This window comes from Paralichthys olivaceus, chromosome 14 (assembly GCF_024713975.1).
Source record: "Paralichthys olivaceus isolate ysfri-2021 chromosome 14, ASM2471397v2, whole genome shotgun sequence".
NCBI lineage: Eukaryota > Metazoa > Chordata > Actinopteri > Pleuronectiformes > Paralichthyidae > Paralichthys > Paralichthys olivaceus.
This window is the reverse complement of record NC_091106.1, coordinates 12,708,219-12,830,042: the sequence shown is the minus strand read 5'-3', so window position 1 is coordinate 12,830,042 and position 121,824 is coordinate 12,708,219. Positions and strand designations below refer to the sequence as shown.

The following is a 121,824-nucleotide window of genomic DNA, read 5'->3' as shown; positions in this document are numbered from 1 at the left end:
AACACACGTGATGCTGTTTTCCATTTGATTAAGTGTCATCTTTGAAAAACACCGAGGAATCCAGTGAGAACTGAAAGTGGCATTTTGAGAATGACCATTCCTGTAAATCAAAACCTCCTGGCAACACAAACAGATATTGAAAGATATACAGTTGTTTCTTTCAGAGAACTAATAAATGAAAACCAAACAGTATTGCACAACAGTGGGTGTTGTTCTCTGTTATTAACAAGCCATTAAAACCCCCTTGTCATTATGACAACAAGGGAGTATCTTGTTGCCCACAAGGAGTCCTTTGCACTACACAGACCGAGTAGCTTGAATCATTTATTCAACAAGTTTTTTACTGGAATGCCTCAAAAAGTTTGAAGCCAACATATGTGTGAGCAGGGAGAGAGGGAGGGTGAGTCAAAGTGATATCTGAAACCATGAACATTCGGGTCCTAATAAATAGTCCTGTGGAGGAGACAGCCCAATACTTCAAGCGTGAGGATGACAACATGAAATGGCTTTGACCTCTAACCCTGAATATGTAGGGCAGTGTGAGATTAATGTTGGGCATTATCTACGATAATGCTCCCCTCTCCGTTATGACCGTGGAGGACAGCAGCATCATAATCGTGACTAGATCGAATAAGATGAAAAACAGCAGGGGAGAGAAAACCACTGGTAAATGTTTCTCAAGAGAGCTCAACAGGCGCATAATCTAAGGATACGGTTACACGTGTCATTTCTTTATGACTTTTATGTTTCAGCCTGAAGCACACGCATGTATTAAATGACAGGTCAAAGTGCGCAGAATTATAGATTTTTCTTGTGTCGCTACTTTTCAAAGCCACATGTGGAAGCAGTCATGGCTCACGCTGAGATCACAATCTCACACATTTTGATTTTCATGAATAAAAACCACATCAGATGCACGACAGCCACTTTCAGGCTAAATGTGGATATGCAGCAATGTGATCTCAGGGATCAGAAATCACAGTGATAGGACAACTGAGACCTTACAGCCACCATGGTACACAGCATGCATCAGTGCACCACAGAGCTGAGAGACAGACTCAAAGTGTAACATACCAGATGCTTGCAATGTGGATTGTTGCATAACTGATATGCTTGTGCATGAAGTGAGTTCATAAGATAGAATATGATAGAATTGTTGATGCAGGATTTGAAAGATTGTTACATAATCCGGGACGCCTGATATGTGAGTTATACTTCACGTTGATCCCTGCAGCAGCACTGTACTGTGAAACTTGTTGTGTTTGACCACTCGGGCTGCGTTACAGGGCTGCGGTGTTTTAAAGTTTGTTCAACATGGAGGTCCCCTCGCAGGGCCCTCCAAACCAAACAGGGGTTGTGTTCTGCGCCCGGTGGGGGTGTGGAGGAGCGTGAGGAATTAACATGCCCGCGTGTGTTTGTCTGTGTGTGGCACAAAGACTCATGGTTGGTTCTGGAAATGCTCCTAGTTTAACACCTTTGCGTGGTATTGGCTAAGACTTTCTGGGTTTGGAGCTTAGCAGTGGGGGTCTGATGGATGTTTATGGATAGGCACAGGGGATTTAATATATTTAATATGGATCAACTATTGGCCAGTTGTCCTCTAGTTGTCATGCTTTGTCTAAAAATGAACTGTGCTGTGCACGTATATGGGGGACACACTAACTGGCAATGGCTCCAGGTCATAAAACTAAAAAGGGGGAAGTTGGAGTCAAATGCTGGGCATGTTGCGTATCGTCCAGGATGTTTACAGCTATAAGCGAATTTCCTGTGAACCCCTGGATTATTTTATGACTGGACGAACAGGTCACACTCTAACATACAAGAGGTCACTCGGGATTTGCAGGAACTCAAGCGAAAAGCACCAACGTCAGTTTAAAGGCTGTTTTATGATTTTTAGGATGCTGTTAAACAGACAAAAACATGCAGGCGAGAGCTGCTGCTACGTCTAAATCACTGGATTGTTTTAGGAGTTTTCTGTTTGGCTCTGTTCCTTGGATAATGTTAACTACAGGCTCAGGACACCTATAATCTGGGTTAAAAAATGTTATGGGAAATATTTGCTGAGTTTATTGGTGAGAGTTAAATGAGAAGAACAATACTTGTTTGTGTGCTTAAGTCAGCCTGGCAGTTAGCTTAGCCGGAGGAACAACTGGCAAGGTATGGTTTCAAATCTAAATTTTACGAATACACACATTTGCTCAATCTTTACAAAAGAACTGCAGCAGGAGATTGTATGCGTCAGATGTGTTCAAAACAACAGGGAAATATGTGGAACCATCAGGCGTCCAAAAGTATAATACATTCAAAAGTATGGAAAGGTAATTTGCAGCACAGAATGCCCTGCAGTAAGACTGATACCAGTATCCAGAAAAACACTACAATATGGTTTTTGGCCGGAATCAGAAATCCTGATCTTACAAACAGACACAGGTTTGAGTTTCTGATCAGAAATCCCTCCATGTGAATTTACTTGAGTGGGTAGGTAGGTGTGAGTGTGAGAAAGAGCAGGGGCATGTTTTTGTGTGTGTGTGCGACTATGGAGTCTACAGCTATGCTAGGGGTTGTAACTCTGTGACCCATTCACATGGTTAATAAAACATTCATAGAAGCAGAGGAATGTTATGGTTTTTGTGTGCGTGTGCATGCATGTGCAGGCAAACGTGTGTGTGTGTGTGTGTGCATGCGTTTATGTGTGTGAAAAAGGGAGAATGTGTGTATATGTGTCCTTGTGTCTGTGATGTTGGGCCTCCTGCAGTGACCCCTCGGAGTGCACCATTCTGTCCGCAAACAAAGGGCCGGCTGTTCCCCCCCACTTCAACCGTGGACTGCTCCAGCGCTGCCGACCGCGCGCTGCCGAGCTAACCAAATATTTCCCTTCCTGCGCTGAATTTGTCTCAATAAATGGTTTTGAGTTTTGGGGTTTTCTTTCTCCTCCGGCTCTTTGTTTCTGACAGAGGACTCCTGAACACACAGGTGGTCATTTGATCTCAGCGCTCGGACGGCGGAGCTGGACATCTTGTTTTACCTGAGGCTGTAAAAATGCAGGGCAACAACCCGACTTCCCACAGTTTCACCTCGTGTGACATCTTGACTCTTGTGTGGAAAAACCATCCCCGCAGCACAACGGGCCTCTGTGGGAGTAGTGTTTCATGTGTAATAGACGTCTGACTGATTCAGATTCATTTCGCTCACTTCTGTCTTCACAGCCAGTGGCGAGGTATAGAGAGATGTATTGTGCAAGAGATTTTACTGACTGACGGAATATTTTCTCTGAGCACGGCTCTAACCACTTGACAGGAGAGCTGATTGGTGATTAAGGAAAATAAATGGAATATGTGTGTGTGTGTGTGTGTGTGTGTGTGTGTGTGTGTGTGTGTGTGTGTGTGTGTGTGTGTGTGTGTGTGTGTGTGTGTGTGTCTCCATCCTTAAGCGTTTCAAAAGCTTGCAGGATTGATGTCGTCTCCAGGTCTGACATACGGCTTTTGTTCTGTCTCTCCATCGCTCAATGCCAATGTTATTCACTGACAGAAATATCAAGCTGGTCCTTTATACCTTGAATAATTGCTAATAGCTTATAATTTTTTTTGTGGTTCACATTCATGTTATTGGAGTATGTTTCTGCGCAGACACCAATTACCTTGTCAACTCTAACTACCTCCAAGAAAGCCTTTTTCTGATCCACCTACTGATTCCACAAACCTCTATCTGTCTGTCTGTCTGTTTATGGAACATATATCTCCTGAACTGTTCAACTTATCAGCTTCAAACCTGGCATGTGTGTTGTTCAGAGGCAGATAACGTGCAGTGATAATATTACTAAAATAAAATAACTGAATAAACAAGTGACCAGCGCTCACTGCAGAGTGCCCTCAGTCTGCAGACCAAGTTGAACATGTCAACCTTTAAGTCCTCTGATAAAATACAGCTGTGGTCGATAGCTGGGCCAACCAGATCATTTTGATGATTTGATTATTTTTATTTCACCACATCGACACTAACATTCAGGGGTGTTACGGGAGTTGATCACAGCAACATTAATGTTGAAACTTGCAAATTGTTTCGTTGCAAAACGTTCATTTTGTTGCTGTAATGCTTTGTATCAAGTGCAATTACAGAGCTTTGATTCTGAAAAACAGCAATATCACAAGCTAAGTAAATATGTAAACAGTGTAAATTCAGTTTAATTTTATGTAAAACACTGATGATCAAAGAAGGATGAACACAAAGTTTTCTAACTTCACTCTGCACCATAGACTGTTTATAAAAAGCTCTGCACACATAGCACAAAAAGTGACTGTGTATTGTAGGACTGTTTGAGGAGGACTCACAAGAGACAAGGAATAATCCTGTAGCAGAATTTACACAGGTCAAGCAATCAGCCCATTCCCAACAGGCAGGTTTAGAAGGGCTACTGCACTAGTAGAATAAAAATGTTGTTCGTCAGCAATTGCTTATGCATTCATACAAGACATATTTTACTGACTGAGTGACTCTGCGCTCACACACTGCAGCAACTGAGTGAGCAGTGTGAGCTGGGAGCAGATTATTTTGCAGACAGGGTGTTTGAGCTTTGACTGGTGGTGTGTTTACTCTGACGCCCATGATATTCATTACAGGCCGCGCTGTGCTGCTGCTACTTCCTGAACAAGTCCCATTGGCCTGTGACCTTCACCTCCACAGGCTTTCCTTAAACCCCATTGGGCCGGAGCCAGGATGGAGGAAATTGCCCCATGCAGGAGATTGATTGGCTAAATCCTTTAATTATTTGTATTCTTGAGTGACTTTGCCTTTGGTCTTTGACCGTGTCGGACAAAGACGGGAATGTTTCGCCTCCTTGACAGACCACGCTTTAAAAAAATATTGTGAAATTCAAATGAAATTTGAGGGTTTATTTGAGATGTGGGAATTGCAGAAGGTTTCATAATATTGATAGAAAACAGAGACGAAACACTTGGGAATGAGTTTGAGTGTTTTAACTGTAAAACAAATCAAAGGGCACTTATTTGTCACTTCCTCCTCACTTCACATTTCTGATGTTTTCTTTAACTTGACTCCTGAGGTGGGAAGAATGGACAAAGTGTATTTCTTCAGTGGGACGTGATAATTTTCTTCGTGCATGCATGAGTGTTTGACCACAACGTGGTATGCCCACACACATTCATTACAATATCCTGCTGAGATTTACATGGGGTTTGTTTCTGTTGGGCTGACTTCTACCCAACAGCCTCCAGCCTGTTATCCCAGAGCTCCGGCCCTCTAAAGAAAGCAGATATGTAATTGGTGTTGGGAATATGATGGCAGCACCTTTTCATAGCTTGATGGATCTGTCAGACTGACTCTTGCTCTAATTAGCTTCTGTCTCCATCATTTTGCGAGGCGGTCTGTGATACTTCCCAATAAATGTGCCCTCCTAGCAGAGTAATAACTACAATATCTATTTCCCATTAGTAGGGGGTTGAGGCCTCCTGTTGCTCTCTGGCCTCTAATTGGACCTGACCGTTGCCCCGGTGATGTCACGTTGGCACTTTTCAGGAAGTCAAAAGCCCAATAGTGGTTAAGTGACTGATTAGCGAAAGTCGGGAAAGTGGAGATCGAAAAAGAAACGTGTTTTTATATTTCCAAGTCATGTTGAATCAGTTTGATGTTTCACAGTTTTGGCAGCCGTTGATACAAGTACAAACATTTCATCCACTGAGGTCCATTGTCTCTGTTGATGTGACAGGCGGGTCAGCCTGCAGAATAAATATACTGTACGAGAGAGTGAGACCCGTGCACATTGTCAGCCGCAGAGAGCTTTGCTGTAAGGTCAAGGCCAGAGCAGCGGTAGCTAATCTCACTGGAACGCAGGTTCAATTAATATCAGTGAAGGCCCAGTGTTGATAACTTCCTGGTTTTAAACAAAGTTAACCCTTGGCCTTATCTACATTATTGCTTTTATCAGATGAGAAGACAAGAGGAAATGTTTTTTTTAAATGAACATAAGGGATCAGCATTAAAACATAATGTGAACCAGGGGTGGATCCAGTGGTGGGGCCAGGGGGCACTGAAATTGGATTGGCTCCTGAAGTGACCCTGTCCTGTCAGTTTATTCTTAAAATGATCTAATCACCTACATATCACACCTAAATATGAAAATTTTTATTTTCTAAATTTTGTTTAAATATAATACTTAAGTATACAGTATACAAACAGTAAAAAAGAATGACTTAAATATGCACCTTACCTAATCAAAAACTGTGCAGGGATGCTGGACATTAGCCCCTTTTTGAAATGGTGGCCCCTTTATAGCCCCCCGATTTAGAAAAATCCTAGATCCACCACTGAGGAGAAAACCAAGAAGTTTTAGAAAGTGTAGGGAGAGTTATTTATGCTATTAAACAACACAAATTGTTATTAAATATATTGATAATGCACAAAAGAAGATACATGAATTCTTTAATTTTAGTTTTTAAGTTTTATCCTTTATTCCTCTATTTTGACTGTCAACTTTGTCTCTTTCCTCTTCCTTCACTCGTTCTTTCTCTTACTCTCTTACACCCCTCAGTGATTGATTGCCACTGCTTAAAGCTGACGGTTTGATTTGTGAACAGGAAATACTAAAAAGCTTGTGATAGCTGATATGTCTGCTTTGTGACTGAACTCAGCAGATCACACAAAATAAGACTCTGGACATAAATTGTCAAACATTTGACAACTGCACAGTTAAAAGGAACAATGTCCAATTTCTCATTACTTTACTTTTCTGGTTCAATGCACCCCCTGGAACTTTGGGATCAATGGCCCTGCATGGTCCCCCTTGTCAATGCTTTTGCGTATAAATTATAAATGATATTTATGAATGGTTTTGGATGTATCAACGTTCATGTGAGTTAACATTCAGCCTCTGTGTAAACTGAAACCTCAGTCCTATAGTTCAGAGTCTTTCTGATTCACAAGGCCTTTTTCTGAAATGAATGGACTTCCCCTGCTGACACTGAGAGCAGCAGGGGAGCGGTGTCAGATGTTACGTGTGTGTGTGTGTGTGTGCGCGCTTATGTGCCTGTTGTGTACTTGACTGCTTCCAAAGTCATGGAGCATGGACCGAGGTCTTCACATTGTTTAAACGGACTCTGCAACCCTCAGTTTCAACGTAAAAGTATTCAGGCTACAGGAGTCTCACGATCATCTGCTCTGAAAACTTTCCTAACTCGACAAAAGCACAATCCTCCTCCAGTGCTCCCTTTTACCTGCTGTACCTCAGACGTGAGGTAGAGACGGATGATAGATTTGAATATGAGACGCCTGATGTCATGCTTGGCAGCTAAATAAGCCCGGAGCAAGAAAAATATTCTCTTTGACAAGTCGTTAATATAGTGATTCTAATGGAATGGGAAAAAGGCTAATTTGTTGGAACTGAAACACTGTGAATGTGTATTTTTTTACCTTCTGGCTGGTTGACTATTACTCAATGCCTTCACCGTTTTTACCTGTTTTTTAGTGCCCTGGAAAAAAATCATTAAATATCAATTAAACCAAAGTTAAGAGCATATGAGTGTGTGTCAGCAGTGGCTGTGATCTCACACATCCTTTTTTAATAGAGCTGTGGGGTCGTATTAGGGAGATAAAGCTGTAACAGGAGTGCACATTGGGTCATGACAGTGTCAGGGGTGAGACATGTGGCACACACCAGAGTGCGTCTGCTAACACCCAGACGTCTGCTGTACCACACAGAGCTGATTGTTCCACAGCCATGGGCCCTTCCATTCAGGATCCAGGGCCTTCTCCGGTCCATCCTGGGCCCAGAGAGGACTCCCCTCTCTCCTGGGGGTGACTAATGCTGAATGACAGTCAGACACTGATCAAAGCTTCTCCTGGAAGCCCCCCCTCGTCACAGTTTGGGGGGGGGCGAGAGGAGACGATAAGTGGAGAGACAGGAGCAGTATGCCTGGTCTGGACCTGGGCCAGGGATCAAGGATCAGACAGCATGGCTGGACTTTATTAGCTTCATCCCAGACAATACACACTCTGCAGTGGACCTCCACCACTGCCAGATTATCTCATCTCTCTTCTTAGCCTGGTGGCCCTGAGCCATGCCACACAGGAGTTCTGCAGCAGGAAGGGAGGCCTGGTTAATAGATGCTGAGTCTGGCCTTTGCACTTTTGTGTATCCAAATACAAAAACAGACCCATACTCGTCTGAGTATTTGCTGTCAAAAAAGTCTAATCCAACCCAAGGATTCTGTTTTATGCTTTTTAAATTATCAGTTTTATAGAGCATCAAACCACATATTCAACTTGAAGCCCAGTTCTCAGATTCCCATGGAGGTGTTTATGTTAGTTTGATGTGCCTCGAGGCACTCGGCATGAAATGTAACGTGGCTGAGTGAAGATCTCTGGCAGCCAAAGGGAAAATACAGTATTTTCATATGTGAACATGTGTTCTTTCATGTCCATGTGTGCAAGTTCAAGCTAACCTATGAGCAGCAGACGAAGTAAACTTGTCTGTAAAACATGTTTATATTTGTAATATAAAGTTAAGCACAATATGTCATGGTATATCCTGGGAGCATACATTTCTCCCATGTTAACTGTTCTGACCAGAGCCAAAGAAAACACTTAGCCTGGGCTCGACTGCCTCCTGAACTCTCTGTGTTTCTCTATCAGGGCACATGGTGAAAAGTGGAACTGTACAGCAAGAAAATGTGTAGTCTTGTTTTTCAGACAGGAAACATAGAGTCAGCTTTGTCTTCATCTGCTGTTCAACGTGTTCTTGTTGATCATCCACTTCTGAGGATGCACAAAATTCTCAAGCTACATCCATGCTGGTATATCTTCATTTTAAAACTCATCAACCCCACTATGGATACACCTGATGTCCACACTACTCTGGTATTTTGAAATGGAGGAATTTAGAAACGCTGCTGGCCTTGTTTTAGTTTGAAAACCAAAATCTGTGTTTTTGTCTACAAGCGTTGATGATCATGTTGTCTTTGCTAACAGCGGCTACATTCTGCATTTTACAATGATACACCTGCTTACATGCAGGATATGAGCTGTTATTCCAGCAATTCCTTTGTGCTCATGCAAGCCTAGTGTATGTTAGTTGTCACTTGCAACACGTTTTCAGGCATTTTAGTATGGATGGCGATTAAAACTGATACGGAGCCAAAACACTTGTGTGGACAGAGATTATATAAGATTATCTAACCCTAACCCGAACCATTTTCAAACGAAATGAAGGAAATCAAACCTTTTGTTTGCAATCAGTGACCGAATGGAAACAAGCTTTGAGAAGAAAGTCGCTCCAGGGGAGTTTATGTAGGAAACAAGTGAGCTTTATCTTGCTTTGACATTGCTTTGATGCCTGTCTGTTGTTACCAATACAAGAGGGAGGTGAAAGTATAGGAAGTGCTTTGTGACCTCCTCAGTCTGCGCCTCGAGGCAGCCTCTACACAGCAGCTCCATGGCATTAATTGCACGTAGGAGCTCTGCGTTGAGAAAACCCTTGATGTGATGGATGAATGAAGGGCACGGAGCGGCAACTCTGGGCCTGATTGTGTTTCTCTTCAGTCACCACATTGCCAATACAAACCTGGACAGGCATAGACAAACAAGACAGAGGCCAATAAGTCACTCTCTCTCGCTCTCTCTCTGGAAAGAACAGTCTGTGGTCGCTGGCAGTTACATACACCTTGTTAGGCTGCAGGGCGACATGCTGCATTAAACAAACTAATACACATTTTTTGTCCTATCAGCCAAACACATCAGTAATGTTAATGTACAACTCAGTGACTAACACCATTAGTAGCTGTCAGTGGTGATCATATATTTGGCCATTCAGCAGCTTTCCAAACAATCCCATTGGCAGCAGTTGAGTTCAAGTGGATGTAAACAGGAAATAAAACCACCCGTCATGTTGTGGCTGAACGTGCCCTTGACCTTCCTCTTTGGCTTAATGCACCAAAGGTAAAAACAATCCCACATTCTGCTCTGCATCTCTCATCATTTCTCAATATATCATTAAAACTGTTTATGTTCATGCCATTATTTTGCTTATTGCTGTGGAGCTGAGTGTTCTGATATTGTATTTTGATCTGGAGAGCTTCAAACACGTCACCATAAATCCTGAAATGCAAATCACAGATCCAGAGGATTGCTACGGTGCCTCGAGGTCTGAGCGCAGTCTTGATGGGGTGAAATTCAAAAGAATAATCGTGGTTTTGTGGGAATGAAAACTGAAACCGTGGCCAAGCAAGATCCACTGTGAAGTGCTTCCGTATGCCTCCTGAGTCCAACAGCCTGTGATTACATTGTTCAACCAGCGCAGTTTGTGTTCTGAATTCGTACAGTTCCTATCCATCCAAATCCATCTCATTAAGTCAGATTTGCCTTGTTCGACTGAAATTGTCTAAGTGAAGCTCAAACGTGGCTTGTTTAATTTCAAGCTTCATCTGCAACAATAAAACACTGTTATTGTGGCCCCGGGGCCCGCTCCTGAAATAAGCCACTAAGTGTCTGCTTTAATGGCTGCGATCAGAGGGTCTTTGAAAAAAGATCCTGGTCGACCACAACAACTGGCTTTCACAGAATGTGGCTTCTGATCCATATGGAAACCAAAATGTTTTCAAGACATTTATGATGCTTGATTCCACATGTCAGTCTGGTTAGGACACACTGGATATTTACTAAGACCTATGGAAAATAAAATCAGACTCGACACCAATTGTTTATTTTGCTCCCCCAAACTACTTATACCAATCTTACACCTAAATTAGTGTTTATATGCGAGATAACTTAAAAGTGGATAAAGCTGCTGAAGAAAAAGGTGATTGACAGCAGCTTTGGTCAATCTACGGTCATGCTTTTGGTTAATTTTAGTTTTCATTTGCCCACTTTGAGGTTTCCATCAATGCAAAAAAAACAAACTAACCAATTAAAAGGGAAGTGGCTGGAATTATGTTGGTGCTCTCAACATTTTGAGTTTGCATTTAAAGCAATGTGTATTTTACAGAAACAGACCTTGATGTGAGGGTTCTGGATGGAAATGTTACTGATTCTCAGATTTAGTTAAAAAATATAGTTTTATAATGCTCTGAACATTAAAAATGATTTCCATTCGCAGATGTCTCATGGATACATTGAAGCGAAATAAAAAAAAACACCAAACAATCTGTTCTCTATCCAAAATAGTTATTGAGAGAAAATATGTTTTTTGTTTTTGTAATTGGGGCAAACCAACAGTTAATGATATAAAACAACCCCAAGCTCTAGGTTGCGTAAAGAATTAAAAAATACATTATTTATTTCTTTAAATTGCTAAATACTAAATGTAGATTCTTATCTTCTCAACAGAGTGAAAATGACAACAGATTATCACAAACCAAAGTATTAAATATCCAAATATGCATACACATGAGAAATGGCGGCCAGAAATGTTGTTCAAGTTTTGGTGACTGAGATGGAAACCACAAAGACATGGTGTGGAATGGAGCCACTGGACATTGTCCAAAGATATACAAGAGTCATCAGGAGATGACATTTCCCCCCGGAAAACCCAAAATATGATGGCACCACTTCACTTCCTGATGAACATACTGTAATTGTGAAGTTTCATGAAATTCAAAAAGTTTTTTGACTTCTGCTCTGGAAATGATATAATTACAGTTGGATGGTAGATTGATGGACGGACATACTGATCCATATATCCCCCCCGCATTATATGATGAGGAGATAAACAAGGAAATGCTCACACGTGTCTGAGAATTCAAAAATAAACAAAGAATTTACTGAAACAAGGACCCCAATTATTTAAAGAATGTCAGTGAGTTATAAATGTGTGGAAAACATTGAGAGGAAGAAATGAACAGAAGAGGGGAACACAGAGTTGCAGCAGAGTTTGGTAAAGAGCCAGACATCAGAGAAATCCGGGGCCCGCTGCCTCTTGTTTCCTTTATAAACCCACATGGCACACGACCAGCTGTTTGACGGCCCTGAAAGAAATCGTCCGATTGTTTTTGGACACTGTGGCATCGGAAAATGTGTCTCTCGCTGTTGGCCTGGCCGCAGTCACATCTCAAGCAGCTCTGCGTCTCTGCAGCATTCCACTACTATTGTGAATAATCATAGGGGTGTGTGACGAGCAGCAGAATGTCTTTCTTCTGAAACCTGGCTGCTGCGTGACGCCTGGGAGGAAGGAAGTGGACTTTAAGGAAGATGACAGCTGACAGATGCATCGCTCTTGGAGGCTGCTGGTGCTGTTTGAGGACTCAGACTGGATGTGAGGGTGATGCTCATCAACCACTTGTCATTGTCTCCTTCACTGGATACAGCTGAGCCAGATCTGGAGGCTGTGCATCATGTCCTTTGGCCCAAAGGAAACGGAAAACTGTGTCCTTCTTTTTCACACTCCCCACGTCTTTTATCTTACGCCTGCTCTTCTGCTTGAGAATTTGCGTCTTTCTTTTGAGGCTTTCATGGCGGGTGGGTCGCCCGGACCATGTGAATTCCCATGGCAGTTCAGCCGTTTTCTTGCTTTGCCACGGCGAGGCTCTCACATGACCCACAGTTAATTTGGATTCCTGAAACCCCAAAGCCAGCACTTTATTCTTTCTTTGTGTTTAATGTTCTTTTTTTTCTTCTTCTGTGGAAATGCTTCTGAGTGGAGGAGCTTTATCAGCCCGGCCTGCCTGCTGGGGAGATAAAAAAAAAAGAAAAGAAAACAACCTGCAGCGCTGGGCCTAATGAGAACAGCTTGTTGATTTATTCCACTTCAAGATCCAAGTCCTGCACGTCTTTCTCCGTGTCTGTTCCCTTCATTCTCCTCCTCTCTGGTTAGGTCAGTGGCCATGGAGGAGTAAGTGAAGTCGTTATTTGTTGTGTTTTGTTTTTTAAGCACAGACATTTTCTCTTTCAAACACACATACAGACTTACACTGGCCACTCTCACCAGCTGGCAGTCTTGGACTGTGGAAGAAGAGAGCTTTGTGATGGAGGGCGGCCTGCTGAGCATGCTCTAAACACACCCACAGTGCTTCAGGGGAGAGGAGCTGGGAAAGCAGAGGCCTGAGAGAACACAGAGGCCTCGAAACAGCAGCAGCCAGTGACCCGGCCCGTTGCTAACACTTTACATTATCGCCCCAACACCATTACAATACACAAGGGAGGGAGAGATCCCAGTCACAGGTTTGGACACTCCTCAAAGTGGAACCTACAGTAAGAAATAAGGTTTATAAATGCTACTGGGGGTGGGGGGACGTGTCTGCTGTGAAAATGGGGCCTGCGTTACAAAGTCAACCAAACAAAGTTCTGTAAATTGCGTGTGTCATTATTGGAAAAACAGAGAGTTGGGGTTTGAGGTTTGACAGACTTCTATAATGTGTGGGGCTCCTCCACATCTAAAAGAAAATCAAAATAAACCCGAGCGTTGGTGCCAAAATTACAACTATAGATTTCAAAAAGGCTTCATGCATTATTCAAAGATAAAAGAGCGCCCAACATGTCAGGGGAGAAAGAATAATAAACTCCCTGCAGGAGGAGGCCTGGGCACAGCAGAGAAAGGCCTGTCACTTGTCTTGAGTGTGTGTGTGTGTGTGTGTGTGTGTGTGTGTGTGTGTGTGTGTGTGTGTGTGTGTGTGTGTGTGTGTGTGTGTGTGTGTGTGTGTGTGTGTGTGTGTGTGTGTGTGTGTGTGTTTGATAAAGGATGGCAGAAGATTGATGAGGCTGTCATCTTTGGTGGTATCATGGTAACAGTCTGATATTGTAATGGAGGGGAGATTTGAACTGGGGGATAATGGCTGTCAGATGTGGATGTGGTGAAATCCGACAGGTGGGACACGCCTTTCACCACATTCTCTTTTCAAATCCATTTTATTTGTATGGCGCCAAATCACCACATACTTTAACCAGGCACTTTACATAGTTAAATACATAGTAAAGTATAATGGAGAAACCCAACAGCTCCCACAATATAAATACTTTGCGACTGTGGCAGGAACAAACCTCAGAACGGGACTCAGTGATGGTGTCCATCTGCCTTGACTGGTTAAAATGGGCTTCTCAAATTCATTAGTGCTTAAGTATCAACCCATCTTTTATAGAATGCTCTTGTATATTAAGAGCCAATATTGATGATTTAATGAAAGGTGTGCATTAAGAAATGTGAGTGGCACGGTGGTGCAGTGGTTAGCACTGCCACCTCGAAGCAAAGTGGTTTGATTTGCGGATTGGCCAGTGTCACTACTCGCAGTTCAAAGACATGTCGGGGTTAGGTTAATTAGAGACTGTAAATTGACTCAAGGTGTGAATGGTTGTTTGTCTCGACCCTGTCATACACTGGCGACCTGTCAGGAGTGTACTCTGCCTCTCGCCTAATGTCAACTGGGATTAGCTCACACTCCCCTGCGAGTGGTGCAGATAAATGATGGATAGATTAAGAAATTTATTTTTTAAACAGCTTCATGGAACGCATTCAGTGAAAACAGGGATGACGCTGGCCTCCAATGTTGAACCTAAGCATCATCTCAGCATATTAGTTTTAATACTCTCAGGGAAACTATGAATAGTGTTAATCAGTCCATTAACTTCATGGTTAATTAGAACAGCAACAAATCTGATGAAGTCAGATTGTAAAAATCAAGCCCTGTTTCATGTTTCTCTCCTAGAAACAACTGATAAAGACAACAGACAATGTTATTTCGGCAACTTGGGGACAACTTCATTTCAGTATAATGCATAAAGACATTAAATACCTCATAATAATCATCTAGTTCTAGTAGGTAAACAAGACAGAGCCTCTTTCTGACATCGTGAGAAACATATTTCCTTTGTCTAGTTACTTGACGTCAACTGGCAAACGATCCATGATATTCCATGACATAGTTCATGCTGCCATGTTGGTGTGATTTCTGGTTATGTTACACCGTGGAAAGTTTTCGAGCTGAGATGCTGCACGTCAGCTTTCACTCCAGAAATTGTCCATTATGAGCAGCGAAAGCCAAACCTACTGTTTATCTAAAATCCAAAAATGCTGCCCTCATCGTTGTCCGCTGCCCTGCAAGGTCAGAGGCAGTTGTGTTCCACTACCTCTGGCTGTTTCCACACACGCTTTGAGGCCAACTTTTCTTTTGCCATGATGTGAAATCAAATTGCAAAGCCCCCCACCCTCCTTTCTCGTTAAACAGAATTCCTTGTAGAAGTTTCCAGCCTGTGTTCTCACTGGGGTCTTTACCAGGTAAACAGCAGCAACATCTAAATCAGTGGAAAATGTGCCTCATGGAGCGGGGCAGCCCAGCTTCTCCTACGCCCAGCGTTTCTGCAAAGGTGTTAAACATTACAACCATATCAGCTGGAGACCACAGGCCGAACAATAATGAAACGGGGAGTCAAATTGTGAGACGGGAAAGGAATTTTTAACAGTATTTAAAAAGCTGACTTTGTACAGCTGCAGGTGTCGCAGAGGGTGACACATGGAGCAGAGTCCCAGTGAAGCTTCAGAGCTCCAGATATTTGACATCTTAATAACCCAGATGAATCTGAACAACCTGCCGACTTCCTGTAAGGTTTTATCTGTGTCCAAGAGAAGCAGAAATTAGCATGCCTCGCTCCCTCTGGGTGCACGCCTGTCGCCGGCTATTAGCACGTGGGAGTGTCGGTGCCTGTCGGGGTGTCGAGGAAAGCCCTGCATGGTGAGGTGTTTCCACGTGGAATCCCCCCTCCAATTTGCCTGCTCGCTCGTTAGAGTTTCCAGCCACTTAAGAGAAACGTTGTTATTTTAATACACCCTCTCACACACTCACACGTGTTCCTGCTCAGTCACATAACAGCCGGCATTAATACAAACGTGCCAAACCACACATAACCTTTTTTTGATGTAAACAAGGTATTAATGTCTTCTAATGTTCCCAATTCTGTCTTGGCATGAAGAAGAAGAGCGTCTACACAGACCACTCTGTTAATTGTCTCCGAAGTAAAACCACAGTGGGATTGGATGATTCTGAGTAACTAAAAACAGGCGAGGAAAAGCCTCCTGAAGTGTTTTACAGCCCCTGTTATAAGGTCACATGCACTGAGTGGTCACGGCTCAGTAATAGTTGCACGGCTACGCTTGATTTCAAGGGTCTGATTGATGCTCTCCCTTAATGATCTTCATGTCCCATGCTGTGAGGTTTACTAATTACCTCAACCAAGGAGGTTATGTTTTCATCTGCGCTAGTTTTTGGTTAGTAAGCACGAAAACTACTATACTATACTGTATGTGAGAAATAATAAGAGGGAGTAATTCATCAAGATAAAAAACTAACAAAAACCACACATATTTGAAGAGCTCATATTTATGAATGTGCACTAATCGGTTCCACTTGATTGAATTTAATTGGACTGTTGGACTGTGCTTTACTGAGTGCCATTCCAGTCTTAAATATGATTTTATAATTTTATTACATTTATTTTGAGGACAAAAGATACAATGAATTCACCCACAAGAAATTATTTTTATCTTAAACAACAGAATAGAAAGGTCTTTGCTGAAAAGATAATATTGATCGGCTTTTCTCTCTAATAATCATTTGTCAAATAATCCTTTGCATATAAATGAATGTACTTGGAGATGTGAATGACAGGCTAACCATGTAACATTAAAACGTCCTGCTTTATAACTGAATGTAAAATGTTGATTGTGTTGTTGGTGCAGCTCCACAAAGTGAGATATTCTACTGACATCTATGAGGGGTTAGGGTTAGCGCTCTAAACCCTGTTTTCTACAGATGCTACTACCGAGGTCTCAGCATATGTGTTTTCATTGTTGACGCTTTTGACCGAGGCCCATCTGGATAGTTTCAGCTAAAATGTGACTTGCCTGAGATTGTTGGTATCACAAAGTTTATATTTGTCTTTGTAAATATCACAGAATATACATGAACATATATACATTTAATATCTAATTGTAACTTTCCCAACGAAGGCCCATGTTACTTCTTTAGTGACCAGGAAGTGCTGTGTGCCTTGACATGGCTGTAAAAGAAATGTGATTGATCACGTGTGTGGGTGGAAAGAAGAAAATGATGAATTTATCAAAGTGTTTTTGTCTGTCAGCTTCTACCTTCCTTGATGTGTGTGGGAAAATGTCAAGAAGTGAGGGTGAGGTCACACTCGTGCACCCAACGAAACACACGCACTCACACACTCTTAATAAAAAGCATCAAGATACACAACATTTTTACTAAGTGAACATTGATTAATGCTGTTCATCTTCCTATAACTCTGATAAATGACGCTTTAAATGGGAATTAATGATCTCCGCCGTTCTTGCACACATGCACCTTAAATAGCAATTTCCATACATAATGCCTTGTGACGATGAAGATATCGAGCTGTCAACAAACCCCTGGGTGTTGCAGAAGGTTTTTGTCTTCCCCTGCCTGCTTCACAACATCACAAATAAAAAAGAAAAATGCAGCTCTCTGCCACACACATGCAGAGCCAGCTTCAAAGTAAACATGTTTTCTAATTCTATGCGGCAACCAAACCCGTCAGCGTCGTTCTATTCATACATCCCTCCGGACATTTACCCGACAGAGCGGCTCGCATGCAGCCTCGGTCGTGACACAAACTCATGAAAAACAAGCACACACATTACAATAGCAACCTGTACTTCAAGATACACACATCTCTATCTCCACTAGTCTCTGGCATGGTCGTGCTGCCCTCTCTTTGTGCTCCAAACAACATCTTCCCTTCTTTAAAGAATGCCTCTGATGGGCCTCTTTGACACGCATTGTTTGTGCAAGAGAATTTAGACTCTCAGCCCCTGGCCTTGGCCCTCATCTGCAATCCAACCATAGGCAGGGCTGCCACTGTGACTAATGCCTTATGGACCTGCCTCTCCGAGTGTGTGTGTGTGTGGATGCATTTCTGTGTATGTGTGTCAGAGAAAGAGAGAAAGTGTGACTAATGCCCAGAGAATGGTATTTATACATTAGGGGGCCATTAGTAGTTTAGGCTCCTAGATGGAACAGCAGGGAGGGAGACAAGCATTGTCGTGGCCCCCGTCACCCATATCACAGGCAGAGGCAGCCGCCGCCCCTGCTGCAGCAAACAGCCATTTTTAGGATGTTGGAGAAACAAACAACAGCTGCACTGGAAAATCACTAAGTGGAGGTTGTTTTAATGTTTTCTAAGTTTATGTCAGGACTTCTGTGGCAGCTTTTTGAATACACAAGTAATATTATTTCCATATTTAAATATAAAATACAACATTTACACTCATATCATCAAAGCAATACAAGTGAAAATAATCATATGACAAGGCAGGGAAAGACAGGTAAAATATTTCCATCAGCCACAACCACTTGACTCAATTAGTTAAAGTTGGTTTTTTCCCTCATCTGAAAATAAAAATGTTGTAATTTTGGTGAACTGATTTTTTTAATGTTTGGTAACATCACAACCGACCTTTGAGAAAGATTTTGGATGATATAGAGACGCATATTTATGACTGTTCTACTCACCACTATGCTGATGGAGGGGTGGGTGAAGTGTTCGAGTCCACAAAACACTTTTGGAGTTTCAGGGGTAAACAACGTTGCAGCCATATGCAATAAAGTTAAAGTAACTGGGGATCACTTCTTCAAACGTAAAAAATAATGAGTGAATTTTCATTTTGGGTGAACTATCCCTTTAATATACTTCACTGAAGGTAGAAAGATAATGAAGAATAAGTATTTTTGAAAGTTCCGATACGAACACCATGGCTCTGGTCAGGCAGGTATTATGAGTTATGGTCTTTCTTTCCATAATGTTTGCCAAGTCTAGACTATAGCGCAGACAAGGAAAACACCATATTTCAGTGAGGCCATCTATTCACAGAAAACACTCCAGCAGTGATCGCAGATAAGGTGTTGTAATAACACAGGGGCTGTCACTAATGGTACAAGAAAAGAAAACGCTGTGCAGACACAGATAACGAATGAGAAACACACATGTGGAGCGACAGTTAACACATTTTTAAAACTAATATATTCAAAATGATATGAAAACGAAAATTCAGACATGTGTGAATTGAAACTCTTCTCTCATCACCATATCTCTAATTTTAACATTTAGCTAAACTTTGCAAAGGCATGAAAGGAAGTCTCAGAGCATCAGGTTTTGTGTGTTCAGGTATTTTTGAGTTATGCCCAGTGAGGTGGCACACCAAGGTTAAGGTTTGCCCTTCATTGGGTGGCGTTGGAAGACCCAATGTGTGTATATGTTTGTGCATATGTGTGTGTATGTGAAAGAGGCAGTAACGAAAGGTTTAAAAATACCATACCGCTCCAAGATAAACCCTGACTCCCACGGTCTGACATTTACAGAGGCCTGGAGTGTGTGTGAAGGGGTTGCCTTGCATCGTGCACACTGTGTATGTGTGTGTGTGTGTGTGTGCAGTTTCCCTTCACCTTGGAGAAAAGCTCTATTGATGTAAGATGGTGATCCTGTCGCTGTGTCAAGAGCTGACCAGGGTCAAGAGGAAACTCTGGGGTTTTCCATATAGGCGTACAGTTGTGTATGTGTGCGTGTTTGCATGTTTCCCATGTTTGCACAGAGCAGTATGACGTTTAAAGTGTGTGATTCATGCATACATGAGGAGGGAAATCTGTTTTCATGCGGCAGGGCTTCGGGAAGGAGACAGGTGCCTCTCTGGAGGCCCAGGGCAGGAGAAGGCAGTCTCATGGTAACAATAGCTCATAGTGAGTTGTTGGACACACACGCTGATCTGACATGTGCTGATATTATAAGGCCCCTTAACTCAGAGCTTTCCAGGGGTTTATTGAAAAAATTTACATAATTACAACTGAAAGCTCCACCAAACCAATGTCAAAGATTTCATTGGATATCACTTTTGTCTGTTTTGTCTAACATTTGCTGCTGGTGTTCTCCTATGCCTCCTTCACAGGGAAGAAGAAACCTATAGCCAACGACTGTTTGTTCAAAAGTCTCAGGGGCATTGGAAAATGTATTGTGAAGTAATGACAGCCAGGCCTATTAGCTCCATCTACTGGTATCCAAACCAAATGTAAAAAAAAAAAAAAAAATTATAATTATTAAATGATGAATGTAAAATTGCACTTTGTTTGAAATCAGTCTATAAATTTGAATTTCTGGGGCAATATTAACGTTCGCACTCATGGGCAATGATGGGCAGAATCCAGACTGCATTGTTTATATTAGTGCCCAACAGATCAGCTGATATAAACCTTTCACAGAGATATCGGCATCTAGGTTTTTAAAAAACTTATTTTACAGAATAAATCCACTATTTGGATGCATTTATATATTTTAATTTGATTTATAAAATATTAAGCCCAATTTTCTTTATATATTGATCGATATATCAGTATTGGCCCCGTCAAATGCATATTGGTCAGGCTATAGTCATTTGTTTAGCAATGTGAAAAGCAAAGTATTAATAATTTTTATTTCCTCATTGAGTTATGTGCACCATCTGCAGATGTGGACTAAAGCTTTACCAACAATGGAAATGTACATGTGGTTGTGTTCACAAAGAAAGAAACTGCCATGTTTGACATTTTCACGTCCAACATAAACAGCCTTTAACCATCAGCCTTCACTCCGGCCTCGTCACCCTCACCAGCAGACCCCCACCATGCACAGATCTGTCAGGTCAATAAAATATGACCTTTGGCAGTGTACATCTGATAAAGTTCCTCAGTTTACGTGGTGACAGTCTGCACCGGAGTAATTTACCGGGCTTCAATAAAGGAGCACTCAGCGCCTCTGCCTCCTCTGGCTCAGTGGTTTGTGACAGGCGGGCAAGTGGAGGAGCAGCCCAGTCAGTGACCCGCCATGGTTGATGTTCATCACAATGACACTGACCTACTTAACTGCCACCTCCTCTTGGATGTCAAAGAAATCACTGCCTGACATTTTGAGAAAAGCTTGGTCAATATTAGTTGGGCAGGACAAATAATAACCTGTCCTCTGCTTGATGAACAACAACTACTGATGAAATAAAGGAGAAAGAAGAGGAATGACTCTTCAGTGGGCTGCACCCGTCTCCTATTCCTCATCTCATTGGTGTTGTCTTTCAAAAGCCAGGTTCATTTGCTTACCAAATGTCCTCGGAGCATACACACGCCTAAGTGGAAACCATCAAAGCTTACGTCTCAACTTGAATTAGACACAGATTGATGGTGGTGAGGCAGAGAAGGCTCCTTCGCCGCGTACTTAGTAAGAGGCGAATGTGGGAGGCAGTGACCCGGAGCAAAGGTCTCATCAGCGCCTGTCCCCATCTGAGGCCCCTCTGCCTGTCAAAGTCACATTTTAATCGCAAACATAATTTGAATTTACACTAATGAATACAAATGACTCCCAGGACTCCACAAGCTGAGAGTAATAAATTATTATCGCTGCTAACAATCGTATTTCTGAAGCCCTTTTTCAATTAGCTGCCTCTGCGGAGATGATCACGGAGGGCCCGCTCAAATTAAGATAAACGACGCCGCTCGCATCGCCGTGCGTCTGCTCCTCTGATTTAATAGCTTTCTAATTCAGGAACATCTTCGACGTGACGAGGCGTGAGCCTTTTTTTCCATCTCCGAGCAGAGGCTGATGGGAAAGTCACCTAATTGAAAGCAGGTGTTAATTAACTTTGTTCTGATGTGGCACGCGGTTTTGGAGTTTGACAAAGAGAAGATCGTCCTTGCCACTCAGTGACACAGACCATTCAGTTCACATAGAGAGGCCTTTTGCTGCACTTTGCAATTTTTGTAGTATCATCCATCCTTGAGCTAAAAATTTAAATAAAAAAAAACATCAATTATGATGACACATTCTCAGTGTCCCTCAGGAAAATTCATTTATGTGTGCTTTCATCATGTAACTACTGTATATTTAGCACAATTTGAATATTTGTTTAATAAATTAGCCTCTGAAATAACAGTGAATTGTTATTTTGTTTAAGTTTTCTCGTGGCACATTTTGCTGTTGTTCCCTCCTGTAAAGAGCATCAGCAAAACTAAAGTTGATGCCGACTGACAGGTGCTCATTTACTCTGGCTGCTTGGAGAGGTCGCATGATAATTACAGCGAATTATGGCTGTGGAAAAAAGAGTTCTGCTGATGGACTCGATATATTTGTTGCTCCAGAGCCCAAAAACCAAACACCTAAAATACTGTGGAATCAACCTCTCTGGCCTGAGAGGGATAAATAAATAACTGGTTCACCTCTGATGTAGCCTGTCATTAAAATAGATCAACGGCAGGCTGACATATGGTTTGATGTGTCACAGCCATTCCCTTCATCCTTGCATTATCAGTATCTGGTTCACAATAAATGCACCACAGTCAACTAGCACTTGATGATCTAATTTCTCCATTATATTATTCTCTTCTACATCCAGTTAACTAGGTCTTTGTGTCTATGGAGATTGAAAGCAAAAATAATAATGCATCCTGCAATGAGGCTTCATAACAAAATCCTATTTGACTGTGATATTTTTAGTATTCATTTTAAGAAGGTGTTTTAATTGTCTTTTGTGTATTGTGTGATAGGGATGAGCAGGATACTTTACATATTATTACCAGCAGATATAAACTGATGAGTGGATATGATCAATACCAAATATAATCCATCTTTCCATCCAAATATTGTTTATTTTTTTTGAGCACATGAATGTTGGTGCATGAATCCAGATTTCTTTTTTAATTTGAAGTATTTTTGCGTTTGTTTTATAATTTTTTAGATTCATTTATCAGAGAATATTATACATAGATGCTTAATATTTGGTTATCAAATGGCTTTAATTCATTTATACTCAAAAGTATCATGTATTGAATGAATTTTCATTATCTACTTTTTAAATAATAATTATTGCTATTAATATGAATCATTTAGACCCTGGCATTACTCTAGTGCCTGTTGTAATTATGTTTATGCAGAGAAAAGTAAAAAAACAAACATCTGTAGATGTCAAACTCTCATCCATCATCAAATATAATGAAATCTGGCGAGAACTGATGGAGAGGTCATAACAACACATAACAACTACAGACCATGCTGTGATGTGCAGTGATGTGGTGTAAACTTTGTCTTGTTTTGTTATGTTATAGATTTCAGATTTAGTCAAACACAATAAAACAGATCAGGAAATTGTACAAAATCCCTGGATAACTAACTCAATTCCTTTCAGAAACCCCCCACTGGATGTAATTCCAGACCCTCCTTACAGCTCGCCACAGAAAACCCAGCAAACCCTTTACATAACCAACTTGAAATAATTTCAAGTGAACATACCAGCGCAGGCTGTAATCATACTCGCCTTCCTTTGACAAGTCTGAGGTTTCTGAGAGTCTGGAAAGCCACAGAAGTGTCATTCTGCTCAGGGAGCTGGATGAAAGACTCTCTGTGTCGCTGTCAGTGGGCTGTCATCATCGAGGAGCCTGAGGGGGTCGACTTACAACCAGCACAACCAACAACAACTCAGAAAAACACACTCATGCTCTTATTTTGTTGCTTTGTTGAAACTCAGTTAAATACCACATTTTGGAACACATAGTTGATTCAGTTCCTAGAAGACAAGAGTCCATATAGTGAGATATGATTGGTATCTGTAGCATGGGGGAACTTTAAGAGGTGTGTTAAACTCTTTTACTACGGTGATGACTTTGTGGTATTTGCTGACGACCACTCTTTGTTGCACACAGTTGGTGTAACATACTTTTTTTTTTTTGCCATCACTCTCATAGTGTCATTTTGGGCAAAAAAGTTTCCAAAGCAAAGTGTACACTTCCTGCCCTGCATCAAACAGCACAAAGACAAAGTTAGAGGATGTAATCAGTAAACTTTGTTGAGCATTTAGCATCTTAAGAGCCAAACACGTCCCCTGTCCGCTCAAATGACCCCTTCAATTCAATCAAGCTACAAAATGTCCCTTTATATTCCTGACATCGTTTTCATCATGATCCATGAATTATAGCTTGAAAGTGTTGTGAAACAAATGATATTTTTACTTTTCCCCTGATTACATCCTTCTACCAAGTTTTGTGTCCGTCCTTGAAATAGTTTTTGCTCATGGGACATAAATGTGATAAAGAACAGTCCATATTCAGACAAGTTCTCTGCTCATTAGTTCTATGGTCTATGTTCACAGCATGTCATTTCCGTTTTGTATTGTTTGTGTTTGTGTTGATCAATGTGAAACACTAACGTAAGCAGCCAGTGAAACTAAAGAGGTTGTAGATTGAAGATCCTCGATTGTGTCAATTAATTGCTCCTCAATCTATTACTAATGCCTGAGAGAGCACAGGGGTCGCACCTCTTCCTCACTCCAGGCGGAAGCTGCGTGCGGTTGTCTTCCTTCTTCCGTTTCCCCTTTATTTAAGGTAATTTCCAGACACAGAGAACATTAACCTTAGGAACAAACATCAGTAACAGTATTTCGCTGTGTAACTGTGGTTGTATGTGGAAGAAAATAAAGTTTTGAAAGAGTTCATGGCTAGCTCCGATACAAGCTAGCATTAGCCGCAGACCTCGTGCCTCTGCTGTTGTTGACAGCCGAGTTTGCCGCTTTTATATTCATCCATGTATCTGTGCTGTAGGATGGAAGTTGCTGACTTAACACTGTAAAGGCCACAGTAGTTTAAACGGTGTGTTCAAAAGTTCTTCACAATTTCATGCCATGTGATATTTGAGTTAAGAAGATTTAAAAAAATGTTTTTGAAAGTGTTGAAAAGATTCAACTGTGGTCCTGAGACTGAATATGTTTCATGTACTGTATTACAGACATGCGCTGAACTCCTGAGGTTATCTGTGGACTTTGTCCTCCTGGTATAAAGTCTGCAGGGAGTTGGGAGAATCTGATGTGAGAGCAGGAGATCATCCGCTGGATTCACAGTGAGAGAGTATGTAAAAACATAAACTGAAAGAAATCTCCTGGTACCGCTGCGATGTGCATGTGTTCAAAAACAAACTGCAGAAAAAGCCTGGACCAAATTCTCCAGGTTTTTTCTGCAGGTCATGTCTGAAAATGGCTCATTTTTTGATATCAAACTTAATATTCCCCTTCATCTAAGGGCACAACACCTAATCTTGCTTTCTAACATGCAAACCAACCAGAAAACAAACAGGTGAAACCAACCTCCTTGGAGAAAGTGAGACTTGAATGAAGGATGGTTTTGCTCCATTACTGCAGAATGTATAAATGCACAATTGTATAGACGTGTATGTAGAATATTTCAATTCCTTGAATAAAACATTACAGGTTTAAAGCACCACTTTGTTGCATTTCCTGTATTCTGGTTATCCCCTCCTTGCTCATATAATTTCAAGTACTGTGTCTTTGTGTCCTGTGTGGGTTCAGAAAATTCCCTTCTGAACCTAAGGTTTGAACATTTGCAATTCTGGTGTAAAACATGAAATTTCTGTCCCTCACAATGAGCAAAAATAAATGACGCTTCAACTTTTTATGGGCATCTGAAAACATCTTTATATATTACACATTTCCCTTTTGTAAGAGCAGTTGGTGTTTTTGTAAATGATGAAGTCTTTCTTGCCTCAGTCTCCACTCAAGCCCACTTTATCTTTCAGCTTCTCTGGTCTCAGATCGCTCTCGTGTATCAGCACAAGTTTAATCTCGCTGGTTGATCAGCAAACACAAGCTGAAGGAATTCGCCCCTGTTTTTGTGAGAACCGAAATGAGCTATGACTGGGCCTATTTTGCAAGAACCGTGCTCGGTAATAATTCTTAGTCATCTTGAGCCTAGCTGCATTAGTGGGGTCGTACTTAACCTCTTCAACCCAAAAAGACCTTTCCAGGGAACTGTTACGACAAAAGCGTGGTGTGCACCCAAACCTTGTGTTAACCTGTAGAAATTTCATCTTGAATTCCAGTCATGATCCCAAAGACTGTGTAATGGCAGGCTGTAAAACAGGAAAGTGTACATTGATGCATGAGATCATCGAGAACTTTTATCTAATGTTTCAGCCATAAAATGTTTGGGTCAGAATATTTTACTGCATGCAAGTTTAGTGATGAATTTACTTCGTAAAGTCGTTTTCAGACATGAACTCCAGTTACGTTCTAGATAATTGAGTCACATTTGCAGTTTGCCTTTCACATATGAAGAACGCAGCAGGAGATTGTTCAGGTCAGACATGTTGACGACAGGAAAATCTCACATTCAGGTGAAGGGTGGCGCCTGGGTAGATCCAGCAGGAGGCAGGACAATGTCGTATAAATTCCACAGTGGAAATCTTTTTTTTTTTGTTTAACACATTGGGGAAAAGCTCTTAAATATCATTGTCTTGTCCAAATTGAAATTGTCTACATGTATGGCACCTCTTTTTTATATTTAATTAATAGATATTTGCGTTCTCACATACAGCCCCTTACAGGAATTTGTCTGGAGTTTGGGTCACGTCTGAAAGCAGCTTATCTTTACTGTGTGAGGAAAAACTATTTCATGCAACTTTAAATCTGTTCAAATTAGAAATGAAACACAGGTTGAAGAGGTTGATTTACAAGTAGATTTTTCTTGAAATTCAAGGTGAAATTTGACAAGCGAGGGCAGAGAAGGAGGATGGGACACATCACAAGGCTGGGGGCTGCGGGGAAGTGTGTGGAGGGAGTTTGTAGCAGCACATAATTTGTGTGCTATTTTTAATCAGTACACAGAAAAAGAAAACAGGCTTGTACGTGTGTGTGTGTTGCACTGTGAGGGCAGCAGCGAGAAGGAGGATTTACTGAGAGCACACGAGTGCATTTCTACACGTTCCTCAGGCCTTTAAATCACACTCACACTGACTGAACAGCCTCCTGGTAATGACTTTAACACAGAGCTCCCCACATCTTCCTGTTTGCTTCATTGTCAGTCATGGTGTTTAATCCACCCTGATCCTTGCTTGTGTTATCATCTAATGCAGCAGAGTTTGGGGCTCAACAGATTTTCAATAATCACCTTCGCTACATTTCAAGATCACTTTTGAGTCAGTCAGTAATTCTTCCTGTGTCCTGTGGTCTGAAAATGAAAGGACAACTGTTTAATACACTGATACTTGTGTAAATAGGAATGGGCCTTGAATCATCAAGTTGCTATCGCTGCTGTCATAACTTACAGCAATAACAAGGCCTGAAGTCGGGAGCAAGGGGAAAGAGGAGGGAGGAGATTTGTGCATGTGTGTGTTTGTGTGTGTGTGTGTAATTGGGGTGTTTTCAGAGATAGTGCACAAGGGCAGTGGGAGTACACAGAGAGAAAGGAGAGGTATAGAGAGTGGGGGAGTAAATCTGCTCTGTGGCTTCCCCCGACATCAAGTTTATATGTGTGCGGAGCGTGCAGTGTGTTTCCAGGGGTTTCCATACTGTCACAAAGACCCCTGTGAGACCAGCTTATTTACCCTGCAGTAAAACCCGAGAGGGAGTATACCCAGCAGTAAAAGTGGAGAGGGCGGCTCAGCAGAATTAGATTTAGAGCTGCCTCCGGCTCTCTGTTCTGTGTGTGCATCAGGGAAAACCCACTCCTCTGCTCTTGTTCCGTTGTTCAAACTGAGTTATGTTGTGCCTCAAGTCTTGGGGAGGGGGGGTTAAATGTGCAGCACAAACACACAAACAAGTTTCGGAATAGTTTTTAATTAAAGAGAGAGGTATTACATTGTTCTCAGTTATCGGTTACATAGTGGCTGGTACAGTGACAAGATATCAATTTAGCATAAATAAGCAGTTGTGCAATTAAGGGGTTATTACATTTCACAATGCTACCGCAGAAGCACTTGCTCGACTGTACAAGGTGCATTTTCACATATGTATGCAAAATGTGCTTTCGTTTGTTCTTTAAAGAATAATCATTTTTTCCAGGATCCGAGGAAGAAAACACAGCGACGGCGTCTCAAAGAGAGAACATGAACTTGCACAGAGCGGGAAACCGACCGACCAGCACTGAGGGAAAAGATATTGCATACAGAGGCTGATGGCTCTGCATGGCCATCCACATGGCAAAGGTACTGCATATGTCTCACCAACATGCTCCGAACAGTCTGGAAGATGTTACAGGGAAAGGGGTTGACATTTGCATCTCCTCTCCTCGTCTCGTGGAGAGTATTGCTTCGTTACATTCCAAATTTTGCTCACGTTCAAATCATTCAGCAGTCAAACTCCAGGCTCAGACGTCTCTATTTAAAGAGTCTACATGCAATGCAGGAGCTGGTGTGTGTGTCTGTGTGTGTTCGTGTGATAGCAGCTAAAAGAATAAAGCTTACAAGCATTTACATCCAAAGGTTGAGGTTCAAACCGCAGCTAAAAATCATCTTGACTCGGAGATGCAGCTCTGTTGCTTTGTACATCAGACGCCCTTAAAGTGGCAAAATGGAAAGTTTGTAAACCTTGTAATATTTTTTGCATTTTTGGCTGAGTTTGTATTAAAATAGCTATGGAATACAGATAAACAATGATGTCACATGACAAATCATCCCAGCAACGAATTATTTAATTTACATTTAAATCAGTCAAAAAAAACCTCCTCCACATTTTAGACAAAAAAAAGAATTTATCTAAAAACATTTGTCACGTCAAATCATTCTTTATCTGTATTAGGATGTGCAAGTTGTGATTATGTGTAGTAAGACTTTCATTGTGATTCTGTTTTTGTATAAAATGGGCCCACAAAGAAAAAAAAAGATTGCCAGGCGATGTGCAAACTTCACATTCATTCAAAGTAACTAAAAAGTGAGATGTTGCCCTCCTCTGGTTTGGATCGATCCACCGCAAACCACAAACTGAAAACAGCACTTTCAGTCTAACCACCGTCGGCCGCCTGCTCTCCGTCCCCCCGCTGTCTTGTGACAAGTGACTTCTGGTCAGCGTGGAGCGACCGAATGAGTCATTCCAAGGCACTTGATTCTTTTCATTACCGTACACGATGAACTGAAAAATCAATACCACTCTTTTTGCTAATGCCCTTTTTCTCCAGGGTTAGAAATGCACTTAATGAAATGATAACACATCGCTTACTCAAACGCAATTCGTTTCAGACGGATACCGAAGTTGGTACGATAATTTTAAAGTTGTGCACGCTGATGACATTAGTGACACTACTGCCAAGATAAAAGAAGTGGATATTATGTTTTTTTTAAAGTTCCATGCAATATGACTGTTAATAAAATAAATGCAAGAAAAAGAAATAATACATTCAAATAGTGACACAAAAATAAAAAAAAAACATGCTAGAGACAGAAGGCAAATCACTAAGCCTGAAAAGGCAAAACAACCCCAGTGATCTAAATGAAACTGACATAATCACAGCACCGAGAGCACGTATAAGAAAAAGTCATTGTAACTAACCAAGAGGCCTCAACACAAAGTATCAAAACAGAGAAGTACAGGTTTCATATTCTAGCTAACTAAACTAACTACAGCCAAAGAAAAGTCCACCACCAGTCTGTGGTGTGATTGACTGAACAAGGTTACACATATACAGCCTGAGCTTCTCAGGCAGGTGAGGTGAAAGTGGAAACATTCAGACCACTTTGTGGTCTCGGGGACTGTCCGGCTGCCATTGGCTGCTGTCAAGCTGTAAAATGCCCTGTAAAACCTCCAACCAGACTTTGTAGCAGAAGAGGTATTGTTCCTGGAACGAGAGAGAGACAAAGGCCACGTCTAGCTTTTGGGAACTGTCTTTTTTTTAAAATTTTTATAAAGCTTGAACTTTGAACTTTGGCACTGACCTTGGTTTGAATCATTCCATGCCGCTGTAGTCTCATCTCCTTTACGATGTCGCTCACGTTGATCTGAAGACAGAGAAAGAACATGGTTAGGCACAACTACAACATGTGTGTGGACTGCTCTAATGCTTTAGTTTATTTTGAATTATTCAAGATTAAGAATCATTTGAGCAACTCCATGAGGCTGTATCATAGACTGTATGGATGACATATATCCACCTACTCCCACTATACAGAATTGGATTTGAAATATCTTGGATATGCAGTTTGATACATGTTCCATCCACTAACATGGAGGAGGCAGGATTAATGTGCATAACCCGGAGCATCACGTTGTTCATCTTTACATACACTCTGATTGCATACATGCTAGTAAAATATTTGTGTTGCGTTAAACACAACACAAAGTGAGTGTTTAAGCTATTTTATTCGAAGCTAAACTAAAGTATTGGACAAATGGTGGAAGGTGCTAGAGTCTAAAGTAATGAGATCACCAAAGTTACTGGTAACTTAAGCTATCACACTGGCTTCTACTCACAGGTAAATCATTCTCAATGAGACTGAGGATAATGTCGGTACAGATGAGAACTCCCGTGCGTCCGATGCCAGCGCTGCAGTGAGCCGTCACTGGCCCCTGTTGATGCACTGCCCTCAGGTAGCGGATGAAGCGAACCAGCTGTTCAGAGGAGTGTGGCACACCGTGGTCAGGCCAGTGCGTTAACTTCAGGTGATGGACAAAATGTGTCTCATTGGTCTGAAATAACAAGTTTAAAAACATTGCATTTCAAGTTCAGAGTAAAGAACGATATTGCAGCAGGTCATTGACCAGACAGGCAGGTACTCCTCTCCTACCTCTGTCTCCACCATTCGGATGACCTTAATGTGGAAGTACTCCAGGTACTGTTGGTTCTCCAGGTGCAGCTGGTACCTGCCGGTGTCCAGGGGCACGCCCAGCTTCTCTGGCCAGTACTTGTGACACTTAATCCTTCCCCTTTCCACTTCCTGGGTCATCATGGCAATGACGTCTGATTTGTTTTCCCAGATCATCTGCCAAAAGGCTGACACTGTGGAGGGCAGCGGGCCCTGGCAGGAGATGTAGAAGAACTCCTTGTCACCGAATTGCATGCGGATGTAGCTGGCGTTGATGTAGTCCTGGTTCTCTCCAATGGCAACACGTGTTTTGTCGTCTATGGAGGGAAAAGAGAAACTGCATGGATTCATGATTGAAACCAACTTCACCCCTACTAACATTCTCCCTCAAACAGAAAGATTGGGAAGACATGTTTTATTTGTTTGATTAATCCATTGGATTCTTGACCATCAACAACAAACACTGCTGCCTTGTTTCTCCCCTGGAGCACATGATCTAGGAGTACTGTAAATAACACCAAGTAAACAGCTCTGAGGTCTGGAATTAGGTTCAACAAACCAGTGCTGTGAAGACGTTTGTTGGTGATGAGAGAGGTGATAGACTAAAGGGAGTTAGGAATGTTGTTTTGGGTTACTCCCCCCAACCTCCTACGTGTGAAGTCAAGAAAGCCAGAGACTGGAAACCTGGCTTTCAAAATAAAGTAGTTAAACGCAATGGATCCGACCATGTTCATTTCTTTGGACCACTTGCACAAATAGCATTTATAACAGGCAGCAGGCAATGAGTAATACATTGAGGTCCGCCTTGATTCCACTGGGGGTCACTATCTTTTTCATCGCACTCGTGTCTCAGATCTGACACTTTTCACCCCAACACACTGTCAGAACTGGACGTGAATGCAGATTTTAGTGTGTTTGTTTTAATGTGCGTGTTTCCCAAGTGTTTGTCAGAATAACTTTTAGGATTTCTTTTTACAATATTCAGTGTTAATTCTGTGAAGCCCTGTGCAATATTGTGCAATATAATGGTTCATGTGCCATTTATTCACTGTACATATTCTCACACTGCCCACATTTTTCTTGTTTTTAAACTGTATATATATTTTAGTTTTATTCCATTCCATTCAAGTATAATTAATACACTTAAGTATTGCATGTAACTTATTATTACTAACTGATGCCTATTTTTGACTCCTCTTACTCCTAATAAAGGATTGTCTTATCTTATCTCAATTCAAGCATTGCGCCCTATCACTTAACTCACATACGCACATCTTTTGTGGAGTTTTTCCTTTTTCCATCCAATCTCTCTCTGTATTTATTCCCCTGAAATTCATGGTAATTACAAAGCTTATAATATTATTTACTCCTGCTTTATTTATTAAAAGTATAAATCCCACATAATTACAAGGTTGGTAACAGATGACATCTATTTAATTAATATGTTCTTGGCTGAGTCAAAGCAAAATTTAAGTGCTGCACCAGTGAAACATTGATATTATGATTTGCTGTGCTGGACTCAAGTGTTGTAAACAAATATCTCCTCTGCCATCATTAGAGGCCTTTACAGTCATCTTGAAACGGGCAGCTAAGGAGAGTGCCAACAAACAGACTCTCCAATAAATGTCAAGTTTATGTGCGTGTGTCTAGTCTTTACAAACACAGGGGTTTGAACAAAGGGAAAAAGTAAAAGGTAAGATTCTGCCAGAGGTTGTATCTCAGACTTACAGGGCAGGATGTCTCTGTAGCGGTTCTTATCTCTGTTCTCAGGGGCTTTTCCCACCAAACAGTTGTCGGAAGGCTTCAGATGCTCCAGAGCCTGAAATACAACATCAATTTATTATACATTGTCTGTGTCTGTCCATAAGAAACCCTACAAGTGCAATGTCTTAGTAATGACTGAGTATGTGTGTGTCTGCCTGCTGTTTTTGCAGCTTTCAGCTTGGTGAAAGAATGAGATATGGGTCAGGGAAGAAGGCATAAAAGTTTGGTGTGGATCTGGATCAGGGGCCGGTTCCTGGAATTTCTTTTTTCAAATTTCTTTGACATTACGATATAGGGCATAATTTGACATTTTAACTGATTTCCAAGGGAGTAATTCATGAATCTTGATGAAACTGATATTGTCTGTGCAATTTGGTGTGCTTTGGCGGAGGCTCTACTGAGTACCACTCTCAGTCATAACTATGGTTTACACCACTTGATAAATGTGAACGGTAACTGTTTTGAACCATAACACATACACACCATAAACTCTTTGACCAGTTCCTGCTGGTCCACTTGATGCTGCAGAATCTGGATAAGAGCTTTGACTCTTGACCCTGAATACTGACTGCTCCTCGCTGGGCTGATGAGAGCTAAAGTGGCCAGTTCCTCCTCTGACACTATGGGTGGGCCTGAGGGTACAAGAAAAAAAATGAATGAGGTTTGTTTGTGCGGCTCAACATAGATTAAGATTTTTACACATAAGCACAACAGTATGGAGGAACGGTCACCTGTTTGGGGTGAGGTTGTTTCCTGTTGGCTGGCGTCAAAAACATCATCTTCTTCTTCGCTGCTCCAGCCGTCTGACTGGAGTTTCCGGATGTCTTTGCAGGACTGGTCCAAGAGTTTGGTCAAAATTTGTTTCCTGGGGGAGTCAGGGGGCAGGGGTGAGACCAGACCATTTTTACTCTTCGGTAGGAGGAGGGGATGAAATCATGCAAGGCTGAGCTTCCTGTCCCTGCGACTTTTCCACCTAAAATACAGTATAGACAAGAGGCTAAAATACCTGTTTGATTCTCAATACTTGTCTTGCTTTTGGGCTACAGAGAATGCTACTATTATATTTCCTAACTTTCAAGCTAGTTGTTGTCTCATTGGGGTTCTCCATTGGCAACAGTATGTTTTATTTATTGCTCTCTGCTGCCCTCTTGTTGTTAAGAGAGGAACTTCCAATAAACCAAAGGAAAAGCAAGAAGATGAGGGTAGAACAAGTAGAGGAGTAGTTTGGGAAGTTACTACCTGTCAGAAGCTCCATGCAACATGTCAGTGACATTGAGGGATGGGCAGCAAGCTTGGTGGGAGGGGGTGCTGTTACAGCTCTCCTGATCCACAGACAAGCAGCAACAGACAGGAGGAGGAGCGAGATGTTAGTAGGAGATGTTAGTACAGAGGTAAAGAGGGATGTGTTTGAATTTAAACAAAGCAGCACATCAAAATGACTATTTTCATTTGGGTGTGTGATGCTTGGTGTTGTGAATCTTACCAGTTTCATTTCAACCTCGTCTGTTACAACTGTCAGTTGGCGCGGTGGAGGCGGTGGTGACGTTAGGACAACAGTTGTTTCTTTGATAACAGGGTCTGACGTCGCCTCTGAAACGACAAAGATGCACATTTATCGGAATGTTGTCAGAAAAGACTCCGATCAATTTTGGTGCTAATCAGGAACATGGGGTGGATACAGGATGTTTTCACACAAACGTCCAGATCTAGTTAATTTAAATGTGGTTTCATGAGGGAACTGTTGGGTTTTTGGCAGAGGTATGTGCTACTGAGTGACATTCTAGTATAAAATGGGTTCACACTATTTTCAGTGCATTGTCTTACTGTTAAAGTATTAAAAGTTTAATTTTAGTTGAAGCTGACAGCTTTGTAGTCAAGATCCACTCTCTACTTATTGATGATAATAGGAAAGATAGGAGATCATACCAGGCGGGTGCTCCACCGGCCTATTCACCATGATGTCAGGTGAAGAGCGAGTGTCAGAGGCTGGTTGCTCAGCTAAAATAGCCTCAGTCTGAGCGGACATGTTGGGCGGTGGGGGTGACTCTGAGTAGGTCAGTGGTAGGATGTCTCTGCAGATGGTGAGCTGCACAGTGCCCTCAGCTTTACGGAGGATGTCCACCACCTTACTGTGGCTCAGGCCTGAAACAATCACACCGTTCACCTGGAACATAATCAGTGAAGATCAGGGTTTTCCGTGACAACAAAGTTATAAAAGTCAGAAGGTATAATGGGTGGTTACCTCTAATAAAATATCTCCCACTCTCAGCCGGCCGTCCTGCTCAGCTACTCCACCCGAGCAGATTTCCCTCACTCTGAGCATGCTGCCGTTAGTCCCTCCGACCAAAGCAAAGCCCAGACCTCCTCCTTCTGGTTTTGTGAACTCTACTTGCATGATGCAACTCTACAGGAACAAAGACGCACAGGGAAAAAAGGAAAAGAGAACAAGAATATTGAGGATTCAGCAACAGAGGAAAAGAGCCTCAGATCAGGACCATGATATGCAGAAAAATACCATACTACAAAAATCCTAAAACAATCAGGTGTAAATAAAGCCCGACACACACATGCAGACAGTGACCTCCACAACCCCAGCAATGAATGCATTCGCAGATTGACACACAGTAGACTCATGTTACAGTGTACGTTTCAGCAGACTTCAAAAGATGTGCAGTAACAGGAAAATAATAAATAGAAATGGAAAGAGATGATAAAAACGAGTGAGTTCACCAGAAAGAAGGACAAAGATCAATAATGTGCTCAGAAACTTACGTCTTGTTCTTGGCTGAGGGAGACACATCGGAATTTAGCAGCAGTCCTGCACACAGCTTCAGCTGTAAAAAGAAAGAAAATAGTCAGTGACCAGTGAAGACAAGAGCACACCTGCCACTGCATCCAATATAACAAATATTGACCAGGCTAATAAAAGTTATGTTATTGATAAATAAGGGGTTAAGCCGGCAGTTCGGTCCTTAGATAAAAATGGAAATTCTCTTCGGTACCAATCTCCATCGTGGCATTTTCAAATTTCTGAAACAGACACAACACACACCAACCTCCCACCTCTTCGGCCATTTTGAAAGAGATGTGTTGATAGGTGCGTCTCCTGTATGACATGTGAACAAGGTTGGTCCTTTTCAAAGTGACCCTCTCTACTGTCCCTTACCGCTGCATGCACTGTCACCAGGCAACTGAGCTACCTGCCCTATAGACCACTAACTGTATGGCACTGTCAGTGTGTGTGTGTGTGCGTGTGTGTACGACGCCTTCAGCTGTGCAGTCCAATACACCAGTGGAGGGCCAGAGGCTTGGTAATTATTAATCCTGCAGTGAGAGCCCAGGATCTGTCTGTCAGCATTCAGATCTCACACACATGCATACTGACACACACACACACACGCACGCACACAGTTGCAAAGAGAATTGTCTTTCAGCACCGAGCTCCGACTACACACAGACAATGGGACAACAAGCAAACTACAGGGAGGGAACCAGTTATGCTGCTGATAAAACACGCTGATGGAGAGAGTTCGGAGGAGAAAGAGAGAAGAAAAAGAGAGCAAGAAAATAAACTCACGCTCTTCAGTAGGGGAGTCTTTCTCTGGAGAGACGGGTTCTTCAAAACGAGCATAGGATTTCCTGTCCTTTTTCCAGTCAAACAGGCCTGCAAACGAAAAAGATGTTTAAGTTACTATATGTCTACAGTCAAGTAATTTCCTGTCTTGCAGAGCTCTAATACTTTCTGGTAATGATTGAACTTCTCTTATCATAGTTGAGCACAAACATATCTGGTTTCTAGGTGATCCATCAGTGCATACAACAACCAAACTGTCCTGTTTATCTTGGGGTTAACTCAACCGTCCATTAATCCTTCAGAGCTTACCGTTCCACTTAGCCTTTGGGGTCAACGGCTGGTCTTCTCTGTGACAGACACAAACAATCGTAGTCATTCACAGAATTAAACACTCAGCTTGTGTTTTTAGCGGGAGGGCACATACCTGATGATTTTAAGTTTAACCTTACGAGGCGCGATCTCGCATGCTTTGACTGCATCCTCTAGGGTCATACCCAGCGTGCACCTGCCACAGATGTAGAGGATTTTGTCATTGGGTTGGACGCTCCCCTCCTCACTGGCTGGGGAGCCTGGCACCACCTCCAGGCAGTAGATGCCCTGCCATTTGCTGCCAATGCCCCCTGTCAGTTTTATACCTGGGGAGTGCGCACACATAGACTCAATTCAGTGCAAATGATTGACAAGAGCTTCATGTACCGTGTCTTTAGAATGTCAGACAGTGTGTGTCGCACCTAGCTGTCCAGAAGGTGTCTTGTACAGGACAATGTCTGGCAGGTTGTCGCAGGGTGGCGGGGCCACCAGGTTGGTCACCGCCCTCCCCAGGGTCATACTCAGTCTTCGCGGAGATGACCTGAGGATCGTCATGGCATAATCATCTGCCACACTGGTAACATCATGCCCGTTCACCTGGAGACAGATGACAGGGGAGAAGTTGTGCACGGTCAACTAGTCAAGCATGGATATACAGCTCACAATAGGAGAATGTTTTTTTTTACATCCAAGAATGCACGATTGGGTGCATGTGTGTGTTTGCACGTACAGTGACAAGCCTGTCTCCTGCCCTGAGTCTTCCATCTGCCTTGGCTGGGTTGTCCAGTATCTCCTGTATGTAGTAGCAGTTGTCCAGTTTGCTGCGAGTGATGGTGAACCCAAAGCTTCCACTCCTGGACTTGGTCAAAACCACTGTCAGTTCAAACTCTTTGACCAATCCCTGACAGTCAAGACACAGACAATTCATGTATCAAATAGATATACAACAATAATAATTCCTTACATCTCCAGTGGATGCTTACGTCTACAGTCAAAAACTTGTGACTGCAGCTTTTGGCCAGGAGACAATCTTTCTCAAAATTTTAGAACACAGTCAGTAGAGGACCCGAGGAGCACAGAAAGTTCACTAAACACCCATTCCTGAGGAAAGCACCACTGGGATTGATCAAGTCCCAGGGTGTGTCCCTTAGCCAATCATATTGTGTATAACAGCAGGTTTTAAGATTTCCTTTTTAGAAATTATCATTGGTATCAAAATCTGGTTCTCATTTTTTCATTCTTTCATGTTGTTAAATGTTATTTAGGGTCTGCTTGTAGATTAATCTTTATGTTGCTGATACAATAAGTACAAATTTTGTGTTTATATAGAAAAAGCACCATCAATAACCATCCACTTATACTATATGAGCACATCCAAATTAACAATGAATGCCTAGTAGATGTTTGTATAATTACATGTAAATAAAAAAATACCTCTTTGGTTTGAACTCTGTCTCTACAATTTTTTTCAAAGTTTCAGAAGCTAAACTAAAGATCATCTTTATTTCAGTGTTTGAAAGAAGTTACATAAATGAGCTGTCAATAGCATTTCTTAGCAAAGTTGAGAATGTGAACCAGAAAGCTAAGAAATGTCACTTGCCTTTCTTCGACTCTCTTCCTCTTCATCATCCACCTCCTCATCATAATCATTTTTGTATTCCCTCTCTTTCTTCTCTGGCTCTTCCCTCAGCTGCATGTGGCTCTGGGCAGGAGCAGGCAGGACTGTTGGTGGCAGCGTCTGGGCAGGCGGACTGACGCAGTGAGGCACAGAGGGGATGATCTGGGCTGTAATTGGGGTCTGTGTTGGAGCAGGAGGCAGGGGTGGAGGCACCACAGGCCTGCTGTTCTCGGAAAAGGCTTTGTAGTGACTTGGAAGGAGCCCCTGCTGGATCGGGTGATGCTTGGCTTTCGGCGGCTGCGTTGTGAGTGGCTGGGATGGGTGGGAAAGTGTGAAGGTGGTCGGGGTGTCAGCTGAGAGTCCGAGGGGTGGGATGGTGGCGGCTGAGACGTGGGGGCTGAGGTTTGGATTCTGAGAGCTGAAACCTGACGAGCTGTTGGAAGTTTGAGAGCCTGTTAGGTTGGTTGTTGGGGTCTGAATGGCCAGGCCGGAGGGAAAGCTATGAGGAGGCTCCAGGGTGGAGCTAATGGTCAGGTACTCTTCATCTGCCATGATCGTCAGCCCATTTCCCACGAGGCAGTAGGTCACACTTCCATCCGCCTCCTCTCTGACTCCACTGGAGATAAACAAACCGTACACAGTGTAGTTTACTTAAAATAAGGATTTTAAAATTCCTGTCTTTATTGTAAATTATGTCCTATTGACAGAGGAGCAGCAGGAGCTCTGATTGAATCTACACATCATGGCCACCAACAACAAAGCAGACTTGATTCCATTTTTTGCTTTCACATTTGTCAAAAGTATTACAACTAAAGACAAAATGAAATAGATACTATAGATATTAAATCTGGAGAGAAATAACAGTGAGATAGAATAAAAATTACCAAAACATTCCTTTTAAAAGCATAATAACTTCAACTCATAACAAGGAAAAATAAATTTAACTTCAAATTAAACTAGAACGGCAGTTAGTAGAGTGCATACCTCCATCAGAGTATCACAGGGCAAACAAAAAGAGACCAACAATCATTCACATGTATTGTCAGTTCACAGTCTCCAGTTAACCTAACCCCAATCTGCATGTCCCTGTATGCAAACTTCATACAGACCATAAATCTGCAATGCAATAATATTTGTTAGTTTTCACATCTTTCTCTATATGATACAGTACCTGGCATACACAGAGTTTGAAGCAGTCTTGGGACAGACGTCCATGAGTATCACAGTTGAACTTGAAGTTGTTGCAACCTCCTCTCCGTCGTCCTTTCTCTTCTCCTTTCTGTCCGCTTCCTGTTGTTCCTCTGGATTCCTAGTGGTCAGTCGCGACTCTGTTGGAGCTGGTGGAGAGCCAGAGGTATGTGAGGCAGGCGAGGTAGGCGATGCCGGTGAGGCTGGTGAGACTGGTGACGGAGGCGACGTGGGTGATGGGGGTAAGCGAGGAGGTGATGGAGGGGTCTGGTTGACTTGCACTTCACAGTCCAGACTCTCCGGGAGTGCTGGAGCTGCTGGAGGCTCTGGGTTTTTCTCTGCAGTAATGGTTACATCTTCTTCCTGGGTGGGGACTTGTTTCTGGACAGCTATGTTGACGTCATACTGAAACTTCAGGAGCTGGCTGTAGTCCTCTCCTAGTCGGATATCCAGAGAGTGGGATCGAGCCTCTCGGGTGGACGCAGGACTCTACAGAGTCAGACAGGAGGTCCAACAATGTGTTAGGGTCACTCAGCTGAACTTAGGTGTTGTTTTTTTGTGTTTGTGCATATACAGTAAGTTTGTACACATGAGCTCACCAGTGTGTTGCCATCTACATCATATAGCAATCCAGGACCTGGTCGACAAATTAGCAGATGAACTTCAGACGGAGCTCCACGCAACAAGAACAAAACCCTCTGAAACAACACAAGAGAAAGTGGGTCCAGGTATAACTCATGTTATTTACACCGTCACATGTGTCTTCCTTATTGAGACAAAATCAAGTCCCTGTAATGTAAAACATTAGGGTAAGGCGTATGGTTAAGTTTAAAGTAGTCTCCAGGAAATCAATGTAATGTGTGTATGTGTGTATGTTGTGACACCATCTGACCTCAAGACAGACTCAAAATTTGCAAATCTATTAAACTGCTGTATGTTTAAATGCTCCGCTGTAACTCCTTGGCAGTACACAAAAGGTTAAATGACACATCAAATGCTATGACACAACCAGCATGCTATTTCCAGTACTATGGGATTAAAGGATTAGTGAACTAAATAACACAGACAAGACCTTGAGAAACAGCAGGGTTCAAACTGCTGCTCACACACCTCCCTGCCCATTCATGATTATCATTTATCCACAGATGAAATCCCCTACTGTGCTGCCATCAGGGCCCAAAGTGTGAATGGTTTTAAGGTTGTGGTTAACACCTTATAAACCAGGCTACAATTTTTTTAGAAAAACGATCTAACGAAACCAAAACCACAGCAGAAATGTTTATGAATGTGGTTGTTAATTCAAAGGTAGAAATACATAGGGATTAAGGATCATTCTAAAATATCCCACCTGGTAAGAGAGGTCCTTTACAGGCTCCCTGTTGACGGACAAAATGACGTCCCCCTCTCGCAGCAGGCCACTCTCCAGCGCCGGCTGACCCGGGAACAGGCGCTTGATGCGGACGACGCTGCCTCGGTCTTGCCCCGATTTAAGCTGTGAGATGTAAAAGCTGAAGCCGAGGCCGGAGAGGCTCTTCTTTAACACAACTTCATGTGTGTTTTCTGGGAAAGGAAAGAGATGGTGAGGAGACTTGTGGAATTAGTGTGTGTGTTACGTAATCATTAATCTGTAAATGTGAGTTCAGGTTTGCGAAATTGTGATTTATAAAAAAAGACTATTCCAGTGCTCTAGTACTACTTTGAACTTGCTAAAGAGGAAGTGATTCTATGAATGTTGCTGCCATGGTGGAGACCAGTACTCGCAACACAGGTGAATGACTGTCTGTATGGTGAAATACAAATAAAAAAAATATCAAAATTATCTGGCAGGACAGATACTGAAGACATGTTCAACTCAGGCGACAGACTGATGGCACACTAGCTCGCCCCCACTGAACGCTACAGAGCACCAGTTATTCAAATATTATTGATATTGAACATATTGCATGCCCAAACTGTATTAAACATGGCACTGCACTTCCCCTGGTCAATTAACAAAACACACGTCAAGTGTGAAGTCAATAATATGAGCGGTTCACGAGATGTGCGTTCCATTTATAGACAGACAAATGTTTGTGGAATTATTTTCTTATAAGAAGTAAATTTGTCTTTTCAAAATTTGCCTCACATTTCTTTGAGTTCCAGTATAGGAATAAGGAAACTATTCCTTTAACTAAGCTGAACAGGCAGCTTCAAGTTTTCAGCACACGCTGTCTCAAGGGACTGAGGCATCGTCAGACTCTGACAGCAACCACAATGTAGCTGTCAGATGACTCACAGTCACCTCTGGGCTATATGTGCGAGTGTGTGTGTGAGTGTGAGTGAGTGTGCGTGTGTGTGTGCCTGACGCTGTCGATCTTCTCTTTTCTTTTTTTTTTTTCTTTGTGAGTGTATCTGCCCCTTCATCTCCCCTCTCACCATCCGTCACAAAGCTGTAGTCCTTGGCTCGACCACTCAAGGTCGTTTCCACGGAGACCTCGGTCCTGGGGGGCTGCGTGTGTGACGGACTGTGGACTAATGGGGGGCAGGGTGAGTCAGGTCTGGGCTCCAAGATTACTGTGGGCTCCCTCTCCAACAGCAGGTTTACCACCTATGGGGGAATAAGATGCATACAAACACACACACACACAATAGTGTAGTACAAAGATGATACAGTTACAATACAGTCTTATATATGATATACAGTACCTAAGTAACCAAAACTACTGCACTAAGGTTATTCAAAAATTGATTCCTGGAAGAAAATCAATATTTAATGTGGATGGGAAATAGGACCAGAACAAGACTTGAGGCATAAATGTCAACGTATCTCTGTATGTTGTTCAAAGCAGTCTCTCCTGGAGATGACAGTCACACTGTACTGATAATAATCATAACAGCAAAGTATATTTTTTCTGTAATTGTGTTGTTCTGCATGTGCATGTTTGCATATGTTTGTGCGTGTGTGTGTGTATGTGTGTACCTCCCCAGTCCTCTTAAGGCACTCGACAGCTTGATGGTGACTCACGCCCCTCAGGTTGGCTCCGTCAACCTCCAGCAGTCTGTCACCTGTCATATGCACAAACGCAAATCTCATCATCATTAGCGACATCAAAACATAAACGTTTTTGTGTATGTCTGTCTGTGTCTGTATGTGTGTGTGTGTGTGTGTCTGTGTGTGTCTGTGTCTAACGGGCACGTCAACAAATTCAACAGTCGCTCTTGCTCATTGAAGCATGAACCTAGCAAACACAGACACATCAATGCTCCAGTGGAACAGACATATTACTGACAGAATACACAAAGTAAAAAAAGAGAAAGTGAACAGCTTTACTACTCCTTCATTTTACAGAGCATGGGCACAATCCACAATCAGTTATTCTATATTCTTTTCAAAGAATTCGAAAAATCTTTACGCCCTTTCGTACAAACTCCACCAAACAACAATGGTAAAGAATGTGTCATGATAAAGATAATCATACCAATCTGAATGCGTCCGTCCTGCTCTGCAGCGCCCCCTGGCACCAGACTCTTGATGTAGATGCCTCCATAACGCACGTTGGTGTTTATTCCTCCCTTTTGGCAAAAAAGATTATAAACAAACTTGTCAGCGTTGCAAATGGCCTCAAATAACCTCACTGCTGATTCCATGGGGAAGGATCCAAGTTACTTAGCATCCTAACTTGTATTGGCCTTTCCCAGTTAGTCCTGTAAATCGCTTTGGCTGAGCCGATGCAAGACAAGGAACAATGTCACTGTTCCGGCCGAAATTAACTTTTTAAAGGCCAACATTGCATGGGACAGAAGACCCTCTATCTAAAGACAGTAGCAGTGTTTCAGCTTCCCTTCTTCCACTTGTTTAGTTATAGTGAGGAGCAGAGAAAACCAGAATCAACCGAAACTCGTATAGAGAGGGACAAATGCTATAAACTCCATTGATTCACTCACTGCAACGCTGATGCCGAGACTGCCACTGCTTTTCATTAGCTCCACTATGAACCGCTCGCTGGTTTTCAGACTAATGATTGAGGGAGACCTGGAACACACATCCTGAAAAACAAGTTGTCTCACATTAATCAGAGCACTTAATGCATTTATCAATTAGCACTGGTTGAAGACTTATCAGCTCTGATCACATGTTGAATTGTTTTGTAGAAACAAAGTCACGTATCTCGAACTGTTGCTGTAGCTGAGAGCTGGCTCTGACCTGTGCGTCGTGTATTCTCACGACAGGAATGTGAAGTCTCCTGTTCTGCTTCGGGGTCGCCATGTTGGACAGACTGATGGCCTCCTCTAGTTCCTCCATGGCCGGACGGTACTCTGTGCCGCTCAGTGTGGTCTGTGACCCAAAGCTCTTCTCCAAAGACAAACCCATTGTACTTTGACTCAAGGAACTCCTTAGGTCTCTCAGAGTCTCTGATAAAAGAACAACTGGACGTCAGTATGAGTGTCACTACCATACAGCATGTGTTGGGTTGATAATGAATACCTCCACCAAGGAGGTTGGTTTCACCTCTGTTTAGTTGTTGGTTTATAAGCAAGATTATGCAAAAACTGGTGCGGGTCCAGGAATTTGCGAGATAGGACGGGTTTTATTTCTTAACATTTTCACTGATTCACCAGGGAATATTTCATGAATTTTGATTTTAAAAAATCAGGGTTATTAGTGGACTGGAGCTTGACTGAATATAAGGGGACTATTGGGCCTTGGCAGAGGTATGTGCTTGAATGTTAGCATAACTAGACTTTTCAGACAGTGCATGCAGCGCTGAGCAGAACTTACGTTTAGGCTGGGACACAATGAGCTCCACCTCTTCAGGGCTGTTTTGTAAGATGGCAGCAGCATCACTGAATGTCACTCCCTCCAAACTAGTCTTGTTAAGAGAGATGAGACGTCCACCTAAAAGAAAAACAAACTAATTATTATAAAATCCTTGTTGGTGGCTGACATGTTAAGCTACAAAAAGCCAGCATGTGTGTTTCCAGTCCTCATGTGATGGTGCGGCTCCTTACCGTGTTTGATTCGTCCATCTCTGTCCGCAGGCCCATCAGGTACAATGGAAGCTATGAAGATCCCAAGGTCAAGTTTACCCGTATTGTCCTCTCCCACGATCACAAAGCCTGAAACAGGACCAGAGAGGAAGACAAAAGTCTCCTGTTAAAGAATCATTAATTTGACATCACAGTTCACAGCTAAGTCCGGCTTGATGAACTCACCGAAGCCCAGTTTGGGATCTTTCTTCAGGGTCACACAGACTATCTCTCTCTCTGGTGGGGTCCTGGTTGGTGTATCAACTGTAAAGTACATGTTAGAATAATGATAAATAGGCCACTGTAAATGTATTTATAGATTTTCTTTTGTTTTATATTTTCTTCAGACTTTTTAGATCCTTTGAATTTTTTAATTCCAAATCACCTTCTCCTTATGTCTTGGACAGTGGCATAAGACTTAACAACATAGTTAAATACATGCAAACAACACAGAAAGGCCCCTGCTGGCTGGATCGGGTCAATCATATCAATTAATGTAACAAATGCAGATACATATGCTCATGAGGGGCCCTTGAATGGTTTGAAAATGAAAATCACTTCTATGTGATTAAAGTTGTTCAGGAGGCTTGTGATGAGACAACAGTGGTTGGTGCTTATGCTTTCATCCCTGAACGTTTGTTGGTTGGTTGGTTTGTAAGCAAGGTTATGCAAAAACAATTTTTCTTTAACATTGTGAGATTGGGCTTTTTAGACATTTTTTCATAATAATGTTTGGGATCTTGATGAAAAAAATGTGGAATATTTAGAGGACTACTAGTTATACGTGTGTGCAGTTTGTTAGAACTTAAGGGAATTATTGGGCCTTGGTGGAGGTATGCTCTCTACTGTGTGCCATTCTAGAATTCTGTGTGTGTTTTACAAAAGGAGATGAGTTTGGGTATCCACCTCGTACGGAGGAAGAGGCATCAGAGTCTTGCTTCTGTAGAGAAACACTGGACATCATTCTGGGAATCGGCTCTGGAGCGCTGCAACACATGCAAAGTTGCATTTAGTCAATCTCTGTTACTATTTTTCTGTAATAAGATAATATAAATGTTAACATTGATAAGTGCTACCTCCAACACTGTTGATCCTTCATCTCCCTGAGCTCTCCTGTTTCCAGGGGCTCTTTGTTCAGCTCTCTGCTCATCTCTCTCCTCATCTCTCTCTGCTGGCGGAGTCGAGCCTCCAGCTTGGCTGTCAGGTCGTCACAGGACTTGGAGAGGTCTGGTTGACCAGGTGTCAGGCCTACATGGTTCAACATGCCCTCCGAGCAGGACATCTGCTTCAGGTTCAAGTTACGACCCCGGTAGACAGACATGTACTTGTCTAAATGTTCATCTGGAAACAGAAACAGAAACAGAAGACAAATCTTGACTGTAACCTTTGTGTGCTCATTTCAATCCCAATCGACACAGTTACTAAAATGTTCCCACCTGGTATCATGGTATGGTTAAGTTGTCGTGACGTCATCTCGCTGTGAAACTTGTGCTGTGCCGAGCAAAGGTTCAGGAGGTACTGTGCTATTTTTGAGCTCTCTGTTATAAAACTGTGCTTTTTCCCACTGGGCCCACCGCACTCGATTATCAGTTTACGCCGCTGGAAGACAGACATCGTAAATTTACTTTGAGCTTCATGACAAAATGAATATCTCACACAGCAAACTCTGACAGAGAGGCCTCTAGCAGTTTTACCCCAGTGGATATGGAGTCAGTTTCCCTCCAGAGAAAACGCCTGATGACCGTGCGCATGTGGTTCTTCGTCTCGTACACAATGATTCCTTTGACACAGATGCCCAGCACCAGCTCTCCCACCAATGGCCTTTTCTCTCTCCCCACTCGGTGGAACATAACCCCATACTCAGGTAACTGCTGGGCAATCTGAGAGGCACACAGTTTTAAATGTAGCTTCTTCTAGCAGACGTCAGAATTACAGGAATGTAACAATTGGAGTGTCATCAAAATTAAGGCAAACAACAGTTACGGTTTCATAAACTTGGCCTTTTTTTAGAAACAAAAAATTGCAATGGAGAAAGTGGGACCCTCGATTGTGGAATCAGTTTTTTTGTGTGAGTAGATGCATTAGCAGTCTAGCTACCTTTAGATACTCTGTTTCTGCCTCTTCGGGCAGCATCTGGGCATGACTTGCATGTAGTCTTGGCAACTCCTCCTTGACACTGGGCAGGGCCAGCTTCTCCAGCATTCTCGTGGACACATAATGCTCTGGCTGGTAATAATTCTTGCCATACAACTGAAAAAGAACCAAGTACGCCGCTGTCACAACCTCTCATAGATGACGCTGGTGTTCAAATATAAAAGGTTGGTTTTTATCCTTGGTACCTCTGACATGTATTCCCCAAACTCCGCCTGCAGAGCGAGAGCAGCGAGGAACAAGCCTGTCTCCTCGTTGCAGTAAAGCCTGTCCTCCATGATATCCTTACGCAGCTGTAAGTAGTACTGGTGCCGAGTCAGTCTGTGCCTAAGATACAGGAATAAAGTTGAAGTGGAAAGCAGCAAATGTTTTTTGGAACAATGTATAGTAAACTCTGAATGGTTAGATTGTACTTACAAAACGAAGGAAATGTCATCAACAAAAAATTTCACGCGAAGAAACACCAAAAAGGAGGATATCTGCCCTTTTTTCCAACTGTCTGGTGCAACTTTGGAGATTTTTGTTTCATGGTCCAAAAAGAAATATTCATCATCTGCAGAATAAAAAGAAGAAACTTCTAAACAAAATGGTCTTAAAGCTTTCACCCTTCATGGCAGTTGTGAGGGCATAATTTTCGTTGGATTATGAATATTTTGAAATGATTTTTAATTTGCATGTTCTTGATGTGCAACGAATGCAATCAAGGTTATAGGTTCCATGTAGTATGTCCCTTACCATCTAGGAAGGCAAGACCAAAGTAGAAGTGCTCCACCAAGTTTGCATGAGCCACCACCATGTCAAACACATCTCTTGCTTTGGACTTAATGTCACAGCGGACCACCACGTACTGTCCATTAGGCAGCACCACAGTCACCTCTCTCTGAGACGAACATGAACGGCCCTTTCTGGACTGTGATGTACACGCACAAACACACTGACACACATGCACATAAAAAAGACCCACTACCAACATTCACATGCATGCACCTGGATATATAAAATACTGCACATGCAGTTATGCAAACAGACATAGTTCAGCATGCAAGAAGAGACAAGTTAAAAATAGTGTGAAAAACAGTACATTAAAACTGATCAGAAACAGATAGAAGCAGAGGAAATCATGAATTTACCACAATGGATCCTGGAAGCTCGAGAACAGTTTGTTGCTCATCTGCCATTCTTACGAATTCAGGACCCAAAGCCTGACAAAATAAACATTTATAATACAACTTTTATAAGCACCAACACAATCGACTCTTATGCTTCACTAAAAACTCCACCCTAGTTCACCTGAATACTGTATTGCAGTATCCCTACCACAGACGCTATGCTTGCAATCCAGGTCAACAACACGCACAGTTACATCATTAATTTATCTCTGCACCTACCTTGGCTTTCCTCTGGCTCAGGCTGAGTGAGGATTCACTGAAGGTGATGGAGGGACTGTGAGATCTGCCTGATATTTTGGGAGAGACGTCATGGTGGGGGCTCCTTCCAAGCCAACTGCTGTTACTGTCCCTGTGGCGAACCCCGCGAGGGAGTCTGAGAGGGGAAGAGAAAGGAGAGGAGAGGGAGATGGGGGAAGGACGCTGTGATAGTTGTGCAGGCCAGTTGGAAAAGTTAAACTCTGAGACAATGTCATGTCCGCCTCTAAGGTAGAACGGACAATGAGAGAGGGTAAAATGAAATATGGATTTGCTTCTGCTGATACGTACACGTATATATATACAATAACTCTGAAGCTGAAGAATCCTCTACAGTCCTGACAGTGATAGTAACCATGTTTACATGGAGAGTTATATTCCCATATCAACCTGTAAAGACATGAGTCTGTGCCTTGTAAACAGCATATTATAAAGTCCTAATGGAGTTTTTGCAGCATTTTGCAGCATGTTCATCAGTTACCAAATGCTTGACATCAACATGTAAACAACAAGTGCAATATGTGCTCTTGAAAATGTGAAAAAAGGAATCTTCTATCAGCAACTTATGTAAACATCATAAATATACTAAATACTGTCTTATTTAATATGAGGCCAACAGTCAGAATACTGTTGTCCATGTAACCATGGTCAATGTGTATGGGTGTGTAAATATATACAACATACCTGTCAAAAGAGGATTGGTACAATGGTGTGGGAGAGCTCCTTGGTCTTTGTCTCCAAGGTCTCTGAGATAAACTCCCTAAAATCACATAAAATGAGCACGTTGTCAGATTAAGCACCTTACTGTTGGGGTAAATACATTAAGTATAAAAATTTGCATTTAATAGCAAAGGATTAAATCCCACATCATAGTTTACATTTTTTTAAGTAGATACACAAGACAAATTATTTTGGCAGCCTTCTTTCCAGTTTCTGTTCCCTCTGCGTACCTGACTTTGAGTCAGAGTCTGTCGAGTATCTTCTCCCTTCCGGACTGCCCTCGCTGACGTCTGAATATGGCCCTCTCTTCCCTGTCAAGCAGGTAAGAGATAAGAGATGACAGCAATGTTTGATTCCTGTCCGTCTCTGAGCTCTACCAAGATGCTGAGGCATTTTTACAGAGCTGGGACTGAGGCAGAGGCTTTAGCTGGGAGCATCCACACTCAGTATCTGATTATTGGCTCTCACAGGACCCTAATCCTGGGCTTGCTTTGGGTTAAGATTTTAATCCTGTTGACCTGTACACTATCTTGAGTCAAAAGCACAATTACGACAGCTATTTTATAGAAGTGATAGTTTCATTTTCACAGATTTGTTTATAATGCCGAACTTGATAGAAGTAATTGAGAGAAACAGGATAATCCCATGCAATACATATACGTTTATTATTATGTTGCCAAATATCCCAGAATAAGAGACTAGAGTGGGGAAATTACACTAGTATCGTTTCTGTTTCTTTATGTGATATCACTTGTACTGGACTCACCATGAAGTCTCTCTCTGATCATCTGGCTCCTGCCACTCAAAGGGACATTGCTGTCTGGCAAAGAGCCTCCATGGTCCATCTGGAGGAAAAGAAACCACCACTGGTTAAAGTAATTTTTAAACATTGTTTGTCCTTCCAAAGATTCTGATTTGGTACACCTTCAAAGAAGCTGAAGCGCACTTAGATATCTAGACTCACTGATTCATGAAAAACCTCCTCCACCAGCAGTCGGATGACTTTGGTGGGCGACGGCAGGACGGAGGCTTTGTGCTGAGATTCGCAGGCTTCCAGGATAGAGTTGAGATTGACCCTGCGGTGGGCCAGGTCCTCACACATGCTGAGGAGGAGGCTGTTCAGATGGTCACTCAACTGGACTGGCTGAGGTGAATGAACATGGAGAAATAATTATAACTGAGTCTGAGTGAGACTCAGATGATAGTAAAATATCACAGCATTGTTTACCGGTGTCCCACCTGATTTTGAGGTAGATGAAAATCAACTGACCAGTAGAGAGTCATTCCCAGTGAATACACCAGCATCTGTGCAACAAAATGAACTGATTAAGGACAAGTTGGGTTCATAAAAATGTTTTGTCTGTTGGTCAAATAGTTTACACTGGGTGTCTTCAATGTTTAAACAATAACTTAAGCATTATACATTATGTCAATTGCTGTTTGAAAAGGTTAGAAATCCATCAAGTAAAAGGCAACAATATTCTTATTTCTAAATGTCACATGTTTAATGTACACAGGTTGATATATGCTACAGCTTTAAAAGTCTACTTTCTCTATCTCTGAATTATACAAATATTGCATGTTGTAATTACAAATCAATGGAAATACAAGGCATTTGATTACTTTCCTGTATGGACACATTTATGTTTATTTTATAAGTTATTTCAGAGTTTTTTCAACTTGATTTAATAACTTTGGGTGCTGAAGTGCAGAATCGGGGGACAGAGTTTCCTTTGCTCGGCCACTAGATGGCGAAATTATACCTTAGTCTGCAACTCCTGACATCCTGAGATATTACACACCAAGGAATAAATCACATCAGGAAATGAACTGTAATCAATTCAAGTTGCTGCATGGGTTTAGAGGTACTGCTCATAAAAAAACCTGTGTTATATGATGCTCTTTGGTGTTTGACAAGTCTGTGATCAGCTTTAACATGAGGCCTCTGCACAGAGAGGAAGATGTGAGCACTGACCCTCTCTATGGCAGGTTTGGTTGAGCTGGCACGGCCCTGCAGCATCTCCGGAGCAGTGAAGGTGGACACGTCGTCTGATAGGCCGCAGTTCTTAAATGCTAAGGTACCAGTGGCTGACAGCAGCAAGGAGGTGGGGCTTATGATGTTACACATATTGTTGTGGCCTAAAAGAAGAGTAATATAATATTTAATGATGCTGCTGATACAGTGCTGTGGAGAAGTCACATTGAGGGAATCTGAAGAACTGCAGGATGTTGATTGAATGTTTATAGTGTATTGACATTGGGGTAGGCTGATAACATTCAAACATGGCGTGCAATACAAAGGGATATGGAAAGTCCTTTACCCTTATAGGAGACATCCACTAAAGACTCTGCAGTGCCCAGCAGCAGGGACCAGACCTCCTCCTCCAGCAGAGGTCCCCCTCGTGCCTCCAGTACCTCAGCTAATGTGACAAATGTGCTGCTCATCCTGCACACATTCCTGCACACAGAGGACACACACATGTGCAAACCCAAAATAGCACTAATTATTCAATATCCTGAAAGACAGGTTTCATTTTTATGGCTTTTTCTATGTCCGTGAGCAAATGTCTTATGTGACTTTCACATGAAAACAATATATAGTGGACTACTCTATATTGAGTTTTTTTTTTTTTTTTTTTTGCTGGGTGAATCTGTAACACTTCTACTTCGTCACAACTCTGTGAAACTGTTGCTCTTATTGTCAGTTGGGATTTTGTCATCACAGCAATTTTTAGAGATGAAAGCTCAGAAAACTTCACAGAAAAAAAACACAGTCCTCTGCACTGGACTCTGATTAGATTATCTTAGTCTGTTAGTCTTACTGCCTCTTTCTCTGCCCCACCCATTCATAATAGGCTTTCATCTGACCTGAGGGTGGTTCTGAGGGAGCAACGCTTTCTGGCACCAAAGACAGTGTGTCATGATCCCATGTTAGCTCACTGTCACATACTGTGTGTTACCACCAACTATATCCAGTTGAGAATGTGGAGGGGGGGAACTCAGCTGAGCTTACAGAACGATTACGATCTATGAAAAGCCGAGCTTTTTCTCCAACGCATCAATCATATAGTTTTATACACATTATCTTATGCACAATATTATATATTTAGCTCTTAAAATCTTAAAATGAACTGATAATCAGCTAATCTTTAATAAGACAGTCTGTAAGATTTTTTTTTTACTATTAAAACATGTTAGATGAGATAAAAGTGTGGATTTCACAGGTTCAGATCATTGCGTTGAGAGAAAACACATTCAACTATTGTTCTAGAAGACTGTGCATTGTTGTAAATCTGGGCAGCACATTGTTTTATCAATCAACACCTGGACTTGAAAGCAATTTGTCGTCATTGTGGAAGATGTCTGGAATACTATTACTGTGGAACTTTGAGGCAACTACTAAGTGAAGTTAGTGCTCAGGCGGCAGAAAGAAGTGAGTCTGAGAAATCTTTTTCAGCATTTCCGACCTTGGGTAAAAGTTTTGATGTCATGGGGATGATACTTTTAGTAAAAATTGTCTTCTTTTTGGGCTGATGCGTTCACCTCAGTTTTCTCAAACAAACAAAAGGCAGAATCTGGCTGTTTCTTGTGGATGTTAAAGTCTGAGAAACCCAACCGTCCTGCTTTTCATTCCATCGGATCTGTTCTTCTTTTTTTCCCTTCTCCTCTGAATATTTCAGTAATACAATACAGTAGGTTTCTGCTCGCTGCTTATGAAGCAGTGAAGTGAAGCCCATACTGAACGAAGCAAGACGCTCCCACTGATGCAAACCAACCCAATTACTTTAGTTACTTGAGACCTGAATAAATCCTTCACTTGAACCTGATGTTATCCTCAGCTCATGACAACCAGATTTTCCAGCGAACACGAGCAAAGCCTCGGAAGATTAGACTTGTTGCAGAACAAAACAACAACCTCTTAAATGAGGAGGTTATGGGGTCTCCTAAACCGGGCAATTTAAATCACTGATTAAACTAATAGTGATGATAAGATTATCCTGCATCACTCAACACTGCATGGTTTGTTGGTGCGATAGAAGGGATTGAAGAAGAAAGAAAACACCCCTCCATCCCGCCCATCTAGTGGTTTGAAATGTAATGTAATGTTATGAGACTTACTATGCGGCAGGGAACCAACAACCTAGCAACTGGTTACCACTTACATCGACACCAGTCTGTCATGTGTTACTGGATTCCTGGCGGGAGGGGCTGCTGGGTGGGTGATATCCATATGCACATTTGGATGTGTCCATTGGCTAGACTGAGTCTGACCTCTCCTGCTTCCTATATTACATCATCTATTTTTAGTATGTAATAATCACATGTTCATCTGCACACCAGTTGCCTCTGCATAAACACAGTTTGCGTCTCCTTGTTCACTAAAACACAAAACACACGTCTATCTCCAGTCAACAACTTGTCCAGTTATAGACCACGTTTCTTATCACATGACGGAGACACAGACAGAGGAGAAGCTGTGCTGTATATTCTAGAAAATGTGGGACAACAGCTTCTTCAGGATCTAGGTCTCCTGTCTCACAACCTTCTGTCTCACTTCAAGGTGAAAAGAAATTCCCACCTTGACATAACAAAGCATGACAGTATATGGACACTACACTACTATCATCAGAGTCCAAATTCGTGCAGCTACAGCACCAGCAGCCTCCTACAAACATCACATTTTAGGAAGGTGGATGTATGTCCTCACAGGCCTGGATACTAAGGCTACTACTTATGCATTCTATGGCTCTTAAAGGTACATGTCATTACAACAGCCCTGTCAGGATTAAGCTTGAGTTAAAAGTGAAGTAGTTTGCAGGATTAATGCATCTGAACATGGAGACAACCCACCTCGATCCGCCAAACTGTCACAGAGGACTACAGGAGGAGAGTGGTAAAGAATGGAAACACTACCTGGTACCAAATGTAACCTGTGTCCGATCCTGTGTTTTATCTTCAGTGCTCCCTCCACGGATCCAAAATAATCCTCCTGATCATGGCATCGCTGTATTGACGTCCTCTCAGTGAAGGCAGCTCCTCTCAGGCAGGCAATTCATCAGTGACATGAACTATACATGGTGCCCCATTCATCTGCTCTATGACCACCACCAGCAGCAGCAGCAGCAGCACCACGCTGAGGATCTGAAACTTTTTACTGTAATTGGCGCTATTCTTAGCTTCTCGCCTTTAAACACTTAATTGGATTTAGCCAGGCGGTTTGACAGCGACAGGTCAGAGCCACCAATAGCGGGTTGCGTGAGATCAGCTACACCGATTTGCCTAATCCGTCTGACGCCCGAAGGTGCTGTGGAGCCTCGGCGGTGGGTGCGCTACGGAGAAGCCTGGGAAGGACGAACGACCTCGGCCGAGCCAAGCCGAACCCGGCGGAGTAGTAGCCTGCTGCAGTCGGGCTGCTCCCCCCCTCCACCTCCAACAATGATCATAACACTGCGGTCTCTCTTCGAACAAGGGGTAAGGATCCGTAGTAGCCGTGCGTCGCTGCGGGAGTCGGCACTGGGACGTTTTATCCATGCCACTATCCCGCGTCTATTGCGCGCAGCTTGTCCCCGCAGGCCCCGGGGTATCTGCGCAGGGACAAGGATAAATAACAGGCATCCCGGGCTGTCAGGTGGCTGCGGGGAGAATCTTAACCACTCAGCGCTAAGTTAATGTAATTTTACCTGTCCTCGTCCAGTCACATGCCCGCGCAGAGCATGTGCTCCGCAGACACACGGACCATTCCCTCGGTGCTGTGGCGCGCATATAGGAAGTGATGGATCAACTCTGGATGGTACTCTAACTACTACGCTATGGTTTTCTGCAGAGCCCGTGAGTGCCGTAGTCCAATAGTGATCCCACAGTGTGATAAGGGCCGGGGATGCACAGAGGCAGAGATGCCAAATATTGCTCTGGTGACAATGATCATGCAATTATAGACTAATAATAATCTATATTATCACTGCAGCATCGATGTTTATCCTGGAAACAGACGGAAATGAAAACTAGAGCATTGTAAATATGATTGATTAGTTATTCTAATTATTAACTATGACAGTAGTTAACCAGTTTTGTTTTATTAATCACATGTATACTGACATATACAAACAATGTCTCAATATAATATAACAATAAAAAAAATTACTAGTAGTATTAGTATTAGTATTAGTATTAGTATTATTATTATTAGTAGTAGTACCAGAAGTATAGGACTTGGAGACATATGAAGTTGCTGTCTCGACCAAATGATCATAAACCTGTTTCACCATCATCTCCACTGATGGATGAAACATATTCAGTAACCATTGATCATTCAAGTCCAGCTCCAGTTCCACCTTTGATTGCATGAAGCTATTGAATGTGCTTCACTGTATGTGTCCTTTATGTGGACATTCAGCTGTCCTTCCATTTCCCTCTGTGAAGGATTTTGCAGCAAGGACACTGTGATGCACAGGCATCATGTTCAGAGTATGTTGGTTTAAAGAGAAGATGTGAAAGACTCGTTTACTAGAGTGCTCAGTGATTCATAAACCATTCTGACAATACCTCTCTACACTTTAGAAATTATAATGACAACATTACTGTAAATGTTTCTTACATTTAATATGTGTATTGTCAAACAGAAATATGGCCAATAGGTTGAAACCTATCCAGGGCTGAGAGAAGATAACTAAATCATAATCATAAAGCTGGATGGGTGGGTAGATAGATAGATAGATAGATAGAAATATATCTATCTATATAGATAGATAGAAATATAGATAAATAGATATACAGACAGACAGATAGATAGAGAGATAGAGAGATAGAAAAATAGATAGATAGACAGACAGATAGATAGATAGATAGATAGATAGATAGATAGATAGATAGACAGATAGATAGATAGATAGTTAAATAGATATACAGATAGAGAGATAGAAATATAGATAGATAGACAGACAGATAGATAGAAATATAGATAGATAGACAGACAGACAGATAGACAGATAGATAGATAGATAGGCGGAAGGAAGTAGGGATGGATGGAAGAGGTGGTGGGTGTGTCTCAGCGGATGAGTGACGCGCTGCTGGGACGCATGCCCCGTGCGCACTGCGCGTCCTGGCCTGTCAGTAGCAGCCAGATGGAAACGTAGGCAAGTGAATGTGGTGAGGTCATGTATTTTTAAGCCGCACAACGGAATAAATCATCCTCCACCGGCGGAACAAACAAACAGGTCCGCCGCACAGAGACGTTGCTCCGCCGATCAGACCGCGGGGCGATAGCTACAGCCTCGGTTTGGATGACAGGAGGTAAGATGAGGATCCGCACCTCCGCTCCTCGGACGTGCTCATTGTTTGGTCGTGGGGGAGGGTCGCATGTCTCTGTGTGTGTGTGTGTGTTTGTGTGCACGCTCTTCATACCGTGTCGGCCGTTGTTTTAAGCGTCTTACATTGTAGTTTCTTACCCAGAACACTTCACCGAGGGTCGGTTCAGTTTGTAGCACAGCGATCGTTCGTATGGAGCCGAGACAGGAGCGAGTGGCACCACCGGACTGCGCACTGTGTTTGCTCGAACAGGCCCTGTCATATCTCCACACTGGCTGACATTATCTCTGCTTTAACGTCTTCTTGTGCTGTGTCCGGATTATTCTGCCTCTCGCATGCACGCAGGTCTTTTGTCTGTGCAGTCATTTACCCGCGTTTACCAGGGAGAGAGCAGGGGTCGTGTGGCCAAGGTTAACTCACCACCCACCACACTGACATGGAATGAAAATAAATAGCGCGTCGATACCGGTCCGGTCCTCCACTCAGTCTCTGTCATTTAACAAGACGATATATTGTGTTCCTCCGCCCTGCTGACAGCTTTGGATTGGCTACAGCAGGATGTATTAGGTTATTATGTCCCAACAAATGAGTTATCTTATCCATAATATGAAGCATATTAATTCATAATGTGTCTTTAGTGTAGGTTTTTATAAAGGTGTGTACGGCTTGGATTAGGATGGTGATTGAGGAATGTGAATATGGAGAAAATTGGACCTTGAGGGATTCTTTGTTTTTGTTTAATATATTGTGGCTTTGCCTAATGCTAAATAACAACTACAATAACAATAGACAACTGCACGGTATCATTTTTAATTGTGTTGATATGTGGTAAAACCATGACACAGACTTCTAGTAATGTGTGTTTCTGTGTCATATTCAGTGTAATATGTGTTAATCACCATTTCCAGGATCTGAATTTGACCTTTGTAAATGTGTGTGTTCTTTGGAGGCTGTTCAGCAAAGGTTAAGTCATTAGAAGGTTGTGCACTCTAGGAATGACCCTGCTTGCCGGACACATAAAGCACCTTGATGTGTTACAGCTTCAAAAAGACATTTTAGGCACTGCATCAAACTACAGATGTGGCTGCTGCATTCCTTATAAATACTGCAGCTGCCACATAACTGCAGTCTAATAGTGTGTAATTGATTCAGAGGAATTTGTGGATGCTGCGGTTATGCTGCAAGCGTCGATAATAGTTATTTCACAACAGGCACATTGATATTAACCATGTGTACGACTACATAGAAATTCATTTAATCAGAAGATATAATGAGAATAAACATTCAGCATGTGATCATCTCCCTGCACTGACCTGCTTTATCCTCATGATATAACAAAAAATAATGACCTAAAAGATGAGCAACAGATAACTATAACACCACCTGCACATTGACTACAACGTCATTCAAGGCATCACAGCTCAGACGAGCGTAGTTGTCTTCCTTTCTAAAATATAAAATAAGCAGTGTGTCTATTTTCATGTTGTGAGGGAGGTGGATGTCATGTACGCCTCTGTGACGTTGGAGGAGCAGAAGGAGAGCTGACTCATTTTATTCTGGCAATTATATCCCTCATATGGCCTGTGTGTCTGGAGAGTTGAAGAATGGGGAGGGTGGTTACGTCGCTTACATAAGAACGGAAGAAAATGAAAAGGAAGTTGACGTCAGTTTTCCTCTTTTTCTTCAGATTTGAGCTTGTTTTGTTTGAATGCAAAATAAAGCTTGTTTGGGAACATCGTGCTCCAAAAAATTAGCATCTCTGTGTTGTGTCTTATCCGGGTTTAACAGCCTCTTGGTGCAATTTGACCCAGTTAACATGTGCCTGTGGAAGACCTGCTTGTAGAACTGGGCTGGAGTCCTGCATGGGCGAGGGTCCAAACTCGAAGGAATTATCACTGGGCTTGGTTTTCCACTGTGACAGAGTCACTCAGAGAATCATGTTTCATATGATGAAGTAGTAGACTTCCCTGTGACCTGCTGCTCAGCCACCCCTGCTGATGATATCAAATCTTCTATCCTGGTGTGTTTGCTGAGTCGCTGAGATAAGGAGCTGCAGCGCTCGCCTCAAGTGTGAAACTCAGCACTGCCTTTTCCCCTTCACTCCTAATCTGCCTTCTTGGGAACAGGGGTTTTCATTTGACTCTCTAATTTTTGTGCAGCAGCTCTTATGGTATCTGCTGTATAGTCCTGGCCCCTGCAAAATATTTGAACCGCGCTTGTGTGTCTTTGTGTACACAGAGAACATTCTTGGATGCACAGAGAGCAGTAATTGAAGATTTCACCATGAACAAAAACAAGCGAGAGAGAGAGTTCTACAGCCTCGATGTCGGAGACTCGACGTTCACAGTACTGAAGCGATACCAGAATCTAAGACCCATCGGCTCAGGAGCGCAGGGGATTGTGTGGTGAGTGTTTCAGCCTCATTCATATTCAGTCAGCAGCTACTCGTTGAAATCTGTCACTGAACTGAACTAAGGAGCAATACAATACAAATCCATGTAAACTGTAATTTATATATTTTTTCATAGTATTGAAGTGACATATCTCTGCTGCCTGTGTTCCTACATATGTGACCACATTCTTAAAATATTCACACTTTGTCCTCCAGCTCTGCTTATGACCAAATCCTTGAACGAAATGTTGCCATCAAGAAGCTGAGTCGGCCATTTCAAAATCAAACCCATGCCAAGAGGGCGTACAGAGAGCTAGTCCTAATGAAATGTGTCAATCACAAAAATGTAAGTATGCAAAGCTACTCAGTTATATCACCTATTCACTTCACGGGCAACTCATAGGATGAATTAGCCTCTGGGGGGAATGACCAATATTTTTGGGCTTCTGGTGACAGTGGATAACCGGCAAGATGCTGTTTTCCATTTGTGCACAGTTTCTTTTATCACATGATTCCAGCATTTCTCCACAACAAAACAAAATCTGCAATACTTATGATAACGATAATACTTACTAATAATATGACATTTTGGCTAAACTGTGTCATTGCTGAAAAATTAAAAAGTGGAAAGCCGAAGCATTTCTGTCAAATATGTTTATAGAAATTACTTCATGGTGAACATGGTGCTTTAGATGTAGAAAATAATCATCTTATCTAGATGCATAAATAGGTACAGGATGTCATGATCCTTTGACGTAAATGATTTTGATTTTGTGCCCACAGATCATTGGCCTATTAAATGTATTCACACCACAAAAATCATTACAAGAATTTCAAGATGTGTAAGTAACCTGATGATGGATGTGGGTGTGTTTTTGTTTTAGAGCATACGGTACATGTATGTGCCGCTCATGAAACTGTATTTGTGACTTTTCGTTCTCTCTACTACACATGTATCCTGTTCCTGCTCTGTCAGATACTTGGTGATGGAGCTGATGGACGCTAACCTGTGCCAGGTCATTCAGATGGAGCTGGACCACGAGAGGCTGTCTTATCTGCTCTATCAGACTCTGTGCGGTATCAAACACCTCCACGCTGCCGGCATCATTCACAGGGTAAGCATCAGTCGGCCAGGAATAAGCAGACTTAACGCCAGGCCTGTGTCCCGAAAAGGAGCTGTTAACTGTCATACGTGACACTGAAGTGTTAGGGTAAACGTTCAACTGGCAGACTATTAGAGGATGGATGATGACTTTAATTACCAACAACACCCTCTGAAAATATATCGGAAACATTTTTTGTTAAGGTCTCACAAATAGGGCTTGTTAATGTATAATTTCCTAATGTGGATCAAATGTGAGTTAGAATTGCACCTCATCATGAAGAGAGATGCTCATAACAAAACAAATATCGAGCAAAGATCTGTTCATCTTCATGAAAACATTTTTCCCAGCAGCCTGTAAAACAAAATTATAATTGGGAAAGGTCAATGCTATTAATCTGGAAATATGCAACACAGGTGGTCATGATGTTGTAATGTGTATTCATTCATTTCTGCTATGGGTTTTGTGAAGCGCAGCCTTTTAGATAAGTACTATACAAATAAATAAAGTAAATAAAGTATGTTTTTGTTTGTTTGTGTGCTGAATTATGTAAAAACTATTAAATCTATTGCCATGACAGTTTGTGGAGGATCAGGACCTGACCTAATAAAGTAAAAACAATTAAATGTTGGTGCAAATCTGGATCAGGGGATGTATCCAGCATTTTTATTGATTTCCCAGAGAATAACTCAGGGCTCTTGATTAAAAATAATCAGGCATGTTTAAGGGACTTATATTTATGTGTTTGTGCAATTTGATGCAGATCCAAATAAAAAATAAATAAATACCATTTAAATGTGGTTTCATAAGGGGACTGTTGGGCCTTGGAGGAGTAAATGCGCTCTATATTTTCACAATGTCGTCGCTTCTCATTGATACATTTGAGCATATTAGATATTACATAAAATCATATTTTTCTGTGTGTTTCTCTGAAGGACCTGAAGCCCAGTAACATAGTTGTCAAGTCAGATTGTACACTGAAGATTTTGGACTTTGGCTTGGCTCGGACGGCGGCCACCGGCCTCCTGATGACACCGTATGTGGTGACACGTTACTACAGAGCACCTGAGGTTATCCTGGGCATGGGATATCAAGCCAATGGTTAGTTTCAACACAAAAGAATGAACTACAGTTACACTATTAAACCTAAAATACTCTGTGGATCAGCAGTGTTATAGGTCATATACAGGGAGCTGAAGATTAATGTGTTAGTGGCTTCTGTACATCATGGGAGTTTGTAATGTGAAAACTAGATGCTCACTAACTGGCCTCCTGTCTGTAACTAACCTGTTGTCATGCATTCCTCTCACCTTTTTATTGGCTTTGATTACCACGTTCCACTTGGCTAGTGGACATATGGTCTGTGGGCTGCATACTGGCAGAAATGGTTCGCCATAAAATCCTCTTCCCAGGAAGGGACTGTATCCTTGGGTTTTTTAATGCCTCCTCACACTACTAATTTTAACAGGCTTTGCAAATTGTTTATGCTTTCCATGGTCTGAATATTAATACACTGTGCTAGGCTATGGTGAATTGTTAATATATTCCATTGTAACTTGTGCTGTTTATGCATCAGTTTTAATTTCTATATGCTCAACACTGCATTGCTTCCTCCCTCTCTTGTATCTGGCTGATGCTGCATGGTCTCCATTTTTATTTCCACTCATCATCACATCACTGCCATCCTGTTTGCTGTCCTCTCAGTTTATGTGTTGTTTTTGTGTTTTTTCTGTTTTGTGTCCTTCTCCTCATGGTTTTGTTTGCATGTCCACTTCCCTGTCATCTCAATGTCCACCTCCCAGTGGACGTATGGTCAGTGGGCTGCATAGTGGCCGAGATGATCAGGGGAAGCGTGTTGTTCCCCGGCACTGATCGTATCCTTCACTGTGTCATCACTTCATTCTGTGTGAAGAGATCAAACACCATCCTGGGAGACACATTGCTGTCCATTTTCAAGTTTTCCACCCAATAAATGTCACCTCCATCATTTCCCTTCTGCACCAACCTACTGTAAAGCAAAATCAGATAGTAAAGGACATGTTTAACTCCCAGGGAACACTGAATGTGTGGGCGGCCATTTCTGTTATCTGGTTAACACCAGCCACTGCCGTGCTTCTCAGGCGGGTCTTCTTCAAAAACAACAGTGATAAGAATCTTTCACAACAGTTTCAATGTCTATATCTTTTAATTAATGTCACACACAAAAATATTAAGATTTATGTGAGAAGGATGTATCGGAGGAAATTGACTATAAATATTTAAATACTTTATATTTACATTAGGAGTGGCTCCTCTCTACGGAGGCCACCATGTTTTTTGCATTAGCCCAGACTGAACAAACTAAACACCTTTTGAGTTTTTACAACAACTAAAGGTGACCACAGGTTCTCTTTCATGTTTGGAAGGAGAGGGTGAGGTGAGGGGTGTTAAGCTGCAAAATGTAACTTCACCACTAGATGTCACTAAACTCCACACACTGGACCTTTAACAAGGTTTTTATTGTTATTATTGCAAGACCAGAAGATGCACCATAGTTGAGTACAAGTACCTATGTACTCAACTAAATACTAACATTTAGGTGAGTACATAGGCTACTTTTATTCTATGGAATTTAGTTGTCATACCAGAAATCTCACGTAGCAAGTGAGATGCACCAGATCAACGAACAGCCATCATTCCCTGCCCACCCATGCAGTGTGGCCTGGGCGTAAGAGTTGATTATTAGCAACCTTGGAAAGGAGTGAGTGGAGGCATCACTATAGGTATTGTGTGTGTGTGTGTGGCCTGTTTCCTTAACTTTTTCACTTCAGATATTGACCAATGGAACAAGGTCATCGAGCAGCTTGGCACCCCAACTCAGGATTTCCTCATGAAGCTGAATCAGTCGGTAAGAACATATGTAGAAAACAGGCCACGCTACGCTGGATACAGCTTCGAGAAACTCTTCCCAGACGTGCTCTTCCCTGCTGACTCTGATCACAACAAACTGAAAGGTAGTGTCTGTGTTATATCACCTAAGAACACATTCATCAAAGCACATTTGTAGTGTTGGGATTAATAGCGCAACATCTTATCTGTTGTTTCATCCCTCAGCGAGCCAAGCCAGAGATCTCTTATCCAAGATGTTAGTGATTGACGCCTCCAAACGAATCTCTGTAGACGAGGCCCTGCAGCACCCCTACATCAATGTTTGGTATGACCCAGCAGAAGTGGAAGCGGTAAGTGGATCACTGATCGGACTGCACCATCCTCAAAGAAGATTTTAATTACTTCACTTTAGAGGAAGGTTTGCATCGCTCTTGTCACATCGATGTGCCTGTAAGCAGTTTTCTCTTTCTCCAGCCTCCTCCGAAGATCCCAGAGAAAGCGTTGGACGAGAGGGAGCATACCGTGGAGGAGTGGAAAGGTCAGACAGCACGACTAAGTTCCATTAACACCACACTCAACGCTTCACTTTTCAATGTCAGTTTATGTGTATAATTTACACTCTGGCTCCTGAGACAGCACAGAAACTAACCACTTGCCTTAGAGGATTCATTACCCTCCCCCAAGACGGTTATAGTTTTCATCTGCGTTTGTTTGTCTGTCTGTCTGTTAGTTAGCAGGATTACGCAAAATCTACTTGACAGATTACCACGAAGTTTGGTGCGCATCCAGGATTTCTTTTTAAATTTCTTTAACATTGCAGGACATTTTTCAGTATCATCATTGATTTCTCAGAGAATAATTCATTAAAAAAAAATCAGGCTTGTTTCAGATTCTATCTTCTCATTTTCGTGAGGTTGGTCTAATAGTAACAGTCTAATATTATTATACAGTAATACATATATACATATATATATAGTTTTTTATAAAGCAGATGTGATTACACTGATATAGAAATGGTTATCTGGTCAGGTTCTATGTTTATCAGTGATGAGGAGATTATTTTCCATTCGTGAAAGCACAAAAATAAATCATGCGTAAAGAAATCCAGCGGCACGGCCAGTGAATGTGTGGAAATGCAGTCAGTTGTTTACAGACATTGTTTCCCAAGGAGCTCTGTATCTCCACTGTAGCTGCCAGAGGGTGAGACATGAAATCCCTGCTTATTAATTAATGTTGTCCACTGTGGGAGTGACGAACCTGATTCTGTGCAGCAGAATTCTGGGATTTAAACTTGTGAGTAAATATCACTTTCAGTTGAGCAACATGATGAGCTCATCCTACACCCTGCCAGGTGATAATGACCCCTCTCTCATTTTTAGAATGGTCGCACTAGTGCAGCCTGTCTGAATTAGAAACATGATGCTGTTTGGACTGTACAGTATGCAATACACTGACTGGACATAAAGACGCTATGCTATTATTTCCTTCTGCCCCCCCTGTCCCACTTAACCTTCTTCTTTTCTTTCTTTTACAGATCTAATTTATAAGGAAGTGAGTGATTGGGATGAGTGGACAAAAAATGGAGTGATAAGAGGCCAGCCACCTCCTTTAGGTGAGTAATCATTATAACTGTAGGAGGTGAGAAGAGGGGGAGAGGATGAATTACAGTGAATCAATACTATTTATATTTGATGGGTAATTTCCCAGAAGCTGACACGCACATTTGTTCGTAGTTTTATCTCTGTACATCTTCTGACATGTAAAAGACCGTATGCAGTGCTCACTGGGGATTAAAGTGCATGCGTGACTCATCAGATAATGGCTGAATCCTGCGTATTTCAATGAAACCTATGTGTCCACGTGTGTTTTTCGCAGCACAGGTGCAGCAGTGATCGACAGCCCCCCCCAGCCCACGTCCTCCTCTTCCTCGGCCAACGACGTCTCGTCCATGTCCACGGAGCCCACTGACCCAAGCAGTGACCACACCTTGACCTCTGAAACAGACAGCAGCTTGGACAGCCATACCTCTCTGGGTGCGCTGGCCTGCTGCAGATAACGGACACATACTACACACACACACACACACACACACACACACACACAAAAACAAAAACCTTTTCTCATCAGTGTGTGTGATGGGAAAAGAGTTTTGGCCAATGAAACTTCTCATGTTAGTTTGTAGAGCTGCGCTTTTATTGTACAGTTTCTTTTTTTTCCTCCTCCCTCTACACTGCTGTAAATGACTGTGGTTTGAAACTGTATCATTATTACTGTATTTTTGCTGCAAAGAATCAAGAGTATGTTTTGATGTGAATCTGTGGTGTGTGTTATGAAAGAGACAGATTTTTTTTAGCTGCTGCTGTTTAAGCACTGCAATATTACGTTGGGTATATTTTTTGAATCATTCATTTGGCATTTTTCTATTATTTTTGGGACATTTGAATGAATTCTGTCTTTAGAGTTAGACTAGAGCACATTTTACCTTGAGTCCTAATGCAAATAGATGCTTTTATTTTGACACAGCTAGAAAGCATCAAACGTTAACTTATTACTTAGTTTTATGTCACATCTGATTGTGTGTGTATCTCGACAAGCAGTCAAATGGTCTGACACTGCATTTCTTTTTTTACGATAGCATTCTGTAAACTGACTGTATTTTAACTTATTTGTTTACTCAAGTGGGAATCGTAGGTTATGGTCTGTTGTATAAGGAAGAACAGGGTGAATGTAAAGTCAATAGAAATGTGGAATTGAAAGGAGCCAATGATTGCTGTTAGCACTGTACTAACTTCATACAGGCCTCTCCACTGGTTATATGAGTGAGGTGTATTTGGGCAACTGTCACATTAGCCATTTTGCCCTTTTGTCAGGTTCTCTCAGACATTATTTACAGCTGTGTGATATTCAAGATATTTCGTTTTTTAAGTGCCCTTAACTCCGTTCAGTGATTTTCAGCCGCCTCCAAGACAGATGCTCCTCTCCTCTTCGTCTTTTCTGAGTTCTACCTCTCACATGCACACACACACACACACTCAAACACAAATTTTTTGAAGATACAGTATGTTTTTCATGGATCACATCATTCGATAAGAAATGTGGAAAAAAGATTTTTTCTTCTGCATTTTGTGTTATTTATTTATTTATTTCAAGCTAGGAGGCATCTATTGTTTGTAATGTACATTTCATTCAGAAGTACTATTTATATGCATTTTGTTTTCATTTTTTCTTTGTTTTCTGTGCAATATTTATTCATAGATTAGAATACTTGGTAAATTGATCTGTACATTTAATGTAGATTTAATGTTTGTATTTTTTCCGAGAGTCGGGAAACAGGTATTTGCTACCGCCATGGTGATAACCTTTGGATGTACTTGATGGCTCAAAATTTGCCCTTTTCAATGTTGGGCACTTCAGGCAGTAACCCCTTAGCATTCAGCTCCCAGAATGCTGTTTGGGGGATTGTGACGCATGTCCTGACCCTTTCTGGACCACATTTCAAATGACTGTTGTGACATCCTCTTCTTGTGGTTTTTCTTTTCCTCTCTCCCCTCCATCTTCTCAAAAATAGAGAAATTAGACTAGACGACGCATGAGTTTTCTCTGAGCAAATCTGGTTTTAGTGCAGGTACATATAGAGGAAAGAAAGAAGAGCCAATGAGCACTATGGGGATAATGCTGCAGTCTTCTGATGACTTGGCCAAATACTGACAGCTGTTGTGGTGTGTTGTGATACGGCCAGATGTGTGAATTTTAGCCTTTTGATCTGAAATTGCCTCACTAACAGACCATTATATACATCCAAAATGGAAACTGTCGACAGTACGTACAACTCCAGCAAATAAACAAGTTGAATTTTAGTGTCTCACATTGTTCTTCCTTTGAGTTTCAAAAGTCCTTAACAGAGTGTTTACAGGAACAGTTCCTTATATCTAGTATCTCAGAGGACTTTAGTCAATAAATAATCAGCTACATGAACAATGGAGTATAATGTTGAGGAAGTTTGTGGAGTGGTAAAATGAGAAGTCCTTAATCAGGAAGAGCTCTCGTTTGGCACTGGCACTGGTCAGTGTAGGCACAAGACCGCCATACTAAAGAGGATATGATGGCAAGTAGCACTAGAGGTAATTGGTCTTCAAAGCTTTGGAACTGGCTGGTCTTCCCAGTTATTTAAGCTCTTCCTCCTTCCTCGTCCTCTGATGGACCAGGTGATGGCAGCTTGGTCAGATCTAGTTGGTCTATGTTGCTCCTGTCGTCAGATCTCCGAGGGTTTTGAAGAACTCCTCCATCTCTTGCTGGAGGAGGATGTTTCTGTTCTCTGCGTCTTTATTTGCCCGCTCTGAATTCCTGAGTCGGATCTCCAGCATGTGGACCTTCTTCTTCTCCTGGTCCAGCTCCTCCTCGAGGCAGTTTACCTGCGACTGGTACTTTGAGCAGGACTCCTCCAACCTCAAGAAAAAACAAGAGAAAGAAGAGTTTATAAGTAACACTGAATCCTTGCTTTAATCTCTTATTCGACAGGAATAAGAAGTAACTCATTCTTACTTGCGAATAGAGGCTTCATAGCTTGTCCTCTGTTTCTTCAGCTCCTCCTTCAGCTGCATCAGCATGTTGGTGAGATCTTCATCTCCTCCTCCGGGATCGTCCTCAGCCCCACTTGCACTGTCATCTGGAGTATTTGTAATGTCCCTCACCTCTGTGGGTCTCTCTTGACCCTGCGCTGCTTTGACTGCCCTATCGCTTCCCTCTGGTTCGGTCAGCGAGATCTCAAAGGACGACCAAATCGGGGAGTCAGCAGGCAGACTCAGACTGGACGGGGCAACGTTGTCATAGGCGGACATTCTGTGTGATTGTTGGAGGGCTCTGTGAGCGAGGGGCGTTCGAGAGGAGTCTTCATCTGAGTCTCTCTGCGAGTCTTTAATTGAGAGATTTGTCTCTTTTAGGGAAAGGGTTGAATCCTTCAGAGACAGAGTCGAATCTTTCAGCCTCTCACCAGATGACGTGGTGCGTCGGTGAGCTCGGAAGGATGACAGGCCATTCATCAGCCAGTTGCTCCCACCAGCTGCTGACACATCCCCCGCCGACCCCCCTATTTTCCCCCTTGGCCCCCCAGATGCTGCACTGCCCTTGAAGGAGCACCTCCAGGAAGGCAGCGCTCTAGACTGTTTACTGGGACTTATGGCAACTTCACCTCCACTTTTCAATTCCGTTTTAATATCTGCTTTTTCATCCACTTTCTCCTCTGGCTTACTTTTGCTCTTCCCTTCATCCTGACCATCCTCACCCTTCTCTACTGCTGTAATGGGGCTTGGTGCTTTCAGCCTGCTCTCTAAAGAAGGGGTGGAAGATTGGAGTATCACCTTGGGTGTTGTGGTGCTTGTGCCTGAGGAGGTTGGGGGTTCAGTGTCTTCGTGGGGCAACCATTCCACTCTGCACCGTTGGACAGGACTCTGAGGTTGCTGTGGGGGGATCTCAATTTCTGTTTCTGGCTCTTCATGTTGGTAAAGTCGGGAGTGTTCACTGATCAGCACAGTCATCAGATGCTGCACCTGGGTACTTCCTGTTTATAATGACAAACATACATATTGATTGGAAAAAAGGTTTTGGCAACAATAATGGTTGCAGAGTAACACATTCTAACATGAGCACTAACCCTCCATCATAGTTACTGGATCCTCCACCCTGGGCCGAAGGATATTGGGTCCAAACACAGTGGCCAGGTTCTGAACGCTCATCTTGTTCTCGTTGGAGTGAGACTGAACCTCATCTAGGAACCTGAGCAGACAGGGACCAGTGTGTGAGCATAAAGTGTATTTCCACATAAAATCTCATTATGTAAAAAAGAAAATGTTACTTGAAAACAAGTTGGTTCAACTCAAGGGGTTTATCCCATTTGTATAAATAGATTTCACAATCAATCATAAAAAATCCCCTTATGGCCTTAAAATAACTCTGCATGTTCCTTCCTTATTTCATGACTGGGAACTATGAATATGTTAATATGGCCTCTCCTCGTCTCACCACCCTCACAGCTCGCCTGCAGTTTAGGAGGCTTGTCCAGCCACTGAACCCCACCCACACATTGACATGATTGGTTTCTGAGGTTTGTGACATCACAAACCCTGACTGTCTGAATATGTATTTTTCAGACTGGCATTTATTCATTACAGTGTTAAGGTGGACATCCTCTCAATACTCATTTCACATGAAATTAATATATTTAAAAATTAGATTTTCACCAGAGGGAGACTTTAAAACTTAATTTTGTTTTTATTCATTGATAAAAAATAATAATAAAATGTGCGAGTGAATCATAGCTCTGGATGGTGTGTGGGCTCAGCTCTCAGTCTATATCGATGCGTAGGAGGACAACATGCAGTTACGCACAGTCAGAGTCAATCAATGTGATGTCACATCGCCTGGTGACTAGGATGTGGGCATAACAAATGTTATTTCCCTCCTATGACAGGCTGACAAATCCTCAATCATCAAACAGTGAATTAGAAACAGCAGCAACAATGAAACTCGTTAACTGCCACATTAGTGAGCGTATCAACTAATGATGCATGCAGGAGGCAACAGGACAGTGTTTGCATACCTGCAGATGTATTTAAGGAGGTTGTAGTTGACCTGAGGAAGAGATTTCACCTGTTTGCCGAGCTCTATGATACCCTAGAACAAACAAAAAAACCCTGTTAACTGTCAAGGTAAAGCTTTTACATTTTTCTTCAATGTGTTTGTTTGTTTGTTTGTTTATTACCAGTTCTTTATCCTTGGTAAGTAGCTGAGCACAAGAAAGAAACTGTGTGTATTTGGAGAATGGGATTATAGGCTCTGGCAGCTCCCGTATGTACAGCTTTAGCAGCGATGCCACTGTGTGGACATCTGTGGAACTGTCAGAGACATGAGAGTGCACATTAGTACTGCTTATAGTTTGGCATGCCACGACAACGCAAACCTTCCTGCTGCCTCACCTGTCAAACACCGGCTTCTCACCGCGATCGAATGCATCCTGCAGCTCTCGAACATGGTTGGTTTGTCCAGGGGCCCTGAAAAGGCCCTCTTCCTCAAGCCCATGTTCACGTATGAAACACACACACTGTTCGACCAGCACAGGGACCGGTCGCTGGGGGCCACACTGGGCCTCGTACAACATTGTCTCCTCCAGGTGCTGCCCAAAGACTCCTGCACCCAAACAATACAGAAAATGACCAATAGTTCAGAGTGTTTCCTTTTATGTGTGAAACAGGTTTAACTCCCCCCTTTAAGGCATTAACAATCTATCTGCTTAATAATGATAAACAGGGTTTTATGTGATGTTTAGGAATCACACCTCCTCCAAGTGGAGCCCATATGACTCTCCGTATGGCTCTGACCCATTCCTCCATGTCACTCTGAGAGTTGGCCAACAGCAGGAATGATTCATGGCTTACACCTGATCGATCCTTTTCTCCAGCCCCGCCTGAAAACACAACCGTAATTCATTACGTCCTGGATCAACAGGACAAAATCACACAGTGCTTTAAAATATGTGGGACAGAACAAATACCTCTTTGGACAATTACTTTGCTGATCACATAAACCGCATCACCTTATCAGCTTGAGCTCCCCTGCAAAGTACAAAGATGCAGCTCTGCCTCTCCGTCCACACACAGCGTGACACCTTCCGCTTTGACATTTGAGTTTATTTTCGTTTAGCTTTGATGAAAATATGTGGAATCTACTCCCCTTATCTGACTTTGAGGTGCAGGCTCTTTTAAAATTCTAAAAGCTTGTTTGCTATGCATAAACATTTTCACTTCTCTGCTGATGAAAACCTCTCAAAAGCAAGTGTAGTATTTAGGCAGTGGATTTTGTAGGGCTTGCAAGTGCCTTGCTTTATATCAGCACCTGCATTCACCACTGAGCCCTGCACTGTGGTGTACAGTGTGTTTTATGCGAGAGAAACGACCCAGAAAGAGGAGTGGTCCCTGTGGAGTCCAGTAACTGCACAATCCCGTTCAGGATTTTCTCTTTTCCTCTGTTCCTCCACCACAGACAAACTCACTGTTATGAGCTGAAATGTAGAATTCAATGAAGTCATTGTTGAGCCCTCATGGTGCTGACACTATGGCTATGTCATCTCATCCTTTCTGCTGTTCTGCCTGTTTCGAGCATGTGTTACAGCTGGTCAATCATTTGCTGTGAAAAAAGTATTATGTGACATTGCTGTTGCCCCTGTGCATGTGTGTGTGTGTGTGTGCCTACACATACAAAGCATGGACGGATTTTCACTATACTTGCTAGTAATTTTACTTGGGAGGGGATCTGTCCAGATTATTAACTTCTGGAGCTGATCAGTCATTGGTCAAGATTAAGGTCAATGAAAATATGGTCCGAAAAATACATTTTACAAGATACCTTGCAAATAGTGAGCTCCACAGACAATTGCGTTCTGCATATTTAAAATAATCACTTTGAAGTTCGAAAATGATGTCATACAGTGTGGTAATGCATTAACTTTTGCAACCCATTATATTACAGAGACAACATCCACAGCTGCTACAATCATTTTTCATCATAAGGTATAAAGGTTGCCGTGATGTCATTATGAAAGGTCATTAATACAATATAAGAAAGAAGCATTGCCTTATTGGGCTTTAAACAGCGAGCACAGCTATGTATCGCCCCTCCATTAACTTCTGTTTTTCATTAATAACAACAAGGTGTAAAAGGAAATAACTGTATATATAGTGTGATCACAGTTTCAGGCAGCGTATGTACTTAACTGCAAATCTGCCATATTTTGCTGTTACATTCACTGATTTGATCACTGTATGAACACCAAAGACATCTGTGTGTCAGGTGTAGCTACTTGTGGCAACTGAGCCTTAGAGTCCAGCTGTGATCTTGATGTCTTTTATTACAAAACGTACTGATGTCTTGATATTATTATTCAGGCAAATTATATCAGATGTTCTTTCTTCTAAAAATCTAAGAATGAACCCATTGTTTCGCAGTCATTACAAAACAGATTGTTGAGCATCCTTTGAACAAGACTTACTTACTTGTTGACTTTCTTACACAGCACCAGTTGTCACCAAGCCAACTCACCTGGAATGATTTCAAAAAGGTGGCGACCAGGCTCATCCTGATTGGCCGGCAGCTCATTGACCTGGCTGCCCTGAAGAGGGATACAGCCCTGGGGGAGAAGAGCAGAGGAAGGCTTGAGATTGACCGACAGCCAGGCATAAGGAAAACACCCATATCAACAGCATTCAAGAGCCAAGTCAATTAGTGGTTCTGGACTTAGACGTGAAGTGCATGTGAAACATTATAGAGTTTCTGAGCACTATGGGCTCTGGGAATCTGTCCAAGGGAACGAGGTAATGATGATGGATGGAGGGATGACTCAGGGAAACAGCTCTTCATCTCTTTATCCCACTGCAGCTTCCTGATGCGCTTGCATTTCTGATCAAGCATAGAGAGGGTCAAAGATCATATACTAAGTACAACAAAACCACAGGGCAGCTAGTTACCACATTATCAGTGTGTGTGTCAGGGCAGTAACACACTTGCTTGGCTTTAATGGAGATTGTGGAGGTGGATGATTTGCATAGGAAAGATGATTCGATATTTATCCAGCTAATTTGACACTAACAATATAAAGATAGAGTGGGTAGCTAAAAACCATGGTCCCATAATTCAGTGCGTTATTTAACTTGAGGGCTACAAAGTGTATTTTGTCACCCTGACTCGGAATCAATATGCTATTTTCAGAGTCAGAGAACACACATTGGATCGACTGGCCCTGCAGGGAAAATACTAATATAGATTAATTCATTGAGGTGGAATATGTATCATGCTTCAAACCAGAATTAATCAAAAAATAAAGTTAAGCAGCAACAAGTGACAATGTCTTGTATTTGTGTTGTTTTTTGAGCTTCACCTGTGCCTTGGTTTCATCCTGGTCCTTGTAGAAATACAGAGCCTCAGCCCTTAGGACGAACCAGCGCAGCTGCCAGTTCTTCATGATACTGCGCTTCCTCTTCAGCCAGCCCGACTTCAGTGCTTTCTCCTGATCCAGAGGCGAGCAGGGCCTGGACACCCGGGACAGCTCTCCGAGCACCATGCTCTTGGAGCGTGCTGCATGGAGACGCACATAAAGATAAAGTGAGGCGCTTTCAAGATAAAGAGCATCAGAGCGAGAGGGAGACAGAGAGAGATAAAGAAAAAGAGAGTTACATAGAGACAGAGGAAACGAGTCATTTCTTTTTTTGTTGTTTTGCTATTATTCTGAATTTTCACCCAAAGATGATCCACAATCATGATTCATGGAAGCCTCCCATGGGTGCAGCTAAGCTCGGAGGCCCGACCACGCATCTAGATTTTCTATTAAGTCAATTTACCAAGACATAGCGTCCATTTTGTAGCGATGACAAACACACTCTACTTTAAGATGAATCCCATCCATCTATTCCAGTGCATTTTATTGTATGTTTTAGATATTAATAAGTATATTTATTATTCCCATTTTCACACAGAGGACTTTTGCTTTGGATCAGGTTTTGCTTTAACTGCTTAAAGCTGATTACAGGCATGGATTAGATATTAGCATCTTCATGCCAAAGGTACGGAGCAGAAACAGCAACAGTAGAGTAAATCCCTGGGGAGTTAGTGCGAGAGAGAAAGAGGGAGATAGATAAACAGAAAGCAGAGAGAGAGGAGCGAAAATCAATGGCGCCTTTTCTCCTGTTAATTGCATCTCGCTTTCTGCTGAGGACAGCAGGGAAGGTATCTGTAAAGGCCCGGGACTGAAATCTCTCTCTCTCTGTTTCTCTCTCCATCTGACTTATCAGCTCTCTGTCTGCTGGACTCCTCATTTTATTTCTCCCCTCTCTGGATGTCCTTCATTTGCAGAGTCACGATTGTCGGGAAGGGAGAGGACTGGAGAGCACGTGAAGCAGTCATTAACAAAACTGTATGCTGACTGCAGAAGCAGACGGAGCAGGATCTATAAATACAGCAGATGTGGCCAAGTTGTGCAGTTCTTTACAAAAACAGGCGAGAAATGTTAGAGAGGAACTGTTTTTTTATCTACTGTCTACTGTTGGTGTGCAAGAATCAAATTACTGCTTTATTTTAGGAAATAATAACTTCCTCAATAAAAATAGAATAATTTCCTCTATCATACTTTTATGTCACTAGATCTTAAGGGGGTCTTTACTTATCATCAATATTATTCAGATTTTCTGAAATGAAAGTAGCAACACCACAAAACAAACAAGTAAGATATAATTGCTAAATATTTATAAGAAATGCCATTAAAGCATGTAAAATTAATGCAAAAATAATGTTATTAAGAGGTCTCAAATAGAGTTTAACCATAAATAATAATGACAGGAAAACTGATGATAGAGAAACAGCTGATAGCATTATATCTGTTCAAGGCCCATATTGGCAAGTTTATATACCACTCATTTGTAATTAAGTACAGTATCTGGGTAAATCTTAAGTAAGTATTGCATTCTAGCACAGAAGTATCACAGCTAAATTAACTTATTATCAATGAAAATGGCTCCGGTCTGTGTTTGATTATATTATCATTACATTATTGATGATGTATTGTTGCATTGTGCACTTTGGTGTCATTTTTGACTTTGTCTCGAATGAATATGCTAAGATACATCCTGCTACCACTGGTTATAAATTATGTTTGGTAGCATTTATAATTAACATGGTACACCATCAACATTTCTTTAGTTTGAACATTACCTTATGAATGAACTGATGAAATGATAAAATGGCTTCATAATTTTGAACCCATGGTCTCTCAAAAAGATAATTTCTTGTTGACTAAATCTATTTTTCATTGAAAAGTACAAACAATAATCAACCAACCGCCTCTGATTACTCAGAGTTTTACCAGTGACATCTTCCTGTATCTCTCAGAGGAGAGCAGGTCTGGGAATCCGACCAAAGGAGAATACCATTAGAGCAAATGAGAAATGGCAAGTGCACAAAACGTGGCCAGCAAACCGAAGTGGCCACTGCATTACCCAACTGTGTTCATGAAGGAGAAACAAAAGGCACTTCTCCATCCCATCATCTTTTATGGTCTTATTTTCACCGCTGGTCTAGAATAAGACAACGACTGCCAGGAAAGAAACGAAGCACACACACACACACACACACACACACACACACACACACACACACACACACACACACACACACACACACACACACACACACACACACACACACACACACAAACTGAAGCTGATGCAGAATTATATTGTACTCTTTTGTGACCCTTTTTATGTAAAAATGTGAGATTCAGAAACCCTCACAGACTTCTATTTCCTGTTAGGGTGACAATGCTTCTGAAACAGCAATCATCTGTAAAAACCAATTTCCTTGAGATAATATAGGACTGTCACAACTCTCCCAGCAGCCACCTGAAGCCCTGTCTGTAGCAACCACCTGCTCTGGAGAACACAGCAGGTATCTATACTCTGCATCATCATCATCTCAGGAGTTGTAGTGGCATTTTACAGCTTCCATATTCATTTTAACACAGTCATGTGAGAGGCATGTGTGGCGTCCTGACTTCTTGGGGTTTTACCCACATTTGAGGAACTAGGATTGACAGTCGGCTGCTGTGATCTGCAGTAGTAGAGAGACATACATTACCCGCCACCCTGTCACCTGCTCGAAACTACAATTCAATCATCTGCATCTGCAAACAGAGAGGATGTCTGGTGGTCAGGTGTGAACATGTCAGGGTATTATCCCTTCTGCTGCCATTTTTACTACAACCCACTGTATCTCCAATAGGATCAAATCTTGTAGGATTGAGGATGGTATAATCAAGACGTGAGGGATTACATCACCCTGTAGTAGTGCCGGATAACTCTCAATGAGCACAGAAGATGAAGCCTCAGAGCTTCAGATCATGTAAAAAAAACCCTCTGATGGTTGATGGCTGTAGTCACTGGGATGCAGAATCACGTGATGTGGAGTACACAAGTCTGGCATTGTTACACCTTTTGACGTCATCATCAATGAAAGCACAGACAACAATACTAATGTAACTGTTATAGTACAAAGACATCAGGTACAGCTCTGCAGAGACAGTGAGAGGGGAGCAAAGAAAGAGAGAAAAGAGATGGAGCGGAGAGGAGGGATGGGGAGAGAGGAGGAGGGAGTGCGCTTACCCCGGCGTGCCTGTTTTATCTTGGGGCTCAGCATGGTTACCGTTGCTGTGCTGCTCCCTCTCACAGAGACATGACTGCATCCCTCTGTTCACACACACACACACACGCACACTCTTTCTCCTCAGCCACACACACTCTGCCCCTCACGCTGCTGCCTCGCCCTGTTACTCCTCATCCCCTCTGAGCATTTCTCTCCCCTGGCTCACTGTCTTGCACTTGGACTCCATCTGATATTGCACACACACACTCACACTTCCACACTTACAAGCACTTAACCACTCACTCTCCTCTGCCTCCTCTCCTTCCTCTCCTTCCTCTCGTCTCACTCCTCCTCTCTGTCTGACTGGTCCGGCGTGCTGTTGTTCTCACATACTGTACCTAGAGCCCTGCCCATCCTCTTTCTCTCCCTCTTTCTCTCCCTCTTCCTCTCTCTCTCCTCTGCTGTCTCTCTCTCTGTCTTCCGCTGCACACTTTTAGTGTCTATTTCTCATCGTCTATAAATACATCTGCCTGTGTGCCCTCTGTCTTGTCATTCATTCGTTTGCATTGGCCCCTCCATTGCCCCATAGTCTTTACGACCCCTCCAGCTGTTTGCCTCTGGAGATATTTGATTGTGGATTGTACCTGAGGTGCAACCTCAGATCAATAGATTTGATAAAACCTTTGTCACTGTGATATACACGATGTAGCGCAAGGACATGTCATTGCATTGTCTGCACCTAATTGCAGGATTTACGTGGCAGGGCTGGTGACTGACTTGATCAGGACTCAATTAGGTTAAGATTTATAGTCTGACCACACAAGGGTGTGATGTTCTCGTTGATATTCTGTCTGGTAGCGATGTAATAAAGCAGATAAATGCTGCAGTTTAAGAGGCTGCATGATCTCAAATGCAGTGCGGAGATGCTGCTAGAGGGACGAGCTGTCTGAGGCTTCTCATATGTAAGAAATAATCTACTCAGCTCACACATAATCTATCAAAGACAGATGGTTAATGCTTCACACTGCCTTTAGGGGCTTTGTAAGGGAGCAGCAGTGCATCGGCAACACAACTTTTGCTATTTGATTCCTTAGATTCTCATAAAACAGCTCAGACATTGATTGACATGGAAGATCTCACACAGAGATGTGATGAAGAAATAGTGTAGAGCCTCAATTAAAAAAAAAGAAGAGGCAATTATCTTAAAATCAGTGCTTTGCAACTTCACATGAGACCTCAGATAAACTGTACAAGCAACAAAATACATAATTAAGTGTGGAAAACTAACTAAAAACATAGAATTACCTGCCAGTTCCTTAGGTTCGTCACTGGTCAAAGGAGACCTGGATGGTATCATGGTGAGCACAACTCCACACTGCACAGGGGCTACTTCTCCACAGGGTCCCTTTCTACCACCACAGGGACACTCTGGGTTTAAACAATGCCAGTACTGGAATCTCAGTCCTCTAAGAAACCAACACAATGACATTCACACACCCAAAGAGAAGGGACCACTATACTTGCCATCAACGCACCAGTGACGTGTGCCTGAGGAATGCTGATGTGACCAGATTCTGATAGAAGAGGCAGGAAATCAAGACAGTCATGCGAGCATTACTTGCTGTGTAATCTCAGACGGGCAGACCAGACGACTCTGAGCCTCAAGCCAGACTCTCTTTATGTGCTGCACCAATAAGCATCACATATAGTCCCCAGCAGCTGTTGTGATCGGTGCAGCTTAACAGAGAAATGAAACACAGCTGTACACGATGCTCTCCTGCCATCCCCCTCATCTGAATATTCGGTCAGTCTGTTGCTCAGGAAGTGAACTGCCATGATGGAGAAGTGAAAACTGCTGATGCTGTTTTAAACAACATAATGCATTTCTCTTTTAAATGTTATTACTGTACAATTCCTCTGCTAAAATGCAGGAGATGTTAGTGATTTGCTTATGTAAATGGAGAGGGAAGGTCATAAGCTTTGAATCTGGAAAAAGCCTTTCAGATGTTTCTCTGCAGCTGCCCTATGAGACAAAAGAGAATATTTATTTATTCTAATAAAAGGCAGATTTCAGTGAATTTGTTTGATTGCACATATTTTTCCTATAGCATAAAAAGACATCATGGAACAACTGAGGTATCATCTTGCAAACCAGAAGAAGCTGTGTCACCACAGATAAATTACATCAAGGAAATCGACAAGTGGCTTCCAGTTAAACACAGTAACACTGATCCGGGTAACAGAGAGATGCAGTGGAAGAAGCACTCACAGGCTTACATGCACTCAACTCAACCACTCCATATGCATAACACGCAGTACAGTGGACATTAAATTATATCACATGACTTGGCCCACTCACACAGTCCAGACACGCCAGCCTCTGAGGGGGTGTGTGGGGGAACATCATCTATAATCTAGAAATATGGTCCTGAGGGACACATAGGAAATGAGTGTGTGTAATTGAAGGCATGAAAGGAGCATGTCCCATTAGTGCGAGCAGAGGAAGTGTCATGGTACAAATGACTGGGAGCAGGTCAGCGAGGTACAATGACATTATGTTAAGAACAAAGTCTTGCAGTGCACTTTCTGTTAAACATTATTACCGGCTGAGCGCAGAACTCACTCATGTGTTTGAGTACATTCAAAAGTATATTCAAATATCTACAAGTTATTGTTAATTAGCTGACTCCCATAAGTTGTCATGTTTTCTAATTTTGGTCAATTTTAAAAAAATTTACAATAAGATCGTTTTTTTTGTCCAAATCTGTGCTATATAAATCTAAATGAATCAAATTATATTTGCATAGCCCATATTCACAAATCCCAATTTGTCTCATAGGGCTTAACAAAGTGTGACATCCTTTGCCTTAAACTCTCAACAAGAGTGAGAAAAGACAGTGTCTACAATAAATGTAGAGGCGTATCAATGCTTAAAGTATCTATCCCAAAGAAAAAGTCTGACAGAGATGAAGGGAGCAGTAATGAGTCAGGTCAGTAATGATCGTGTATGTGGGCAGGCAAATTGTGTGTCTTATGCTTTACAGTTTTTATTGAAAGCAACAATCACAACACTATTAAAAAATGAGTGACATGGAATAGAAAATCACAGTAGTGAATGTGAGCATTCATGTTATCAGAGGCGTTTCCTGCTAGAACACAGTTTTTGAGAAATATCCAGTACTTCACACAGAACAACGTTAAGCAACAAGTTAAATAACAAACCAGTGAGGTCTCTAAAAACTATTTGACAAAACTATTAGTGGTAGTGATCCTGCTAACCACTCTACACACACACAGGCATAAGGTATATTAAAATAGAATATTACAATATGACTAAATTTTACATTCAAGTACAATGTGTTAAATGGCATTAGAGAGTTACTGATGTTACCACAAAGTCGAGAGCACACCAAAGACTCTACTCTGACAATGTATATTTATTAGTTTGGGATGAGGAAACAGCTGCAGATGAGCAAAACCACAGTTTTAAATATCTATGGCAGTTTTGTCCTCTCTCATATGTCCACTGCCCACCCGCCTCCGACCCTCAAGCAGAAACGACAGCACTATAACACAGTGCTGCACGAATGACCTCTGCCTAGTCGAGGTCTCGCACTGTCGAAAGTAGGTGGTCGTTCCTGTGGCGATGGCATCAAACTGCTCCGTCAGCAGCCACGCTTCCCACAAAAGCGTTATTGCATTCAAAACGATCATGACCACCACCCAGAACTCCTCCCCTAACAATGTGAGCCACAGTGACAGACTGTGGGAGCCTGCGGGCACCTTGTCGTACAGGTAACTTATCGCCGAGGCGATGAAAAGGAAGTGGGCAATCACCATAGACAGGATGAAGAGGAGGAAGAGGCGGTGGTTGCCTCTGCCAATGCACCGGTTGAGGAAAAGGCAGTGATGGTCGTAGTCTTTGATGCACACCTCACACAGCTTGCAGTGTTTAGTGTGGTCAGGCTGAAACAGCTACGAGGAAAACAAACAAGGACAGAAACAAAGTTGTGAGAACAAATCCAACTTTTTGTAATATTTATTCCCAGAGTTAGAAAATGTGCATCTTTAACTTTACTGTTGACCCAAATCCTGAATTCTATAATACTATAATCACCAATTTCATGATTACTCCACTTATTTATAAACTGTAAACTCAGACCATCAATCTGTCAAACATCTCAATTACAGTTACAGTTACAGTGCTTTGATTTACAGAGAACCAGCATTATGGAATGCTTTGCCATTCTCATATTTTAAATTTAGAGTAGTTAAATGTTTGTTCTGCTCATTGCAATGTTTTCCTTGTGGGTTATCTTTCAATCCAGTCATCCTCATCATATTTACATATTTCTTGTACTGGCATACTGTACATCTGCCAGTGTGTAGATCTGTTTTGTTTTTTATTTGAATGATCTCAGCAGTTCCATTGGAGAATCCCCTGATCAAGGTCCTCTGAGGTTTTTTTGCAGCTCTCCATCCATTCTTCCCTTTTGTATGTGCATATACATTTGTATCTCATATGTACACCATAAAAAAAGCAAACTAGGGTTTTGTATTTCATTCCGTACCTTTCCTGTCTCTGATCACTGCCCTTTAATTTCCCGATAGGTAAATCAACTTGTCTTAATCACCATCAATATTTGATAATTGTTTTTTTAAACATACATTACAGCAGCCATTTATTAAGGGAACGATTGTGGGTTGGCCAGAAAGCCTGGACACATCATTTTTAGATCTAGACAGAAATACTGATAACAGGATGGCTAGATTATCAGATACATATTTAGATATGGGTGTAATGCAAAATATCAGTGCTCTCTGGACAATGACCAGTTGGAGTGTCTTACCTCACAGTACGGACAGAACCTGTGAGGGCTCTGGTTGTTCTCCACCAGGTCAGCTATACAGGAGAATCGAGGGTCTGCATCAGCTCTGTCCAGTGTTCCAGGGTCCTGGGTCAGAACCTTACAGAACAAACCGAGGACCAGGGAGAAGTGCATAATCGACATCTGGACAAGAGCACTGTTTGGCCACACACATTCAACAGGTTAAGGAAGAAGCTTTGTCATTTTAGACATAAATCATAGATTATGATGCACATGGCAAATAGGACAGCACAGGCCTGTTTTGAAAAGCTTGTACATATACACACACATCTTGTTTGGATGTGAGACTTGACCAAGAGATCAACCAACACTGAGATCCTTAAGTTGAAAGTAGAATTACATATAAAATATGCAGAATAGTAAAATTGGATATTGGGCGTTATTTTTCCAAAGAAGCAGAGCAGAGAATGGGACAAGCCAGCGATGAGGGTTCCTAGGTAGATCGGGTTGGGTAACCTGGAATGAGGAGAGATGTTCTCTTAACAAAGCATTCCCACAAACACTGAAGTACTGATTTGTTAATAATAATACATTTGAGAATTTCTGTCAAAACCTTTGGTAAGTGGTCATGCGGTGAAATTGTGTGAAGATACTTCTGGCCAGCCAGGGGAAGAGCAAACTGCAGATTAGACCCCCATAGCCTCCCAACATGGCTGCTATCAGCAGGATGGCAGCTCCACTCAGAGATGGAAATAACAGTGTCCAGTAATATAAAACTGTTGAGAAAAGACACATGACACAAATGTTCCAGCAGGTATACTCAACACACACTTTTAATGTGTCAGTGCCACTGTTATCATCTCCATTGTTGTTATCATTCTCCTTGTTTTTGTTGAAACAGAGTAATATTTACCAAGAGACTCTCTGGGCTTGTGGTGTATTGGCTCATTAAAGTGTTGACGCAGTACTTTGGTGAGTTGCTGATGTCTGGAGAAAAAGAAACAGTGTAGCCTTGTATTAATCAGCATCAAGATCCCTAGAGAAACCGGTCATCTGGAAATGAAAACATACTGTATAGTTTCAAGGTACTCAGTGTTACACTCCTATGCAGCGGTCTGCAAGTCAATGTTTTTTTTTTAAACAGATATTTCTACAGAAAGCAGATTCACCTGAACGTTTTCCCCTGTTTGCAGAGATCCAGTGGTGTGAGGCCGCTGTGATTCTTCAGATGGAGCATCCTGCAGCCTGTTCTCTGCAGCAGCATCCAGCACACCTCCGCTCCACCCCTCTCTGCTGCAACGTGAAGCGCTGTCGCTCCCTGCTGGTCAGCTGCATCCACAGCACATCTCTGGGACAAAAAACACAGGGTTGAATTGCATGACTGCTGAAAGATCTGTCACATCTGCACCATGTGCTGCTTTAAAAGAAAGTTTAACACCTTAACTGATCTTTGTCCCATTTCCAAGAACAGGAGATAAAATGATCTCTGAGTCCATATCCCTTCTGCTTACCAAGATAAACACTCAACACACAGGTGACAGCCACATACTAAAGAAACCTTAATCTTGTCAGGGAATTTGAGAGTAAAGACATCTTTTAACATTGTGTAGGACGGATAATATGCTTTACTGTGCTTTACATATGTTGTGCTTCATGTGGGGGTTGACTTGAGATTGCTCAGTCCCCTCTAGTTTACAATGTTTTACGTCATGTGTTGGGAGTTACCATCCTGTCACTCGTGCTCAGATAAGATTGGTCTTGGGAGAGAGGCTCCCCTCTTGAGAAGTTTATGAACATTGAGAAACTTAAAAATGACTTAAAGGAACCCAGACTTGTTATCTGCTCTGTTCTCATATGGTAAATCACTGAAATGCTCCTTGGTACGTTTTGTTTTGCTGTTTGCATCTGAGCTGTACCAAGAATCTTCTCTGTTGACAGATCTGTGTCATAATAAACCTATAAGAGGCTCATTGAGTTAATTTGTTTATTCTTTAAAGGGAAGAGCATTCAATCATCTAAAAACAAATTTCATATGTCCTGGTTCAGGCTAAAAATGTTACATTATGGGTCAATTGGAGAGTCTTCACAATTAGAACCAAATCAATGAGCTAAAAGTGGCTAAAAGCAGGTACAAGTAGAGAAAAGTCACACTATGCATATAAAACTTCATCATACGTGGTCTCTGAGCAAGTAGCGGACGACCTCTGTGTTGCCTGTGGACGCAGCCAGGTGCAGGGGCGTCACCTTGTACATGTCGGTGTCTGAGAACCGAAACATTCCCGTCTCCCACAAATAGTGCACTGCAATACTGGGAGAGATAACAGTTAGTGTATACATGATATATTTGTATGCATATGACTGTTTGCACACAAAGGCAAAAAACAAGAAAACACCTCAAGACTCACATGCTGCCCCCAGTGACTGCGTGATGCAGGGACGTCTTTCCCTGTACATCTATGAGGCGTAAATCAGCTCCATACTGCATCATTTGGTGTATGATATAGATGTTACCTTGCCTGAAAAGTGTCAATAGTTCAACCTGTTATTACACAGGATCAAATAAAGATCAAAACGACATCATCACCTTGTGAATCCAGGAACATAACAGACCTACTTCTTACCTGCAGGCGAAATGAAAGGCTGTCTGTCCAGCATCACATGTCAGGTTGGGGTCAGCTCCGTTATTGAGGAACAGGTCGACCAGGACGCGGTTACCATGGAGGGCAGCGTAGTGGAGTGGGGTGAAACCACCCCAGCCTGGACAAAGATAACACATGCACGTCACAGTCAGGGTTAAAGATGCCGATCTGCGGCCACTGTGACTAACAACACCAGCCTGATGCAGATGCACAGTGAGTGTGTTGCGTGCTGATGGATAAAACCCAATGGAGTTGGGGTTAGGGTTCCCTGCTCTGGAAACAGTGTGACTTATTTGTGCGGTGTTGTCACAGGATCTGTCCTCCTAGATCTGTGTGACCATCTCACAGAGGAGATGCTGCAGGGTCAGGTTTCCTCTTAGCTATCAGACAAAATCACATCAGGAGACACTGGAGCATGGTAAAATGGTCCCTTTGAAATAAAATGATGTGAAATCACATTTGAGTGGTGTGCTGTAATATGTGCACAATTCATTTGTTATACTCTACAGGTTTCCACATATGAGCATTACAGACTTATGACATTGGTTTTATGGGTTAGTTCTCTTAATGAAATGCATCTATCAGCAGTTTTCTGGCTTTGAAATCAAAATACCACGACAGTTGCAGGCGATGAGCAAAGCAGCACAATAGGAAGTGGTGGCCTGTAGTTTCACACACACGCTACAGATAACACAGCAACATACACAAGAGGAACACGTGACTTTTTAATCCTGATTTATTCTGCTTTACCTTTCTGCCTGAGGACCGATCGATCGTTTTGAACGAAGAGCACGCACTGATCGACATCCCCCCTCTGGATGCAGTCGAACACGTCTGCATCGCTGAAGCAGCTCACGGGGATCGGATGCATCGTGAGGGTTTGGACGGAGGCGACCTGCTGCTGAATCCTCTGAGCTGCGGACTTGAAGCGGGAACTCAACTCAGCTCCTCGCAGGAAACGACAACTACAACAACATCATCATCTTAATGTCAAGTGAGCAGCGAGGTAACGGGATCCTTCATTGTGATGAACTGATTGAGGCTGACCACGCCCTGGGCACCTCATTGGCCAGAGGTGGACGCGTGACTCGTGACGTCAGCGCGTAGACAAACCACGTCCCTTCAAGAATCTGAAAACGTCAATTAGCGGTGTCACACTGAAAAGAGACGTATTTAACCAAACAATTGATTATGAATCGCTATTTATACAAAGATATACGAGGGATGAGAATTCATTCCTTTCTAGAATGAGTATTTTGTTCACGTCCGAGGGAAAGAGCGTCAAATTATGTGATTGTTCTCGTCATCACCGTCGTTTGCAGGTTTGACGCAGAGGTCATGAGGCAGCGTTTTAGCCACACATGCTAACACAGGCTAACACATGCTGTAAATGTGAGTAAACAAAGTCAAAGCACACGAGTGAAGAGTAACGTCCCTGAACAACACGGGGGGGCAGTGACATGGTTTGAAAATGGAGGAATAGTTCGCCATGGAGGTCGTGAGACAGCAGGTGAATCCAACAGGTGGAGGTATCAATGTTCATTTGTGACACACACATTATCTATTTTCAAAGTCTGTGTAATCCTTGCACTGTGTTTCTTCTGACTTCATATTAGGACTGGACAAGACAATAATATCAATAATTACCCCATCAAGGTTTAATATATACATACCTCAATATTTGCTTATGCATTGTACAAGCATGTTGAGGAGGTATAATATATATAATTGGAATGTCTGTCCTCAGTGTTGTACAATGTTTTCTGTTTATCATTCTCTGCCCAGATAGAAGAGTTTTAAAACCTTCACTCAGGAGCAATAATCATTCTTTAAACTTAAATCCTCAGGAATTTGATATTTATTGCAATTATTATAAATATCGACTGCAATTCATTTGATCTGAAATGTTATCACGAGGACACTTTTGGCCATGTTTCCCAGCCCTCCTTCACATTGGGCGATGATAGTTTCATTCAGTGTCCAAATGAGCCAGAGAAACAGAGAAAACCAGTTAACAAATGACTATCATTAATAATGGCTGCATAATTGATGGTTAAACCTGCTGTTTTATTGGGATTAAACCCTCAGGAAATAAAAAAGCCTATGTTCACTATAAGCATTTTTTTGCCCTTAATATCTCAATAGCCATTGAAAAGTTGCCATTCAGTGGAAGATTTGACTTTCATCAGTTGTATTGCTGCCCTATATATATTAATCTTGTGCAAAGAACTGTATCGATTACAATGCAGTGCACAAGGTAAAATAATGTGGTCATAAAGATGATTGCTTTATTTTTTTAATATGTAACTCATCAGGTTAATTACAGTCTCGATCCAAATATAAAAATGACCCATTAGACTTAATAATAGTATTGCAATTTTAGAAAGATGTACTTTTATTATTACCACAGACATAAAAGTAAGTGTGTGCAAGTTATGAGTATTTGATAAAGCAATATAAACTTAGTAATACAGCTTTAAGAGACCTTAATTATGTCCCCTCCCCAGTGGTTCCAGTTGGGATAAGGCTCGGTTCAAGTTGAGGTTTAAGAGGAAACAAATTCTTGACCATAGGAAACTTCACACAAAATATCTTTTTCTGTGCTATCAAACCCCACTAGATGGTGCTATTTAGCTAAATTATGCTGGCACTGCTGAGATTTTCTGTCACTAATCCAAGCAGTGGATTCCTTTTCTCCATGCAGCTGCTTTACTCATTCAAACTACAGCAACGCACTCCTTGTGATGGAAGGCCCAACATGTGAAACAAATGTGAAGAAAAAAATCTGACCTTATTTTTACAACAAAACCAAATGATTTGCATCAACGTATATTCTTTCAGTCACTTATTTATTTATTCTGGCTTCTTTTAATCATTAGATCCACTCCCTCAGATCTATATCATGCCAGTTTTACACGACACATCTATAAAGGGCTTCTTCCTTGAGCGACAGTGGGAGGGCCCCATCCAACCAGCTAAACAACAGTTTTTCACTTCTGCTTCTCTAAGGAAGTGAGGAGGCACATGACCCGGGCCAGCTGATGTGAGTTGCTCTGCTTGTTCAAAGTTCAGTCTGCTGGTTGCAGATTAGTAGGAGGCGGCTAGTTTTACAGAAGTGTCCGCACTGTAGTCGCTGGTCATGTCTTAGCAGGTCTCTGCTTGTCTTTTTCCTCTTCATATGGTAAGACAGACCGCAGTTGTAAAAACAACACAGATGACAGCGTGAGGAAACAGAGTGAGGAAACTCCCAGATGGCTCTCACACAAGTACAGGTAGGAACATGAAGACTTAACTGTAAGCTACATGAACTATTTTGCTTTGGGAAATTGACTGTCTCAGTGTTACTGTACCGGCGATAATAATATTAATTTTCATTTTGACATAATCGACTGTATGACATAATAGAGATATGTGCTGCTTTACAACTAAGGAATGACTTGTGATTCTCTCATGCCTCTTGCTGCCGGTCTCTCACTCACGCTCATTTCACACAGGAGAGCCTGACTAGGTCTTCTGTTACTGTAACATCATAACTAATTAACTGTAATGATGAAACAAGCTTTAGTCTCACAGAGAAATGCCATATACTTGCATTAGCAGCCGTCTGTGTCAATCACTTCAAACCACAGAGGAATTACATCACCACTTTCAAAACTTTGTCGAGAGATTTTGGGGATAATACTGAGCGGACCTGGACATTAAAGGGTTTTTATCAGTGTCACATCTATTTGATTTAGAAAAAACTAAATATACTCATTTGCTGTCTTCTGCATATGTGCACCTCCTTTTACCTTTTTATTGTTTGAATGTCCTCTTCAGGCCGGTTTTAAGTATTAGGGCAGTTAGTTTTGGTTTTCTTAATGGTTGCCTGCACATGTCCCCCTAGTTTTTTGTGTGGCGTATGCATGTTCTCCCCCGTATCAGTGTTGGCACATGGGTTTTTTCTGGGTACTCCAGCTTCCTCTCACAGTCCAAAGACATGTGCAGGTTGACTGTACAGTCTAAATTCTCTGTTAATGTGAATGGTTGATTGCCTCTATATGTTGGTCTATGCAATACACTGGCGACCTGTCCAGGGTGTACACCGCCTTTTGCCAAATGTCAGCGAGGAACTGGAAATGTCTGAGAATAAGTGGTATAGATAATAGATTGATGAATTTAATACTGCTCTGGATAAAATAAAATAGTATAACTACATGTGGTAAATTAATTCAATGCAGTGCTTGAAAAGACATCTGGGGTTTCAACTTTCAAAAGTTTCGCTGGCTTAATGTCCTTCCAATTACTGAAAATTGGCCTTCAATTATACTGACGGACCTCACAAGAGGTTGTGAGTTAATGAAAGAGGCACATGACTTCCAGTGACCTGTTTTGGTGTGCTCAGTGGGTAAAGGACGAGTACAGAGGGTTTGATTTGACTAATTTCTCTGAGGAAGTGAGAAAAACCTAGGAAAAAAAGACAGTGGGTGTATTATATAAACTCAGGATGTCTAAAAATAGAAAAAGTTAAATAAACAGTTTAATTTTCAGCTCTCTTTTGTTCTGCTCCAGGACCAGACTGTCAAAGGGGAGAGAATCAACAAGGAAACCGGCGAGCTGAGTGCTTCAGGGGAGTTGTCTGTCTCTGTGGAGTTGAAGGAGCAGAAAGTAGAAGGCTCCTGTAGGAACCTTCAACTGCCACAAGAGCTCAGACAGCAAATACAGGAACTTGGAGGTTACACATGCTCCAGCCTCGACCACCGAACTGACCATGTTCCTTTAGAGCAAAGAGAGGAGCTGCTAGTCAAAGTCCTGCCTCTCTACATACAGGTACGGACCACTGGGACAAGATTATCTCTCATTGTTCATCCACTCAGCATTTTCACTTATATTTTGCAGTTCATCAATCAACGAAGGCGGTTGTTTCGTTTCTTTTCTTTTGCAAACATTTTAAAGCAAATAAATGGAGACTATCAACTAGCAAAATATTAATTGATTATCTCAATTTAAAGTGAAACCACAGTTTTAATTAAAACCCAACCATGAAAAGATTAAATGGATGCCTCAGGCTCTGTGATTTCAGAAACTGTTCCGGGCTATTTGAATGAACAGTTAAATTAGCCATAAGTTGCAGTCAGATGTTTGGGCCTCAGCTGATCCCATCACTGCTGTGTCCCCTGAATTAATTGTGTATGTGGTTTTTCAGTAAATCTATACAGTTTATGGACTATCACATGAAATACCAAGGGGCTCCAGATCCATAGCTCTAGGCCTCATGTTGATTGTCAGTGCCTGAACTGCCTCACAGTTATGAAGACACCTCCCCATGCACACATACTGTGTAAATTCCATCACTGATCTGTGAGTATGTGTGTAACACCATTGATCAGGCTTACAGCTGCAGACGTAATCGCTCTTTGGTTTGTGTGCAGTTCTGTGTGTGTCTATACGGATAAGCCCCATGACCAGAGATTTGACCAGAACATAGGGCCTCACTTAAGAATAGCAAACTCAGTGAAATGCGATATCCTCTTATAGAACTGAATAGAGCATATAGTATGCACTGGCTTCTATTATTTATAGTGGAGTGCATTAGCAACAGCACTTGAGTTCAAACCATAATGTGGTTACATTGGTACACTGAATATCATAATGCATAGGTATAGTACCTGGAGGGTAAAGTCCAGAAAAGGGTTAGGGTTTAGACATACCCTAATACATGGAAGGAAAAAATGACATTTTATTTAATTTCATGTAACATTACAAAAATGAGGGTGGACAAAAATGCCTCAATATAACTCTAACTTTTCAGTATTTTAAAAGATTTTCAATAAAGATATCAACATCTGTGTTATATTAACCTTTGGGAACAGAAGTTTGTTTTTTTAGTATCTTTGCTTGATGGACTCTCTCTCCTCTGATCCCAGGTCTGTGAGGATGGTGGCAGACTTGAAGTTCTGGATGTCAAGGGGCTTGCAGCTCTCACTGCTGACACGGTCATCCTCAACATCCACAGCAGACTCAGAGATCGGCCTGCAGGTGCGAACTGCTCACATAAGAAAATACAGCAAGGTTATTTCCATATATGCAGAGGGACTTTCTATTCCCCTCTATGTGCTGTGGTGCTTTTCCAGTGTGTTTTCTTCCTGTTGTAAATGTCACTCATGTATTTTGAAAAGAATTGAACCCTAATAAGAACACTAGGCCACCCTCAATACTTTAGATTAATATGCTGTTTTCTATTCTAGTTGAACACTAGTTTACTTGACTTGAGTATGTATTTAGATTTTGATGGTTTCTGTGACAGTAGATGATAAAGAGAAGCAGCCGTAGTATGTAGTTGTCTTGTTGTCTTTGTCTGTGACCCCCCAGTCTTCTGCAGTCATGGCTCAGTGAATGTTGAGTATTTTGTGCTTTCAGAGGGGGCTCGTGAAGAGGTGGTGCGGTTCTTCCAGAGGCTGGACGAGAACAGAAAGTGTGAAATAGGAGAAAGTCTGGGCTGGCTCCTGTTAAAGTCCCTTTTGCTGCTGACAGCTGACAGCTCAGTGAGTTATACGTAATAGTTAGTTTTAAATGTTAGGTCTCTACACAATATGTCAACAATCCAAAAACTGGGACAACATGGCTTATTATTCGTATTATACGTTTAAGGATTCTTTTTAGATAAAGACTTGATCTCCTGAATTTATTTCACTTAAGATTATAATGCCTCAATGTAAACTGTGTTTATGTGTTTTTTTTTCTGAAGGATATATTGTCCTGTATAAATCCAGGGCTCCCTGTTGCTTTGGTGAAATGTCTGTACCTGCTAGTGTGCCTGCCAGCCAAAAAGGGGAACACGGCCATAGAAGACACATTTCAGGAGCCGCTAACCCAGGTCGTTTGAGGCAACATCCTCATTTTAAATTTACATTCGTTTACTCTTTTCATCCACATCATGCATGTTCACCTTGTCTATACTCTCTACTGCCTCAATTGTTCTCCATTGGATTTTAGCTTCACTCTCCACTTCTTCCCCCTGCTCTTTTCCAGGTTCTCCTCCAGCTCTGTCGACAGCCAGTCAATGTGGTGACACTAGTGGAAACTCAGGAACTGCAGTGTCTCATCATTGGCCTCACATCCCTATGGGATCAGACCAGCGCCGCCTGGAGGCACCAAGCCTCCCGCGTCCTTAAGGCAGTCTCTGCTGCTGCAACAAGCAACACTGTCTCAAGCTTGCAAGGTAAAGTGAATGAAATCTATTAGGACAAGTGTCATCTCTGTTGAGCTCATAGCCTTTTAATAGCTCTGCTTACTGTAATACTGTGGTTCTCAAACTGGGGTGCAGATCAGAAACTAAGTTGAATGATTATGATTCATGTAGAGAGAACAAACAAACTGAACTTAACTAAATTCATATTAAATCATTTAGAGCTTCTGAAGGCTGGCATGGCAGAATAAACTCTGTGACACTAATGGAACTGAACACATAAAAAACATTTGAAAACATTTTTTACAGAAAGTGGATAATTAGATTTTATTTGCATTTATTTTTGTCAGAGAGCTATTTTTATTTCAGTGGATGATTATACATAGACACATGATCACACACCCAAGTATAGATGCTCTGCAAGTATGTTTCACATGATGCATCCGTGAGTAGATGATTCACTCAAATGATTCACTCAGATGTGCTGTTACTTTGATTTATTTTGGACATCAATTATCAGCATTTTCCAGCATGATATTTTCTTCACGTGACTGTAGCTCCTTCCTACATTAGTCATATTGAATGAATATACATACTCTAATTTTTCCCTTTACGGTTTTTCAAAAGATGGACATTACTTATTTGTGATCCATTGCTTGAATTGGAAACTTTGAATGTGTTGACTCTGTTCTAATGTGCTGTACATCTCACAGCAATAACGACTTCACTTACCAAGAACGCTGGCTTTTTCAAATTAGGCAAGAACTGTGTGCGGATCTGCATCCAGAATCTGCTTCATATCGGTGCTGACGTCTCTGGACCGCTGCTCGCTGAAGTGGCTGTAGCGGTGTTTAGCTTCATTAGAGACACCTATCCCATCAATGCCGCTCTCTTCACTGAGTTTGACACCAACAGCGGCTACCAGGCCCTTGAGAACATCCTCACACGGTAAGACAAAAGGGCATAAACAGAACACTAATGAAACACTATGTGAGTTGAGGATTAGATGTAAAGGAATCTGTCAAAAAGGGACAAACTTGTTTAAAGATGTGAAAAGACATCAAAAGAATTCGATTTTGATCTACTTTTTAAAGGTTAAGGTAAATAGACATTCTGAGAAATTAAATGTGTTTTGCTCTTAGTCAGTAAAAAGACATCACTTACCTTTACCTTATGTCTTTTATCATGATACCATCATAAGCTGTGAGGAGGGTGTGTCCGAGGATCATTTTCAGCCTGTGGAGGAGTTGCTGGCTCTCATTGCATCTTTCACTCTGCTCGGAAAAACAGAGCTAAAAGTGGCTCTTTGTGTCACCAACCCCCAGCCTCCGGGCTTCAAGTTTGATCCAGCACTTACCAAAGGTAGGTCAAGTTTTCAACACAAGATCTGCATTGTTATTCTCTGGCTATTACCCCCTAATTAGCTCTAACGGTTTATTGTACCATGAGGATAAACTCTCAACCATCCCCTCCAAATGCACACTCCAAACCATCTAATTATTATCTTTGCATGGCTCAGCAAAGATGGGGGCGTGGGGAGGGGGATGTGCCCCCCAAATGACCACACAGTTCATCCCTCCTTTGCACTTTAGCCCTCACATAAACCACCTAAAAGTGCACCACCCCCTTTTCCCTTTCTTTGATTTCCCACACACCCCGACTCCTCACTCCCGCATCGCTACCCCGCTGCAGTGCACAACGCCCCTCACGTTAACAGGAAGCTGAGGTGATTATGTCTAGGATGATGAAGTGGAGGCTTCCCCTCTAACTCTGTTAGGATGCCCCACATCCATTCACCACTGGCCTACAGCAACCAGCCATCTATCATAGGTGCACACACACCTCCATCCAACACTCATAAATAGAGTGTCCATAATAAACACATACGTACCTATCCAAACATACAGAGGATGCATCTATCACACTGAGGAGTAGATGTCATTCCAGACGAGGGTCGGGGGATAGTTTTGTACTGATCTTATTTGAATTAAATGCAATTTTGATTAAGCGTGAAAATGAATCCTTTCCCTAACCAAGTATATATTCATGTTTACGACAAACACAAGTGAGTTTTGGTTTTCAAATCTAAGACCTTCTCTAAATATTTTGACAATACAGCAAACAAACTCTATCAAGGCAGATTATGCGACCTTTTCTGTCCTTTCATGCATGTTATGTTGTTTGTTCAATCTATCTATGTATGTGTAACTCAATTGACTTATGGGATTCAGCATGTGCTGTGTGTTAAAGGTTGTTTGTAATTTATCAGGTTTCCTCTTTCTATGAAATTGACTGACTGGCCTTGCCCGAGCAAAATCTGATAAAATCAAGCTTAACATTCAAAACATCTTTTAGCTAAATTGACCTCAAGCTGACTAAAACAAGAATACATCCTCCAAAAAGTTAAGCAACTACAACTAATACTGACATTATTTTATTCAATCTGACCTGTTTTAAATAACTGAAACCTCTGTTTCTAGGTTTAGCAGTAAAGAACCTGAAGGCCTTCCAGCTGCTGCAGGCCTCCTTGCTGCGTTCCCACGATTCTCTGATGAGCTGCCAGCTTCTTCGAACCCTGCAGACAATTTGGGAGAGGGATCCGGCCAATTTCTTTCTCTTGGAGTGGACTGTCCAGTCGATGGCTCAGGTGGCTGCCTGTGTGTGGCGTAAACCAGCACCTGCCCAAAAACTTTTCTTTTCACTGCTGGAGATGGTATGATTTCTACAGTTGACAGTAAAGCTCAAGCATGTGTTGTTTCTTTGATACATCATGTGTATGAGGTCTGATTAAATGCTGGGTTTCCTTCCTTCCTTCCTTTTCGACAGGTGGTATTTAAGTTGAACTACATTCCCCATGAGGCCTTACGTGCACTACTTGGTGTGCTGAAGCAGATTTGGGCTGGGGCTCTGGCTGGAGGGGTGGTGGGAACAGTGTTTGGAGTGGTTGCTCTTAAATGCTTTCATAGGTGAGCCGTGTTTGAGGATATTCTTGCTCCTACACCAAATACCTTTTTGTCCCTTGATGTATGTTGAATAAGATCCATCTCCTGCTCTCTAGGATGACATTGCACAGTGGTATGCTAGGTGAAGTGTTGAGTGACTGGGGTCTTCTAGAGCTGCTGCTCGGGGAACTTCGTAGGAGAGCTAAGATCCTCAGGAAGGCTGGAGTTGTGTCCTCCTCTCAAATAAGTATGAATCAACATTATCACAATTGTACAGTTACTAACAAACAACCCATTATCATTCAATTGAACGCAGGATGATTGAGTACTTATGGTTTTAATTTCTAAATGAAATCCTTTTGACAGTGTCTGGAAAACGTCTTGTGATGTTGTGCTCTTTAGATCCCCAGACAGTGCCATCTGTGGAAGACCGTGAGAGATTGCTCACTACCTGTATGCTTCAAGTTGTGTCAACACTTACTTTGCGTTCAATTAAAAACACAGGTACATGCACTTCATTTCATCTCCATTGTCCATGCTCTGTCACTTCTCTTAAGCTTATGTTCAGGCAAAAAACACTGTTGTATACTTACGTTTTTTTGCATGTTTATTCCAGTGTCAGTGCGAGACCTTGGGATGGTTCCCTACATAAAGATCTTCTTGGATGAAGATCAGTATCGAGGTCCCACTCTGAGTATTTTGGAGCAGCTAGCTGAGATAAACCCAGAAGAGTTCATGAGTACAGCCATAGGAGCCATCTGCTCCTCAACACAGCAGGAACTCAGGTTGAAGTGGGACCTTTTGCAGGTACTTGAATTTTTCATGCACTCAAAGTAGTAGACGGCGGCTTACAAACATCCAGAAACACAAGTGATCTCAGCTGAACTGAGAATGAAGTCTCCACTCTACATCAAACCATAACCAATTGTAATGCACTTAAAACATAATAAGCTAGTGAATTTATTTTCTTAGCATGTGGGACCCTGATTACATTTCAGATAAATGCAGATTGATTTGCTAAAACAGGTTTAGCTGTTAACTCTAGGCCAATTTGATTAGGCCAGCAGCTTTGTGCTGTGGCACTATGAAGATTACCACCTCTATCGGATCAGTGAATGGGACAGAGATCTAATTAAGCTTAACTAAGTTACACACCTACTGTATGTGTCCATTTTTATAGATGGCAGCAAGAGGAGCACTTGCAGATATTGTGTGTATTCAATGTGGGTGAGTGCTTGAGATTGCTTGTTTGTGCAATGTGCATGCATGCAGAAGTGTGTGTGTGTCTCTGTGTGTGTCTGTTCTTTGTGCTAACATGGTTAAGGCAAGTGGCAATCAGATTGGGTACGACCTGGGTTGGCAAGTGTTGAGAGCCATTGTGATTACTCCAGTTTCAGTTAATCACATTTCCCTCTGCGTTCTGCCTCACACATTACCTACCTGATGGATTAGCTCTTTAAATTGAATAAAACTAATGTTATTTTGTTCACCTCCAAAAACTAGTTACCAAAAATGATTTATGATATATCTGTGTGTTTCATCTATTTTTCATGACATTGTTTTAATTGACTAGAGAGGTGTTTTTAGCTGGGAGCAAAAGCAAAGTATCAAAATATCAAAAATCAAAATACTTCACAATACATTTACTTTCAACTATAGTAAAAAGAACCTTCTTTGTCGAATGTATGATTGGTTTGAGCATATTTGTTGATTCCACATGTCACTGTTTATGTGACTCCCCTCTTATGTATTTCAGTCTGTGCTGAAGGTCCTGGAGAGTCCCAACAGCTGGGACGCCTTCAGGAGAGCAGGAGGCTTCACCGGACTGCTGTCTCTGGTGATTGACATGGATGGAGCTCTGTCTGACCCTCCACAAGGAGAAGTGTGGAAGTCCTTGGGGCATCAAAAGCTGCTGGACCTCCTCCTCCTTGCTTTTCACATCATCGCCTTGGCTGTGCATCTTCACACAGTGAATGCACACCATTTTGAGACTGGCGGCTTTTATGAAAGGCTGGCAGATGCTCTGCTCCAGCTCGGCTGCTTCCACACTGAAAGCCCCAAGAAAGAGACCTGGGATGCTGAGCAGGGCCCCTGTCCTGAGACTGCAGGGGACAGTCGGGCTCCTGGAAAGAGCTTCCACCAGTTTGTTGATTTGGCAGAAGCTGCTGAAGCTCCCTCCTCTAACTCCACCACACTGCAGCACAATCTGCCTGTTACTCTTCGGATCTGTATAAAGCTGCTTTCGTTTCTTGACCAGTTTGCAGCAGGTGCCTTCTCTTCTCAAGAATTAAACTTGGGACTAGAGCCCGAGAGTGGGTCTGATGTAGATAAAGAGAAACTAAATAGACCAGCAGGATACGAAGTTGTGTGTTCAGGGTCCCCCCCTGCCCGTGCAGGATCAAGCCCACAGTCAGTGGTGGACACACAGGGAGGAACCAGGAGCACAGCTTCAAGTATTTCTACAGTCTGCACAGAGTCTCACTCCAGGTGGATATATGTAACCATTTGAAGGGGATTGAAAACTCAGGCATATTAATTGATTTTCTCGACTCTCAAATCTAAATTGTAGTTTTGTTGGAGAGTCTTATAAGTTATTTTATAAATATAAACCCATATTTTTCTTGTTTTTTGCTTGGCCCACAGTAGGTTCACTCGTGATCATGTTATTCTTCATCCAGGAGCAGTCAGAGTTATGATGACTCTCCTTCCTGCAGTGTTTACTCCCCAGGACCCACAGGTACATTTCTAGACTGAACATGTTACAGTCCCTTATGTTGCATAATATTTTCTACACAATAGAGCCACAGCTAACTTTGTTTCCCTCTTCCCCAGCTCTCTATGGAGATCCAGGTTTCATTGGCAAACCATGTCCAGGCCATGGTCAAACCTGAGCGAAACCGGCAGATAATGTGCGAGGGCGGGCTGTTGTCCACGCTCCTGGTCCACTGTCAGAGCATGTTGTTGATTCCAAACCACCCGTTACATCTACCTATTACACGTATCTTGGAAAAGCTCTCCTCCCAGTCCATCACACATTCAGACTTCAGGTCAGACATACACTGTCTCTGATGTTTGAACACATGCATTTTCTTTATTGGAATGCAATTCCTTCTCAATATTTACTCTGGCAAGATCTGACATGCTCTTTTTTCCCTCCTCAGAAAGTTCCTGTGTTTAGGAGACCCTCTTATGTGCTTGGCAGACAAAACAGCAACGCAAACACAGCAAGCTCCTGCATTAAATGGTAATCAATTGTTTTGTGACAATGACTACATTCATGGTCTTTGTAACATTTTATTGAATCCACATCAATTTGGTCTTAGAAACAGAGACAGATGGTGCAGCAGGATCTTCAGTAAAGACTCTGAAGCGGACCTTCAGCTTGTTGCAGTCTACAGCTCACAGTGAATCCACAGTTGGTTCTTCAATCCCCGTCCATCAGATCATTAGTCTGGTATCCATGACATCACCGCGCACCTTCAGACCACACAGAGTCTCCTCCTCACCTGCCTTTGTAGAGTTTGACATGAGTGAGAGTGGATATGGGTGAGTCTTGTTTTACTGGGTTTTTGTGTTTCCCTGCAATTGGACTTGTGACTAAATAACTTTTGCAGTACCAATAAGTAATGCTAATCAAGTGTAAATATAAGAACATCAGTAATTCACTAATTTGCTGGTATGTGATGGTGTGCTTCGCAGCTGTCTCTTCCTTCCCTCTCTGGCTACAGTGAAAGGAGTGACTGCTGATTCAATTTCAACAGGTGGAATTGGAGGAGGTAAGTAATTATTCTAAATAAGTGATAGTGTCATATTTGTTAATAAATCTTAATACAATCCCACATCCTCCCCCTTTCATGTTTTAGACTGCAGGGGTTTTCCACCTATAGCTGGTCTCTCGTTTTCCTGCTGGTTCCAGATCAACAGGTTCAGTTCAGCCTGTGATTCACACCCAATCCGTCTGTTGTCAGTGGTTCGCCACATGTCCCGGACTGAACAACAGTACATCTGCCTGTCAATCTCCTTCTCAGCCTATGATGGCTGTCTGGTAATTTCCACGGAGGAGGAGGCATTTACATTCCTGGGTAAGAGCTGTAAAAGTTCAGCCAGTATTTGCCAATTGTGAATATAGCATAACATTTATTGATTATTCCGATTTTTTTTCTAGCCATCCTCATCAACTGTCAGCTACTTTTTCCATTCTGTTCTTATAATACAATTGTTAAACACGTGATTTATACAGCAAAGTGATGTTTGAATGTCTTCCTCCATGTCTGTTATGTTAGATATGATGGAGCCAGAAGTTTGCACTCCCACTTCTTTGCCTGCATCACTGAGGCTGCGCTGCTCCAGCATGCTGGTCCCAGGTCAGTGGCACCATCTGGCTGTGGTCATGTCCAAAGACGTGAAGAAGAGCTGTATGACCTCAGCATACTTCAATGGCAAGGCGTTGGGGACAGGAAAGGTATGAGGAGCTGATGATAAAAGTGATTCCAGGTGTAATGTGGTAGTTACATATTCATGTATCATACACACTTCCATGTTCAGAAGAAGTAATGCCTGTGCATTCTCTGTCAGATGAGGTATATTCAGCCTTTCCCTGGTCAGTGTGTCTCCATGGACCCGACAGCTGTGGTTGATGTGTACGGACTGATAGGAACACCAGCTCTCTGGAAGGAACATGCGGCTCTTGTGTGGCGAGTGGGTCCTTCTTACCTTTTTGAAGAGGTTTTGAGTCCGGAGGCAGTGGGTGTCATATACACCCAAGGCACTGCCTATCTAGGCAACTTTCTGGCTCTGCGTAACACAGGTGAGTTAGGAGAGTATTTCTCATTTATTTTTAAGTCGTCATGGATAAGGGCCTTTGAGGTGTATAGAATCAATAAGATCTGGTCATGGTAAAAGATAACATTTCTCTTTAGATTCTTTATGGACGTTCTTTGTATTATTTACTATTTCTTCCCCCCTTGCTGTGTCATGCAGGTAATTATGTTGTCACGGTGCTTTGCATGCTCGCATTAGTTTCTCTGCAGAACAGACAATGCGCTTCAATATAGAAGCATAGTACTCACACTGAGACAGTCAAAAGTTACTGACATGACACTTTTCTCTAGTTAAAACATTGATTTCATGTTCATGGAAAGACAGAGTTCCTCTTCTTTAGCCTCATTGTTTTAACTTTTCTGATAAGTGTTTTCTTACCTCTGTATTTGTTTCCAGGTGATCAGCCAGAGTCTCTCCCTCTCAGGCTGGTTCCTGAGGAAAGGATTTCATTTGGTATCAACCCAGCAATTTCTACATTAACGACTGTTGTACAGATCAGAGAGGATTACAATGAGGTGGACTGCAGACTGATTGCTAAAGAGGTAAGGTGCCACTTAGAACCGATGTGTATGTTGTTTTCACACAGAGTAGCAATCAGTGTGTCAAATTACAGATGGGGATAACTTCTCGTGATCACTCCACGCCTGTGTTCCTTGCACGAAACATCAGCCAGCACCTGAGTGGTACAGCTCGCACCATAGGAGCAGCGCTGGTTGGACATTTTGGTAATAATATTTTAAAAGCTTATTTCTGCTTTAATTGATTCTTTGAGGCACATTTTCTGAACTCCTGGCTTCTTCCCTCTAGGTGTGCGTACATTCACTCCTCGCAGTGCACCTAATGCTTTCCTGTATGTTGGTGGGCCTGCAGTTGTTCTCACTCTTGTTGCAATGGCTCCAGATGACAGCTCTTTGTATGCAACTGTTAAAGTTCTGCTTTCTGTGCTGGAGACCAACTCTGCCATGCAAGAGGAAATGAAACGCATCAACGGATACAAGGTCTGCTGAATTATGCTTAAAGTCACTGGAATGGTTACACATTGCGTATAAACACAACAAAAACAACTCTGCTCTTTACCTGTAATTATCTCTCATTGTAGCTGTTAGCTTTCCTGCTGAAGATGAAGAGAAGTCTGGTCAGCAACAGAACCCTTCAGTTGGTTCTGTATCTTGCAAATTCAGTGGAGCTGAGCTCTGAATCTGGTTGCCTACAAAACACACCTGCTTTCCAAGCGCTGCTGTGTGACCTCGAGGTAAGCATCAAAGTCTTTGCAGAAACATTCAGTGGATTTAGGGAGATGGGATATTCTTGTCCAGCCAGTATTTATTTGGAAATATTTAAATTGCTTTTGGAAGCTGATAGTTTGTTTCTTTTTCATTGCTCCGTGTTTTCAGGTGTGGCAGAACACATCTGAGAATTTGGACCTTTTAGTTCTGAACCACTTAACTGAGATCCTGAAATCCTCAAGGTAAAGTCATCCGAAGTGATCAGCGTGTGAAAAGTTCACAGATAATATGTTGTAGCTTTAATCCAATTCATTTTTAACTCACATGGCTAAAAAGTTACGTAACACAATAAAGAGGCCTTTGTTTGGGAGTGACGACACACTTCATCGGCTGTTCTGTCAAAATCTGCAGCGGTCTGTCATCAATATCACAGAAATGTTCAACAGAATCAGTCACAGAGGCTGAGGAGAGGAGCATGACTGAACATGTGCATGGATTCCTGAATTAGATTATCTGTCTGTGGGAACAGACTGTGATTGATATTAATGCTCTCTCTGTTTTTCTCGCTATCCTCAACAGTGACAGCAAGAGTGCTGAGGTCATGCACTCTATAGGCCTGCTACCAAAGCTGCTCTTTGAGCTGTCTGATCCCAATGTAAACTTTCGGAAGGTTGCGGTCATTTCCAGTGTTATTTCATCCCTCCTAAAAGCTCACTTCACCCCCCTGGACATGAGCAGGTACAGTCTTGGAATATATCCTGTGTGTACGTGCACAAGTTCTCCTGTTATACTGTTTTAACATAAAAATATCAGATCCATTAAGTAGTTAGGAACAGCTCTATATTTATAATGTGTCTTTATAATGTTTGTCAGACTTGGGCTCTTCCTGGTCTACACACTGCCTCCACTTAGTGACAAGACTGAAGACATGGAGATATCTGACAGTGATCTTTCCCTGGAAACACCAGGTACACACATGGTAGACCACACACAACCCCGACTTATACAATGTCTTACATGACTCATGAATGACATGTCCTGTCTGTGCTGTAGCTCAGAGCACTGGTCCAGCCAGCCTCATCTGGATCCGCAACCAGCTGTTACTGGTACTTTGTGAAATCCTCGACTCAGACAGCCTTCTAACCAAAGAGTGAGTATCTTCTGTCACAGTTTATTTTCAAAACTGGAACAAAAACCCATTTTCCCAGTTTTTCATGTGCCATAATACCATGCCAGAAGCACTAACTGAATTAGTCTGTTATGTCTTATTCCACACTAGTCAGCAGAAACAAGCGTTTGATTCCCTGGGCAGTGATTGGTTCCTGCTCTTCCTTCAGCCCCATCTTCACCCTTCTACCTTGAAACTGGGTCTCGTCTTGCTCACACACTTTCTTTTCAATCCGGACCAGCAGAGCAACTTCAGAGAAAGCGTGCTCCCAGGAGCACTCATTAAAGGCATGGCAGAACCCGTTACCGTCATGGGTAAGGTTGGATAATTCCTCATAATGAAGCAGAAAACTGATTAGATATAATTTTGCTACTTTCAGTGGAACCACTATCATGTTATTAAAGTTATTTTTATATTTTTATACACAACATTGATTAAATAAGTTAGAAAAAATATATTAAATTCTATTGAAATCATTTAGGTATTATAAGATTTATGAAATATTTAGTAATTTGTGAGTTAGATTATAACTGAATATGATTTTGCATTCATAAATATCAGCCTTAAGTATATTAATTGAAATTATAGTTTATAGTTTACCAGTATTAGTATGACTGAACACCTTAAATTCATAGTCTTCTAAGATTTTGAATATTTTGTGTGTCCTATATTCATCCAAAATCTTTCTTTTCTTGCTATGACTCCAGACAAACTTCAAGCCCATTCATGGTCATACGAGAACCCCAGCACCTCATGTCGAGGGTTCTATCTTCTACGGGGGCTGCTGATCAGACACTCTCACCTGCCTCAGGTGTATGAAGCTCTGGCTGCTTTGCTATTAGAGAAGACAACCCGTCACACTGTGGATGGGAAGGTGAGAGTTTTTAGGAATTTATCAGAATAATCTTCATCCTCATCTCAGTCATAATATTTTTATATTACATTTCATCTACAGGTGCATTTGGATGATACCCTACAGTCAATGATTGACAGTGAAGCAGAAGCTCCTGCTCATCAGTTCTCTGTTGAAGCTGTCACAATTTTGCTGGAGTTAGTCAAAATTGTCATTACTCAGGTAAGAATGTAAAAATCTTGCATCTCCTCAGTATTTTTCACCCCAAATTGGTAACGTGTAATACATTTTCCTCTCCAGCCTGTTACTCCATTGAAGTGCACGCCAGGCACTGATGCATCCTGGGAGTTGCAGCTCCCAGCAAGTGTCATGCAGTTTCTTTGTCTTCTCCATAACCTTCGGCCAAGAGACCCACTGTGGGTATCTCCAGATTTCCTCCATGCACTCGCTGGAACTGTTTACCCTCTGGACAGCTCAGCGGTTTGTATGTCCTCTGTTCATGAAGCCCTTCAATATTCCATTATCTCTAGTCTTACTCACTGGTGTGGTCATGTCTTTCAGAGTGTTGCTGAGCCTTCCCCAGTGAGGGACGATCAGGACACATTCAAAAGTTGTCAAACCAGGAAGCCAGTGTGCGACTTCATTCGAATACTGCTAATGGACAGTCTCCTTAATGTTTCTGCCAACACCAGCGCATATCCTCCTTTTCTGCTGCTGGAGGTGAATCCATATGCACATTAACACAAGAAATCCTTCATGTTGTATAGCTCATAGATATCTCTTACTTATGTCTGCATTTGTACACATACATGCTCCAGATAGTATTGCCAATGTGCATCCCACTGAAAATGCTCTTTGGTATACTGCAAAACTCTCATTTCTCCAGAAGGTGCCACCCTTTGCTCAGTTACAGAATAAGGCAGAGCCAAGGTTCTGTTGATGAACTCATTCACTGTTAGTATGGAGAGAACAGCTATAGGCAAAGAAATCCAGGTTTCTGTAATTGTGTTTTCAGTTAGCCACACGCACACCACAACTAGCACCACCTACACTTGAGATGACAGTGGAAAAATATGTTTCCCTCACAATCAGGTGTAATAGAGGAAATAATCTTCACATATTAAAATGTTAACACATTTGTTGTTTTTAGCTGCGTCATGTTTTCTAACCAGTTATATATATATATATATAAATGTTTCAGTTTTGCCCTGATGGTGCATCGCTGGAACAGAGGAAGATTTTCCAGACGGAGCTACTGGAGTTGATGATGGACATCATTCACATGCTCAGCCATGACGATGAAAACAACACTCATCTCAACTCACAAGGTCGATTGTTCATGCATGTTTCCTCAAACCCGAAACTGACCTGACTATTCATTAAAGTATCTCATGTGAATGACCTTTCATATCTTACAGACTCGAATAAGAGGCGTGAAGGACTGATGGGCATGTTGATGGAGAATGTGGTGCTCTTCACTAAGACTCTGCTGCACAAACTTTACAGTGGAACATTCTTGGGAGACTCTGACACTTTGCTCAACTTCCTCACAGATCAGATTGTGGTGGTGAGAAGAAGATGTAGAAACACCTCATATAGATACTTAATATATATAATTACTTAACATGGGAAAATAAAGTTCACCAAAAATGTCTAAATAATATTTCCAGGCTCTGGAGAAAGGCCAAACTCAGAAAGAGAAGATGGTGTCTGCCCTCTACTCGTGCACCAATGAAGTCCTGCTTTATTTCTTGTCTCAACCGCGTAATTCCCAAGAAGAAAAGCAAGGAGTCATCAGGACATTACAGACCTTCATGGAACGCTGGGATGTTGTCATGGCAACTTACAATGCAAACGTGAACTTTATTTCATGCCTTCTTCATTGTCTGTTACTGATACGATCTGGCAGGTAATTTTTGAAACCACACAGACAAACATGTAGATGAAGCTAGCATCCACTTTTAATTCACACTGTCACACTTATGTTGTAGCTACCCTGACGGATTTGGATGTTCTGTGCAAAAACGTCAGAAGAGGTCGTTATCCTTTCACCTATTTCCTACCAAAGTCAAACATCCTGCAGGCCTCAGAAAAAGAGCAGACACCACCACAGGTATGATGCCCAAGAATTTGTTTGCAGGGTTTATTTAACTTCATTGTGTCATCCTGCCTTTTGGGTTAAAAGCTCGAAACAAATGTGTGTTTGTGTGTGCACAGATGGCAGAGAACTAGTGTCCTTAGCAGAGGCCTGTTGGTCAAAGGTCATGGTGGAGAGGCAACACATGCTTGAAGAGACATATAAGATCGAGATCTCAGCGACACACAGAACGAAGAAAGGGTCTGTCAGCATGACTGATATCAGCCCTCTCTGGGAGGAGATGGCACACAAAGCCTGGCTGCTACACATAGGTTAGCACTCATTATACTAATAACTGCAGATGGAGAAGATGTCTGAATGTTAGGCCCGTGATCTTGACATTAAAATTTTGTTCATCTTTGTAGAATCTCAGAAGAAGAAGGTGGAGAGCAGTACTCAGAAGTCGTTTGGTATGATCAGCAATGCAGTTCGCTCAGCTTGGGGCAGACCAAACAAAGCTTCAGTAACGGTCGAGGTAAATACAATACTCGTGTTAAGTCAGTGCTTGGACGATGTGTTGACTGTGGGGTCACCTTTTCCCAGGATCATCTCTATCCCAGTACACTGAGCCCAAACACTCAATCCCAAAGTCACTGCTGTGTTTGTGCTGTGGGCCGTCCAGCCCTGTGGGGGTGTTTGATTATTTCTTTAAATGGATTTGGATTATTACAGCTGATTGCCCCTGAGTGGGCATAGTAATTGATATCTGTTAGGCCTATCCATGGGAACACTCACTACAACACACTGTTTGCGGCTGAAGGTTAAAGACGCGTTTATTGTTGTTTTTCCCCCCGAAACACGTGGCCCACATCATTAGTTCCCCCACAACGCTTAAGACGTCGAGCCATCTGGAGCAGGAAGCGGGGACATATTACTCAGGCACACAGGCATGAAATTACCGCGTCTGTGTGTCTGTCTCACCTCCACAAAGTGCGTGTGTGCGTGTGTTCTTGTTTGTGCACATCTCTTGCCCACAGAAATCGGGTTGGCAATTATATTGGTACCAATCTGATGAAAACATTATTCATTTGATGTTATTCTTTATCATATCAGTCTTTGACAGGCTATCAAAATGGGTGATGAATTGTTTTTCCATCTGAGAGGTAGAGAAGAAGAGGGAGGGATGTTTGCCTTCTCCCTCTCTGCAGTGTGTTGCACCACTTTGCTCTGAGTAGGTTGCAGCATGCAGCGAGCGTTCAAAAAATGATACTCAGATCTTCGGTAATGGTCAGCCAGTGCGCTCATTTAGCCATTCATCCTCATGAACAAACAAGTGAGTCATTAATTAATTTCTGGATCATCAACTTATGACCTTTATTTGGAAAGTCATGAGCTTATGTGGAGTCTTTTCAGTCACTGTATCCATAGTATTGCATTTTTACTGAGCAGTGAGCAGAGTTTCCGGGTGTCAGATATCTACTTTTACTGAACAAAACAGAATTTTAAAGCCGACGGTAGGTAATGAATGAGAATATAGAGACTGATAGGCAGCCTGCATCCTAAGTCAAGCTTCAGTACAATCCTAGAGATTTATTTCATCAGCGAATGCAGTTTCCATAATCATATCTGTGTCCTCATATTAGAAAGATAATTAACAGCACTAATGATCACGTTAAGTTCATTACACATTCACTGCCAGCCCAGAATGAAGTTGACATTATGTTGCCTTATCATCAAAGGTGGCGTATTGTTGGGAAGTCATTAAAATGGAAATGAGTGTGATGTTCTGATGTTAATTGCAGTGGGAAGAGATGAGTTATGTATTTAATGCAACATTTAAAAAGCCAATGAGGTTCCTATCTGCTAAATAGGGTAATTAATGCTATATATTACTTATGTTTGTCCAAATGAAGGAATGAAATTAGGAGATGATGACGCCGACTTGCTGTTTATCTGTCAAAACACGGCTCTAGCTTGCAAACTTCATTATTACTCTCTTTTCTGTAATATTTCTATAATCTGCCCTCAAATTACTCCTTTATTTCTTTCTCTTCACAGCTTTTCATTCCAATAGGCAGTCACTCATTTAGAGAAACAGTTTTCATTCTCTAGAGGGCTTGTCAAAGTTTGTCGTCAACTTTTATGCACAGATTTCTTTTTCGGAAATGATGTTGAATTTTTCGTCTTAGAGAGAAGGTTGTTTCCTTTTTATTTTCCTTGAATTCATCATTTGCATTCTTTGGATTGTACTGCAAAAGACAGAATTAAAACATCTGTAAATAAGACTCGGTATAAAGAGTTACTGCATGTTCATTCAGTCAATTAAATGGTTTTCCTGGGTCAGCTGTAAGGATGGACACATGTTGTTTCACTAGTCTCTCAGCGAGCACTGCTGTGATGATGGGCTTAATGAAGCAGTTAACAGTCAGAATATGATCCCAGTGTGTCTGCTGAACATGAGCATCCTGCAGTGTCAACACGGCTCTGTTTGTGCTTTTTCTATTTTTTCTTCCCCTTTCTCTTTTAATCGACACACGCACACTTGCTCGCACACACTGTAGATGCACACATACACACTTACCTTGCCCTTGACTGTGGCATGGCTCAGTGATATTAATGTTTATTTTAATCAGATCACACCAACAAATGATTACATTTCCAGACAGGGTTATTGTAACACTGTAGCCACTAGCTTATTTTGCCCAGTGAATGCAATTTAGAACAGATGTAATTTTATGAATGCATTGTAATTGCATGAGGAAACAACAATACCATTATGAATATACAATCTCTGTGAACATAATGTGTTGTGTGTGTACAATATAAGCTCGAGGAAGAGCGATTGTGCAACCGGCTCTTTTCATTTGCACCCTTCAGGTTACTGTCCTTTCTCTTGTAGGAGTTTCTGACCTGCATGGAGTCACATCGACACAGAGGCCACAGCATTTTTCAGAATATGAAGACGAACCACTTACAGGTTTGACTGAAACATAACAGTGAATATACTGAAACAAATGTTATTAAAAAGCCAAAATTAGATCTGTAATAATTTCCCATTCCCTCTCATCTAATCCTTCCATTCTGGGCCTGCTTTCTGCGATCCAGTTACAAGCCAGCAAGTGGGAGCAAGCAAGCTCTAAGTGGCTGCGCGTGGAAGCCGAGTTGCTGAGGGAGAGAGCTTTATTTGGACCTGGCCCAGGAGTGCTGCTGACGCGAGACTGGGTGCAAGATGCTGCCGAAGGACCCAATCGGACCAGATCACGCATCCGCAGAAAGACTTTGAGGCAATCCAGACGGGTACAGCCTTTCAGTTCAATGCAGGGTCATATTTCATGTTACATAATGCACAGTCTAACCTTTAACAGTGCCATATGTTGTTACAACAGGTGCTAGGAACGCTGTGTCTGGGCTTAAGGACTGGCACATGTGAGGAGAACAAAAATAAAACAGATGGAGACACAGGTTAAGAAGAGTGTTGATCTTTTTAAATTTTCTCTAACCAGAAAGTTTTGGATGTAAACTCAGTGAAAAAATGTGTTTGATTTGTAACAGAGCCCAAGATGCTGTTTGAAGTTGGCGCTGAGGCTAAAGAGGATGGAGAGGAGAGAGGGCAGGATTGTTTGACCTTTTTCCCTGTTCTAAATGAGACACCGGCTGTCAATGAGAGTTCACCTGACCCTTCAACCCTCGAACCCTGCTCCCAAACACAAGACTGCCCTGACATACGCATAATCCTGCAGGAGTTGCACCCTGGAGAGGAGGTACTGTAGCGCGGGAGGGTTTGTTGGTTTGCTGGGCTAAAAACAACATGCCTCAACACAAGCGCAACTCCCTTCCACCCTACTAATATTCACAATCATAATTATCTGATGTAGACTGAGGGATTCCAGTAGCCCAGCGCTGCTATCAGAATTTCATCTTTCCTCATTAGTGTAACGTTTTAATGTCGAGGCCCAGCTCGGCTCTTCTCATTCTTCCTGTGAGTAAGAAAGCAGAGAACATGTTGACAGGGACTCTCATCGCTCCGGCAACCAGCCGCGGCTTTTAATGTTTCTGACAGAAGTATTAATAAAAACAGTAGGAGGTGATGCAAGCTGTCTTACATCTGCTTAGTAAGTGTGTGATGTGTGCTTGTGTGTCTTGTTGTCTTGCAGTGGTTCATTGTGTGAGTCCTGCTGAGCTTCCTGTCAAATGAACACAGTCATTAGCTCTGAAAAATGCACGGGCGTGCACACACACACACACGCATATATATAAAGTTACACACAAAGGGAGACCCACTCATAATTAGCTTGCCAGCGCCAATAGTGTGATTATGACAGTAATGTGTATGGGGAGAAATCAATGGTCTGACATCAGGCTCTCAGTCAATAAAAGTCCTCCTTTTCTCTCCTTCTTACCATCATCAGCTAAATCACCCGCAGACTGATAAAGCATTTCTGTCCAGAGCACAGTAGAGAGATAAGGAAACAAGTTTATTGTTATGTATTTAATCTTTGATAACAATAAATTCAACTTTTTTTCTGAAATCTATTCATTGTTTGGGACTTTAGGCCTGATGCCAGTTTATGCCCGCTGATTAGACAGTCACAAATTCGGACCATGATATAGCCCAACGTGAGATTTCAGTGCCATGCGTCTGAGCCTCACGCACCTTCAGTCTTTTTTTAAAATGCTCCCACATGACAAGTGATATTATCCATCATGGCGTGTCTCTATGTGTGCATTCAGACAAGAGGTTCTGATCACTTAGCAGGTTTCCTATTGTGTGTGTGGCAGTGATTAATTCTCCTAATAATGGTCAGGCCAGGGCTGCCTCCTCCCTCAAGTGTGTGACTCTGTGTCTGGGGGTAGGGAGTCTGATTTGATTAGTATAAATTGTGAGGGGCCTGCGGGTATGTTGGGGCCCCATATGGTTTTTGGGCGCTGTGTCCCAGAGGGCCTGCAGAGGGGGCAAAACAGGGAGACAGCCAGGTGCACACACTCACTGTGAAATGAGGGGAGACAATAGAATTAGCTACACATTATCACTATGCGTTTAGCATTAGCTGCAACCAGTGCTGAAAGCAGGATGTGGGTCCATTTTGGCGCTGGATGAAACACACAGTCACACTGCAAAAAAAAAAAAAAAAGCAGCTGGGTCTTCTCCTCCCCATCAATCAGCTCTGATAATGAAGTGTTCAACTGTGTCTTTTTAATAATGATTAAAATATGTGATTAAAATGATCAATCAAGTAAAGCCTGAAGTGCCTGCGTTGCTGCCATGTCATGTCCCGGGAGAGAAATGTGCTGATATGTATTATGCCTCTCACATGGGGCTTAAGGTATCTTCCTCTCTTTCTATCTCACTGTAGGTAAAGGCTAAGATGTTTGTAGTGATGGTGAGTGGCCTCAGAGTGACGGAGGGGGTGCTGCTGTTTGGTAAAGAAAGCCTGTTCCTGTGCGAGGGATTCACTCTCAGTCCTACTGGAGATATTTGTTGCAGGAAACACCATCCCAGCAGGTACAGTTGAATGTAGTTACAGATGTAGTTAATCAGTTGGGTCACCTCATCACCTCTTGCCCCTTTCTTTCTTTGTCAGTGTGAAGGATTCCTTCCTCTCCACCATGCTGAGTAAAGAGCTGCCATCAGCCAGCTGTAGACGCTGGCTCTATGAGGACATCAAGGAGGCCCACTTCATGCGTTTCCTTTTGGAGGTTAGAAAACCAAATGCTCTTAAAGAGGCCTTATATCAACATGCATCTAATATCCAAATTGTGAATATGCAGAATATAAGTTAGATTTAGAATTTAGTGTCTGAGCACAAAAGCCAGTATCAGATTTTTACTTCTTGAAGTTGTTTGCATTAAGGCATCAGGCAACAAGTCTAGTTTTAACGGTGAGTTCATAGATGAAGATATGTATTACACAGAAATGTTTTGTCTCTGAGTAACTAAAGAGCCCCTGTGCCTTTTAGGACAATGCTATCGAGGTCTTTATGAAAAACGGACACTCAGCTTTCCTTGTATTCCTGAATAAAGACCAAGTCTCTGCATATAAAAGGTACCACATTAAATTTGACTGGACGTGTCAGGGTTTCCATTTTTAGCATTCTGATACTTATCCTTATTCTACTTATTCTCTCTGCAGGTTGTGCACGGTAGTGTCGGCATTGAAAGGCAGAGGGGTCACTGAGGTCATTGCTAATGCCAGGTAAGAACAATCATTCAATCAGAAAAGCAAAATTTCAATCAATTACATCTTTTTATTTCATCTTCTCAAATGAAAAGTACTGAAAAATAGTTGTGTGACATATAGCTAAATATCATGGACATTCTAAATGTTCTAAATGTTTTCAAATTCCTAAATCTGTTCTATTTGTTCACATTAAGATTATTGCAAAAGTTCCACCGCTCTGATTCTCCACACATCCTGATTGATTGCAGCTACTGAGTTTGGCACCATCAGTCCTGCATAAGTCCTTATCCTTTTCTCCTCGATCAAATCGCTTCCTTGTCCTGTAAGCCTTTTCCTCTGCTCTTTACATCTTCTTAAGTATGGCCTACACAGCTTGTTCTCAGATACTAGGTACACTTCCTCTGGCTCAGATTTTTTTTGTCGCGTCTCCTCACCATCCTCCTGAATATACGATAGAGGATTTTGTTTCATGTTCAATTTGGTGAGGTGTTTTAGGACATGCAAAAAATCTGGTAGGTTGATGAAGTGGTTGTCAAATAGACCGAAATCTTGGAGATTCCCTAGAGCTGCCATAGTGGGAGGTAGAGTGTCCAGCTTGTTCATCCCCAGATTGAGATACGTCAGACTGGTGAGAGAACCCAGAGTGGAGGGTAAACCTGCCGAGGTTAGGAAGTTGTTAGAGAGGTTGAGGTGGGTCAGCACCACCAGGTTACCGATTGACTCTGGCACAGACTCAAGTTTGTTGCTGTGCAGATCAAGCCATCTGAGTGATGAGAAGTTCCCGAAGTTGTCTGGGAGTTTCCTTATCAGGTTGCGGCTGAGGTCCAACTCATCTACATTGGTTAGCTTGAGGAGACACTTTGGGAAGATGGTTATACCCATGTTGCTAAGGGTCAGTCTGTGTCGTCCGTCTAGTGTCATCCGTATCGCCTTTTTGGCGGCCTTGAGGGTGACCTTAGTCCCTTTAGCTTCCTTTCCTTTGGGCATGACACTGTAACACAATTACCGAACAACTCAGTTTAAAATATCAGCTCGATTTCACTTGTGATAGTTGCTCCCAAGAGGCTGATTTGCTATTATTTATATAATCTACACCACTACACATTGTACTGTCACAAATAAATGTGTGTGTGTGTGTGTGTGTGTGTGTGTGTGTGTGTGTGTGTAAGGCTGATGTGATTTATTCAGAGACAAGGGGCTTATGTATGGCCCAGGGCAGTAGGGAAAGCATACTCTCAGAGGAATGAGAGTGTTGTGTGTGAGTGCGTGTGTTGCAGTGTTATGTCTGCACTAGTGCATGCTCACCCAGTGTTGCCCATGGGGGTATTTAAGAGCACGACTCTCTAATTAAGGCTAATGCAGGGGAACAATAGGAGAGAGGCAACACTGAATAACACAGCAAAAACAAATGAGTGTTGATGCTCCCTCACCATTCAACTGATTGAGCTGTTTGGCTCCTTTCAGGCAAGGTGTGAGTGTGCAGGCCATCCACATGTAAGTGTGTGGACATGGATGCGCTATACTACATTATATGTGCGTGTACACAAAGAGTCAAATCAGGACTTTGATAAATGATAGTTGGGGAGTGTTAGGAGTGTGATGAGGGCTTCGCTCTTCTCCCCTCCCTGTCTCAAAGAGCAAGGTGTGTGTCTGTTTGTGTCTGTGTTACACCCCAAGGCCCTCTCTCGCCTCATTCATCATCCTCAGGATGAGAGAGGTTATCCACTGGTGCTTGTTCCCATTACAACCTCCTATAGAAAGCTATTGCATGAAATTATTGCCTGCAATTAGATAACACATATACTGGGCCAAATGCAATGATTGATTTAGTGTAGTTTTACAAAATAATTTGGCCAAGAGTTATTGGACAAGGGGAGGAGTTATATATAGGTCAAAAAATTACACTTATAGCACCTTGCTTTTTGGTTCGGTATTTTACTGTGTTCTTGTTTAAAAAACATATCTACATGTGATATATCAACATAAATTAAAAGATGTACTCACCATATTTTGTCTTCGATTTGCTTATTTGAAATTAATCAAGTGATGATTTTCTTGCCAACAGCTTTAGTTCCTATAAACTGGCCATCACTAAGATGGAGAAAATCAAAGCTTCAGTTATCCTTTAATGAGAAGTTGCAGCCGGAGCGATCAGCATGTATCATGTTCATGGTTGAATAGAGTGAGAACGGTCAAGCTGACATACATTCACAATGAATTTCCACTACAGGGTATATCGACATTTCCCCTGCCTCTCCTACACCAAACACAGAAAGTCAAGGTTCCTCTTGTTTAATAGCGTTACTTAGCAACTGGGGTGCTTGGCGCCAGGACTTTATTGACATGTAACTGGCCCACAGAGGGAAAAGAGATTTCAGGAGCAGTTGAACGCGTTGCCAATTCAAATTAAACAAGTTAAGAAAGGTGTTCCATGAGTAAAATGCATAATAAAATGTTTATGCAACATTGTCATTAGTTTGGATGTTTTGTTCAGCTGAACACACGCTCTGCTGGATTAATTGAAAACAAGCTATTTCGAATGAGGAGATTTTGTGCTCAGCAGTTTGTTTAAAGAGCAACTTTCAAGCCTGTTTCCCTATTTGAGTGGATGCCTATTAAAATATCACCTAACAATAGTCTTTGAACAAAGAGCTGGAGAAGAAACCCATGCTTGTTTTAGCTGTGAAGCAGAAGTCTGTTATTTTTAAACTCCTCGGTCACAGAAACTAGAGAGAAAACTATTTTCTTTTTTACCTCTCACTCATATCATTTAAAAAGTCACCCCAAACACAAAATATTAGCTCACCCGTCTGATTGAGACTCACACAAGTTACCCAAAGCATATTTCCTCACAGCCTACAGATGGCACCGTGTGCTGCGTCCTCCACGCCTCTGCTCACTATTTATGCCACATACTGTAGCTCACCTCAACCCTTTAACTGCTCCTACAGCTGTGTACACACTATTTCTGAATCCTGAATCACTCACCTCCAAACTGCTGCTTGTTCTGAACACTGCCGTCTGTATTTCCAACAGAGGTTGCCAGGCAACAGAGCAGGAAGCAGAAAGTTTGTGTTGCTCATTGATCAGCCACTGTTGCTAATTCAAGGTATTTGTTTTTATTGTGTTTTAGAAAGGCTCCTGTGGTTGAGAAGGCAGCCCTTGCTAAATGGCAGGTAATGTAATAAGCACCACTCTTCATGCTGTATATTTGTGTTTACAGATTCAGTGCTCACTCTTACTTTGCTTTAAGTAATGAATGATCGTTGAATAGATATGACATTAAAAGTAATCCAGTGTTTATACTATTCTTGTCTTTGCTTTAGAAAGGGGAAATAAGTAACTTTGAGTACTTGATGCAACTGAACACCATCGCTGGGAGGACATACAATGACCTGATGCAGTATCCAGTGTTTCCCTGGGTCCTAGCTGACTACCACTCAGAGGTAGAATCTCACATATCTTTGTCCTGGACAAAGGGGATAACTTATATTATAGTTCAGACACCTGGGTATTGAAAGTTTAAGGGGTTTGGCTACATCAAGCCATTGTAAACTGTATTTATTATCTTTATGTTTATATTTATTATCTGATCCTTTTTTAACCTCAACAGACACTTGATCTGTCAAATCCTGCAATTTTCCGTGATCTGTCTAAACCAATGGGAGCTCAGACAGAGAAACGAAAACAAATGTTCATCCAAAGATATGAAGAAGTGGAGAACAGTGACGGTATCTGTTCAGCTTTTCTTTTCTTTTTTTTCTCACCTTTCCTATTCATTACACTTTTAATTCAATACACTGCATGTAATTTTTTTCAATGGTTCAATGTGTAGGAGAATTGTCAGCACGTTGCCACTACTGTACCCACTACTCCTCAGCCATCATCGTGGCCTCCTTCCTCGTCAGGATAGAGCCGTTTTCACACACCTTCCAATCACTGCAGGTGAGTTTTCTTATGTCCTTAAACATGATAAGCTGGTATTACATCAAATTCTATGGCTCACTGCATCAAGTGGGTGTTACTGAGGGGGTGGTGGGGGGGACTGCAAATTTGCGGTCATTGACATTCATCACTCTGTCTATTTTTTATTTTCAAACATGACTTAGCTAATAATATGACTCTGATACGAGACATTTTCAGCACCTCAGGTCCTGTTTCAGTGCTGCCTTCGGTATAAAGGAAGATTATAGGGACATTTCAATATAAATGAAGATAATTACAGAACGCATCAAAAAGAAAGCCAATGTAAATAACCACTGATGTTGACCAATTTACAGTGCAGCATCCAATTGATTAGGATGAGAAGGCATGTGTTTGATAGTCAGAATAAAGCAATAAAGATGTTAGTCTGGTGAATTACAGCGTCTTTTTGTCTTCTGAAGCGTGTAACGGGTGTGTGGTAATATCCATAACTGGATTTACATCTCTAACCAAGTTTACCACTATATATGCTATTTTCATTCATTGAGATAATTGTTTTACTCTAAATTACATTCTCTCTCGTGAGATTTCCATCATAGATTATGGAATTTTACAGAAAGATGAAAAGCTTCCTTCAAATAGTAACAAATATTTCCTGCTTACACAGTGCAATGAAGAATATAAAATGTGGTTCACTGCACTGAATCAGGCAGACTACTTTATTAATATGCCTGTTGTAAATTTTGGTTTAACACAGTGCCGGGGGGTCTGAAAGTGTTGTCCCTCGTCTCCCCACAGGGAGGATTTGACCTCCCAGAGCGGATGTTTTTCAGTGTGAAGAAGGAGTGGGAGTCAGCCTCCAGAGACAACATGGGGGATGTCAGAGAGCTGATCCCAGAGTTCTTCTACCTGTCTGACTTCCTGCTGAACTCCAACAACATGAAGCTGGGTCAGACTTAAAAAAACACCCTCTGTCTGTCTAAATGAAAGAATAAAAGTTTGAATGTCCTCTTCAAATATTTTCTTTGTAGACATGATTTACTTTTGAATGTACCGTCAACTGTCAATGGAATGATGTACTGTAATGTGATAGAAGTACTACACCCTCACCAGGGACTTTTCGGGGGGTAAATAACACTCAGATGGAACTTGTTTAAACCCTTGTGGGTAGATTTGGATTGAGACATGGTCTAATGACTAATAAAAGCAGAAGGATGGTGTATTTTGGGACTGAAAAAAAAGAATAAAATCAACTACATCATTCAACATAATGAGGAAAGGTTTAGAACAGGTGTCTGCCACTGAACAATAATACTTCTTAGTTCAATTGATTTTAGATTTACTATAGAATTAGTACAATTTAAAAAAAAAAAAGTCACCTTTTCCTCTAAACATATGGTGTGAGGTGACTCATGTGTGTCCTCATGCAAATGGCAGATAAACAAAACCAGAGACTATTCATCTAAAAATTACTTCATAGTGCGTAGGAGGGCAAAGAAAGAACTCCAAATGTTGTCTTTACACTCATGAAAGGATGACTCACAGTGACATGATAGAACCCAGAAGCCTGTTCACACTGTTTGTCCATATCTCTATAGGCTGTATGGAGGATGGTACGGCTCTGGGAGATGTGGAACTGCCTCCATGGGCTAAAGGCGACCCCCAGGAGTTCATTAGAGTCCATCGAGAGGTCAGTGACCCCCGACCTTGCTGCATTTACATGGAAATGCACTGTTTTACTATCTAAAACAAGTATCCACTGATACACTTAGTTGCTGTCATTCTGTTTCTCTCCATTCTTCTACCACAGTATAAGAGACAGATCTTATTCACAGCAGCCAATGTCTTATTTGTTACGTTTGCTAAAGGCCATCTTGTCTCATTGAGTTTGGCTCTTTTAGTACTGACTGTTTCCCAATATAAAGAGCAGTTGTTTACTTGTCAAGGAAATGCATGAGAAGGCAAAAAACTTCAGATGAATGACATTGAAGGACAACAAGTCAATTTAACGTTTTTCAAGGAAGGCATAAGACACTCTCTTTTCTGTAGTGCAATTTGTTTCTTCCAGCTGTTAATGGGGGCTGAATATTTTCCTCTTTCCTCACTTTCTCTCGGTTAGGGTGTAACTGCTGTTTTCTCTCTGTTGGGCTGATTTCTTCATGGTGTGACTCTCCCCTTTTTTACATTCCTGGGGCAACAATGATGATTATCACTCTGTAATCTACTGAACTACTCATATCGCCAAGCATTCTGATAAAATTTGTGACTTCAGAAGATTGTTTTTTCTTCCATAGACAAATTAACGTAAGGACAATATATCCTTGTTTGATACCTTTTTTCAGTTTTAGGTTATTCCAGGATGGGTTTATTAAGATTGGGTGCAAGGATGTGGTTGGTCATAATGCCCACTTTTCCTTATTAACTGTTCAAAACCAATCTCTGGCTAATTATACTGAAATCATTCTTTAATTCTCACATGAAGATATGCTCATAACACAGCTGTGTAGCTTCCTGCACTTTTAAATTGACTTTCAGAAGAAACCATACTGTAGCTGAATAATTCGATTGGTTGTGCATTCTTCTAGAAGTTTTTTATGTTTCTAAACTCTCATATTAACAATTTGACTGATGGTTTCGGTCTCACAGTAATAACAATGAGCACTGCACAATGCATGTTGTTTTGTAATGTTACTTGAATAGGTGGTCTTAGTTTGTGCAACAATCTCTTGCACCTTTTTGCCTTAGGCCTTGGAAAGCGACTATGTGAGTTCCCACCTCCACCAGTGGATCGACCTCATTTTTGGGTTTCGGCAACAAGGTCCAGCTGCAGTAGAAAGTGTCAACATGTTCCATCCGTACTTCTACATCCAGAGAGGCCGGCATAATTCTAAGGACCCCCTCATTAGGAGCACGATCTTAGGATACATTACCAACTTTGGCCAGGTTCCCAAACAGGTAAAAATAAAGTGTTAGGGGAAGAAGAAAAAGTACATGATTTCCACCGTGTAGGTGCATCATATTGTTCTTAGAAAATATTATTTTAGTAAAGCATTTGTTTTTTTTCCACAGCTTTTCACCAAACCACATCCACCACGCCATGGCTCTAAGAAAGAGGGATTGTCAACACCCCATCCAACTCCATTTTTCTTCAGACTGGACAGGCTGAAGACCACTACACATCCATTCAGAGGTAGAGGTAGACAATGAAAGAGACAGCAAACGTGATATTAATTTTAACATATTGGGATGTACTCTTTTTTTGATTTCATGCCAAAAGTTAGATGAAAGATTGATCAAATTCACCAAAGGTTAATAAAATTTGGCTACCATCGCCTGTTTAGCTTTTTTTAAAGGCCAGACTATAGCTTTCTTTACATTCGTAGTCTTTATCCTATGCTCAGCGAAGCTTACTTGCTGCAGGCTGTAGCTTCATATTTAGCATACTCTCAGCCAAGGTATAAAATTAATGCATCATAATGTAGCTTCATAATCAACAAACATTTCCAAACTACTGAATCAACAAAGACATTTTCTGCTGAGTAAACCAAATTCAATCAATTACAGTCAGCTGCATTGGGCACTATTGTGTATTGTTCCTCCTTTATTTTATTTCACACCGTTTGATGTCAATTATTATATACAAGATGCGCCCAGGTCTCAAGGGAATCGTTGAAACAGAGCGAGAATGTCCATAGATTAATTTACGGTGAGGAAGGGCAGAAGGAGCTATCTGTTAGAGCTACAATATGGAGATGACTCTTCCGCTGAGCCCTACTTAATAATCTGAATATCCCTACAGGCTCACTGAGGGAGAGGAGATGAATCTGCGAATGCTCAGGGAGAGATTCCTGCATATTACATTTCATATTAAATCTAAGACTGTCTGATCTGATCAATAAGCAGATAGAGATGAATAGGAGGAAGAATGCTAAGACTAATGCAGGCACAAGATCTTCCTGGGGACTTTAAAAGCAGAAATGGTGAAAGGATGTAATGATTTCTGCCTGCCCCTGTATGTACAGGTCAATTATAGGCACAATTACAGCCTCTCTTGCTGCCTCAAACACACACAAACACATGCACGCACAACTTATTCTATCCACCATGCAGGTGTCCCCGTAGGACAGAGGTTTGCTCAGCTCGTTGTAACCTGTGAATAGCAGTTTTAATTGCCCAGTTTTTCTGTGGTCAATTTAATGAAAAAAAAAAAATGTTTACTGAGCTCCCAAACTCTTTAATCTGATGTTTTTGAGCAGCCATTACCTTCATTTGGCCTGGAAAGTTTATTCAGGTACACAAAAGGCAAAATGAGGTCACTTTTTATTTTCTTTACACCAATGACTTTTATATGGGTGCATATGTTTTCACTTGTTTTTTTTAAGAATCACTCCCTTACTTTCTTTCACAACTCTTAACTCACCTTGCCCCACTCTCCACTGTAAACCTATCTACAGAGCTGCCGAGGGGCCCAGTGGGTCAGATACTGTGTCTGGAAAAAGAAGTGTTGGTGCTGGAGAAAAACCGTCTCCTCCTGTCGCCTCTGTCAACCTGCTTCTTTAGCTGGGGCTTCCCTGACAACAGCTGTGCCTTTGGAAACTATAGCACAGAGAAGGTATGTATAAAGGGTCATACAGTTAATCACTGTGTACATTCCTATATCTCCACTGCTGCGTTCAGCCCAGACAAAATATAGCAAAACATGAATTTAAACATAAGCGTTGGTGCGTTGAACACTGAGTTATAATACAAGCATTGAAACTATGGCCATTCTTGTGGAAGAAATCTTGGCAATGGATGACATGGGTTGAAGTACATGTTAAATGCAAAATATACTTGATATTACTGTCTCTTCATTTGCCCATAAAATAAGATTAAATAATCATTAGTTTGTGTTAAATAAGATCATTACAAAAGATGTTTATTTAACATCTCCAACATCTCTAACAATCCAACGTGTTCACAGCCATTTTATCACTTACCTCAAAGTCTGTTGCACAGCTTTTTGAGCCGACATGTCCTTCAACTCTGTGACTGCAGCAAAATGGTGCAAAACGTTTTGAGGATGAAGTTGCCTCTGGTATTATGAATCAAATTGAACATAAATTTAAGCATGTCAACACAGTCTGGGGGAAGCCACATACGGCATCAGATAACTAGTATCATGTCCATAAACCCGCTCGCTTGTCATCGTGTCTGACGTCCAACATACACAAACTGTGTCATGCTGATTTTCTGATGTATGTCCATCTCTAGACGTTTGCAGTGTGTGAGAGTTCATGTGACTGGGGCACGATGTTGTGCGCGGCCTGTCCAAACCCGACGACCGTCATCACTGCAGGAACCAGCACAGTGGTGTGTGTGTGGGATGTCGCAGTCAACAAGGACAAACTCACTCACATGAGACTCAGACAGGTTAGTTTGTCTGTGAGTTTGTGAGATTAATCAGTAACACTCTGAGTGTATTGAAGCTCGCATAGAATTCAAACCCACTGACCCAGTTTGTCTTCATAGCCGTTATACGGTCACACAGATGCAGTGACATGTCTGGCGGTGTCTGAGGTCCACAGCCTGATAGTAAGTGGCTCCTGCGACCTCACCTGTATCCTGTGGGATATGGAGGAGTTAAGCTACATCACCCAGCTAGCAGGACACACAACCAGCATCTCTGCCCTGGCTATCAATGACCTCACCGTAAGTCTATCTTCTTCATCATCTTAGTATTTCTTAACTTACCCACCTCCCAGAAGCGTTTTCATCTGTTGTGTAATTTTTGGCACACTGCTGCCATGTTATTCCCCTTCGTTCAGTTTACGGCATGAGGAAGGGAGGGTTCTCAAAGTTGACAACATGCATATCCTCTTATCCTCTTTGTGTGTTATGATTTTTATGTGCGCACATGGGTGTCAACAGCATATTTTTCTGTCAAAGGGTGAGATTGCGTCATGTGCAGGACCTCAGCTCTACCTGTGGACCATGAACGGTCAGCTGTTGACCTGCACTGACACTTCCTGCGGGCCCCGGGCTGACATCCTGTGTGTGAGCTTCACTCAGCGACACGAGTGGGACACTAGGAATGTTATTGTTACTGGCTGTGCAGATGGCATCATACAGGTGAGTGTTTTTACCACTGTAATGGGTGGTTGTTGCTGCATCTGTGAGAGAATGTCTTTCTTTAAAGTCACTGTCTGGTCGCTCTTTGTATGATTCACACTGTATAATACACAGTATTCAACTGTGGCAGTCACTACTTTAGTATTAGCCTCACTGTCCATCATGGTATTAATAACAGCATATGTGAGACTGTTTTTGCTTCGGATTAATATAAGCTTATGCTGCCTCTATACAATCACAGCTGCATACTCTAAATTAGGCTTCACTTGGTGTCCATGCCACATGCACAACACACACACAAACGGTATTATTACTTTATTATTACCTTGAGTTATGGGGTGTGTGTGCGCGTGTGCTGCGGCATATGTGAGTGTGCTTTGTTATTATGTTGAATTATGTCTGATTTTGCTACTCGTTATGTGTCTCTCATACAGATATGGAAGACGGAGTACACCAGAACACAATTACCTGGCCCTCCAGAAGAGCCTGTGTCCCCAGGGCAAGACCAAACCGAGAGAGACGGTAATGTTACTGGCAGTAGGATCGGATGTGCTTGTACGTGTTGTATTTGTAACAACACGGGGAATGGGAGTGGCTGACAGTAGCATAACTGTGACACTGACTAAGAAGCACCTGCATGTTTCAAAAAGAATCCCATCATATTTATCTAATTAGATACATCCTTAAGTGTTAGATGATCATTTTTAAGCGCTCATCTCAGAGCGAGACAGTGTGGTTTCCAGATGAGAGATTGTAATGCTCAGCCCATCCCTCACTAGCGTTAGGGCTAGCTGAAATTATGTTGTTATAAAGTTATTAAACATAGAGGCAGTAAACACTGATGAGTAATTCTGCTGACGTGTGTGTGCGTGTATAATTTAGAAAGCAATAATACCCAGATCCAATTTGGCATACGTTGGTTACAGCCTCGCATCACCTCATAGGAGTATTATGCTTTGCAAATTACATTGAGACAAGTCTACGTACCACTGAAGCGTTTATATTTGAGGGATTTTTCTCCCTTTTGAAATTATAACCGCAGATAGATACAGTGATGATACACAGGTAAGTTTTCTGAGGGGACCACTACGTCAGAGTCACAGACAGGATTGAGTAATGGATGGAGGATGATGTTTTCTGTGTCCACAGTGAGTAGCTCACGCCCGGTTAAAGGCTGGGGGAGACATCTGGTGTCATGCCAAGAGCTGAGCAGAAGTCAGGCTGTGTCGCAACGCCACTACAAAAAAAATCCGGCCATCACAGCTCTGTCCATGTCCAGGTACAGTAAATATCCTGCATCCACTCACTGCAACAGAGGCAGGAATTAGTCTGTGTCGAATCATCGAATCACAAAATCAATTCAGAGTTCATTCAAAATGTGTTTTTAAAAGCTGAAGTGATACTATACACCCCAGGATTTGACTTAATTCTCACCAACTCTGACTAACATAAACTGCACTGTGTGTGTGTGGGTCTGTATTTTTGCTTTACAACAGAATACATTTGCATTACTTTCTCCTGTGTAGGAGCCATGCTACTCTGTTGGCGGGCGATGCCTGGGGCAGAGTTTTCACCTGGACCTGTGAGTGACGGGAACGTTGGAGAACAATCATGAGTCCAGACACCATCACTGTTCACGTCTTCGTCCTCTGACAGAGACACAGAGAATTCATCTGTATCTCAGGTCTGACACAAGCTGAGAACAGTGTTACAACAATTCACACATCAAGTCTCAGACAGCATGAATTATGTTCCTGCTACATATGTATTTAATTCTGTATTTTTCTGTGTAAATAATGAATTTGAGCCGATTTGAATTAAACTGTTGATGACATTTGTCTAAATGTTCTCCTTTGAGTTTCTGTGATTCCGATTATGGATCTTATTTTATTTCATTTTATTTTATTTCATCTGGGATTTATAAAAGGACCAATTCTCCAGAACAGTTGGGTGGATTTCGATGAGGGAAATAATGAAAAACGCTCGCCTATTCCTCAATAAAAATTAAATTAACCTTTGCAGCTCAAGCACAGGTAACCAGGGGCCACAGCAAAAGCCTGTGATTAAACTGGGCAGCTTGCAGGCTCTGTTCACAGAGAACAGCTTTCTTAGTCAAGCTGGTGCTTATTTCTCACAAATTTTAGATCAAACTCAGATCTGATTGATTTTTTTAAACTGTGGCATCTGCACACATGTCAGCGTTTCAGTGTTTTGCTTTGTGTTGTGAAGAATTCAGATGTTTGCTGTGAATAGTTTCTTCCTTTGTAGTTCTTCCACATGTTTATAATTGACTTTGTAATGTGACATTTATGAGTTTTACTTTTTTGTAAATCTTTGTCAGTATCCTCCACATGTGAACTGTGATCATGTTGTGTGTGTGTTGTGGATGATGTAAAATGTCTTTGGTTCTTGTCGAGTTATACTTTTTCTGCTTCTCACAGCTTTTTCATGTGCGTGTTTACAATTAACAAATATCTTTTTTTATCCACATCAGACTGTTTAATCTCTGTAAGCACTGCATGGCCGTGGCAACACAACTCTTGGATTAGTCTGACTCATCTGGAGAGAGACTGTATGAAACTTTCTAAATGTTGATTTAAATCTTTCAGGGGAAAAGTCCAACGCTGGCACGCACCATCAGTGCACTGATGTTCCAATAAATAAGTTACCATTTTAAATGATGTTAGATTGTGGAGGCTTGCTCTCTTTCTGTGTCTCTCGCTCGCTCCCTCGT

The 121,824-nt window shown here is 41.9% G+C and overlaps 6 protein-coding genes and 1 long non-coding RNA gene across 22 annotated transcripts; 3 read left to right on the top strand and 4 right to left on the bottom strand.

Annotated features, from left to right (window-relative positions):
- Positions 1-24,232: 24,232 nt before the first annotated feature.
- Positions 24,233-31,788, top strand: LOC138413710 (uncharacterized). Of its 2 annotated transcripts, XR_011246125.1 has the most exons (5): positions 24,257-24,356; positions 24,573-24,620; positions 24,757-24,875; positions 27,824-27,966; positions 30,728-31,788. It is a non-coding gene; the product is annotated as an uncharacterized lncRNA (long non-coding RNA). The 2 variants fall into 2 exon arrangements; XR_011246124.1 differs by lacking the exon at positions 24,573-24,620 and having other exon boundaries at positions 24,233-24,356.
- ptpn20 (protein tyrosine phosphatase non-receptor type 20) lies at positions 27,583-54,103 on the bottom strand. Of its 4 annotated transcripts, none has more exons than XM_069539134.1 (47): positions 53,992-54,103; positions 50,632-50,768; positions 50,286-50,449; positions 49,550-49,615; positions 49,275-49,454; positions 49,077-49,155; positions 48,541-48,621; positions 48,275-48,350; positions 47,555-47,708; positions 47,297-47,368; positions 46,902-47,076; positions 46,584-46,719; positions 46,355-46,493; positions 46,113-46,265; positions 45,710-45,895; positions 45,452-45,614; positions 45,092-45,356; positions 44,922-45,001; positions 44,202-44,279; positions 43,998-44,105; positions 43,768-43,884; positions 43,192-43,400; positions 42,933-43,034; positions 42,467-42,560; positions 41,968-42,053; positions 41,424-41,595; positions 40,357-40,568; positions 39,608-39,706; positions 38,992-39,497; positions 37,803-38,436; positions 36,933-37,103; positions 36,625-36,799; positions 36,318-36,528; positions 36,203-36,240; positions 35,897-35,983; positions 35,092-35,153; positions 34,562-34,723; positions 34,246-34,483; positions 33,803-33,909; positions 33,559-33,641; positions 33,051-33,184; positions 32,803-32,951; positions 32,284-32,374; positions 30,538-30,872; positions 30,224-30,439; positions 29,689-29,751; positions 27,583-29,591 (listed from the first exon to the last, which is right to left on the bottom strand). In XM_069539134.1, the coding sequence occupies exons 2-47, from the start codon at positions 50,753-50,755 to the stop codon at positions 29,481-29,483; spliced, it is 7,143 nt and encodes a 2,380-aa protein (XP_069395235.1). In that variant the 5' UTR covers positions 50,756-50,768; positions 53,992-54,103; the 3' UTR covers positions 27,583-29,480. The 4 variants fall into 4 exon arrangements, with proteins under 4 accessions (XP_069395235.1, XP_069395234.1, XP_069395237.1 ...); XM_069539133.1 differs by lacking the exon at positions 53,992-54,103 and adding an exon at positions 53,225-53,577; XM_069539136.1 differs by lacking the exons at positions 27,583-29,591; positions 29,689-29,751; positions 30,224-30,439; ... (2 more) ...; positions 33,559-33,641; positions 53,992-54,103 and adding an exon at positions 53,225-53,577 and having other exon boundaries at positions 32,814-32,951.
- mapk8a (mitogen-activated protein kinase 8a) lies at positions 53,618-64,092 on the top strand. Of its 7 annotated transcripts, none has more exons than XM_069539140.1 (12): positions 53,618-53,782; positions 57,854-58,020; positions 58,224-58,353; positions 58,791-58,849; positions 58,984-59,122; positions 60,046-60,211; positions 60,913-60,984; positions 61,921-62,103; positions 62,204-62,328; positions 62,453-62,516; positions 63,513-63,590; positions 63,859-64,092. In XM_069539140.1, the coding sequence occupies exons 1-12, from the start codon at positions 53,747-53,749 to the stop codon at positions 64,032-64,034; spliced, it is 1,395 nt and encodes a 464-aa protein (XP_069395241.1). In that variant the 5' UTR covers positions 53,618-53,746; the 3' UTR covers positions 64,035-64,092. The 7 variants fall into 7 exon arrangements, with proteins under 7 accessions (XP_069395241.1, XP_069395244.1, XP_069395240.1 ...); XM_069539143.1 differs by having other exon boundaries at positions 63,854-64,092; XM_069539139.1 differs by lacking the exon at positions 60,913-60,984 and adding an exon at positions 60,460-60,531.
- Positions 64,093-65,085: 993 nt separating this feature from the next.
- Positions 65,086-76,958, bottom strand: arhgap22a (Rho GTPase activating protein 22a). Of its 3 annotated transcripts, XM_069539138.1 has the most exons (11): positions 76,690-76,923; positions 76,460-76,563; positions 71,904-72,100; positions 71,069-71,156; positions 69,309-69,437; positions 68,950-69,160; positions 68,736-68,868; positions 68,574-68,647; positions 67,629-67,750; positions 66,521-67,535; positions 65,086-66,424 (listed from the first exon to the last, which is right to left on the bottom strand). In XM_069539138.1, exons 2-11 carry the CDS (start codon positions 76,509-76,511, stop codon positions 66,214-66,216), a joined length of 2,232 nt encoding a protein of 743 aa, XP_069395239.1. In that variant the 5' UTR covers positions 76,512-76,563; positions 76,690-76,923; the 3' UTR covers positions 65,086-66,213. The 3 variants fall into 3 exon arrangements, with proteins under 3 accessions (XP_069395239.1, XP_069395238.1, XP_019948140.2); XM_069539137.1 differs by having other exon boundaries at positions 76,460-76,958; XM_020092581.2 differs by lacking the exons at positions 76,460-76,563; positions 76,690-76,923 and adding an exon at positions 75,175-76,437.
- Positions 76,959-78,164: 1,206 nt separating this feature from the next.
- LOC109634033 (uncharacterized) lies at positions 78,165-83,660 on the bottom strand. Its single transcript, XM_020094273.2, has 10 exons — positions 83,373-83,660; positions 82,605-82,740; positions 82,389-82,499; positions 82,159-82,291; positions 81,153-81,331; positions 80,897-80,970; positions 80,597-80,759; positions 80,417-80,499; positions 80,005-80,195; positions 78,165-79,129 (listed from the first exon to the last, which is right to left on the bottom strand). The coding sequence occupies exons 1-10, from the start codon at positions 83,491-83,493 to the stop codon at positions 78,641-78,643; spliced, it is 1,680 nt and encodes a 559-aa protein (XP_019949832.1). The 5' UTR covers positions 83,494-83,660; the 3' UTR covers positions 78,165-78,640.
- A 156-nt stretch (positions 83,661-83,816) lies between these two features.
- On the top strand, positions 83,817-120,934 carry wdfy4 (WDFY family member 4). Of its 3 annotated transcripts, none has more exons than XR_011246123.1 (65): positions 83,817-84,132; positions 85,502-85,894; positions 87,174-87,431; positions 88,529-88,640; positions 89,022-89,146; positions 89,350-89,478; positions 89,634-89,823; positions 90,549-90,738; positions 90,992-91,152; positions 92,271-92,503; positions 92,617-92,756; positions 92,849-92,979; positions 93,135-93,236; positions 93,349-93,539; positions 94,489-95,219; positions 95,376-95,469; positions 95,565-95,779; positions 95,894-95,976; positions 96,056-96,278; positions 96,432-96,508; positions 96,596-96,814; positions 97,016-97,194; positions 97,308-97,539; positions 97,950-98,095; positions 98,167-98,278; positions 98,361-98,551; positions 98,653-98,805; positions 98,948-99,021; positions 99,359-99,517; positions 99,653-99,747; positions 99,833-99,929; positions 100,059-100,261; positions 100,655-100,821; positions 100,903-101,022; positions 101,101-101,280; positions 101,362-101,520; positions 102,002-102,128; positions 102,219-102,367; positions 102,471-102,709; positions 102,792-102,913; positions 103,018-103,209; positions 103,303-103,412; positions 105,777-105,854; positions 105,983-106,174; positions 106,264-106,339; positions 106,430-106,638; positions 108,232-108,380; positions 108,460-108,574; positions 108,835-108,920; positions 109,008-109,070; positions 112,189-112,231; positions 112,382-112,501; positions 112,669-112,786; positions 112,891-113,000; positions 113,737-113,928; positions 114,578-114,669; positions 115,725-115,934; positions 116,049-116,169; positions 117,434-117,591; positions 118,233-118,391; positions 118,491-118,670; positions 118,908-119,090; positions 119,525-119,612; positions 120,240-120,369; positions 120,617-120,934. XR_011246123.1 is itself a non-coding variant. In XM_069539132.1 (65 exons), the coding sequence occupies exons 2-65, from the start codon at positions 85,874-85,876 to the stop codon at positions 120,678-120,680; spliced, it is 9,723 nt and encodes a 3,240-aa protein (XP_069395233.1). In that variant the 5' UTR covers positions 83,817-84,132; positions 85,502-85,873; the 3' UTR covers positions 120,681-120,934. The 3 variants fall into 3 exon arrangements, 2 of the variants coding, with proteins under 2 accessions (XP_069395233.1, XP_069395232.1); XM_069539132.1 differs by having other exon boundaries at positions 95,379-95,469; positions 113,778-113,928; XM_069539131.1 differs by having other exon boundaries at positions 113,778-113,928.
- Positions 109,080-112,113, bottom strand: lrrc18a (leucine rich repeat containing 18a). 2 transcript variants are annotated; one of them, XM_020088649.2, is made up of 3 exons: positions 112,044-112,113; positions 111,060-111,146; positions 109,080-110,046 (listed from the first exon to the last, which is right to left on the bottom strand). In XM_020088649.2, the coding sequence occupies exon 3, from the start codon at positions 110,040-110,042 to the stop codon at positions 109,251-109,253; it is 792 nt and encodes a 263-aa protein (XP_019944208.1). In that variant the 5' UTR covers positions 110,043-110,046; positions 111,060-111,146; positions 112,044-112,113; the 3' UTR covers positions 109,080-109,250. The 2 variants fall into 2 exon arrangements, with proteins under 2 accessions (XP_019944208.1, XP_069395246.1); XM_069539145.1 differs by lacking the exon at positions 112,044-112,113 and adding an exon at positions 111,862-112,037.
- Positions 120,935-121,824: the final 890 nt, after the last annotated feature.

Excerpts from the sequence above, each read along its gene's own strand:
- ptpn20 (XM_069539134.1), bottom strand. The coding sequence starts at position 50,755 with ATGAGCAGCACATTTGTCACATTAGCTGAGGTACTGGAGGCACGAGGG. Across the intron at positions 35,154-35,896 it reads AGACTCCCCTACTGAAGAGC|CTGAAGCTGTGTGCAGGACT; the intron begins GTGAGTTTATTT and ends TTCTTTTTACAG. Across the intron at positions 30,873-32,283 it reads CTACAGAGACATCCTGCCCT|ACGACAAAACACGTGTTGCC; the intron begins GTAAGTCTGAGA and ends TTCCCTCCATAG.
- mapk8a (XM_069539140.1), top strand. The coding sequence starts at position 53,747 with ATGATCATAACACTGCGGTCTCTCTTCGAACAAGGG. Across the intron at positions 53,783-57,853 it reads GGTCTCTCTTCGAACAAGGG|AGAACATTCTTGGATGCACA; the intron begins GTAAGGATCCGT and ends TTGTGTACACAG. Across the intron at positions 62,517-63,512 it reads TACCGTGGAGGAGTGGAAAG|ATCTAATTTATAAGGAAGTG; the intron begins GTCAGACAGCAC and ends TTTCTTTTACAG.
- arhgap22a (XM_069539137.1), bottom strand. The coding sequence starts at position 76,643 with ATGTCATTGTGTTGGTTTCTTAGAGGACTGAGATTCCAGTACTGGCAT. Across the intron at positions 68,869-68,949 it reads GAGAAGCCGGTGTTTGACAG|TTCCACAGATGTCCACACAG; the intron begins GTGAGGCAGCAG and ends TGTCTCTGACAG. Across the intron at positions 68,648-68,735 it reads TTACCAAGGATAAAGAACTG|GGTATCATAGAGCTCGGCAA; the intron begins GTAATAAACAAA and ends TGTTTGTTCTAG.
- LOC109634033 (XM_020094273.2), bottom strand. The coding sequence starts at position 83,493 with ATGCATCCGATCCCCGTGAGCTGCTTCAGCGATGCAGACGTGTTCGAC. Across the intron at positions 82,292-82,388 it reads GCAGTCACTGGGGGCAGCAT|TATTGCAGTGCACTATTTGT; the intron begins GTGAGTCTTGAG and ends TATCTCTCCCAG. Across the intron at positions 80,760-80,896 it reads CAAGCCCAGAGAGTCTCTTG|TTTTATATTACTGGACACTG; the intron begins GTAAATATTACT and ends TTTTCTCAACAG.
- wdfy4 (XM_069539131.1), top strand. The coding sequence starts at position 85,874 with ATGGCTCTCACACAAGTACAG. Across the intron at positions 92,757-92,848 it reads GCTCTTAAATGCTTTCATAG|GATGACATTGCACAGTGGTA; the intron begins GTGAGCCGTGTT and ends CCTGCTCTCTAG. Across the intron at positions 99,748-99,832 it reads TCTTTCCCTGGAAACACCAG|CTCAGAGCACTGGTCCAGCC; the intron begins GTACACACATGG and ends TCTGTGCTGTAG.
- lrrc18a (XM_020088649.2), bottom strand. The coding sequence starts at position 110,042 with ATGCCCAAAGGAAAGGAAGCTAAAGGGACTAAGGTCACCCTCAAGGCC.